Genomic DNA, 144179 nt, shown 5'->3' with positions numbered 1-144179 from the left:
GAGAACAACCAAAGCTTTAGTTTGTGGGCTATAATTCAGGAAACCCTTCAAATTTCTACTCACAGGAAGCACTTTGCACTTGGTCACAGTCATAACAGACTAACGTCCTTCTTTCATACTGATAAAATTGAGTGAAGAACAACAAACACAATCATTTTCCTTTTTTTAAAGCCTGCAAGAGACAAAAAAAAAAAACATTATTTTGAATCTTCTTTTTTATTTGCTTTTTGTTTTCCAGGATGAATTAAATAATTGGACAGATTCTGCATGAACCAACATCACAAGTATGGTAGAAAATTCTGAGATCACTCATCCTGCTCACCTTGAGTTACAATATTTTTTTGGAAAAGGAAAATGCCAGCATGAGTTCACATTGATTTATTGCAAAAACAAAGGTTCACTACGAGTGTGCTGCAATCCTTTCTATAATTTGCATCCACGTTATGCCATGGTAATACTGGAAAACGGACTGCTCCAGGGGGACCCAATCCCCATGCTGTTAAAATAGAGGTTGATCCAACTGGATGTTTCATTATTTTGCTCGAAAGAATACAGAGAAAAAGAAAGGAGTAAAGCTCAGATGCATATTTACAGCTTATTAGCCAGATACATGGGGACATTACTTAGCTCCATGCTGCGTGTCCTGCCATCTTGACTGCATCCAGGGACCTCACAGTGGAAACCTGTCATCGGCAGCACATTGTATGTCTTTGCACTTTTCTTCCAGGCAATGTGGCAAACTCTTTACTGGCTCTCCAGAGATGGAGAATGACCAACTTTAACTAAATGTCCTGTTCAGTGGTCCAAAGAAGCCATTTAAGAATGCAGTGAAATGTTCCCTCTGGCACACGCTGCCTCGCCAATTAGAGGTCAGAATGGAGGTACTTGTGCAGCACACCGCTGTAGATAGATGATGTCATTGTTTGGGGAAGAACACAAAGCAAAATAAAGAGGCATAGCTCAGTAGAAGTGCAAGGTAAAGGCAAAGGAAGCAGCTAAATTGCACATCAAGAGTCGTGATGTTAGGCAGGTAAAGAAAAAAATAAGCAAACATCAAAGGTATTATATTTTAAATTTAATTTTTTTTTACAACCTTAAGAACCATACAAAGATACTTTTTGTTTTTGTTTTAAACAAAACCCATCTCTATATAGCTGAAGTCTCTTCTTTTAAGCTTCTCTCTGGAAATCTACCAAGAACAGGCTGTTTTGTGTCTGTCTCTTTAAGGCACACTGATATCAATAACCCTGTCTTCGGATTGGCTGACTCTTTTCGCCGCTCCGGCACTATCACAAGTTTTCTTCGGGCTTGTATAGCTTGTTAGCTGTGTGGCACAATAACCAGTCATTGTTTTCTTCCAGATAACAGGTTGGACAGTGACTTGTGCTGAGGGCAGACCTATGACATAAGCGTGAGTTTGTGACATCACAAACTTGCACTAGCTTAAGGTGGATTGAGCCTTTTACTGTTTTCACAGCCTTCATACAGTACTGAGACCTGCTTTAAAAACAAAAGAGAAACAAAAATCAAAACTTACACGATAAGGGACCTTTAAATATGTGGCTTTAAACCAAGCAGACAGCTGCTGTGTGGTTTCCTTGTATGCGAAAACAAATCTGTTGTGGGGTGGACAGTAGCAATTTGTTTACTTTGCCCGAGGACACTGGCTATTTTTTGCCTGGGGGCCACATAGTTGCCATGACAGGTTGAAATAAGGACATCAAAACCACCCTAGGCGAGACTGTACATTTTACTTTGGGTCAACTTTGTCTAACAATAAGCTCACATGCTCTAATGTGCTGCAATACAGATAAAAAGAGAAGGTTTAGCCAATATTTTATTCAGCTTAGTGAGACCAGTACACTCCAATTAGGAGGCTGTATTATAACTTTGTGTTTTTGTGTTCATTTTCGATCATTACTCTACAAAAATACGGTCCAGGTGATTGACTAATATTTTAAAACACCATAGGTCTGAATAGGACACCATAGGATTGTACTAGTATTTCTACTACGATTTTACACACTTTTTTGTCATGTCAGTGCACTGTAGCCATCCTAAAATAATGTTTAATCCACAGATAATGAGGCTTTTATTATGTTTGGGCTGTGTCTGTCATGATTGGCAGTTCCTGTAGCTTATCAAGCCCTGCTATTTCAGTGGCCTCTTGCCCCTGTTGTTAACCTGATGCCACAATTTAGATTTTCTGGCTCCACATAATCAAACTACCATCTGAAGAGAAACATGATGACTGATTTCACAGATGTAACTTTTCAGTTCAAGGTGACAACTCACTTCAAACTTCATAAACACATCAAGAAAATAAATATTTACACACTGACTGATGCTGCACACCGAACCGAAGTTGATCACTGCACTCTTTACGGCACAGTACAGCAACGTTGGACCAAATACTTCCAAACACTTTGTGCTGAATCTGAAATGCAAATGAAAAATGAGATCAGTAATGCAGGATTAAGAAATTTGTTCCAGGTTATTTTTGGCTTGTGGACAGTGGCTTTCACTTTATATCAGGAAGGTTAGAGAACAGGATGTTTAAATTAACACGTGTTCAGTGCTGTACTGATTTGATTATGCTGACTTTTAGTCAGAGGGCATATTCCTGTTCTTAGACCTGAATTATTCATGTGGAATTTAAATATTAATTTAAGAATTAAAATGGCACTTACTGATAGCATTTTGTAGTTTGGCTTTTTTGAAGAAATTGTATTTTATTGATTCCTGTTGTTCTGGGTTGTGTACCCTCATGGTTGAAATGCACTTATTGTAAGTCGCTTTGGATAAAAGCGTCAGCTAAATGAAATGTAATGTAATGTAAAAATATCATGTGTCACTCTAAACTAAAAAAGCTTAATGCTGTAGCTGATCAAATCCACCACTGGCCTGTACATTGAGGCTCTATAGAGAACACTTTTTTTCATCATATCTCACTCATGTGGCCGAATGTGGCACAAAATCCTTTATCTGTCCACTTAAGGTCTTTAATTTCACAATTCCATTTCAACTGGAGGAGGTTGTGGATAAATCAATGTGTGCAATTAGACACACAGAGCCTTGCAATTAGCAGTAGTGCTAATGTGCTGGAATGGATTTTCTGATTTGGTTGGAGGAAAGCTATACTATACAGCTAAATCTCCCAGTATCTGTCTTCAGTCAGCGTCTCTCTGGCAGTTCAGTCGGAGAAGAGTGGAGTACTTCTGCCTCACCAACACTACAGTAGCACATCTCCATCCAAAAAAATATTATTTCTGCAAAAGCAGAGCTCGATTTTACATTTAAACTGTCAGGCGTCGCATTTTGCAGTGCTTCACTGCTTTTTAATGGAGAAACCATTTTCGCAATGAGGGTTTAAAAAAAATGTTGAAATCTTCAAAAAGTATCAGCTTCAGATTCAGGTTTAATAAAGTGCATATAACATTCTTGCCTCTATTAACCCTGCTAGTCTTTCATTTCCGCACAATAGAAAAGGTACAATACTAAACAAATACACTGCCAGGTTAGAAATATTGTTTAACCCGAATTAAATGAGATGTGGCGACACTAGTCACTAGAATTTCATTAGAGGCAACAATCAGGGGGATCTCGCAGGTTTGTTTTAGCAGGTTAAGTGATTTTTTTTTTCTTTTCTCAGAACACCACAGATGTTGAGAGTCGACTGCTAAAATAATTGCAGCATTCATTAATCAGAGTGGGGTGTCCACATTTTTATAGTACTTCACTAATTACATCTTTTTATGTATTATCCTTACATGGCTTTTTCAGGCTCATATATATATATATATATATATATATATTTTGAGCATTATGGGATTCCAATATGCAGTAACTGAATTTCTTTGGCTGCTTCGGGGCAACAGACATAAGCTGTAAACATAACACATTTTACTGTCTTCAAAGTCTACATTTTTAGCAACAGTGGTTTATTTATACATCTAGTAAATCCACTAGAAGATTACAATTTGTTGAAATTTTTGATCCAAAATAAAAACATTTTTTTTAGAATTATCCACCTCTTTATCTAATAAATGCTCAACTGTGTTCATTAGTGAGTTGCTAACTTTGTCTGTCTGCTGTTTGGTGCTGGGTAGGTAGCATGGGTAGCAATGGGTTTGATAGAGCTTCCTCCCTAAAAATGTAAATGATGTGAACCAAAATAGTAACAATGGTGAATGTGAAACAAAAACAATCAACGCTAAAAGAGGCTCTCCAACTTGGGGAAACTTAAAAATTGAGTTAAAATTTTTGAAGAAAACAGTAATTTGATCCACTGCTGTTATATAGATATTAATTATAGCAGCTTTAAAGAAGTGCTATGAATGGATTTTCATATGTGCTATTATCTTCTAGAGGCAGGTTTGATTCGAGATAAATGAAGCCTAATTTGCCACTAATGGTAACCTGTAGTCTACACCTCTCTTAATATCTACAGTATTCCAGTGTCTCTCTCTGTGTACAGTATATGTCTGCCTCTATTTGTTCAGATAAACCCTCCACTGTCATGCACTGAGTAACAGGGCTTCTCTTTCGCTGTCTTGCCTCGTGTGGAAGATGCACAGTACCTTTACAGAAAGTGAATACAGCCTCCTGTCCTTCTGAAAAAGCATTGATTTTTACTTTGCAGCACCCAAGGTCAGTGCGGAGAACAAGCCGGGAGGATCTTATCACCATAGAAGTATAGGCCTTTCTCTGTTTATCGAAGGGAAAATAAACACAAATGAAGTTGAGAACGCAGCTGTCTGACTTAGCACGACCTTGCATATGGCAGAGCAACAAATAACTAAATGCTTAAACTGTGAGGTGTTTTAAATCAAAGAATGAAGTGTCATGATGTTACATATCTTTTGATGTTATGGTTTCTGCTGTAAGCAATGTGTGTTTTCAAATTGTTTGTTTATTGTCTCTTTCTCAAACCAAATTTACCCCATAACCCTAGATGTATCACTTCCTGGGCTATTTGTGATATCATACTTAGGCTAGAAAAAGACAACACACACACACACGCAGTCTCGGAGGCACAAAAACAAGTAATGGGCCTAATCATGGCAGGTGACAGCGATTCCAAATTAATTATTTCCCGGTGAATGACTTTAACTTGGCCTAAAGTACATGAGCAGAATTACAAGTGACAGCAGAACAAAGGAGGTACAGGGTTGCATCAAAAGAGAAATGAAGATGTACATTTTCTGAGCACAAATATTACTCATTATAGGGTTGTTGTTATGGAAATTCCCTGGGCACATGAATCACATTTTGAAAAAAACCCTATTGTTTTACTTTGGTAAGAAAAATTAACATTGTGTTAACAATTCATGTTAAATGAATAAATAATATATACAAATAAAAAATGGATATAGAATAATAATAGAATAATAATAATAATAAATATTATATCTTTATATATAATATAATAATAAAAATAATTAATGAAAGAAGATCCCTAAATGTTGAACTATTCTTTTGCGACAGAATGTGAAATAGCCACGCTTTGCGCTGACTAGGTGTGTAAGTTACACATTTTCCCTTTAGTGGACAAAAATAAAACCAACTGCATGCGTAGATGCATGTGATTTAAAGAAACATGAAATTCATATCTAAAACACGTCGGTCGGGTTACTAAGTAAGCACATGGTTGGAGTAAGGAAGAAGAACACGGTTGGGGTTAAGGAAAAATAAAAACAGGTTTGGAGTTGGGAAACAAAAAAGAAGTCAACAAAAACGGTGTCACCTCCTGGATTGCTGGTAAATATCTCTTAATAGCCCGTGTTAATTCATCCGCAATTTGACCCTATTTGACGTCTTCCTTTGCTGTCCCCACAGCTACAGAGAAAGGACTCTTACATCTCTGTCTTCAAACATCATGAGTAATCATGTGAAAGCAGCTAGAAGCGTAACACAAAATATCATCCTCTTTGGCCAAGTGGAATGATCCTGTCATGGAAAACACAGCATGCATTTGCATGTAGTTAACAACACCTCCAACTCTTCCTCTGCCTCGTGTTGCGCGCTCGCTCCAAGTGAATTAGTTGTTTCTGATAGAAAAAGAATGGAGGCGGAATTGATTTCTCAGTGGTTTGTGTGGTGTGCGGTCGGTGGTGATCCACAGTCCTTGTCCTGATGTTACTGTGGAAGAAGCAGAGGAGTCGAAGTGTCACGTACAAGGCAGGGTTACCTTATAACCCTGCCGTGTACAGAAAACAGCTGGTTGCTGTGCAGTAACGCCAAACTACAAACCTGTGTTCAACCAGTCCAACTTCATTATTAGGAATTTACAGTAGGAGACTGGCTCTTCAGTGACATCATGAGTTATCTGAATTAAACAAGTCCAAAATACAAACAGAATCTTCTCAGCTAAAATTATTTGACATAAATTGACCTCGTTAAATCGACGGGATTTTAATGTAGCAGGTCTGTACAGAGTTGCAACAGTCATATCAGTGGAGCTGTTCTTGGGACATATCAGCCAACTTATACTATATTATAACTTGGCTGTGGTTTGTCTTGAGAACATTTTACTCCGTTTTTAGTGGTCAGTGGATTATTATCTGTAGATGTGGAGGTTAGGACAGGCCAAAACATGACACTGACACGGTATCCTGCCGTGAACTGATTGGTGTATTGCTGTCGGATGGCCAGACTGTCAACTACTTTGGTCAAAATTTAAATATATCAACGACTATTCGATGGATTGGCATGAAATTCCATACAGACATTTGTGGTGCCTAGAATTTTAACCACATTGATTTTGTGAGACCCTCTGACTTTCCATACAGTGTTACCATTAGACTTCACTTTGTATTATTTAGTTTACTGGATCAGTTTGGTTTTCTTAACAAACAGCCTCAGAGTCCCTCTATCTTTGCTGTAGACAGCTTAAAAACATACAAGCAAATATACATCAAGAAGACATTCCCTAATAGAACCTTCTTTTACTAAGCCGTTGCTTTTGAAGAAATACTTTGACAGGTCCTGAAATACACTTATTGCCTTTACTGCCGAGAGTTAGAAGAGAAGATTGATAGCTAAATAAAATGCTAGAAGATAAGCTAAGTATAAAAACTGGTTTCAGGGAGAAATGGCTCCCTGGTATATAATTCTACTGAGGCATCTTTACAATATCAATCTTCTCATCTAATTCTTGGCAAGAAAGCAAGACAGAATAATGGATCCATAAATGTTTTCAGCCGGTCAGAAGTTCATTTTCTATTTGTACAACATTGCAAAATCTTCTTCTCAAGTAGCCCTGACTCTGTGAAACTCTGGGATTTGTATTTGCAGAGTCCTAATGGGGCTGATACAGTACCTCCTCATTTACCTGTCAAATAACCTCCATTAACAAACAGACAATATTTCCATTTTGCAAATTGCGCAGTGGGTTTGTCACAGTCAGCATATTACCCCCTCGATGCTGCCATAACGGCTGTCATGCGCAAGTTGTACTTAGTAATTTAATCTAATTGCAGTGTAATGTAACTCATACCGGGGTGGCAATAAGGGAGGTGAGTCTACAGGGAAAGGGGCGTAATTAATGACTCGATTACCGGTGCTCTGGATTGACAGGCAAAGATCCTGGGATGTGATTGGCTGGAGCAGTTGAATGGGGTGTATAGGTTTGGGAGCGGTGTGTGTGTGTGTGTGTGTGTGTGTGTGTGTGTGTGTGTGTGTGTGTGTGTGTGTGTGTGTGTGTGTGTGTGTGTGTGTGTGTGTGTGTGTGTGTGTGTGTGTGTGTGATGATGATGATTTGTGCACTGTACAAACAAGGTGGAATGAAAACGCCTGGGGCTGAAAATTTAGCTCCAGCCATTGTTGTAAGTTTTCCGCTGATAAGTACCGGCACACACACTGTGTCCATATAGGGAGATGTCAAAGCATGAAAGCAGATAACACGCACTCGGAAAAGGCATTCAGATGGATCCATGCGTGAAACAGTCTTTTGGGTGAAATGAATTATGTTTGCTGGAAGAAACGGGCGAATGAGGAGTTGAGTAGGAGATGGAAAGTGTGTTATGACACACCGGCATTTACACATGCGGGCTCTTTCTCTCGCAGTGAGATATCAAAGTAGCCTGGTATTGATCCCTGGGAGCGATCAATATGAAGCCATTGCACCTTAGTATTTGTTGCTCAGCAGTCTGCCTTCCTCTGAAATGGGTGATCATGACACCAAAACTGATGGCTCTGTGTGGATGTGCATCTGCACAGATATATTCTGCACAGTATGTCGCATGTGTGCAGGTTGAAGAGGCTTCTTCGTGCTGTTTGTGCAAGTTTTTATCCATGCGTGTATACATATCTGAGCATGTGAGGGTCTGTCATTGTGTGTATGTGTTTTTTTGCAGTAGCTGACAAGTCCTGTAATAGTGACAGGATGCAGGCAGCTCCCATGAGGCCGTGCATGCTGGCAGCAGCTGGCCAAGAAAAAGAACAGCTGCTGATGGGCTCTCAGCACAAAGAATCCACACAGCGCTTCGCCTTTATCTCTTCATCCCTCTTTAGATATATGTTCACTTTATCCACCATTTTCTCACTAATTGTTCATTTCCGCTTTATTTAGAAGTAATACGGCCTTCTGCTTTGTCTCTCTCAATATAAAATCATTCCTGAATATACACACAGGCAATAAACTCTGATTTTTGTAGTCTGGTGGGGGAAAAAAAGAGAACTTGTTATACATTTTTTCCACGGCACCCCTCCCTGTCCGAAAGCCACTGGCCCTACTGTGCTTCATCATCTTTCCCTCATCTTTGGATTTACTCCACATTTTTCCCGGCATAAAGAGGGCCACTGGCACACCTAGAGCACTGAGAAACTGCTCTGCCCTTCCTTACACCTGATCCCCACAGGCTCAGTTGTATGTGAGACTATGATTTAGATGTGCAAACAGGAATTGCCCAAGTTTAATTAAAGAGGATAAGATGTGCATCTCTGTGCAAATATGTGGCTTTTTTTCTTTTTTTTTAAGATCCTGCACTCACTTGAGAGCGGCGAGGCATGCTAAAAGGAATGATCTTGTAGGTAAGTGTTCAGAACTGGATGGTAGTATAAGGTAAGAAGGTAAGTGTACATGTGTGCACAACAACAGTGCACAACGGGGCCTAAACCGAGCCCAGTATAATAGTAAAATTGTCAGTGAAGCATAATTCCACATGATTTAGTCGGAGCCACCGCAGGAAGTTAGTTCCCCAGAGGCAAAAGTAAAAGTGTGGCGGTCTCGGTTGTGTATATAGCAGGTTTGACTTTCAGGAAGGAAACACGACTTCTTGTCCAATCACAGACCTGCAATTAACTTTTGCCTCTCTATTAGCTGTAACAACAAGGTTTTTACGAACCTTTGTGTTTATGTTGTCTACCCTGAACAACACCTTTGCCTTTGTTTATGCCCTATAAAAGGGGTCTCCGACCTTTTTCCTCCGAGAGCTACTTTGACAAACCGAAAATGTCCGAGACCTACTCATGTTGAGTAACATTTATTCACATCCCTGAGCTCCACCCAAACCAAATGAACAAGCTTCTTTTATGTGAGCAATAACAAATTGATACTCAACACACACAACAGCTTAAATTCAACAGCATGCGCATCGATTTTTCTGTATGCTTTTAATTTGATGAGTCACCACATTCAGCCGAACTGCGGTGTTACTTTGAACTCTCACTCACTCAGTGACAGACGTTACCTTTACAGCTCTGGCCCCGCTGTTGCGGTCCAGCCAAAAATATTGTATTTAAGTCATTTTAACGAATTTATGAGCACCCAACTCTATTCAGCTCAGTTTGTGCTGCGGTTTGCAAGCACGTTGCAGGTCGCAGTTTCTGTCCTCTGATATCTGTGTTTCACAAAAGGCAGACCTGAACCCTGCCTGTGCTTCCTCCGTTATGCTGACGTGGTGTGGAGCAGACACAGGTGGAGGGATTGTCCACTCGTCAATCGATCGCGTTGATAGCGTTGTTCTCTCAAACAGATACAAAAAATAAATAAAGAGTGTTGACCCCGTGACCCTGTTCGAGATGAAGCAGGTATAGACGATGGATGGATGGATGGATGGATGGATGGATGGATGGATGGATGGATGGATGGATGGATAACCATGATCTTTCCCTAACCTTTAACACAGCATGTGCAGATTTTGTAGAAAGCCGTATGTTGTCACCCAAACCTGCGTCACTTAGGAGAGCAACAGATTTCTCTGAGCGTGAACACGAGCACATATTCATGAAGTTACTTTAAACGTACCGTGTGGAGGTTCAGACTACTTGTAGTAACATGGGACATTGTTATATGAGCAGGTCCGCATTTACGACATGATATCCAGCCAATGGTTGTGCACTGCTCAACAGCTGCAGTGGTAATGCACCAAGAAATTGTAACACTGAAGCAACACAGACTGAACGAAGAAGACTGCAAGCTATTTCAATTAAATATAAACAATGTAAGATTTTAAATATTTTAAAACTTGGCTTTGCAAATTTTATAAGAAGAACTAAACACATTCAGCTTGTTTGTTATACATCAAGTTTAGACACATTGGATTTTAGTGAGAAACACTGAATGTAAATGAACTTTTGCACACAAAAAAACCCTCCGGTGGGTACCTTTGAGGATGAAGGTAAACATGGCAGCCATCTTGTTACGAGTTGGGTGTTGGCTGTGTCTGAACCTGGCAGCTCTTTTACCTGGAGCTTGAGAGGAGGAGGAGGCGGAGGAGGAGGAAGAGGAGGAAGAGGAGGAAAATGTGGCCAAAACAGATGCTTGTCTGTCTGTTTCTGTCTACCAGCTACAACGTTTGCACAGAATGACAAACGCAGAGAATCACCATTTGAATTCCACAGTGTGCATTTCACAGTCCAGTAATCTATCCTATTGTATATCTCCATTCCTCCTTTGCCGTTTGTTCAAGTTTGAATTTGACCAGTTGGATGTGGGAGGCCAGCTTTGAGTTTGTGGCTCACTTAAGGATTACGCTGCATCTTTAGATAATGTTTGGCGTTTTTGATTTAACATAATAATAAAAATACATCCAGAAGGGAAAACCAGAGCTCTGAATATAAAGTCGCTGTTTACTACAAAGGTATGGCTCATTTTCCCTTGATGGTTGCGGTTTCCATTACTCAGGCTTTCAGTTCATGTATTTCTTTGCTTTAGTCTCCATATACTTTTGAAAAGGCTGAATAATTGCACACATTCTCCCACGAGCGTCAGTGCTTTAGAGGCAGCACTGGATATAAATTTAGAAGAAGCATTAAAGTGTGCATGCACGCACAAACACCCACATTTCCACCCACACACAAACACACAAATTCCCATGTAATATATTTTTTTCTTATGTTGCAATGCTATTATTTCGCTTTCCCGCATTACACCGTGCTGTCTTGAGAACAACAAACTACCCGGCATCTTGCTGTACTTCTCTCAAAACCGCCGCTTCCTTCTCTCGCTTTTCATCTTCGTGAAATGGGATACAGCTCCTGCTCATTTGTCCAGCATCTTTTGCCAAAGATCTCAGAAACAGAGTGGAGACGGGTCCCTGAGGACTAGAAGCTAGAGGAGAGAGGAGCTGAGGCACACTCAGCTGTGCTCTGCTTGCCATAACTTTGGGGGAAGCTCAGAACTGGTAATGGCCTCGCTGTGTTGCGCAAACATGGACACTGTGGAAGTGCTGGAACTGTTTGGGCTCTGTGTTAATTAGAGAGAGTGAAAACGCTACAGGTCATTTGTTGCTGTGGTTGGTTTTTCATAGATGTATTCTGAACTGTGAAACCCTGCAGAGGCAATAAAAGAACAAGGTGTGATATCAGGAATCTGATCCTGCTTCTTTAACATCACATAGTGCAACGTGGTCTCTGATGATGATGATGCTATAAATGTAAGTGTAAAGTGTTTTGTGTATTGGTAAGTGCAACTGGTATGAACAAGTTACTATGATTGATTTTGATGCGTGATGTGATGAAGTTATTAGAAGCAACATATGATGGTGAAAGGTTGTTTTTGTACATTTACGGATCATCTTTATGATTCCAAAGCTAACTCTTTTAATAGTGGGCTATTCACGTTTAAGTAACCGTATCTCCCGAAGCACTCAGACCCTATCCAAAAAAAATAACTTTCTCAGTTTCTGAGGAAACACTTCAGTGTTTCTGAACAAACCAGTGAGGATTTGGGGTAAATTTAAACTTACTGTCTGAATTATTTCATTTCCTTCAGACCGAGTTAATGATACCAAAAGATGGTTGCCCTAAATTTGACAAACTATTGAACAGAATATGAGAATTGTACACTGCTTTCAAGGAGGCAGACCTCCACGGAAAGGAGCCCAAACCGATTCTGCACAACCAAATATTCACTTATCAAGAATATTCAAACTTATTCGAAGTCCGCTTTATCACTCTGGGATATGGCATCAACGTCACCCTAAACACTAAAACATGAACAGCTTTTGTGCACTTCTCAGTGTGTTTTTGGTCTGTATGAGCTACTTATCCATTGTCAGTGTATCACCTGCAGTAGATGGGGTCAGCACATCCCCATTTTGGAGGCAGGCGGCTTTACCAGCTGGGAGGCTGAGCAATACTGCTGTGGACGGGTCAGCAACAAAAAGTATTTTAGCCACCAAAAAAAAAAAAAAAAAAAAGACCCCCCCCCCAAAAAAAAAAAAATCAATGTCAGATTAAGTGTATGCTGTATTTAGAGAATTTTCACCATTTAACCTCTCCATCATACAGCCCTCTCCAGCAGGGAAGTGCACTTTTAAATCCATCTAGGCTCTCTTCAAAGCCGGCAGCCTCCTTTGAGAAAAACTGTTAATTTTATCTTGCAGAACACAGGAGCTCCAGATCTACCACTGCCTCCATCAGTTAGTTTGTTTGTGTTATTGTGGGACTTTGGTGTTAGTTAATTACCGTTTTGTTTTTTGTTTTTTGTCAAGGGACTCTGGTGGCTATGAAAGGAGCAAAATAAAGGCTTCTGTTCTGTGTTCGAAACAAATATCTGTCGGGAAGATGAAATGGTGAAAACACATTTATACACATAAACTGATACGTTTTTGGATTGTCCACCATATAGTGGACTATGCAGCGGACAAAATCTATTTGGATTGTCCACTTGCAGTCCACTATATAGTAGACAAGTACAATTAAGCATTTTTGTTAAAAAATGTTAGGTGGCTAAAAAAAAACCATTTGCTGCCGACTACGTCCACAGCAGTTACCTACTAACCCCTTGCTTCACTTCTGTGCCAGTACAGTAGTAAAATACCTCACACAATCTCAGGTAAAAAAAACAACAACAACAACAACAATACAAACTATCCCTGTAAAACATTGAGAAGGGCCGTTTCTCCTCATTACCATTGACTGCATGTTTAACCCAGTAGAACTCATCTGTACCACCATCCGTCTGACAGTGAATGCAGCAACCCGACCACCGCGTGGCTGACGTTTGTTGTGGGAATTGTAGTTTTATTTACCTTCATTTGTATTCATTTTTATATCATGAAAAACTACAAGTACCAGATTTCCAAACGCGGAAGTAGCTGCACAAGCCACTATTAGCTGCAAAGCACACCGGAGCAGAGATGTCTCATGTGGTAAAAAAGAGAAAATTGGACAAAACCCGTCAGGACAGACTTTATTTTGACAGCTACTCCGATGTCACCATCCACGAGGAAATGATAGCAGACCACGTGCGAACCAACACGTACCGCAACGCGATACTGAGGAACGGCGAGTCGATCCGGGGGAAAGTTGTGCTGGACGTCGGGGCAGGAACCGGCGTTTTGAGCATCTTCTGCGCTCAGGCGGGCGCGAAGAAAGTGTACGCCGTCGAGGCGTGTTCAATAGCCGAGCAGGCGGCGGAAATAGTCCGACACAACAACATGGAGGACAGAGTCGAGGTCATACGGGGCACGGTGGAGACGGTGGACCTGCCGGAGATGGTGGAGGTGATCGTGAGCGAGTGGATGGGCTACGCTCTCCTGCACGAGTCCATGCTCAACTCGGTCCTGTACGCGCGCGACAAGTGGCTGAAGCCCGGCGGCCTCATCCTGCCGAGCAAAGCCGAACTCTACATCACACCCATCAGCGACCCGGTGGTGGAGGACCGCCTGCACTTCTGGTACACCGTCAAGGACCAGTACGGCGTCGACATGTCCTCCATGCGCGACTTCGCCCGGCGATGCGTCATGAACTCGGACATCACCGTGAACTCGGTGACCGTGGAGGACGTGCTCTCCCACCCGGCCCGCTTCGCCGAGCTCGACCTGTACTCGGTCACCGTGGAGGAGCTGCGCTCGGTGAAGGGCCACTTCAAGTGCGAGTCGTTCGGCTCGGCGGCGGTGAACGCGCTCTGCGTGTACTTCACGGTCACCTTCCCCTGCCCGGAGAAACCGCAGGCGCTCGTTCTCTCCACGTCCCCGTTCAAACCGGAGACGCACTGGAAGCAGGCGGTGCTGTACCTCGACGCTCCGGTGGAGGTTGTACAGGACACGCCGGTTACCGGAGAGGTCAGCATGTATCCCTCGGAGGACAGCGCGAGACATATATGTATCCACGTGGACTACTCTATAGGAGAGCAGAAAAGACAGTCCAAGACGTTTTCCATCCCTGACTGGAGCTCCGAGGCTCAGTCATAGTCGTGCGATCAAGTCGCCAGACATCAAAAGCCCTTGTAATATTTAAACGTCATTGGGATTCACAAATCTGCTCACCGGGGGGGGGGCAGCAAACGGAGCAATGGTGGCACGTTTGACCTGCGGGTTCAGATAGTTTTTACCATTAAAGTACGAGATCACGTTTGGCTTCAAATGCATGGAGGAGCTGCAGCTGATCTATACACCCACACACAGATTCAAGAGCTTTTGACACATCTCTCCAGGCTTAAAATAGGATGTGCCATTTTTTTTATTTATTTTTTTTAGACAAACACACAGCCAGTATGTGTTCACTCTATTGTGAGCTACATGTTCTTCATTTAGCGTTTGTTTTGTTTATGCCTGTTTTACCATCTGATACCCGAACAAAAGCCAAAATCGGAGAAGGAAAAAAAAAAACAAATGCAAAGCCTTACCACCTTTTTCGTGCATTTTTATTAGCCCCACTTAACCGAACCCACGTGTGTTTCAGGGCTATTACTAACGTTGGTTTTTTTTTTTGTACTGCTGATTATCTGTGGCATTTACAGCATTTAGGATGTATTTTATGACAAAATGTTACTGTAGTATTGAGAAGGGCGACAACTAACGGTTCATTTCCTAATTAATTAGCCAACAATTTTCTCAACAAGTTAATGGCTGTAGAAAATGATAGAAAACTGGTAAAAAAAAAAATCCCCAAACCATCAAACCATTTCGTTATCAAACAGACAATGAAAAATGTATTAAAGTTTGACAATTTACATATTTATCAGTGTCGAGATGGTTTTTGAACGGCATCCAACCGTCTAAAGACAGTAAAATTCTCCTGAAGGTTGGAATCGGGGAGTCGTGTTTTTTTGGTGCGTTTGTAGCTCCTCCCAGCAGGCAGGTTCACAAAATGTTGTCAACATTTGACACCGTGCTGCAGACGTCTGATATTCTGATCAATTCAACCATGACTATTGCGTGGAATCAAATCAAAAATGCTGCATCGAAATGAGCACGAGACCAGTATATTGACTTGGACTAGCTGCAGTCAGGCAGGAGGCTGCATCCATCCCACAGGAGGTGTTTGACTTTGGCTGCCTTAGTTAGTGGTTTTTAATAAAGTATCACATTGGCTCATTACTTTGGTTTCAAACTTGGATAAACTGTCGTGTCTGAACTGAAAACACTGACTCGGTGAAAAGTTCTGATTCTACTTAAGCATTCTGCAATATAGCATAGGCAATCATGTGTGTTCAATGAAAGCTTTCCTTTCTTGCTATACAAGTTTAAAAGTGACTTCATAGTTGTTTTGGTTTTTTTTTCCACTAACAGGCAGGAACTGATTTCATAGTTTGAAGTTTGAGTTGTGTCTCAGTCACTGTCCAGTCCGTGAGCCCGGAGGGCTCGTCGACAGGTTTATTACAGGGTCTTTGATTAAAGGTTTTTATTTCTGACTCCTCAGCGGGTCAAAAATAAACTGTATCACCTGTGATCTTTACTGAACAAATGTGAATTAGACTCTAATAAATTCTTTGACTGTTTCATGTGTCTCAAGTCTCAAGTGGCTCAAATTGAACAGGTTTTTCTTTAAAGGTGCGATTTGTAAGTTTTAAGGCCCGTCTTGTGATACCGCTGATACCATCTCAAAGATCGGTATCGGGGCTGATCAAGGCTTCTTTTATTTTTTAACTGATCAGTATCGGCTATATTTGGCCAAGATTCTTTGCTGCATGACAGCACATTTTGTGGAATAATCGAGCGTCACCCGTTGGTTTGTGAACTGACGTTCTGAAGCCTCGAGTTCAGATTTTGGCCGTCGCCGTCTTGCTGTTTTGGAGCCAGAGTTGACCATATTTGGGTGGATCGGACTCCCATCTCTGAGGAAACTATGCCCCAACTACCGGTAGCAGAAACCTGACCGCACCACAGACCTATCAATCAAACAGACATACCGCTTTTTGAGGCCTAATATCGAATTAATGATGGGATGATCTTCAGATGGACCACGAGAAAACTATTAAGAAGTGACTTTAGCGAACGACACCATCGTGTGGGAAAATAATTATTGACTTTGTATTTCATAAGAAAGTTGAAAGGGAGTCTATGGAGCCCCAGAGCCTTTTTTTTTTTTTCCATCCAACCCCCACTGGCCCTAGTTGGAATTGCAGACTAAGGCATTTCTGCATTGGCCTCATTTTTCAGACCTGGAAGCTACTTCCATTTTTATAGACATGAACTCTGGCATGTAACATACGTGCGGCTAAAACGTGTGCCGTGTGGAAACATTTCAAAATTGAAAACAAAAGCAGCACCACAGCCACTTATGTCTGCAATGCATAATTTAACAGATCTATGTTCAGTGTTATTCATTTCATGCAGCACCTCAAAAACATGAACTCAACAAAATACAGTGAGTTCAGGTAACAGTGACAAAGTGTACGAAGTAGTTGTGTAGTTGTTGAATTTAAGGGAAACTAGTTCATGTTTTTTTTTTTGCTCAGTTGACTCCTAAACGATGTAGCTGCTCTCGAAAAAGACAGGACGAACTGACAGAACAGGTGAGATCTTCTTTTTCAAGTTCACCGCATAAACATGGGTGGCTCTAAATTCTCCACCTCATTATCACTATCCTCATCCATGTTTTAAGATGCTACAATTCATACCCAGCTCCAAAAACCCCTGAAAAGCTCAGAGGTTAAAACAGAAGTACAGGATGAGAAGAGAGGAAATACTTATTTTGAGAATGTTATTTACTGTTATTTAAAGATCTACTTTAACAGCTTTAATCCATTATGAAATATAAACCAAATTTCGAGCAAAAAAAAAAAAAAAAAAATCGACTCATTTAAACAAAACATTTAAACTAAATATAATAATGTGTGATGGTTAAAAGTAACTCTGACTTTCAATTTAAAAAAGACTAATATTGTCTCGTGTTATTGATCTTCTGTAACGATCCTGCTTCTGCCTGTTTGTAACACAATTTAATACCAATTATTTGTTTCTCTTAAATTCAAATTTTGTAGAAATACAACCTTTTCCAAAAAAAAAAACATTTCCATAAGTACATTATTATTATTATTTTTTTTTTTATCATTATGCCATTATATTATTCCCAGGTCAAATTAAGGACAAAGTGTTGATTAAACTATTTAAATCATATAACTTGTGGTTTTGGTTTAGATTTGTGGATTTGTTTTTCTTGCTGTGTTAGTTTTGTCATTTAAAGAGGCTGAATTTAAACTGTAATAAAAAAATTTTTAAGTAAACTGTTACATCATGACTGCTAAAATACCATCATACAGGCATGGAACCAACCCCTTATTGACCATTTATACCAAACTATCAGTTATCTACTGTGTTGGCACCTGGGTCTGCAAATGTTGTTTCATGTATTTTGTTGCAAAGTACGATGGCTTTCAGTGTTATTGCTTTGGAAGAGATCATAGCAGCGTTGTTTGATGCCAGTGATTCAGCGTGGCGGACGGTGGGGACAACATGGGGAATCCTTCACTTTTAAAATTAAAATTAAAATCTTGTCTAAGCCTGTTTGAAGTCAGGAACGTCACAGTCTGATTGACAGATATCAGCGGCAGTGTCCTACGTTATATCCAGGTGTCCACCACGTACTCTTGTTTCTCTTAAAAGTCAGGCTGTTATTTCCATCTTAAGTCCGTGAGCTGAGATCATCTTGGCCTTAAGATACGTTTTGGAAACGAGGCCCTTGTTGCGGCCATATCTGACCACGGTCAAGTCACCGTGGTCATGCATCAAACCGGTTTAATACCGGGTCTTGGTATGGTATGACACCACTAGATGAGATTTTTCAGTGTTATTTTGTTGTGCAGAGGGGCTTTTGTATCAAAGAAAAACCGTAACAGATCCCGAAGACTTTCCACTCAAATTCAATTCAGCACTTGCAGCTATAGCTTAATGTGCACCCACAGTGACTCGATCTCTTCCCAGTTTCCACAGGTGCCTGAAAAAAAGCCCGCAGGCAGAACACAGGAAGGAATCCAGGGAATGGAAATGTCAAATTCAGCACAGACGGCCCCTGTTGAGCCCAAAATCACACTCATGCATGCACGGCCACTCTCGGCTGTTAAATGCTAAACTAATTGTGATCCATTCCTGCCTGAAATGATTTGGAAACCATTAGAAACAAGTGTTGAAACTCGAAATGGGATTATTTGTGTTGTATCGCGCAGCAATTTAGGAGCCAATCAATAGACAATGTGCTTAATCTAACCAATTTCAAGACTCATCGTTCACTGGAGGACTGGTGAATGAGACCGTCCAGAACTGGAGTGGGAACATGCATCTGTTTTTAGAATTTATGTTATGGAATTATGTGATTATATATAATATATCATTTTATTCCAATATGAAATTGTTTCCAATTTACCACCTTCAAATACTCTCCAGTCTGTATTGGACAGTAGGATTGACAGGCCGAACAGTTGGACAACATCATTTATAGATATTGTCCAAAAGATTGTGCGTGCATGCATATATTTATTCATTGGTCTTACTTTAAAATAAAAAAAAAACATTTTTGTATCTACCTTATTTTTATTGGATATACGTATTTGTAATTTTTTCTGATTGTGTGCACCTTTTTTCCTAACTGTTTCTTTGCTGCTGTGATGACTAAATTTCCCCAATGTGGGATTAAATAAAGTCTTGTCTTAGTCTTATCATAGCCCATAGGTTTAAAAATGCTCTTCCCAGTAGTAATTCAGTCTGTGCTAAAAGTATAAAAGTTCGGTAACCAGCACTATTCTACTACTCTTATTATCTAAAGCAGGGGTCTTCAACGTTTTTCAGGGCAAAGACCCCCAAACTGATAGCGAGATGGAGCAGGAACCCCTTACTATATATATATATATTGTATAAAATTGTGTTTTATATTAAACTGGAGGAGTGCAGGAGGCTTGGATGGACAGGTCCAGGCTAGTCTCGCGCTGTGAGTGAACCGGTGTCCAGCTTGAGAAAGCTCCTGTGTGTCGCCGAATGTGCATTTCTGACTGAAAGATGACATCTTCTGCCTCCATTTATCCATTTGCTACAATATGTCGGATTCATGTTAATGTGTATTTAAAGACATTTAAATTTGGGGGGGAAAAAATAAATAAAAAAATTGTCTAATCAACCAAAAATTTCACAGACCCCCTGCAGTACCTCTGCGGACCACCTAGGGGTCGCGGACCCCCTGTTGAAGACCTCTGATCTAAAGAACGGTTGAATCTGTGTCCAGAATACAGTTTTAACGTTGAATTTCTATTGTGTCACAGCCTTAAATCAAAATTGATTCAAATTAGATTTGCTGCTTTTACATGTAAACAAAATATCCAATTAGAAAAAGTTGACATTCCACATGAGGTGTTACAGGTGAATATAAAAAAGAGATACAAAAATATGATTTAATCACCCAGCTGACAATATTAGCTCTTATAATTAACATACCTACCACCTAAATTAATGTTTGGACTTTCTCCAGTCCTTCTTTTTAGATGCCAAGATCTACTGCAAATTATCACCATTAATGTTCCTGTGAGATTCAAACAAGACTTCTGCCTTCTTGTTTTGTATCTTTTCCAATCCTGAGTTGGCCAGCCTTGATGCCTGAGGTTGTGTTCCAACACAGTCTGAGGTTTTTTTGGAATGCTGCAGCAGGTTCGCTTCACTCTTTTCTCAGTTGCCAAAACTCCCAGTTCATGCCAGAGAAGCTGTCCTATGTCATGGTATGATACCACCAACGTTGCAAGTCTAATTTTGGGTTAATCTATCCATTAAATTGGACGACTGGCGTTATGTTTTCCTTGATGGGCCTTTGAACAAACTCTTGACTGTTATGTCTCAGTCAAAATGTCTTGATTTCCAGGAACCGTAGAGTTTTGAATAAGTCGTCCACAGTTGTAACCTTTTGTATCTCTTCTTTGACCAAAGTCCTTCTTGCCCTTGTCCTCAGTGCAGAGACGCCCCCAATAGATTTATTATGAAGCCAATTGTAATTCCTCTTCAGACTCCCAGCATCCGTCCCCAGATCTTTGCCTCTTTATGGTTAACCCTTTTTTGGACAGTTCTTTGGACTTCAACTGTTACTCTTCCCACATTTGTACTGTGTCTGTTCATTTGTGGAGTATATTTTTGAAATTAGGTCAATATGTATATCTCACATCAGAAAAAGGACGTTTTGACAGAAATTGCGTTGATTTTAACTGGTAGTGAAGTTTTAATCCAATTGCAACCGATTGTGATGCCAACCATTGGTTTGTGAACTGACATTTTGAAGCCTTTGGCCTGGCATTTTGGCTGTCTTCATCTTAGTTTTTTGAAACCAAAGGACCTTTTTTGGGCAAGCTGGGAAAGAGAAGGGGATCTCGGTCAGAATTGGACGACCTTGAGAATTCAAGGACATTATTGCCCCCCCCCCACACACACACACACACCTTTAGCAGAAACATGAACATTCCTCAAACATAATGTCAGAACCCTCCCCCCCAAAAAACAACAAAAACCCAATAACTAACAAACAAACAAACAAAAACAACAAACAAACAACATTACGCTCTTTAAGGCCAAATATCAAATTAATTAAAGACTTATTTCCCGATAGACCACCAGAACACTGATCAGAATGAGTGGATTTAATGAATGACACCATATTGACTTGTGGAAATAATTTGTTGACTTGTATTTCATGAGCGACCATGAATTAGAGTCTATGGGGGCAGATGATTTTTGGAGCCAACCCCAGGGGTGAGAGTGGTATTGCACTTCCACCAGTCACTTCCGCACTTTTTTTAGACCTGGAAGCTGCGTTCACTTTAATATACAGACTATGCTAGTGACACAATAATGACTTGTGGAATAAAAATATTGTCTCCAGAAGTTCATAAGAGAATTTTATACTGCTTGAAAGGTAGTCTATGGGGCCAGATGCTTTTTGGAGGCAGCCCCTAGTGGCTGTCAGTGGTATTGCACACTTCTGCACAGGCTTCACTTTTCAGATCTTTAAAATGCATCCCTTTTTATGAACAATCTATAGTTTAATAGACTTAAGTGATCACAGGAATTGCTTTAAGCAGGGTTGCAGCTACCATTAAGGACACTGAAAGAGAAAGAGAGTCAAGTCTTGATTTATGCCTTGCATGTAAAATTCAATTATGTTGGGTTTTTTTTAAATTGTTTTTGTTGTTGTTGTTTTAACAAATTAATCATTAACAATGTAAAATAATACAATTTTCCATACACTGTTTATAAAGTTTTTGTTGTAGCAAATTCAAAAAATAATATTTATACTCACATTTTAATGTCTGTAAATATGTTATAGCAATATATAGCAACCAAAAAACAAACGTAATATATTTGGAAAAAAACATGCAAACTAATGACCTCAGTATGTCTAAAATGATGGCCGCAGCTCTGGTTTGTACACTGTGTAGAAATTATTGACAAAGTCAAAGAAAGGCACACGTTGCAGTTATGTGGTTTTCATATGTTGTGGTGATATGAGTTTGTCCTTGAGTTGCCAGCCTCAAGACAGATGGGAAGTCAGCGTAGGGCTCCTCACATCTGTGTTGACCACAATCTGAGCCATTCAGCTCCTTTCACGAGGCCCTTACTGCTCTGAAAATTAGGATATTGTGTTGTTTGACGTCCGTCTCAACAGCACTCCATTTCAAAATAACAGTACTAACAAAATGCCAGCGTGACTTCAGAAAATAATGAGGTTTTTTTTACCATATCACCAAAAAAAAAAAATTGAAATATGTAAACCAGTTCACACTTTGAAGCATAATGGATCTCAGGGTATTTCACCTCCACTTCCAACTCCTCACTGTACTGAAATAAAATAGCATCCTCTGCAACAAAATTTCAATAGAAAATTGTAAATCATAAAGTTTCAAACCCCAAATCCTAAAACTTCAGCTATGATAACAAAATGTAAAATACCTGAATGTGTTTGGTCACAGCTTGTGTTTCATTGCTTCTGAAACCTGACTGGACTCTGGTAGCACTCAGCATCTAATCGTAGCCGCTCATTCATCCTCATATGCTAATGACACCATGAACAAGCCAATAGGATTCAATTCCCACAGTCGGTTACTGTATCCAATATTCCTGTCAGCATATCCTGCGAGGACAAATTGGGAACATGATATTGACAAAAGCTAATTTGGTGGACCGCCCCCCAGAGTGGTGGACTTCATTTCTCTGGGGCCCAGCAGGCCAGACCATTTGTCATCATTATCATTAGCAACAGGAACTGACCCATGTGCCTACTGCTAAACCCCAGAATAACTCCGTCCCTCTGTATGTCGTTATATGCCTGTTTCCTCAACAGTAATAAAACCGTACACTTATTTAAATGAGAAATAGTATTTATTCTACCCTTGAGCTGCAAAATCTCAGCCTAGAAAGCCACTGCCTATCAGGAATGCATCCAGCAGAGAGAACCGAGGCATGACTTCATGGACGGGCACACACCGTACAACAAGGAGAGAGCTGGATAGCGCCTGTTAAGAAAGTAAATCCCAAATCACTCGCAGGGGCACGTAAATCTGAACGGGATGGCCCCGATTCACAATCAGCCCGAGGCAGATGGCTTTCAGCCTGTGAGCAAAGTACAAATCCAGCAAACTGTGTGGCCACCTCCTCTTCCCTCTCCTCCTCCTCCACTAATCCATTTTCAATCATGCACTTTTTGGATTATGCCTCTATGTAATTCTTCTCAGGTATTGTTTTATAACTTAATATGATATTTCAATTTGGGCGAGTTGGGTTATGGGTTTAGGACACTGTGCAGGGTTGGATAAGCAGCGGAGGTCTGCAGGCAGCAGATTGGAGCAGAGGGTTAGTGCCGGGCTGAAAGAAGCGTGATAAACCTTTGACACAAAGTCCGAACGGAGCAGGTGCATAAAGGTGGTGAGACTGACCTGATTCAGTCTTTCGAAAGGCATCCCGCATTGTGATGTCAACCCTGCATTTGTACCGACTCTCAAGTGTATCACCTCCCCAGAGAAGTTCGGAAGCATCGGATAGTCAGACACTTTATATAAGAGAGAAATAAGTGAAGAGAGCAACTCTGACGCCACCACCTTGATTCACCTTGCCAATATCATTATCAATCAAAAGCTTCCAGAGTCAGAGTTTTATAAAAGTGAAGAAAATACTTCCCCTTTCATTTCCCTCCCTAGTTCGTTGAAGGATTCTTAGGACTCACTAAATCTATATCTGTATAACTGTAGGTCCAGATATTTAAGTTGCCTATATCTGTGGGGACTTGATATAATAACCAGAAACAAATGCGAGTTTCACTGACTATCAAGTGAAATACATAAATAAGAAGTACTTCTTCCATTCGTTACAAAAAACAAAACAAAGCAAAATGACAAAAAACCTGTAAATATATTTTTCCCATGATGTTGTCCTCCTGGATTATTTGCATTAATTGCTTGCAGTGATCTAATACAACTAGAAATATTAATTTGCAGTGTAAACATTATAGCAAAAATCTCTGAATCTTCTCACAGTTCTGTGCCAACGTTTTAAAGATCCACTCCAGAAATGTTTTCAAGATATATATAAAATGCTTTGGTTTGAGAAATAATTTGAGTCTCATATTTTTTCCACAACAAATACATAAAAAGATGAGAATTATCTCGTACATCTATTCCGTCTCCCTCATTAAAAATCCAGAATCTACAAATATGCACAAAAAAAAGTCATTTCTAAAGTTGACTTATTGGACACAAGATGCCTCTTACTTCACTTTAGTCTATTCTCAGTGTATGTGCACTGCAGCCATCCAGTTTCGACATGATACTTGTGTAAGTTAATTTGGCCAATGATTGACTTCCAAACTATTTGTGATGTCACAAATCCTGATCGTGAGCCCACCCCTTAAAATTTGATTTTCAAAGAGCAAAGACAAACCCTCCCCCCCTTCAGTAGATGGTTATGAAATCAGCCTTCAAACTCTCCACATCCTTCATTGTGCACAGTGAAGCTCAAACAGCTGTAGGAAGCATAAGAAAAGCATACTGTATTTTCTAGTGGAGGGGGACTTTAAAATATTTAGGTTTTTATTCATCACAGAGGAGGGAGGCATCTAATTGGTCCCAAATTCATTCTGCTGCATAACAACGACCCAAAACACACAGAAAGAGATATAAAGAACTATATTTAGTCTGAAACACATGTGGCCCCTACAGAGCCCTGATCTCAACATCACGGCGTCAGAGTGGGTTTATATGAAGAGACGGGAGACACTGAGACCAAATCCAGAGAGCAACTGTGGCAAGTTCTCCACGATGCTTGGAACAACCTGCCAAGTATCCCGAGCACACCAAATATTGATTTGATTCAGGGTTTTCTCTTTACAGCATTTTGTATGAAGGCACTGTAAATAATAAGCATTATCTTAGTATTATCTTTCAAAACATCCTCGCTTTAATTAGTTACTACCTAAAACTTTAGTACAGTACATCGTGCCGTTGTATCACCCAACCATATGCATCAGTAATAATGCGTTATAATACTTAAACCTTAATTTCCTGTTAATACTTTTGGACTTTTACTTCAGTAAAATAATAACTGCAGGAATTTTTATTTACTACTGGAAGTCACCACTACCCGGTCTGCAGATTTGCCTGAGTCTTTTGGCCCCTGCAGCATTTACTCCTGATGACACAGCCGCATTATACCCCATAAAAGTCTATCAAGCACAAGCTTAAATGCAATATTTTGTTTATGAGGAAGCTGTCTGTCCACCTCCTCCCTCCACCTCCTTGACTAACAAACACACTCCTCCGGATAAAGGCAACATTACCCGCCACTGAACTGGCGCACAAATTCAATACCTCTGCACCTGGCGTCCGCCAGACAGCGATGTGCAAAAACAGCTTTGCCCATCAATTTTCTAACAACCATAGAGAGTTATGACAAGAATCAGGAAAAAAAAACAAAAGAAATTTCATAGCACACAAGAGTGGCGGTGAGATACTGGAAGACAGCGCCACGTGATTGTGGGTCCCTCAAGTAAAGAGGACTCTATTGAACCCGTTGATGGATTAAAAGGGACATGGCCGTTCTGTCTTTATGTGTCTGTGAATAATAATACTCCACATCCTCCTCTCATTCTGTTTGCTGACCTCTGGCACCTCTCTTTTCATGCCCTAATGTGTTAATATACGTGGGTTATCTATTGGTGTACAAGTTCTTTAGCCTTGTATTGGTGCCTGGCTTCATTTACAAAATCTCTGTGCTAACCCTGGTCTGCACGAGCTTAGTGTTTTTAGGCCTTGAAGAAAAGACAGAAAAGAGCTTAACTGTCTGCAGATGAGCCTCAGAAATGTATTGTGAGTGAACATTGTATACGGTGTCTTTGTATTGAGTCAATAAGTGGGAATTGAATGTGCTCTTTGGTAGCTTTCCACTGTGCTCTCCTCTTTCTTGTCGCTGAGTGAATTAGAAAAAAAGAAAAGAAAAAAAGAGGTTCATGTCAGGCAAGTTGCCCTTGGGCTCAGAGAGGAGAGGGAAAAAGAGAGAGGCAGCTGCGTGAGGAACTGTCTCCACAGCAGAGATCGTCGGATCCTTAACCTTTTCCACTGTGACGCAAATTAAGTTTTGATCATGTTCGGGTACTTTGGGCGTGCTGGGCTTGATAGGGTTTTACAATTTAAAACCAATAACTCAACTTGGCTTTATGTTGAGATTTCAAGCCTTGAAAAGTTACTTTCTGGCTCACATGGTGCTTTGGAGTCCCACCCTCTCAGCTCTAACTGCTAAATGAAGGAGAAAGAGAGCGACTGACATGACAGGTTTTTCTATTAAAAAAAACAACAAAAAAAGCTTGTGTCTGTTGAATTTGTCCTCTGATTTGTTTGCTTAAACCCTCTGGTTTGTCAATGATGTCTACTCCAGGCTTCCCTTTGTTGCAGATAGAAGTCATTCAAAGTCATAAAAAAAATGTATGTAACTTTAAAAGTAATACATGTTGTCATAATTTTAAAGGTCAGTAGGTCAAATATATTTTTTTATATATTTTTTTTTATCTTAGACTAATGAGTGTTAACATCAAGATGATCAAGTTCAGTGGCTACATCTGGCTCAGCATTTATCATAGCCCCCACAGATCTCAGTGGTTTTACATTATTTAGAGTCATTTTACTCTGTGCTTTCTGCAAGCTTTATCTTTCTTCCTGTTTTGTGCCATAACATAATCTGCCAGAAAGCAGTGCTATTGGTTTCCCACTCGCAATTTAATGTGATCACATGTTTAGACAATAAAAACATCTCTGTGGTCAATTTGCGGCTTGAAAAAAACAGACAAACTCCCAAACCCAAAGGATTCATGAAATAATTAAAGCATGTTTCTGGTCATGGTGGCTCTCAGCTGCTGCTCGCTGGCTCCAGCAAAGAATTAAACTTCAGGTGAAAGTCAGTTGTCAAAGCCTCAGCGCCTCATTGTGTCTGAGAGCAGTGAGTCTGGTTACTCTCTGCTGTCTCGCAGGCTCTTTTTAAGGAGACACTCGGAATCCGTTTTTTTTTTTTTCTGGCTCCTTCATTCTGTGAAACTTTCAAGAAAAACGTTACGTTTGGCTGTGGAGGATTTTCTCTTGTAAAGTCTCCACCTGTGCGTCCGGCTCTAGGTGACGTTGCGCTGGTACCCGGAGCTCTCCTCCATTCCCCGGGAGCGGCGGAGACAAGCGGGTCGCTCCTACACGCCGAGTCTCCCGTTCCTGCGCCGCGCTAAGATGTCCCGTTTTAAAGCGGATTTATTTGGCTGCAACAGGCTACATGACTGCCTCTTCTCGACGGCATGAACCACTGAAAACCCAGGTGAGAGGCTCAGGCAGCCGATTTCTTTTGATTTCATTAATCTCCAAGTGCATGGCGGGGCGCGTAAACTTTTGAAGCTCCGCCACGACGCGCGCCGAGTGGGTGGCCAAAAATGTGCGTCGTGATTCGAGAAAGTAAGCGGACTATTTTAAGAACAGATGCTATTTTGCCAGGTCATCTCTGTCTACTTTGAGTCCTGCGCCATACAAATACCTTTCCCGTGCATGGTGATGTGGGCTACTAATCAACACAGGCGACACCTTTGGGGCGATGACCAAAAATAAATCAGGTGTAGCCTTAATGCTGTTGTCTCTACAATGGAGAGAAAAGAGCTGTTTCACACTTTCTAACAGCAAACTGCTTTTAAAAATAAATGTGTGTGTTGTTCGCCTGTATTCGATGTTTAAAGGACACATGGACGCGCTTTGGGCGCACAGAACTAAGGCGTAAAGGCTTCTGAATCTCCACATGTAGGTCGAAGTGAATCAGTCATGCTGTGTGCCGATAATAACACACATGATTCCATTTGTATGAGACAGCGCTCCTGTCATCAATTTGAAATTTCCTCTCACGCTGGATAACCACCTCTTTTCTTTATGGTTAAAAAAAATACGACTTTGACGCGCGTTTATTTTTTTAATTTTTTTTTTTGTGAGGTCTGTGTGTCTGTCTTTCCTTTTAACAATATACTTGAATATTACAACCACTAACAGAGGTCAGTGATGTGCGAGAGGATGATTAGGGGCCTCTCTTGGCCTGTATGGAGGCTGGATATAGACTTCGACACATTCAGCTGTGGAGAGGGTTGTCAGGCTGCTGCGTGGTTAACCTGTGCACCAAGTGTCATGACCCGACTTCTTCTAACACCCTCCTCTCCCCACTCCTCTCACTCTTTGTGATATTCAATTAAGGTGTGAGAATACTGTGCACTTTAAAAGCATTAAAAACATTTTTTTTTTTTTTTTTGGTGACTGTAGCCTTCAGCTGAAACCAAAATTATCTTAAAACATGTCACCTCATAATCAGTCATTTACTCCTGACAGCAGATCTGAGAGTTCTGCTATTATATTAAGATAAATTCATGACGTCTTTCTTGCATTTATTCATGTCCCAATTATTACGATCAATTGAACTTTTAAGTCTTAGAAATACACCTTCACTAACACCCTCAGCCTTTTTACTTATTATTCCCTGGGATTACACCATGCACATCTTCCCTCCATTCATTTGGAATATAAATAACTATTTTAAAGAGGCAATATAAACTCAGGGTACCCCCATTTTTATCTACACAATAGGGATTTTGTTACAACAAATTAAAACGTGTTTTCTTTCATTATGCAAATAGTATGATTGCTAATGAATTGAATTATGCACTAATATATGGCATTTCAGCACGTCCACAACGGGTTGGATATGTGAGAACCAGAAACACAAATATATTAACACTTTTCCTCACATATGTTTTGATTTTTGTTCACGTTGTTAGTCGGTTTTCCAGTAATAATCACCCAGAGTCCGAATTTTTTTGCTCCCTCTATTTGGCCCGGATGCTCTAATTCCTCGGAGACTCTATTAACGTCCGCGTTGTTGGATAATTCTGCGCTGCGAGGCGACTCGGGTGAACTCCACCAAAAGAGGTTCAACTACAGGCGATCCTCCTCCCTCCTGAGTTCCTAACGCGTCCCGAAAGAGGATGGCGCGTGTTGATGTCTGCGAGGGGGGTGGGGGGGGGCTGAAGGCGAGGTGGAGAAGGGCTGGAGGGGTGGGGAGAGAAACCATAGGTGTGCGTGGGGGGGAAACAAGCTGAGTGTGCGTCTCATCTAATAGAGCCTCGCAGCGCGTTATCTTCTCCGTCATCTCCGTCTGGGCGGTTGGTGCTGCGCCGTACCGGGGAGACGGCCAGGAGAAGATGCGTTGACGCGAACGGATATTCTCAGCAGCCGAGACTAATTGGTGTGATTCATGTCCCTGTTGAGTGGCTGAAACCGGAGGGAGCGAAAAGAGGAGAAGTGGGGACGAGGTTCGCGCAGAGATCCGCACGCAGGTGTCTTTGGAAAATGAGGGAATTATAAAAAAAACAGCTCGTAAAAGAGGAGGAACGGTACGCCAGCAGGTCAAAGTTTCTTTTGCAGTAGTGGGGTTTTTCTTTTCTGCGGACATCACTATTGAGGCACTCAGATTGACTTCGTGATGGAATGACACTTTGGAGAGAGGATGATGGACACTTTGGCAGCGGAGCTCGTGCTCAAAAATCCTCCCGTTTCCACCAGGCGCGGTGCTGACCGAGCCCCCCGGACGGCGATCAGTCATTTGTTTTGAAGTGGCAAGAAAATCCTCCTCTTGATTGGAACAAGAGTGAGACATGGTGCGCGCAGCGATTCCTCTGAGACTGACGTGCGTACTCATCACATTGCCGTTAAGGAGCGCATCTTAAAGAGCTTCATTCTTCATTCATGTTCATTCCGCTGCTCTGAACTTGTTGAGCGGCGTTAAAGAGCAGGGGCACAGGGAGTACCCGGTCCAAGAGGGGCATTCAAGAAATGTAAGTTTTCCCTTTGATTGTAAAATTCACTTTTTCTGTGTTGAATCGTATAAATCTACACTTGAAGTAGCTCGTTGTTAGAAGTAACTTGGCTCTGACTTATCTGCATTCATCTTCAACAATGAACAGATAAGGAGGAAAAAGACCGTTTTTTTTTTTTAAATTTCTGAACAGCATAAACATCTTTAAAGACGTCCCGAATCACATAAAAAGACTTAATAATGGAAATGAGGACGCATCCAAAACTTGACACCATTTCCTCGGGTCATTTCCAGAGGCGCCCCCTTGTGGAACTCATCCCCGAACCGTTGCCTATCTATCATCCATAATTACATTTGTGTCATGCTACACAGCCTGTTGGCCTACGTTTAATACGTCATTATATCAGCAGCCTGTTACAGATAGATTCGTTTTGGTTTGTGGTTTCAGTATCGTCCACTTTTAATTTTTACACATAATTTAATTCCAACATGCTGGGTTTCATTGCTGCTTTGAGCTTTAAAGGTCTGAGTTTGACTTCAGGCATATATTTAACACAGCAGTCTGTGACTGTGCATGCTCTTCACTTAGGATATCATTAATAATAGCTACGACCTCAGGACCCACATGATTATACCGTGGCCTTGACGTAGATAATACCCTACAATGATTCTTTTTAAGGGCGTACTTATCATCATTATCATAAGACTTGATTGCTTCTGGGTTCAGGGTGAAGCCAAACACCGACAGCAGGAACACACTTTGCGTTGGAAGTTTAGCATTTTGGAAACCAGATTAAAGCTGAAATGGATCATATTAGATGTCAATGTGCAGCTCACAGTCCGAGTGATTTTATTGTCACTGCGGTATTCCTTGACTCTTTTTCTCCTTCTATGAAATAATGAAAGGTAGTAATGAGTCATCCTGAGCGGTTAAAGCAGCTGTCGCTTTAAAGGGTGCCTTTTCACAATGCTGTCAGCTCGAGAGGGAGCTACCTGGGCGAGCACATTCTTTTCCAGCTAAAGTGGACATTTTGAGTATCCAGACATGTCACTGTGGTTGCAGAATAATGTGCTAGCAGCCTCTTAGGAAAAGTGTCTTTAATAATGCAGAAGGTGTTCCCGTGTCGCAAACAGAGGCACGCTTGGTGGCGAGGAAGAAGCAGAGAAGGAGGAAGGGAGGGAGAGAGGGACGGCGAGATGGAGGGAGGTTGGCCGAGTCGTGATCTTGTCTCATTGGGTGCCCCGTGCACCGCTGTGTATGTGGCGCTGGAGTAACTGACGCCCGAGGGTGTTCAGCTTGACTCGGGGCAGCGTCGCCACAGTCACCCTGTCAAAAGTGCTGCTCTCTCTCGCACACGCAGAGCGCATGAGGCAGCTTCAGCAGCTCGGGAGAGGGTGGGGGGTGGAGCCGGATAGAAGGGGTGATAGAAGATTGTGGCAGATGCAGCTGGTGGAGGAAGGAGAAGAAGCAGCAGTCAGGGACTTGCATGCCTTCAGAGGCCTGACCTGTCGGGGCTCCAGTGGAAGCTGGATTTAAAGGAGAGGCTGCAGCGGCGTCCTGTTAAAGGAACCATTACATCAGGGTTCAGGCAGCACTGACTTTTTTCTTTTTTTTTTCCTGTTTCTGTTTATTCATGAGGTTGGAAAAAACTCTCAAACATAAACACCTAATGATATTCAGGGTGAGAAGGGCTCAGATTTGGTTGGACATGTCAGTGGTGGAAAACAAGCCCCAGTCCGAGCCTGTTTTGTTTTTTGCTTCCTGAAACAGCTGAACGGTTTGTGTAACCCTTTGAGCACAACTTCAACTCTCAGCTCCTGTGAATCAGCCAACCCATCCCCGACACACCAGTCACTTAAACAGCTGTCAGCATTCCCCCCGGTTTTGCTACCTGTCGTCATTATTAAAAGATCATAAGCCAGCCGATTTAAGGCGGCGTCATTTTAAGAAGTGGGAAAGAGCTCTAAGTGATGGACTGACTTGGAGGGAAGCCCCAGGGATGCATTATAGGCGTGCTCGCTGTTCCACGGGAACGCTGCCGCTGTCAGGTTTGCAGGGCCACGCTCTCCTCTCCGTATGTTTATTCATGAGGACAGCGGCCCTATTGGCAGGTTGTTAACAGGAGAGATTAGGGATTCTGGAAAGGCATGCAGGCAGAGAAATCTGGTGAGTAGAGCATCGAGAGCAGGCAGGAGACTTCCTCTTCTTTTTTTTCTTTTTTATCTGAAGCCAGGCCAGTTTCTATCTTTACCTCTCTTTCATCTGTTTTTGACTGTCCGTCTTCCTGTCCTTCTCTCGTTCTCTCTCCCGTGCTCTTGTTTCTCTTTTAGCGAGGCGCTGGTGGGGAATATGAAACAGGTGGAGAACGAGAAGATGAAAGTGGGCAGAGACAGGACAGAAGCAGGGTCAGAAATTGCCCTTGGAAGTGCACAGGATGCGTGAAATTAAAAATGAAAGGTGGGAAAATAGCCCAGATATCAGCGGTAGCTTTATAATTATTCCACTTTACTCTGGTCTGAGCCCACCTTGTAATGATAAAGTGGACTTTTTTTTTCTTTTTTTTTTACATTTTGAGATATTGCCACTCGTCAAATGTTTTAATAATGTGGCAGGTGTATGAGTACCGCCCCTGGTGGACCACCATGGATGATTTTAGAGAGATTATGACCCAGCAGTTCCTTCTAGTTTGTCCTGGGTGAGAAAATATGGGACTTCATAGAAGAGCCAAAAATGCAGGCTGAGAATGTTTGCACTACACAGACGGCAACAAGAAAAAAAATACTGAACCCACACAAAATACTGGTCAAAAATTCAAATCGTACTAATAATACGAGCAATACGGGCAAAACTGGAGAGTGGAAAGTGGAAAGATGTGAAATGAAGTGTTGAGGTGTAGAGGAGAGGAAAAAAAACACAGAGTGTGTATTTTGATGTAAAGTTTGATACAACTGTCATTAAAACACCTAAAAGCCTCAAAATGTCAAAACCTGGATGTCACACACCTAAAAAGCTGGAAATCGAGGACGAGCGTGACAGGAGATGAAGGACGTGCTCCTTCATTCGTTCATTTGATGAAATGCATGATTTCCGAGTGATTCCAAGCAGTAGTAGAGAGCAGCTCTGGGGACATGCGTGAAACGTTTCCCTCGTGATTCGGAGAAACACTCAGTCATGCTCGAGTGGCCTCGGGGATGAAATGGAAGCGGACACCAGGGACTTGTTTCTCAGCCCCAGAGACGGACGAGTGCTCGGGCGGCTGTTTGGGTGGGTGGTGACCGCAGCCAACCAAACACCCCCCGTCCCCCCTCCACCCCTTCCCCACCCCGCCGGTTGGACCGGGACTTGTGAAAGATTCATGTGATTAAATATAAGAGCTCGCAGGCTGCAGCACCGGCAGGTTGATACCTACGGTCCCCTGTTGTTTCAGGCAGGCTGCGAGTGCACGCTTCATGAACCGTATGTAGTACAGCATTGTCTAATGTGTTGATTTATTTAACCTGACGCTGCCAATAGTTTTTATTGCTGTTTTGTTGCTATTTATGGGGCCGTTTTCATGCAGACAAACATGCAGATATTCAGTGTTTCCACCATGAAAGCATTCATTTGAAGGTGGGAAATCTAAAACACAATTTAGACCAACGTGAGACATCTAAACTCGCCACTGGAATTTTGCATTATTTATTGAAAGGATTTAAATTTCACCCTCGTAGTTTTGTAAATATCCTCAAAAGAAGTTGAAGCCACTTTTATTTCACTCGTTGCTACACTTTAAAATTGCTGCTTTAAATTTTTAAAACAAAAAAAGCTTTACAATTCAGACTGGAAGTGTTTGGAAAGTTACATTCTTGTCTTTCTGCTCTTCAGGCCCTCTGCATCAGCTCATTCAATTCAAAATACAATAATGGATTATGCCAAGTCTCTGAGTCGGTTTACATCAGGTCAGAAAGCACTGTGTGTGAGGTATAATCCTTCATGTGCATCACTTCAATTACTTTTGAACTGAGGCACATGAAGTAAAAAAAAAAAAAAAAAAAAAAAAATCATATTTAATATTTTTGAGAAAATCTTGGATGCTGTCGGTGGCTGCCTGAAGTCTTTAATCCCAACTTGGTATCACAGCAAAGTTTCTAAAACACCTGTCAGTTAACTCGAGGATACCGTGTCAGTGTCACGTTTTGCATCACCTAGGTGTGGATACCTGTGTAGGCACCAAAATCTTCGTGGTTAGGTTTAGATAAATGTTATGGTTTGTTTTAAATGTGACACGGTCGCAATTTGGTCGTGCTTTGGCAACAGAACTACTCGGCTAGTGTCAGGAAAAGATCATGGTTTGGGTTGAAATAACACAAGTAACGTTAAATATGTCACTTAAGTTACTTAAGCTACTTTATGTAAGTTAAATACGTCATGTTATATAAGTAACTTATTTTTGTTATTTAACAGAAAATCTCAGAATACCGGTTGTCCGGGTGAAAGTCCGGGTTTGATGCCAATGGCTTTGACAAAACTGCAATATTTAAGGCCCTGGGTACGAGAGTGGGCTGGTCATAGATGCGTGTACTTTTCACGCTAAGGCGAGGCATAATGTGACACTGACACGGTATCGTCTATTGGACTGATAGTTGTATTACATGATTTGGCCTCCCCCATCTCTTGCACGGTTTTTGGTCTCTCTGGCTTCAGTCTCAGCTGACTGACTCGGCCAGTGAAAGATGTTCCATCTCTTCGTGCTGTGGAAGCTTTTTGGATGGTTTGGTCGAATGTTTAGCAACATTGCCTTTCTACATGCAGCCATGCAGTACATGCCCAAGCCATGACCAGAGCACCACCACGTTTTGACCGATGAGATGGTGTTTGGTTTATGAACTGTTCCCCTTTTTTTTTTCCCACTCCATTATTTAACAGTTAATTTTGTTTAACCATTTTTGTCGAGCTTTGTTCCAAACTAGTTTCTCTCTGAGATGCTAATGTGAGCTGCAGGTGGCCTTTTTGCTTTTGAGGCTTTGCATGTTGTGGTGAATCCTCTGAGGTTCAGCTCATGAAGCCGTCTCATGATTGTTGACAGGGCAACATGTGCGTTTACATCCTGCAGAACATCCTTCCCTCGCTGTGCAGTTAGAAAGAGGGTTTTCTTCATAATGACTTTTTTTTCTCATCCACAAAATGTATCCTCCTCAGTCTACCAGCTTGTTTTACTTTGTCATCTTGCTGTGCTCACCTGCTTTGCTTTAATGCACCCGACTGTTGATTTTAACAAACCAATTGATAGCTTTGATCTGATATAAATCTGATCAAACCTGATGGATGTTTGAGGCTCATTATTATCTTGCACGGTCAGTTACTCCTCATACTGACCAACATCTCCACCTCAAGTTTAAATAGAAACTCAACAAAATCAACTCTGAGCAATGTGTCAGCTCTATGAGCTAATAGTGAAACAACACACAGCTGCCCGAGAAACATTTAGAAGCTAAGTGTACACTCACTTTTAAAACCATAAACTTTGAACTGTGTTAAAAGGATTAAATTCGCTCACACTGTTCTTTTTTTTTTTTTTATAGTGATGTAAAGCTATTTAAATGAAACCCAAGACCTGGGACTTTAATGTAGTGTCAAATATTTGATTTCAAATGGGAAAAACAGAGCAGTGATTATTGATTTTGTTTTCCTTTTCACACTTTTTCATGTTTTTAAAGCCCTCCGCCATTCAGAAATATTTTTGTTACTTCACGTTGATGTTTGACTTTCATTGTGTTGAATAGTGACTGTGCAGCTTGATGACTGTTTTCGCTTTCATCTGTGTCTCTCTACGCTCATCTTAACCCTCAGTTTACAACGTATATGTAAAGCTGTGATTTTGTGACATCACAGCTTGGTTCGATGCAGTCGGAATCAACTTCCCCAGTGAGACGTCTTGTGTCAAACATTAACATTTTTAAAATGAAAAGTTATTGCAGTCAGAGATTCTGGATTTTTCAATGATTTCCCTTTTTGCTTTTATTTATTCAAAATTTCAAACTTTTTATTTCATCATGCTTTGTACTTTTTAAGATGTAGTCTTATATTCATATATTTTAAGATGTTTCTCTTTTAAAACAGATAAATATGTCTGTATGTGCGTTGATGTGCCTCATAAACATTTCTATCGACAGTAATTTAGAGGAAAAAGGCGTTTTGAACTGTACATTTCACCCTCCCTCACACCCGGCGACCTCCCACTGTTACTGAAAGTGTTTATTGCTCTGTGCCTACGATGCAATATATATTCCTGTACATGGAAGACTTTCAGACTTCCTGCAAGCGCGCCTCCTCTGATGTCCTCAGACCTTGATCGATGGTTGAAGGAAGCTGCCTGCCCTAAAATAAACCTTTTTTCTCACTTAAAATGCACGTCCACACTTCTTCCATCTGCTCTCCTTTTTCTCGCCCTCACCACGTCTCCTCGGGGCGACGGAGGGTTATAAGCGGGGAGTAATGAGAGGAAGGGGCTGCTGCGTCCAGGACGGTGGAGTAATAATGACCCGGCTTTTGTGATCTCTAATGCTTGTTATCCAAGCCCTCGCCAGTGCTTGTTGTCTCATTACCAGTGACTCAAACCGCTTTTTATCCAGAAGTTGCACGTGAAACACGCGCGCGCACACACACACACACACACAGAGAGACAGACAGACAGCCTTACACACACGGAGACACTTTCTGACTATCTCTTCAGTCTCCTTCTTAACACGGTAATATTATGTCTCTTAATGGGAACAGGGATCTCTGTGCCAAGAGTTCCTCTGGATAATTGGCTGCTTTCTCACCTGCTGACATCTCCCCCATTGACATTCTTACATTTTACATTTAAAGGTGCTTCATTTCTTCCCCCCACCTTAACCTGTTCCTGCTTCCTCCATCCTCTGGCTTACAGTAGTTCTTGTATTTTTTTTTTTTTTTGTACTGATTTTACATTGGTCTTTCTCACATCTGCGAAATTATATTCCGGTTTCCAGTGAAAGCAGTCGATAATATTGGTTCTGATTCATGGATTTCTCTTTTGTGCATTAATTCTATGAAATTATTCTGTTTTATTTGAACAGGACATCTGCCACAAGAGGCAATTTGCAAGATGTTTTTTTCCTGTTTGCAACAATTTTAGAGAATATTTTATACCTTGTCACGCCGTATTTTGGATTACCTCACCTGTCCCAAGTTTTTCTGCCTATATCGTTCGTGTTTTCCAGTCGCATCATTGGACGTTTTCTCACCGCATGCCTCAATACACAGTGTATTTGTATTCTGCTGAGGCTTTGCCTCTGACCTTGGCTGCTCCTTAAAATTATGATTTACATTCAATCAGATTGAAATAGCCCTGAATGGCACAGTGTGAAACACAGAAACACCTCATATCTACCATACTTTGTTATAAATTTACATTATGAGAGGCAAAAAGAAAAATCACTGCCACTTTCCAGCAGGAAATTAAAGCTGCTGCCTAGTTGTGTTTAAGGCATCTCAAAACAAAAACTTTAGACAAAAGGAAAAGCGAGGCTATGGCCCACAATGCTTGGCAGTTATAAATGGTTGCTATGGACTCTATGAAGTAAATCACTATGTGATGTAGTGCTGGGTCTTTTTCAATGGGCAGATCCATCACTTAAGAGACTGCTTTAAAACTTAAAAGCAGTCACAAAGTGTTAATAAAAGACTGTTTTATGGTGATTTACTTTTTGGGACAATATCAAGCTTGAATGGCCACTTCATTTTGTTTAAAGGAGACCTACTGTGCTCATTTCCTGTCTTTTATTTTTATTCAGGGTCTCCACTGGAGTAGTTTTAAATTATTCACAGCTCAAAAACATCCTTATTTATCTGATACTGGCGGGGGTCTGTTTGATTGACAGGCCTTGGGAGCAGTGAGGTTTCCACTATTGGTGGGCGGGACGTACTATCGCTGAGTTTCCAATCAGATCGATCCCCCGCTCACTCCCCCCCAGCTTCTCCAAATATGTTCACTTCTGGATCCAAACCTCTCCAAACTCAAGATGGCAGTGGCCAATATCCGAACTTGAGGCTTCATAATGGACGTTCAATAACCAAATTATGACATCACTGTTCGTTGCCGCTTGAGACAGGCCGAGCGCGAATGGATGGGCATATCCCTGCGTGGCGAGTTGACATCAGCTCGGAGCAAACTAAGTGTTCAGAACAGTCTGCTGAGCCATTTCCTCAAACGAATTACTTTCAGCTCATTAATTAATACTTTGGCCACATTTAATCTGAACATTCGACATTGTAACATTATTTATGACTGAAAATACAGAAATGTGCAACAGGTGCTCTTTTAGTGAAACTCCTGTGTTGAAATTGTTCACTCTATCAAAAGTCAAATTAAAGCTGATATAAGCAATTTCTTTATATTAATTATAGATCAAATGACTGTCTAATGTGAAATATACTGGTCCTATTCAGAAGCCCATGAAGAATTACTATCACCAAACTCTTCAGATTTACTGTTTTGGTTCAGTGTCATTGGTCACATCAGCAAACAGCCTTTTTAAATGACCAACTGTACTTCACCTTCCCAGAATCGAATAGCTTAGCGGCCCACAGGTGAACATATCAGCTGCTGAAGGGCTTTTTGGATGCTCTCTATTGGATTTGCATTGATCAGGTAGACAGAAAATGGGTGATAACGGTAACCCATGTCTGTGGGACGTGTAAATAAGCAGCTACGGGCCACATCAGCTGTATGAAGGAAGGAATATTAGTTTGGTGTTTTACAGTAAGTTGATTCCAACTCGCTGAAAAATCAATTAATTCAGGTTTAAGTGCATTTAATTCATTTCTAATTCAGACACAAGCTTAACTTCTACATAACTCTATTGTTTGTTTCTTTCACGACATTTCAATTGAAAACACCAACTACTCCACTGTAACAAAGTTTTTTTTTGAACTGGAAAAAAAAAAATATTATTAATGACAACACACACACAAAAGCCTCCCATGAGTCTCTGGTGGATCGCTGACTCCATCGCTCAATGATAGCCATTTAAGTATTATAATACACCCGATGCAGCCAACTTTTATTTCTTAAGCTCCTTCAGGCACAACTATGTGTCTCCCTTTTCCATCTCTTTGTTTGTTGTGGATACACTAAAATAAATCTTTACTACCGCAGATAAAAGTATTTAATTGTAAGATAGTATTCAGCATCCAAGCACCAAAAATACAGAAACCTTTTTGTACACTCACTCTTATTTTAATAGCTAACATTTTATATAGTCAGACATCCTCTTTATCAAATATTTTTGGGCTTTTGTATTGATGTTTTTACATGTATGTATTTAAACATCTAAATACGCTCACAATGCATATGTGTTATAAGTATGAGTGTATATGTTATATTGATGTGTGTATGTGCACATTTGACCTTGTTCATCTTCATTTCATTGCTATATTATGCTGTAAAGCACCTTGGACTGCTTCTATATTTAGCTGCTATACAAACATATTTCATTTATTAACTATGCAAGTAGCAGTTTCATGTTTTCCATATTGTAGCTGGTAAATTAAAATGCGTTTACAACATGAAGTCTTCTGCAGTAGTGTTCAGTGTTTATGATTTAGAGAGCACTAACTGTATAAAACACGGCATCTCTTTGTCATTCCAGCCCACCCGGTTTGAGTTGTGTGAGGAGGGTATCAGGTTTGGGGCGGGAGTGGGAGTGGTGTGTGTGTGTGTGTGTGGGGGGGGGAGAGCAGTTTGGTGTGAACGCAGAAGGATCCAGTTCACCCTGATGGAGAACAAACACCGCCATGACACTCCTCTCTCTCACCCATCGAACTTTGTGTTCACACACATTGCACACCTTTTACCCATGCTGTGGCCCCAGCTAATGTTCTCTCACTGTCAGAGTCTATTCCCCTAAGTGAGGCGTATTCACCCGCCCCCCCGCCCCTCCCTTCTTCTGTTTCTCTGCAGTGCCAGATCGTCACGCAGGACGTGGACCATGATTGACAGCTGGGCGAGCTGAGGAGACCCGTCACTCATCTTCCTATCAGCGTGTCAGAGGGCTATCTCCTTCTCGCCTTCCCCTTCCCCCCTCCCCCCTCCTCCTCCTCCTCCTCCGCCGTCCTCCTCCCTCCCTCGGCCCTCTCCTCTTATCTTCTCGATGGGCCGGTAACCTCAGCGTCCCTCCACGGCGTCGCCCACAACTCCACAAACCTGAAGGAGACAGAAAAATCGTGAAAGGACGAAAAAAAAAAAAAAAAAAACAGCTCAACACTTCTAAAGCAACCTCTGCTCCACCTGAAGGGAGCCTGGTATGCCTCCTCACTCCAGCTGAGTGAGTTGTAGTAAGTGGAAGAAGAGCGCTCCCCTGTTCGTTTACACCCTCAGAAGGAGATCCGGCTCCTCGAGAAGGAGCTGAGAGAGGAAACCAGTCATGCGTTTCCACTTGGCGTTGACGCTGCAGGCACTGTGGACTGGTGTTTGCCAGGCGGCCATGCAGCACTACCCCGCAGCGTGGGGCCATTACGACGTTTGCAAGTCCCAGATTTACTCTGACGAAGGCTTGACCTGGGACTACATGGCCTGCCAGCCGGAGGCGGCAGACATGACCCAGTACCTGAAGGTGACTCTGGATCCCCCCAACATCACCTGTGGAGACCCTCCAGAGACGTACTGCGCCCTGGTGAGTAGAAAGCGAATTGTACACCACGTAAACCAAACTGAGGCAGCGTTTTCTCATCCGCTCGTGTGTGTCGAGTATTCACTCGGCTTGTTCTGACCCGACAAACCGTGACAGACACGTTTAAAATCGCCGTGGCTAAAGAACATCAAGGTTTGTGCCCACTGACGTCACGTCCTGCTGTTTCGAGAGCTGCGTCTCAGGGTGCACCGCAAATAGTGTCTGATGTGCTGCAGAAAACACTGACTTACCTGTGAAAACACACACCTCACCCCCTCCACCCGTTCCCACCAGAGTCACATAAAAATATAGTTCCCTCAGTTGTTTTGATTTCAAAGTTTAAAAAAAAGCGCAGCTTTTCTGTTGCGCCGGGGTTTTTGTGTTTCAGCAGCGCTGGATGAGCGAGTGGCCTAAAAATTCTAACAATCTCGGGGTGATATAATGCACAGGCGGACTAAAAATACAACAGCGTGTGTGACAACGTAAGTGGAGCATTATTCTAAGTGGAAATGCAAAAGTTGTATTTTTTTTCTTGCACAGCACCTTCATGCAGTGAAGTTGTTTTTTATGCAAACACAGTGATCCAACAATATAATCAGTATCAGCATTCATCAATGATCAGCGTGGTTGTTTTGATGATTTGACCTTTTTTTTGGTTGCCTTCCTCTGAGAAATGAATCTGTTTTAGTTTCCTGATGTTGCATGATGATCAGTTTTGAGATTCAGAACGTCGTGTGTCTTCAGGTTCTTTATGCTCATGGTAACACTCCTACTTTTCAAGCTACGGTAGCCGTGTGGTTATATATCTTTACTCAGTCGGTTGGACAGTCAGACTGTAAAATCTCTTTTTACATTTATTGATGGTCCGTACCCTCAGAATGAACTTGATTAACTTAACGGGGCCATTATGAAGTCAAAGTTTTTATATGTTCACGACCAAATGCATGTAAAACATTCCCATCCCTCAGTCATTAGTAAATTCTCAAATGTTAACAAGCTCAACCTGCTAAGGATGAACGTGGTGAACCTTATAAGTGCTACACATTTACACTGCCACTGTGAACAGGTTGAAATTAGCATATTTAGCTCACGTTGTTTACGTCGGCTTCAGCCTCGTCGTTACAGCAGTAATACTTCAAATGCAAATTGAACATTTGCTCCCAAAACCAGATTTAATGAAATAGCAGTTGGTTAAATCATTACTACACACTTTTAATGAGATAAATTAAATCTTTTTATCCTTTTTTTGTCCCAAAATTGCACCAATTTATTTTTGTATTTTTTTTTTTTTTTAGCTTAAAGTTGTTTTATGACTTGAAGAAGGAATTTTCTCATAATGAAGAATGTTTTCAGTTTCATTTGAGAAAAATAAATTTGGGAAAAATAAAATGAAAGGGCTGTTAAATCACAAAACAAATTGGACACAAAATATTGCTTCACAGTAATAAATTATGATGATTTGAAAGTGATGTTTTGTAGAATTAGAAACAGCACAAAAGGAAACCGTGATTGGCTGATTGGGTTTACCCTTTAAAGTTTCTGTGATGCTGTTGATTCTGCAAATTATATTGCAATCATGTAAATCACAAATTCCTCACAGGGCTGAAAAATAAAATGAGCAAAAAGATGCATATCAGGTCAAGTATTTAATTAGCAAACCGCCCTCCTCCTTATTTCGGGACCCTTTCTGCCTTTGAAAGTCACAGCTGGTCGCCTCAGATTAACTCTAAATGATGAATCCATTTTGGGCCTCAGTGTGTTACCAGTCATCAAAGATTCTCTCAGAAAGAATGCACTCCTCGCCAGCCTCAAGAGCTCTTTAGATAAATAGTGAGATGTTCCAGGAAAAGTAGTAACTTGAGAAGTATAAATAGACAGTCGTCATCAGCGGAAAGTCAGCTGAGAGGAGCGACTGAGGAACAGAGGGAGATTAACAAAACACAGATGACAAAGACAGTGAGAGAATGATCAAGAGGGAAGCGTGAAGGAGAGAACATGAGGGAGACAGCGACTCAGCGGACTATGTGCAAAGCATATGATGACAGAAGAACTAATATCTCCGGCGCGGGGAGGGATGGAGGCTCTGAAATGTGAATAATTCAACATGTTTTGTAGCTAATGTGTTTTATTCATAGGACACATTATTCAGCCCGACATCTCTCAGGCACTTTTGAAAAATGCTGACTCCAAGGTTGGTTGAAGGCAAAGTGAGTTAAAGGGTGTGAGACGCCACGTCTGGGAGGTCAACGCTGAAGCGCAGGCACTTCACGTGACCTCCGTGACCTCCGATTGATCCACATTTGAACCCGGAGCTGTGTTGTGGATAAACCGTCTGAATCCTGGCTGAGCAGCGGTCATCCGTGTCTGGTGTTTCGGTGAAGCTGCTTCTATTTCTGGACGTCGGGTTGAAACTGAGTTTATAATTATTAGTGCCAGCCTTTTAACAGTCTGATGATCGCTTATTGAATTAGGAGGAGAGCTTTCGCTGCGCTGTCATCATGTCTCCGGCAGTCAGCGTGATCGGAGCGCTTCAATTAAACAGGCAGCGGTTTAGCTGCCGCGTAACAGCTTCCTCTCTCCGCTGAAAGTCCCAAGTCACACAAACATCAGAGGAAACGTGACCCCTGCCGTTTACCATAGAGTCCAATTCTCTGCAATCGGTTTATGTTTACCCCGGGCAGTGTCGTGGCTCCGAATCAACATCAGAACAATTACCATTGATATTTCAGCTACTCCAGCTGACAATACGCTGCTGCAACGCCAATAGTGGTTTGTATCATAAGTCAGATCACTGTAGATTCGGGGCAATTATCATTAGCCCGCATTATCGGAGAATTTCATCTCTCTGGTAATTGATTTTGCGTTCGTCGAGGCGGGTGTATTTTAAAGCCGTGTGTCTGCTTCCTGTAGTGCTGAAGGTAACGGACACCAAAGCCTGACGAGAGAGAGAGAGAGAGAGAGAGAGAGAGAGAGAGAGAGAGAGAGAGAGAGAGAGAGAGAGAGAGAGAGAGACAGAGAGAGAGAGAGAGAGTCGCAGCCGCTCGAGGGCGTGGTGCTTATATGAGCCTGGTTATCTCAGGTTGCGGCCTTCATCCCAGGGTCACAGATACAGGAAGACAGCATCACACACGGTACACTCATACACATCCACCACTCTCCCAGTAAAGACTTTTTTTTTATTCTCCTCCTAGCCCGGTCACCTTTTCGATAGCAATAAGCCGGCATTCACTGAACTCTGGCACATGAATCTGCCATCAAATGAGATTTCACTGTCCCCTCCAGTTAGACTCAGACTGGCCTTTAAAAGCCTGGGCAGCTCTCGCAGCCACTACCAGATGATGTTTGTGCAGGATTCAGAAGGGCAGCTTTGAGTACATACAAAATTCATGTATTATTGCCAAAGAAGCTAATTGTTGTTAACCGACTTGTCTGAAATGATTAACTTGTAGCTCTAATTATTGTGTGTTCTGAAAACCCTGAGATTGTACTGAGCGACTCTCAGGGGAATAATCAGAATTTAAATTGATTTCACTGCATGGATTGTGAGTTTTGAAATGCCCGTTCAAACATGATCTCGCATGCGCTGCATTTTCTTTGATGCATATTGCATTATACATAAAACCTTTTTTAGGTGAAGCTCCATAATTTAAACTACATTTGAAAAAAAAACCTGCTCCTGCGTGCGTAGATGTCCTCATGCATTCCCGTGTCGGTACTGTATGTCTCTATCTGTGCCATCAATTTACAAGCAGGAAGTGCTGATGAATGCCGAAACCTGAGTCCCAGCAGGCCGGGGCATTTCATAGCCAATCAAGTCTAAATGAGGAAATGAAAGGGGGATGTTAAGAGGTGGTGCAGCGTGTGCTTTTTTTTCCTCCCATTTTAGCCTCAATCATGTTAATGCTTTGCCATAATAAGAGAAAGTGGATCACAAATAGTTTCTTAATTAATGTGTTTAGCTAACGAGAGAACAGATTTATGCTTAAAAACAAAGGCTTCAGTAAACAGCTGCTAGATGAACCGGTAAAGGTTACCATATTGAAGCATGTGGAATTTTTTTTTTTTTCCCGTTTAAGTTGAAATATGAAGCATTTTTCAGTTTTTCAGTTACATAAAGTTACATTGAGACTCTTTGTATGTTTAAAACCCTGTGTTTGACTTAAATATAATGATTAGATTGAAGGTTTGGGTCATATTGCATACAACAGTAGGCCTACTTGCTATATGCTGTTCCTAATGCATGAAGGCTACCCAGTATACCAGATATATGATTTATAAATGGTTCAACCAAGCAGTACAAACTGAGCAAAATATAATTAATTGACAGGGTTGAGCAGAACTGTGAATTGGCTATTTTCATCAGATTTTGGGCCAACATTATCACCTTTTCTATAGTGTTACATGATTAATTTACACCATATGTTTTGCCCGTCAGCATTAACAAACATTATGCAAGCTTATGCATTTTTATTTTAGCCCCATGGCACACTTTGGAACTCGTGAGCTCCTGGTTGCGACATGGGACGGCGTGTGGTTGGCTTTCAGGTGGCTAAGTTGTGAGAAGTCAACACGGACGTGTCGGAACAATTTAGCTACCTGTAGGAATATTAAATGTATATTACAGGATATACATACATATTAATTGAGGAAAAAAAACAACTCTAAATGACGAGAAACTGTCAGCAAACACGTCACAACTTGCGAATTCAGAGGTCCGACGTTGCAAGTACCACAGGATGGGGCATTGATATGGACTCTTCGTGAACACGGTGAACATGACCCTGTCTGAACGCAGCACCAACGTGCTCACCAGCTCGGTAAGCGACAGTAAAAACTGGTGTCGTTACCCTTCCCACAGCAGTGACGGGATTTTGTTAAGTGAAAGAGGACTAAATCGGTTTTACTGTGATAGTGACACTGATTGTGGATCGTTTTGATTAAAAAACATATTTTACTATTTATTTTTATTTTTATTTGTTACTAACGGATTTTGATAATTGTACAACTTGACTCACCCCTGTGCTCCTCAGAGCAGATGGTGCATTCCAGTTTAAACCTGGTTGAGATGAAGAGTGCTTCTCACTCCTCTCTGAATTGTAAGAAAAGGTTGTAGGTTATAGTGCAACTGCACGTTTTGTTTGGTGGTTTAGCTTCATTTTAAAGGTGTTTTTTTTCTAACTTTGTCAGGGTTTAGTTCTTTTATAAGTTTTGTTCTTGTGACTAAAACCGCCCTTTTTTCGCATGAACTTCGGTAATTAGGTGATGCGTGTTCTTCAACCCTTCAAAAGATTCCCGAAGCCGAACCCAAAAGTTCTACATAGTGTGTTTTGTGTAACTGAACTGAATAAAAAAAAAAAAATTATAGGATTATTTCTTTGCCGTCTTCATGAGCAGCCGAATATCCAAGATCCCACTGAACCACCATTCAGGAGCTTTTCCAGGTGTGTCAGCCAATAAATGCAGCTCAGGAGTGCTGTGGGATCCCATGGATTTACATTGTGGTATACAAATCTGACCTTTCCCTAAGCTGATCCTGATTAGAGGTTTCAGACAGACAAAGCGCCTCAACTCCGCCATACCTCAGCCGTCCCACTCTTCCTCACTGTGCCGCCTCTCAACAGGCTCCACGCTGACATTTCCTTGAGAAATGAATGCGCTGTCAGCAGCAATATGTCCCGTTTCATACCGCAACACTCAGTCAATGCAAGGGTTAGAGGAGGATGAGATCGAGAGAAAAGAGACGGCGGGTTTCTTTCGCTAGGCTACACTGTTTGTCTGTGACTTTCTGTCTCATAAACTTGTTTATATTGGCGTTTTGTTTTTGTTTTGTGAGGGGGCGAGATTACAAAAACAAGCACAAAGGTGTTTTTTTCAAATCTGCTGATTGTTCCAAAAAAAAAGGTCAGATTCCAGAAACAGTGGCAACGAAAGAGCATTGAAAATTGAATCACTCATTCAGTAGAAGTGTTTAACGTCAGAGGATTAAGCCAACGTGATCCATTTTGTGTCTTCTTTCATCTTTGCCAGACAAACAAAATTAAAGGTGTATTGAAATTTGTGACAGAGGCAGAGGGCATGGACCAAAACAAGCTGAAAGGAAACAATATGGGTAATTCACCGATTCAAGCAACACAAGTCATTGTGTCTTTGTTTGATAAGTGATCGAAATCTGGCGTGCCAAACAAAGCTTAACTTATTTCCGCATAATTCACCGACAGGCAGCTTTTAATTTTTCACACATGATTTTAATCTGTGCTCAGGGGAATTCCATCTCTTTTATGAGGTTTAATTAGCTTAATCAACCCTTGACAAACAATTTCAAGTTAAGGTAGCACACGCTTTGCATTCCTGATTGTACTTGACTTGATGGATAACACCCTCCGTTATGGTTAGAGCTGCTTTCATCATCTAAGAGCCATAAAATACACTGTAGTATTTCAACAGGCTTAAAGCAGCAGTCGTATTACCGCTGACAGAACCACTAAACACTGTGTAGTACACTGTATGCTGCTGTGATCAGTCAAGAGGCAGGATGGCAACTATTGTTGTAACTGAGTAATCACTTGTCATTTTTAATGAGATGGGATGAGTTGAGTTGATGCATCATCATCCATGAGAGCAAATTATGTTTGAGTTCAGGACTAAACAAGACATTTACATCTTGGGTCAAGGCAAATAATAATGAGTATTATTCGCAGGTTTCGGACATTTGCTTTACAAATAGATTAACAGGTGAATCAATATTGATAATCAACAGAATAATCAATTATTTTAATTGCTTGTTGGAGGGCTACGTTAGCTGCTATAGGAACTGGAGCTTTATGATTACACTAAAAATGCAAGGTGCTGATGATATTGGGTCATACTTCAGTAGTAAAAATTAATCAGACAATAAAAATTAAACAGGTTTTACTATCATCGACATGATGTTAAGTACACTGATTTATAATAGTAGTGAAGGGCGTGCGATTTCAGTGCCTGACTTGCTGTATAACACTGAACTATTCCAGTAACAGTCTGGATATCCTGTTTGCTCCCTTACAGGAAAAACACATGAATTTCACATGTGCAAAAACCCCTATTTTGATGGGAAACATGGTTTTGGAACATTTTCATGGTGAGGTGTGAAGCCCATGTGGATTCTTATGTGAAAACCTTTCCACATATATGTTACATGTGGTAAACATGGGCAACTCTTGTGCTTTTTCTGTCAGGGGCTTGCTTGTTTTTCACTATTACAACCTATGGTAGATGGATTGTACAAGAAAGGAAACTAGATTCAGCCATTTTATAGTTTATATGGAATTTGATCAAATATAAGGATGTACGATATTGGATTTTTTGCAGATATCCTGATATTTTCCAACCTTAAGCTGACTGAAAATGCCGATATTTACACATATTTTTCCACCTAATTGCACAGAACATCAAGTCTCTCCCGTAGTGGAATTAACACGTTTTATGCCTACTCTTATAATATGTTTTTACTTCATTGCGCCATATGACTGACAGTCACCACAATTCAAAACCACTGCAAAAGAATATGCAACAGAGACAGATGCATATATCCCTAATCTAAACCCAACAGCATTACAAGCTCTCATTTTGTAGCTCGATACGTTCACCTGAAACTCGAGCTGTGCAGCGAGAACGGGCCGAATATTGTCTAACACAGCAGAGCAACTGTCAGATAGTCACGACTGTATCTTTCTGACCAAAGTGAAGGTTACAGACACGGCGGTCACGCGAGGATCTCATCACATTCTGTCCGACCCATGCTGTGCCATAAACTTTGCATGAGCGTCGGGCACCGTCTGAATTTTAATCGTTTTTCTTATTTCCTTCAAACACTCGTTCTTCCAGGCCTCCGAGCGCCAATACAAACACGGACTTGTCAGCCCGTCTGCAGCCGGGCTCGAGAGAAGTCCATTAAACAGGTGTTGGCAGAAAATCCCACATTTCCTTTTATGGGCATGTTGTGGCTCAGCCTTGCATAGACCACCGTCTGAGTAAGACTGGTTAAAGAAACATCCAGCTGTACGTAGGCTTCTATCCAATTTCAGCTCATGTTGTGAATTCCTTCAAGTTTTTCCGTGCGTGTGTGTGTGTGTGTGTGTGTGTGTGTGTGTGTGTGTGTGTGTGTGTGTGTGTGTGTGTGTGTGTGTGTGTGTGTGTGTGTGTGTGTGTGTGTGTGTGGTTGTCTGTGTATGTGCCACATCTGCTTTGTTATTATAAAGGGGGTAGTAGGTAATGTGGATCGTGTTTTCCTTTGTCAATTTTGTCTTTCATAAAGCTGTTTTTCATATTTTTTACCTTCTCCAAAACCAAAACCGCCACAGAAAAAGTGTGTCTGCTCACTTAACGATACCACAGATACAATAAAAACTCCATCTTGGGAGTCTTGATGGATCACTCAGGTTAACCACAGTGCTAACCTCGTAGTCACATCTAATAAATTAGCGGCTTTTGTTGTGTTACGCGTTTTATTTGCAGCAGTTTGTTGACAAGTGAAACCACGCATACAATATAAACAACAGCTCCTACAAATCTCCCCCATCGATTGTATTTAGTGTTAATATTGGATTTTATTTTGCTGTAGCTGCCAGCAGTGGTGCATTTGCAGCCATTCTGCCGACAGTATGTTGACACGTCTGTGGTACTTTTCTCCAAATGGGAGATATCATTGTTGGAAATTCACTATCTCTGCGACTGAGTTACAAAGCGGAGGCTGACGGGCTGATGCGAAAGCTTCCTCCCACTCAGTTGTTTGTAATTATGGTTTAAATGATATGAAGTGGAAGCAGCGTATACTAGGACTGACTGGTTTTACACTTCTTTACTCCCATGGCTGTATCTCAGACCACTCCTCTGTTCACGCTATCACTCCTCCCTTAATGATACACAGATATACATTTTACTCTTGTCAATTGAGACTTTATGAGCTTAGTAATCATCATTTTGCGTCATCATTGACAGGCGTTGACTCTTGAAATTGTCATTTTCTTTCGTACAAACCGAATAACATTGAATGATAAGGTTTTGGCTGAAATCGTTCATACCACGAATGCTACTTTTAAATTTTGAGAGGATTATATAGTGGACTCTGAAATAAAATGACACACGATACATACAGCATGGTGCACTATATACTAAAATGATCATCTTGGACACCAGCCACGTTTCCTGCATGAATGGTCAGCTGCTGAGAATGCTAATTTTCATGACCGACATGCACTTGTGACCTCATTCTTTTAGCACAATAGCATATTGAGCCATCAAGGACATATTTAAGACAGCTTGCACAAAGTTATTGTTTCACACCCAGTCATCTGGAAATATTAAAAAAGTCCATTGAAGACTGAGTTGTCAACCAACTCATGGAACCATGTTAGCTTAATTTGGGTGCTTTTCACCCTGTTTGGACCAGAACTTCTGACTTTTCACTTTGGTCTGAACCAAAACAGCAGGTGTGAAAGATGCTGAAGACAACCGTCCAAATCAAAGGACCGAAAGTTGATCCAACCAAAGAATCTGTTAATACATTTTTCTCTATTCAAACTGAAACTGGCTTCTGGCTGAATTGACAACATGCTGACATTAGACGCACTAATCAATATAAAGTACTGGGATGTGGATATGTTATGCGTTGTCAAGTAAATTGCAATGTGAGACCAAAACGAACTGGATCTTATTACGTAATGTAATAAAAACATGAACCTTGGTTCGGAAATTGGTCTGGACTCTCGTGATGAAGTATTTTCAACAGGAAAAATCCAGTCATCTGCTAGAAATGATAATTCATTTTTTGTTAACCTCTGTCTGAAAACATCTTGTTTCAACAATTACCAAGACTTTTATGTGGTAAATCTGCCAGTTTTATCAATGCAAAAGGTTTATACCCTAAAGGGGAATAGCAAGATTGACAGACGTAGCAACAGTAACCAAAAGGGGTGTGGCTTAGCCAATAATCACATTTGTACAGTTGTTGTTGCTGCTTCTTTCCTGCCTTGTTTTCACTATCATCACTCCACCACTAATATCAGCTGCACAATCATCAACACATCATTATTATGTGATTGTTTTTGGTTGAATGGAAATGAGAGTTTTTCAAAAGTGCAAACAGGAGGAAATATTTACTCCCAGAGAGGAAAAAAGTTAGTAAAAGGGAAGTTGTTGAAAAGTTGGTGTGCAGACAACATCAGGTGTTGCTCTGTGATGTTGTGCTGTGTGAGCGTGTGACTCGTCTATCTGGGCTCCATCAAGGCGTTCAGTGTTGCCTCGCCGTTTACACCGCCATAACAAGATAACAGGGGGCCCCCCTTGACTCCAGCCTCCCACAGGGTTTTCTGTTGACTTTTTTTTTTTTTTGTCAAAGTTTGGAGCAAAACACTTTCTCCTTCTTTGCCATAAACTATGGAGAGGAAACATTGGAGAAGAAAAATGCAAAATATCTTTATATATCTTGTTTAGATGTGAAACCACATGTTAGACTGTGGAAGTGCAACTTGGATAATATATTCTCTTGTATGAAAGTGAAGTCAGTGCAGAAGGACTAATGTTTCATCTTTGGAAGCGAAAACATTTCACACTCAGCTTTGGTTTCCAGACACCGAAATGATGAATTCTCATAAAATTAGTATTGAATATAAGTCAAGGAGGGAATGATCTTTCATAGCTCAGATTTAGTCTCTGAATATCTTTAAAGGCTCTTTGCTATTGACTCCAATTCACCCAGAAATATCACATTGTCTCACTGTTAAATTTTCACTGCAAACACCCATAATACGAAGCAGCCGTACGGGCCTTCACAGTCTGATTTCTGAGACACTGGGAATTTTCTGTCTTTCTCGCATGCATTTTATTTGACGAAGTCTTTTTCTTTTCTTTTTTTTTTTTTTACCCCCTTTTTCTCTTCTATTGCTCTGTGGGCTCTAAATCCCTCTTGCGGTAATGGGGGCTTTTGTTGCATTTCACAGTTCATCACTCATGGAAAATTATGGTCTGAGACCCCCCCCCCCCCTCACCCCTCCTCCTCACCGCTTCACCCCCTGTCCTTCCTCCACCTCTGAGCATGAGGCCGGCAGAATAGATGGAGATATTTAGGCTGCCGGAGAGATCCTCTGACTTTTAATTTTCGCGTTGAACCTCTGCGGTGGATTTCCCCTCAGAGCTCACTCGTGATTTTTTTTCACAATCGCCTCGTTCCCTCTTCAGGAACACGGAATAAGAAACGGCACACACGGGCCGATACGAACATGGCAACAACACGCCTGAGCTGATTTACTTTAACCTACTTTGTTCTCTTAAAACGACTGAGTCCGTCAGCCAAACTGAGATACTACAATTACACCAGTGTTATGATAGTTGTCTCAGATGAGCATCATTTACTTCACTGTCACAGCATAGAAGTGCATCCTCCTGTGTTTAAATACACAACCCTGTCTCCTAGACAAATGTTTGTACAAAACAATTCTGTTTCGGTAATATCTAATTCAGTGTTCAGAGGTTGCACTTTTTTTTAATTAATTAAATGCTACGTTTGTGAAAAGCCTGAGAGTCAGTGGGAGGTGGTCGGGGTGGATGGAGGGTGTGGAAACTGCCTGGCTCTCATTTACCAGGGTTCACATTCAGATTCCTGACCTGCTTAGGGTTATGAAAAGATTTGGGATTTTGTTGGATATAAAAAAAAGATGTTTTCTCTGAAGTCATTGTGGACTTTATAGCTGGCTTTTCCCTAACCAAGTGCTGTAAATGCCTAAACATAAGTGAAATAGACCTTGTTGTATTGATGGGAAACAGCATAATCTGCTGTATTTGCTTTATTGGTATATTTGAATAGAAATGTAATTTAAAAGAGACACAAAAAAAAAAATTGTACGATGCATCCATGTCATTCTTGTTATAAAATACAAAATACAAAATGCAATCGCATTGTTCTGTCAATTCTAAAAAAAAAATAATCTGGTGTGTTAAATGGAAACAATAAGAAGTGTTGCACCTTCAGTTGGAGAAATTATAAATACATTATCAGATCAAATCTGTGATTTCTTGAAGTCAAAATAAGTCATCTGCAGACACAAGAGGCTTATCAACAGTTTGATAGTCATAATGGGGTGTGACATGACGGTGAGCTCTAATTGCTGTTGTCGGCTCAAAGCTTTAGTGAGAGTTTTGCAGAGAAAAAGAAGTTTCATGTTTTTCTGGCCTGTTTGGTCTCACCGGCGTTCTCTCTGTGGAACATTTTCCTCCTCTCAGACAGCTTTTAGTCCTGTTCTGTCATCCTCCTTGTTTGAGGGGAAATGCGAGTCTGTACATTTCACCCTGACAGGCTTTGAAAAAGACTCCTGGATTACCCTGACTGACAGCTCCCAAACCATGAGATCTGTTATGTCTGGCCTGCGCTGAGCATAGGGCAAACTCTGAATCAATAGCAGCGCTATCAGTGATGGAAATTGAACGCGGACTCCGAACGATGAATACCCCCTCATGAACTGCATAAGAGCATTTTTCTGCTGCTCGTCTCAGGTATTTTTCTCCCCGGCAGATACGAGTAGAGCCACGGCTAAGAGAAAGTGGTAAGTTTGTTGGGACGTGCGTAAAAAAATATAACTCAGAGAGATGAGAGGCCACAGATGGAATTGTCTTCAAAGTACAGAGTCGGCAGTCCTTTAAAGTGATACCTCGCTCGTAAGGTTTTGTATTTCCTGTGCGCTCAGCTTGATCTGACTCTGAGAAGTAATTTGACATTGGCTGCCACGTATCATTTGGGATGACTACTCATTGATAGCTGCAAACAGGCTGGATTACTAGTTCAAAAAGACACGACGACAACAAAACAAGTAAAAATCAAGTGACATCAAACCCATATCGGGATATACATTCTAGCAGTTGGGATTTTTGGAAGCACATTAAGATGGCTCTGTCCCGCACATGGCTGAGTTGCCTGGTAAGCTAGCTTTTGTCCCCGCAGAGGGAACTGGAGTGGTCAGCGCACAAGACAAAGACCTGGAAAATGTGCTTGCTTAATTAAAGAAGGGGAATAACCAGTGGAGCTATTTACACCTAATTCTGACATAAATCTGCAGTTATCGTGCCAGCGAGGCTGTCCTCTCCCCAATTTAGGAAGTACCCGAGAGCTTTTCCTTAATAAGCGGTCCTCCTGATTAAGCTGAGGCAGGAGTTACAGTCTTGTTCTGTGGGAGAGAAAAGGACAAGAAGAGCTGAATTTAACTAGAGGGGAGGTAGTTAGCAGAATGCCGTCATGGATATTGAGATGGTTAGCATTTTATTAACCCGAGTCAGGACAGAGAGAGCAATTGGTAGATTGGACGTAGACTTGCAGTGTCTGTAAGACTTTGGCCTCAGGGTGCTGGAATATAGACACTTGGCATTTCAACCTATCCATCTCCCGAACCATCCACTCAGGCAATACTGTCTGCTTCAGTCCATTGCTCCTCTAATTAGCAAGTTGTTTTATTTCCTGTGGCTCCTGAACTAGTTTTCAGTCTGTCCTTCTTCAGGCCTCCACTGTCTGCAGCATGAGGACACAAGTTGAAAACATCTCCCATAAGGTGGCGGGCACTTGTCAGAGAAGCATGCTGTGACAAGGGTGCAAACGGTAATCTGTTCATTATGTTTGCAAGGACAGCGAAGCGATTGAGAGGCTTGGCATGGAAATGCATTTTTACATCCCCCTCTGTCTGCACATCAGAGGCTCTCAATGAAATGACTTGGTTCGAGGTGCCAGGCATTAGCTGTTACTCTGGGACGCACATTGTTGTCACGTCGAAGGCTCTCTTTCAACGGCAGTCGGCGCGGCTTCAGACTATCCCCCCACCGTAAACACGAGGGCGATGCGCCAAGCTGCGAACGCTGTGGCAGGGAGCGTTGGCGTTTGATATGAATCTGGTACCCCCTCCTCGCCTGAATTCCCTTGGATCTCATCAAGGGCTTTTTTTCCCTCCCTGTATTATTAGCTGGCGTGCTGTCTTGCCATCACCCTTGCTGCTTTAGAGAATATGAGAAAAAAACACTGAGAAGCAGACAATTACAGATCATTTGTCAATTACATGAATATCACATTTTTAAATTGCTGATGCATTCCCCTCCGGCTTCCCTCGTGCAGTGACGTGTTTTTGTATATCCTGCCCATCAGCAACATGTTGAGTTTGGTACCAAAATGATGTGTTTTTGACTGCACGTCAATTCTACTTTCATAGCGCTTATAGTGAAGTCTTCCCTGTTGTTATAGACCATTATAATTGTTAACTTGGTTTATACCGGTGTTCACAGAATTGCTGGTGCTGCACTCTGATGCTGAAGGACATACAGACATCCAAAACTAAAGTCGTCACACCAGCAGTTAGCTCTTATTTTAACATTTGTAAATATATTCAGGATGAGATAAATCTGCGTTTTATTTAATACAGTTAAATTTAGACTCTTGAACTTGAGCAACACCAGTTGTAACGTCTTGTCATGTTTTTAACAGTGCATAAGTGGCTTAAAAATGTCAAAAACATTTGTCGTGACTTACAGAAAAAAAAAAGAAAAAAAAATGTGGGTCTTGAGGTTGGACCGGTTGAGAATCACAGGTTTAGAATGTCTGACAGTCTTCATCAAACATCTTTGCTAAAGGAGAGGAGCATGCAACTTTGATGAATGCATTACAAAGAGTAATATATGATAGATACCACCTTATAGCGTGTGTGCTTCATCTAAAACTACAACCATCTGCTGGTTAGCTTAGCTTGACATGAAGACTGGAAAGAGCTGTGGTTTTTATGCTAAGCTAAGCGAGGTTCATATTTAGCAGATAGGATAGTATTCATATTCTAATCTGTCTCTCGACAAGAAAGCAAATAACTGCATCTCCTAAAAATGTCAAACTATTCCGTTAAAGAATATCAACATATGAGAATCAAGAATAAAATAAGAATTTTTGTCAGACATGTTAAAGTTAAAAACTTGATTTTCTTTATGCCATCAAATTGCCGGTCCCATCATGTAAAACTACAATACAGGGTTACACTTATGTGGCTGTGTTAATGATGGCAAATCATTGTATGTCATGTTTGAGTTTATGAGACTTCTGAATCACTGAATCACTGAATCCCACCATGTCAGGCGTGTAGGTACACGGCTTCCTGCAACACACAGTGCGAGCGCGCTTCGGCTGTCAGTAATTCGGTACTCATTTTCAATTTTGCTCTGCAACGACTGAGCAATTTGTTTTAGTCCCAGCTGAATAAAATACGTCCTGCTAATAATCCTAATTAGCTCCCCTAATGTACTCCCCCCTCCTCTAAATACTCCCTCTGGTGTGCAATTGAGGTTGAAACCCATTCAGCCCTGCCGCTACCTCTCAGCTGCCTGTCTGACTGATGAAGACTTTTAACCAGTAAAGAGGTGAGATTGGTGGTGTTGCTGTTGGAAGATGTAGTTAACACAATATCAACAAGGTGAACAGAAGATCCCGAAACCACCGTGTCGGTCTCTCTGCCAGGGATTGTTTTAAACTACTGGTATTGCCAAATTTAGGATGAACAGTTATTATTGCAGTTTTTAAAAATGCATAAAAAGCTGTAAATATTCTAGTGACGCTGAACGGTTCACTTTAAATCAGTTTGCTGATTTATATATCTGTAGTTATCTGTCTGGTTCTTTGTCCATCTGCTTGGATCAAGCGGCTACTCATTGTGACGTCAGCCATTCGTTTTTGAATTGGCGCTTGGAAGCCTCCAGTCTGTCATTTTGGCCGTCACAGTCTTGCTTTTTTGGGATTCAGAAGTGACCATATTACGTGTCGATCTGAATGAGAACCTGGGGAAAACTACACCTGCCACTGATACCAGCAACCTGACTGCACTTCAGGCCTGTCAATCAAACCAGACACACCGGTAAACATACCTCTGTTTGAGGTCTAATATCTAATTAATGATGGAATCAGCAGGACCACAAAAAGACTGCTCAAAGGAGGGAATTTAGCGAATGACACCCTAACGACTTGTGGAAAAATGTATTGACAATGTATTTCATTAGAGAAGTTGACGCTTTTTAAATGGGAGTCTATTGGAGACATGTTTTTCATAGCCAGCCCCTTGTGGCCCTCAGTGGTATCGCACTTTAGAGCACTTCAGTATTGGCTTCACCTTTTACATAAATCAATTTTTCTCTACAATATTTGGTCTAGATGTATTGCCAACAAAGTTTTGAACAGACATTCATGGTCGTTGTCACAGGATAAAGACACTGGTGATCCAATGACTTCTTTCTCTGGTGCCAGCAGGTCTTGAGTGAATTGTGTTAATAACTATTGGATGGATTACCTTGAAGTTTGGTAAAGACATTTGTGCCACACTTGTATTAAATTGTGATGACTGTATTGATCCTTATAACTTTTCATCTACAACCATCATCAGGTTAATATACCATTTTTCCCCCAGTACTTTGTTTTTTGACCAGATACTTGCAAAATAAACGAAATACCCATCAGATCCTTCTTTACTCCGTGTAGTGATAGCTTTCAAATTTTAGCATGAAGACATTCTCAACCTAGATGCTGAAAATGATGAACATACAGTATTTGCATGTTAACATACTGATGTTAGCATTTGGCTGAGAGGATTGCTCTCTCTGTATAGCCCCACAGATTTGCTAGCATGACTAAGCTTTGTCAAGTGCTCCAACCCAGTTTAAAAACAAGCAGTTTTTGTTCTTTAAATAGATGATAAGATATTAACAGCTGTTAATATTGAGGCGCATACTGTTTTAGTTTCAAACCATGTGCACCACACGTCTGTCAACTTGCTGAATTATATAAAAACTTATTTAAACGTATTTTCCTAGTTTAATTGTGATGATCACAGAGGGTCTGTAAATCATATCTTCTGTCTGTCACTGAGTTCATTGTTTTAAAATGCCCTGTTCAATGCACAGCCTCATTGTAGGTGTAGTTGCTCAACTAAATCAACCTTTATTTCAGCAGATGTCCTAAAAGTCAAATCCCTCTTTGTCTTTAGTCTGAGCTGCCACCAACACTAGAAATTTTAATAGATTTAAGAAAATACCTTTGTTCACCAAAATTACCTTTATGAAGAGGAAACACAACTGAACTTAGATCAGATAACAACAACAAAGAAAACCATCCACATTTCCAGCTTTTATCCTCATATAAGTGAGCAGAACCTGGCTCAGGCCCCTGATTCATTGCTCCTGACTCTTTTGAACCTGCGGAAGTGCTTTGGGTGGGGAGTAGATCATATAAGCCAACGTGTCTACGTGTGTGTGTGTGTGTGTGTGTGTGTGTGTGTGTGTGTGTGTGTGTGTGTGTGTGTGTGTGTGTGTGTGTGTGTGTGTGTGTGTGTGTGTGTGTGTGTGTGTGTGTGTGTGTGTGTGTGTGTGTGACTGTGTCTCGCTGTGTTTCCGGGTGCCATGTGGCACCAAGCGACTCGGCTTTGCTCTGCCAAGAGATAAGAACACAGGGTAAGCCGCTCGCTGTGCCAGCCTACTGGATTTCACCTCTGAATCTTCTTTGTTGGAAGTTGTAGGCCTGTTCTATTTCTAATGTGACGATTCTTACGGAGTGCCATATTGACTTTATATGCAGCACATACTCTCTGTGAGAACCCATTTGAAATAGATTATCAATGACAAAGCACCCGAGAGAGAGGAAAACAACAGTTAAATCCTGCAGGGGCAGAAAATTGTAGGCTTGTTAAAGCGCTGTTCGTGGAGGACAGTGTCACGTGGTGATTAGGAATATTAGCATGCAATAGGTTGGCCTAATTGTTTAGATTATGAAAGTACTTTCATCTTAAACATTTCATATCATTGCAGCATGATGATGTGAGAGATGCTGTTTAATCGATTGTTATTTCAGATGAGTGTACGGTGAAAGAAAGGCAGACTGGCTCCTGAAGTAAGAGGTGTTAGACTGTTGTGCTGACTGGATGCTTGCCTTACAGAAGACTTCTGCCAGTGAAATGTTGGCAGAAGTCAGTGAACAGGTCTGCAATGAGAGGGCAGTGCCTGCTGGGAAGTGTAGGTGGAGGCTGGCATATGGCTGACGGTGCTCACAGGCTATACTCACCGGTCCTTACCCTTGTTAGGCTGTTTCAGCTTGTTTCAAGTGGGCCAAACTGACATAATTCAATCCCATAGTGGTAATTTGGATACTTATATTGTTGGGGGGATGGGGTCAGTGAACACACTGTGTCATGCCTGTTATTCAGCAGATTTTTCAGATATATTTAAACTGTTTTTTTATTTAAAAAGTGGCTGTGGTTGTTAAAAAAAAAAGCATAATTTTTTTTTGGTACATATTAAAGGTCAGCAGACATGAATATATGTATTTGGTAACTATCTGAAGAAAAGGAGCAGCCTAATTGAAGAGAGAGGGATGTTAGCTTCCAAGAAATGTGGCATTTATCTGATTTCTTACAATCTTGTCTGGTTTTTGGATTATTAACGGATCCTACTGTTGTTTCTTTTTATGAACCGCATGTAATTTTTTGTGTTTAAGAGTTTCATTTCCACTGCAGTTGGAGTAAAAGGACATACCACCCCACCCCCACCCTACCCTCATCCTTCAAAAGCCGAATTTTATCCCCCTCACTTTTAATGTTTCTGGTTGGTAAGAGTTGCATAAAGCCTGAAGGGAATACCTGCAGACAATACTCGGGGCTGAGAAAAAAGCACTGCCAACGTTAATATGACAATAAGACAAGACAGTAAAGCACAAAACTCTTTCAACGCACTTACAAGTGAGATTAATATATGTTTCATTGCATACCAACTACGTTGTCTCATGCATACTGCATTATGGGTAAAATAACTAATAGAATTACTCATTTGGTAGTGCTTGTTTCTCTGAGAAATGACTGCTGTCTGACGTGTGGAGCAATGTTTGTGGTTGTAGGAGTATTTTATGAGACCACTGACAAGCAGGGTGCTCACAGTTTGGTGCAGCTCAGCTTGAACTCCCTCGACGGATTTGAAAAGTGTTCTGCTGTGGTGCTCATTTAGGTTTTTAGTAAAGCTCAGGCATAGATGAGAGTGGGCTGTGATTCTGCGTCATCATGCTGGAAGCATGAAGGCTTTTCAGGACAAGTTTCACATCATTTCTTCTGTCAGATATCATTGTTAGTTCATGTTATGTTTGTTTTTTTCTGACAGCGTGGCACCTGACTGTTAATTAGCTGACCTAGATGATGGAATCATTTGTTTTTTCATGTTGTTTTGTTTTTCCCACCTGCTACAATACCTTCATGCCGCTGTGGCTCACCTTGCTACCTGCTGGTTACACTTAAAAACAAATCTTTGTTAATTGGGTGCCAGGCAGGTACCTACTAAACTAGCAAAAAAAACGATATTGTTTCAGGTGCAGGATCCCCCATTGTTACACTTATGCTTTAATGTGTCAAACTTAAAGCATTTCTTTAATCATTGTTCCTCTCCAACTCACCACGGCTGCCCCCTGAAGCTATTAGAGTACATGTGAAAACTCCACTCGCTCTGGTTTCGGCTACGGTGCACCAATCTAGTGTTTACCTTTGTTATGTAATTGCTTGTGGCATAATTCTTGTTTTATTTTCCTTTTTTGAAGGATGTTACATGTGTAACATTATGAATATTCAGCACGGAAACTTTTACATAAAGGCTTTGGTAGAAGTACGATATATGTTTGAGTGACAGCCACTAAACATCCTCCCTCCCCTTTCAAATCCCTTCTGGACACCGCCTGGCTGCCTCCAGCATAACAATTTAAATCCCACCTGATAATAGCTCTTGTCACAGTGACAGCTGTCATCAAGTCAGCCGTGTTTACTGTTTAGTTTGCTTTTCAAATTAGCAAGTGGATATTCTCACAATGGTCCTTGTTTTTCCTTCTCTGCAAAAGGAAAAATGCACCCTGAGGGAATGCAGCCAGGCATACAGCGAGTTGTGTTCTTGTTGCTGAGAATTGACAGGCAGTTTGATTTGACATATGCTGCAGATTACTGCCACAATTATTGAAGTTGTGAGGATTTCAGTTTGGGTTTTTCTGTAAGACACTGACGGTACTTAATCTTGTTTGTTGTGTCGTTTACATGCTACAAACGGCCTGCTGCCTTATTTATATTAATACACTTCTTTATAGAAACGATAACGCTTACGATCTCATTTGGAAAATATCCAGTTAGTCGTTGACAAGTTTTATTTCTGAATTGCTGTGAATTTAATCAAATGACCTGCTGATTTGTCGCCCTGCTTAGATTTATTCCAATAAGACACGTGTAGCAAAAAAAACTGAAAAGAGTAATTTGAAGATGAGCTGTAATTTTTGCAGTTCGGTGTGATTTTAATGGCTGTTCAGCAGTAAACTCATCATAAACATTAATAAGGACCAGTATTACAGGAATAATTAACGTTCATTGATGGTGATAAAACACAGTTTAAGTGGAGCCTGTGTAATAATCAGCTAATGTTCCATAACCAACAAACAATATTTAATGGGCTCATGGAACTGGAGGGCTGAGACCTGTGATATTGATGTGTGCAGATGTGCTAGTGAAGGCTAGATACATGTGGAGTATGTCACTGTGGCTCTTTATGGTACAGTACGTGAGCCAAAGCTAAGATTTGGAAGTGAGCTGGTTTGTGTGAAGCAGGTTGAGCCGAGGAGCAGACCAGCCTGAATTATTGAAACCCAGCCTGGCTGCTGATCACACCCTTCCTCCTCCCCTGGTGGAGAGATCCTGCTGTTAGGGAGTTTCAGGTTTAGGTAAAAACACTAGGCTTTCTCGGTAGCACTTCCTCTGCATCATTTTTGTTCACTGTTGTTTTTCCATAAAAAGCTAATAAACTCCTTTGATTTTTACACAAGTTTTATTGTTAAAACACTTGCTTTACACAAGGAGGGTAACTTTTATTTTAGCTTATTTCACAGTGAAGTGCTCTACTGCATTTATAGGCAGCTTCATACATGAGTAGACATCATGCACAAATGCACACCTACAGTAACAGTAAGCACAAATTCACACACCACCATGGTTTCCTCCTTTCTCTTTCCAGTCTTTTTTTTTCTTTTACTTCACTTCTGAATTCCTCCTGTGCACAAGCACACACACATTTGTTACATAGCCGAAAAAACACATCATCCCTGGCTGGAGAGCTCAGGCTTCGCAATCCAATCAGGTCATCTTCCCAACCTCTTCCAACAGCACGATCCAAACAGAGAGAAAAGGAAGAAAGGAAGAAATCCTTTACAATGTAAAATTATTTTTGGAGGAATTTGGACATTATATAGTATCGGTTGTTTGTGGTTGTACATTAAACAACCGTAGAAATCTAAGCCATACATTTAGGCTTAATTAGGCTGCATATATTTTGGCAGATATAATTGACAACAAAGGATAATGAATGTAGAGGTGGGATTTGATTTGCTGGTTCATCTGACAGGATCAGGTTCAAAATGTGATTGGAGGCAGATGACTAACACTTTCCCGCTTAAAACTTACAACTGTGATTGTTAGGGTAGGAAGAGCATTTGTTTCAGTGCAGCTACAATGGTAGATTGTTGATTATTGAGCTTGAGCTGACTATCTTTTTTGTTTGTGGATGTCTGTCTCACACAGTAAAGAATGTAGCTTTATTTATTAAATTTCAGGGCTTTGACATGACATTGAATATTGACAATACATGACTTGTACACAGCAACTTTCATTCTTTCACCTTGTTATATGACGTGTTCTTCTACAGAGCTCACACCACAATAATCCCATCTTCTAATCAGGAAAGCTTCAGAAGACACTTAAATAGGATCTCTAACAATAAAACCTTCACCAAGTCTTGCTTGCAACTACAGAATGCAAAAATAAAGCTTTGCAAAGCTTCAGCTTCCATGATTGTTTGTTTGTTTACTGTTTATTCATTCTGCCTTAAGGCTCTCATTGTTGGAGAAAACAGTGGATACGTGGAGTGCTGTTTTGCCAGATTGGAAATCTTAGCTGTTTGACTGTCCTGCTAGCACTTGAACGCAGCATCATAATTTTACATTGGAAAACAACTTGTCAGACTGAGCATCATATATTACACAGTTAGTTTATCAAAAGATAGTATTGGAACTTCTCTAACATCCTCCCCTGTCTCCAACTTTAATTTGCGTTTACAATTTCCTTTCATGTTAAATTTCCAAACAGCCCCACAGCTTGTTTTCAAGGGTTTCTTGATATTCAGGGGGGTTATTAATTCAGGTAGATTAACTGCCACTTTCCCATTAAGAAGTTAAAACTGGGAGGAGGTTTGGCAAGGCCGTTTTGTCGAGCTGCCAACAGGCTCTCTCCAAGGGCTTCAGTCTGGAACTGCAGGCTGCAGAGCCATTGAAACAAGACAGCTTTCACTTTGTGTGTGTGTGTGTGTGTGTGTGTGTGTGTGTGTGTGTGTGTGTGTGTGTGTGTGTGTGTGTGTGTGTGTGTGTGTGTGTGTGTGTGTGTGTGTGTGTGTGTGTGTGTGTGTGTGTGTGTGTGTGTGTGTGTGTGTGTGTGTGCGTGCAAATACCCTAATGTGCTGAGGCATAATTTGGTGGATTAGAGAAATATTACAGCCCAACAATTTTAGTGAATTGTCAATGATTGTCCATTTAGCCATTTTGCATCACTTACTGCCAAAAGACAAAAAATGATTGTGTATCCCACACTCACTGATTTCAACCCCTGGGAACCTGGAGACATTTGTCAACACACACAAATAGAGAAACAAAATAGTTGCTGGTTCAGATATTAACATTCCTAAAAGTCATAAATATTTGAGTGTTTACACTGTGTAAAGCTGTAAACTGGCTGTAAATCTACACTAAATGGCCAAATGTATGTGAACATGTGAACATTACAGCCATATTTTATTGTTGAATATGTCATTCTGAAACCATGGACATTAATAAGAGGCTTTGTTGGGAAGGCATTTTACAATATTTTGGAAAAACCTGGATGCAGGGATTTTCTCAATAATAGTATATTTCCATTCAATCCCTCACAGACAAATTCAAGCGTACCTTTTCTATTTTAGTTTGATCTTCAGCTGAGCCTCACATATTTGTAGGCCACAGTTCCCTTTTGTACAACGTTGACTAAGCGGTTGTGCTCAGTCTGCCTCTAGAAACACAAACATACTGTTTCAGAATGGAAAAATTAATTTTCTCGTGTTTTTTATCCCCACGTGTAGCACTTTGCCACATTGCAATTCCTCACTCTGTTGCTCACGTGCTGTTTACTGTTTGTGATTCTGCAGATCAGTTTTCATTTACCATCGTATCAGAGCTGAGCATCATGTCTGTAATGTGAACCTTCAAACTATATCATTGAAGAAATATTCAAATAATGTATGTATGACAAATATAACACTCGAAATTGTGATATTTTACACAATCAATATATTTACTTTTGATACTTTAAGTGCACTGTGACAGTACTTTCAAATGCTGGACTCATATTTCGTCACAATGTCGGCAGAATCTTGTAAGTGATGCGTTGCATAAAGGTTTAAAGTTCTGCAATCGTATCCTAATTTTCAGCGACATTTGCATTGTAAATTCTCTCCAAATGGTCTTTCACATAATTATGTATAAAGAACCATATGGAGATTAACTCAAATAAAAACATAATTTCAACCTCACTCACTCACACACATCAAAGTTTGAATTAAGCATTATACCGACTTTACGGCAGTGCATTTTGTATGAGTGGAGCTAAAACATCATCGCCACCAGAATTCAAGACATAGTTGAAGTGAAAACACAGACCAGACACACACACACACACACACACACACACACACACACACACACACACACACACACACACACACACACACACACACACACACAAACATTGCACACACACATTTTTCCAAATAGCCATAGGCTAATGATGCCACGGAGATTAAATCTATAAGGAAGGCTGAATTACAGCCAGCCTTCATTCCTGCCAATACTGTTGAGTCAGAGAGGAGCTGGAACTCCGATACTCCACACTGATATGCATGAACTTTTTTTTTTTTCAACTCCGCTCCAATGACATCTTATTTACATTGCAATTAAATCCCAGTTTGAGTCGTATTGACATTGTCAATACTTGTTGCGTCAAAAAAAAAGCTGCTGATAGCTTTGCACTGCACAGTGATTCAGATCATATCTGTAGTTTATAGATGGCGTTTTATTTCAATCATACAAATGCTCTATTCAGCTTATAAGTGAAATATGTTTATTTTTTGCATGCATCACTTGAAACCAGGAAGTTTTCTCAACATCCCTCGCTTCCCTTTCCTCGCCTTTTTCCTTGCCACCTCTTCCCCGCCAGCACATTCTCCCTCGCCAGTATCAAAACTAGGCCAGCTGAACAGAGTAGGCACAGAGCAGTTTGCCGGTGTAGTTGAAATGAGAGATAAAGGCTGAAGTCAAACAGGCGGTGCACGGCAGAGCACCGTCGCCTCTTTCCCCAAGTTGCATCCGAGAGCTGTCGAGGCGTTCGCTTCCTGCCATGTTTAGCGTTGTGACAGAGCATCTGTAACACCTCCGCCCATGGCTTCCACAACTCTGTCACGTCAGATGAAATCAACTTTCAGAGAGGAGAAGTAAAAGGAGAGGTGGTAGAGGGGAGACGGGGGAAAGGCACGTACAGGAGATATATATATTTTTTTTCTGCTTAGTGAGGAAGGTTTTTGAGATGTTGCTTTGGCTGGAAACACAAGCACTGCCTGCACCCTAGTTTCACCGTATATTGTTATTGTTGTCAGTCACAGGCAAAAACGTCTAGCCTCAGCTCCAGGTATGTGGACACGGAGGTGGTAGAGAATACCTGAACAGGAAGCCATGGGTAAGAATAAACAGAAAAAAGAACCGTGAGTGGTGAAAAAGTGACCCGGGATCGAGTGCCTGGGAATTAAGCAACAATGGTGTTTCTAGATGTTGTCCTGAATGAAAGTGAGTTATGTCATAAAAGTAGGCTGTACATGTACTGGAAAGGTGCAGATATTTTTTTTAAATTTGAGACCACAGAAAACAGAAAAACAGGGCTGTGTATCGCTCAGAAGGGAAAAATCTTACCGCAACCAGAAGGCTTTGCAGTCTGTTTCTTCCTAGGCTGCTCCCCAGGTCACAGGTATTAGATGGGTTTATTTCAGGCTTCCGTTGAAGCCGGCCTAAGAAAACAAGGAAGTAAAGTCTGCACTTCAAATTAGAAGCCGTCAGGCTAATTAAAATGGACATCTCAATACAGACACAGAGTATTATAGTTAGAGTTAGTTTTAATTCATATTTATCAGTTGTTATTTATGTCACTCAATCGTTTGTGAACTGCTGTTTTTAGGCCTTCAGTTTGGGATTTTGGCTGCCGCCATCTTGTTTTTTTGGAACTAGACATGACCATATATGGACGAGCTGGAGGGGAATGAGGTGTGGATCTGACAGAGAACTCAAGGACACTAGGCCCCGCCCACCCGTACCGGCAACCTGACTGCCCCCTAGACATGTCAATCAAACCAGGCACGTCCCCAAACATGCCTGTCTTTGAGACCTAATATCTAATTAATTATGGAATCCATTTCAGATTGACAACCTGAAAACTAGTCAGAAGGAGTGAAAATAACTATTGATGCCATAATTACTTGTGGAAGACTAAATTGTCTTTGCATTTCATGAGAAAAGTTTAAGCTTTTTTAGAATGGGAGTTTACTGGATTTTTTTGGAGCCAGCTCCTAGTGGCCTTTAGTGGTAATGCACTTTTAGGCACTTCAAAGTTGTATATATTATCCATGGTTCTACAACCATCTGATTATGTATAGACAGGCTCATTTATATATAAAAAAACGACCCCAGAACACCGTAGACAATATACCATCAATGGCTGAGAACCGTAGCTCACCACAGCTCGAAATTAAATTTTAGCAAACTACACCTTTTTTTCCCTGACATTTTCCAAAATACATATAGGTACTATATTGGGATCTGTAAGCAATGCTTTTACATTGTAGGGCAATCAAATGAAGAATCACATAACACAAAATAGACCCTGTTACAGTACCCACAATTGTAATTCATTATTCACAAACTGGCTTTTTCACTGCTGTAATTTCTAGCATAGCAAAATATGCATGTCTAAATGAGTAGAAAAATAAAAGCACCAATACACAATAGTTCTTTATTCCAGTTAAATGTCATTAGCAGATGCTCTGGATCTCTTATATTGAGACGCAGGTGTTCTGTGATGCATAACCAGAAAAACAACAGACGACATTAGATGGAGGCATTAATAGTGTGAATTCATTCTTGGAGAAATGATTTCCTTGTTGTACATGGTTTCACTGTTGCACTGGGGATTGTCAGTAATTTATGAACTGGTTCACTTGTAATTACACCTGTGTACCACCAGGGCTTCATTGACGCATTCAGATGTGATAGGAAAGATTTATACATCCGTCTGTAATTTGAAGTAATTGCACCCATGATTTATATATGAGGTCCCTGGCTTTCATTTAACTGAAGTTTGATTATATTAATTAATGACTCCCTATTTGGTTGTACCCACTAACTTAAGGCTCAATTACAAATATATACATGGATTCACTATTGTAGATGCAGCAATCTTACTTCTAAACACCAACAAATGTGTGTACCTCCTAGAAAATGCCCCTGTGGCCCAAAGATTTCCCGGCATCTTCCATAATGAGGCACATCTTCCTTAGAATTCAAAATGTGAGATGAAATCTCTACTGTTGCACAAAATGCAGTTTCGATTACTTATCGTATCTCTGTAGAAGTTCATAAATAGTCAAGCACCAAAATAGGACATGGGAACCTGCAGTCATCACTGTTCTTTCATGTTAAAAACCCAGTGTACAAAAACCTGCTACTAACACCTCTACAAACAAAGAAAGGTAGATCCAAGGGATTTTACTCTATTCTGTGTCCCAGATCACATTGTACACTGTAAAGAAGACAATTTAGTGTGTGCATATTAGGAGCTAAGGAGGGGGCCTAAGGTGATATATTCCCAGGACAGCTGTCTTTAAAAGGAAAATGTCCTTAAATGTGCTAATTCTTAATGTTTTACATTACTTTGAGTACTTTGAGCTCTGAAATAGTGAAAAGCTCAATGGCATTTGTCATACTGTTTCCCCAGAGTCCCTGACTATAAAAAAAACCCCACTTGAATAAGCCATTTTGTTTTTGTTCTAGTGTTGTCAAGGCTTATCTGAAGTCTACCAATCGGCTCTAACTTAGAGTGACTCTACCCCTGTAGAGCTGCCAATCAGAGAAGCAGCTCATTAGCAGAGAAGCTGTTTCTACTTTACCCGTACTGTAGGTGACAATAAGCACTCTAGTAGAAGCTCCATTAATGTAGTTTCTATAAAAAAAAAAAAAAACATATCAACTTTCAGTCAAACATTTTTGACGAAATGAGTATGAATATATTATTTGGATATAAACAGATACAAACACAAGTCAATTTTTTTCAGTATTCTTGTTGAACAATTAAGTTGGATATAGATGACAGAGTTATTAATAGCTTTACGTTCAATATTCAGGCAGTGAGGCTCATCGTTGATCCAACCCAATATCACACCTAAGTGTATAAAACACCTGTCAGTCTACCAGATGATATTGTCTCAGTGTCACATTTTGCCCTGCCTATACATGAAAAGTAAGGAGCCTTATGATTAGGCACCAAAAACTAGTTGTTAGGAGTAAACCCATGGTTTGGGTTAAAATAAATAATTTTACATGAGCAACGTTCATCACATAGGTGATGTACCTTACGTAAATTAAATACATTACATTATTTACATTATTTATTTACATTACGTCAAAGAATCCATGTTGACTATTTCTCATAAGCTTGAACTCTGTTTATGCAGGTGAAAGTCCTGTCAAGTCATAATGGGGTCATTTACTAAATTGACACCTTCTAATCAGTGTTCTGGTGGTCCATCTGAAAATAGTCCGATAATTGATTAGATATAAGGCCTCCAAGAGTGGCATATTTGGGGCGTGTCCGTTTGGATGACAGGCCTAGGGTGCAGGAAACTTTGGGTTCCTAGCCAGATTGGGTCACATCTGCTGCACACTGCTGGTCAGCTCGTCTAAATATGGTCTCTTCTGGCTCCAAAAAAAAAAACAAGATGATGACAGCCGAAGTGCCAAACTTAAGGCTTCAAAACGGCAATTCACAAACCAGTCGATGATGTTACGTCTGGTTGCTGCTTGGCCTGCATGAGGCAAAACGTGACACGGTATCCTCTTGTAGACCGATGGGTGTATTTCATGCTCTGCCATGATACCAGGCAAGTCGATCACTTTTGTCACCTTATTTGTTGGGCAGTGCAGGTTTAAGCTTGATCTGTGTTTTTTTTTTTTAACCTCGGTCTCCAACTTGACATTGAAAAAGGTAGGTAGGTAGGTAGGTATATACTTTATTAATCCCCGAGGGGAAATTAAAAAAAAAAAAAAAAAAAAAGACACAATCTTGTGGACATCCTCTTATTTCTTGCAACCTTCTTTTTTTTTTCAAACATTACAGTCGCCTATGACCAAATCTAAATAGACATATTAGAATTACATAACACCACGTGTGTATGCAGATTTAAAATAGGGAATACATCAAATAAAATAAACATAAAAGCTTCCACATTAAAGTACATAACAATATTTCCCTTTTTTTGTTCTCCAGCCACCATGTAGCACACAGCAAGACCACCAAACTCCTTTCATCACAACAAGACATGAACACCTGCTGCTAACTTCATGAGTGACTTCCTAAGGGAATCCATTGCTATAAAATATGAACCTTAATATTTACATTTGTGTGCAATCTTATGTTCAAATACAGTGTTTCTACATTCTGATGTCCTCTGAGGGTTACCAAATAGTTCCTCCTCCCTTATATAGGCCTATTCTTTCAGCTATTTTAAGCCTATTTGTTGGCTACTTAATGAGCACAGCCTGTGTGCAGCGATCACAAGCTCAACCACTGCATCTAATCCCTCTTTTTTAAAGTGGGTTGCAGCCTGAAACCGGTGTGCTTCTGCAGAGTCTGGTGCCAGAAATGTACACAAATTTTACAGGTCACGCCGCCGCAGCACATGCACACAAACACACACGCGTTGCTCTGTGTGGTCTCCTTAGTTTGGATCTCTTGGTTTAATTAATCACTGGTAGAGAGCTTAATTCATCTATAATTTCAGCAGAGTGGAGTTGATTAGTGTAGTATTTCCCTCTGGCCCTGTGAAAGTTTTTGATTTCCCTTTCTGTATCTTTTTTTGTACCCCTCCACCCACCATAGCTTCTCTCTCATCTTTTATAATGGCGGCTCATCAGGAACTCAGAGACAATCAGCTGGCAGAGCACCCTTGACTCAGTTTCTGAGGGCTGAGATTAGAATGCCGGCGGATACTTGAAGTTAATGTTGTGAAATCAAGTGGATCCACTTGTGTTTCATTGTTTCTGGCTGCGTGCTATTCGACTCTTCCTCTAGTTTTTATTTTATGAACTGCTGTCTTTTCTGGGCATGACAAGTGATGAAGGCGAAGAGCGCGACGGGTTTTCAGAGAATTGATGTGTCAAGTGTATCCTCTTGCATCGCTGCATTGTTGCTAGTCGTACTGAAGGGTTCTTTTGATATTTTCAGTGACGTGTGATGATGGAGAATTACACATTTCACTTTTTGATTTGTTATTTATGGGATTTTTGATGGCTGCTTTTTCATTGGTGACAGTCCACAAATGTTTTCTATTTGTCATGTTATCTCACGTTTACAAAGAAAATCCCGTGGCAAAAGTTGAAAGTGATGATTAAATAGGGGCATCGTCATTTTCCATAGTTACAACTGCTCTTGCATTAAGATTTTTGAATGTTAAATCTGAGAATAAGATGTCCAAGAAGTCCATTCTTGGCCAAGTTTGAGACATTTCTTTCAATTTTGTAAATATACAAAGCTGTCAAAGATTATAGGAATAGTGCCAAGTCAAGTCCTCTGTGTTTGTGTGTGTCCTTATTTTTTCCTTCAGTGTTTTGTGTGACTTTACTTTAAAAAGAATGTGTGTGTGTGTGTGTGTGTGTGTGTGTGTGTGTGTGTGTGTGTGTGTGTGTGTGTGTGTGTGTGTGTGTGTGTGTGTGTGTGTGTGGGCGCGCACCCATTTTGTCTGTCAGTGTGTTTGAGTGTCGTGATCCTGTGTGCTGTGAGAGAGGAAAAGGCCCAAGCTCTTTTTCCCAGGAGTCATCTGCCAATCATTTTCTCAGATTCAGTGGTAAGAAGAAAAAAAAAATGGCGGGGAGGGAAGGAGACAGAGGATGAAGAAGAATAAAGGAGGAAAAAGGAAAAAGAAGAAAGTGTCCCTGTAGAATGACTAAATAGACCTTCAGTGATCTGACAGAGAAGCCTGGAGCTGCATCCCAACTACATTCTGCACAGTTAAATATCCACTCTGGGAAAACTGAGTTTTACCACACTATTGATTTTAATCATGCTTTTAAAAGCTCTGACTTTTAAGAAATTAATAAAATAGCAGACCCTGAAGACATGGGGATAGAAAATAGAAATCTTGTGAATCCGAAAGATGACGACTGATTGACATTTTTTTGACGTCACGAACGTCCTCGGACACATTATAAGGTTCTTAATTTACCCCTTGCTCCGGCCGCAGCCGACCGCTCATTTGCGAGAATAGATTCTTGACGTTCTCATGACGGTCTGTGGAGCTGCTAATGAGGGGTGAAGCTTGATGACACGAGCTTGATTGAAAAGGCTCAACCAGGAGGGAATGTGATCATGTAAGAGTATTCAGAGCAAAAAAAAACAAAAAAATATGTTGACGGACACTACGCTGCTCTGCTTATTCTTCAATGTCAGCAGAGCAGATGCAAAGCTATTTCTACTAATAGCATTTATTTTCATCACCTACTCATTCTTAAATGGTTTATACTGTAAGTAAAATAAAATGTAAAAAAAAGTCTCCACACCTTTTAAAATCAGAGCTGAAAAATTGTTGCAACTGTCCAAAAAAACCAATATTGACCTGAAAGTCAGAGCGGCCGTTTGCAGAAGAATCAAATATCAGTTCAGGTAAAACATCCCAAAGAATATTTGTATCTCATTTACCAAGCCCACCCGTAGAAACATGGTCTTTACATTTATGTTTCCTCATCAGGCATCTCAGCACAAAACCTCTGTAGGTAACCTAAAGCTCCAACATGCTGTAAAACACGTGTGTAAATGTGTAAACAAGACTCAAGCAGCTAACGTGTTAACAAATTAGCATGAAGCACATTAATCAATAACGCCGAAGTCATCATTCTGTTTCTATATTTAAGGGGGTACATCTTGTCGGGACCACGGACGTCCGTACAAAATGTTGTTATTTAATTCAGTAGTTTTGGAAAATAAAGGATAAAAGGATAAAAAGGACAATGACTGTTGGCATGACAAAAAGGCCAACAGTCATTCGTCCCCTTTACTTATACCCAAAGTCATAAAACATGTAAAGGTGTAAATCTTCTATTTTAGTGCTCTTTTCATTTCCTTTCTACTGCATCTTATTGCGAATGGTTGTGTGACCAAGCAGGGAAGGGGGCTCGTTGAGCTTGTGTTGCAGGTCAAATTTGTCAACAATGACACGTTCAGAAAACCACCCATAGCATACACTCATTAAATGCACTTAATTTGTCAGCCTCCAGACAAGAGGGCTCACACCAGCAATTAGAGGTAGGGAAGAGTTATGAGCTGTTTCAGATATTTGGAGTCAGAAAGCGTTTAAAATGACAGGTCCCTAAAACAAAAGTTATGAAAATACCTAATGTCTCAAATTCAAACGCATTTAAGTTCAATCCTAAAAACAAAAAAAATATCTTCAATAAAATATAAATAATAACATCGAAGAGGAATAACTACTGTTAAACTGCAGCTGATTGCAAAAAGTAGAGTCGTTAGGCAAATGTCCTGATTCCAATGGAAAAGCATTAAGCACTGCAGTAAATAGCACGATGGGATGTACGGACAGACTGAAGGTGAATGCATGCAAATGAGACAAAGGTCACAACAAGTGTAAAGTGGTTTTGTGCTAACGACACCAGTTAAGTTGGTATTTGTTATAAAATGATATGAATAAATAAATGAATAGAAACATACTGAATACTGCCCTGTAATAACATGCAAATAAAGATAAAAGTCAAACAGAATTAAAATACTAACCAATCCAACGATTAAAAGCACAAATAACTAAAAGCAGTAGAGAAAAAAAGAGTATGCAGGTAAACAAAGCAGAATAAAGATGAGAGCAGAGCAGTCATAGAGTGAACAAGCAATTGTGGGCAACACAAAGCAGCAGAGGCAAACTCTTCCCTCAAAGGAAAACAAGAACTTGTCATGCTTCCCTCAAGTTTTCTGAAAGCGTGAAGTCAACCAATAACTTAAAGGGGGTACCTCCCACAGTCTGTGGTTTGGCGGAGAATATAACACAGTTACACAGTGATTAAATATACCAGGAAACACTGATGTCCCCCCCCACCAGCTTCTCTACCTTCAAGTCCTCTCTGAGGGCATATTTAACACCACAGCAGGGGAGCACTGGTCTGAGAAGTGTTTAAAATTTAGCAACCAGAAAAAGCAAACAAAGCAGGCGCGTTAAATGCTGCAGCCCACGCAACACACCTCAACCAGGGAGTGAGCAGCAACGCCGCAGCAGCAGCAGCAGCAGTGTAGGAAGATCAGAGCTTCAATGAAGGTTGTATTTCCTGTCTCAGCAAGCTAGTTAATTGAATTGGCTGCTTTGCTTACAAGAGGCAACTGAGGTCGGTGTGTATATTTAACCTGCTGGTTTCAAGTGTGTTTAACCAAAATATATTCAGTTTCTTTCTTGAATCCTGAATACATTCCACGTTTAGGATGAAAGGATTGTTTCATCTTACTATATGTAGAGTGACTCACAACGATCTTGGCATATCCTATGATTCTAACATTTTTCACATTTGCCTTTATGAATCATGTGCTGCACAGTTATTTACCATGGCGTCAGATCAGTGTCATAATTCATAAATGTGTTTCAGATGAACACACAAATATGTCTTGTTTCAAATATACGTAACTGAAATCCACAAATACATGTATTTAAAAGTATTTGCAATTTGCATAAAATAATTTTTCCATGTTTTTACATTTATATACAAACAGTTGAACTTGCATTTACGAAGCACTTTTGGTAAAAGCAAGTTTCTTTTTAGTTTCTAAATAAATGTAGCAACATCCAAAAATGTTTTATGAAACTTACAAATACTTTAAAATACACGTATTTGTAGATTTCAGTTATGTATATTTGAAACAGAAAATATGTGTTGCATCAGAAACACATTGGTGAATCTTTCTCTGTGCATTTATGAATTATGAGACAAATCTAATCCCATAATTTACTGCAGCACACGATTTTGTTGCAACATTTGACATTTACAGTACGCTGAATCAAAAATGCAGGTCTCCTGCCTTGCTTTGCTGATAATTGATGTCCATACCTTTTGTTATAGCTCAACTATTCCTCTGTGTTTTCCACTTTTTTCCCCCTCTGGCATCAAATGACAGCAAATGATCTTGCACTAATTTGTAGGGTAGGCTTATTGTTGCAGGCAGGTTGGGGTTTGTATCCATGGGGAAGCAGCCAGGGCGGCTTCCTGCAGTGGGGTTAGGCTCTTAGCTTGGTCAAGGTGACAGTGATCCATGTCTCTCCGGAGAGCTTCTATGTAGGATATGTAGCGCTATTATACCATTAAAAAATAGCAGCGGATTGAGAGATGGTGGGAGAGAAAGGAATGGCGGTGGGGGGGAGCGTTTGATGTAGCCCTCACCTTCATAATGTCAACCCCTGAGGGATCTCTGCTAAAAGATAAGGGGTGAGCATGTCTATGGGAAAGTCCTGTACTCAGGTTTTAACGTACAGTGAGAAATTCCAAAGTCTTCGTTTTATCTGGCAGGACAGTTTGATTGAGAGATGTTGCACTGCAGAAGCCAGCAGATCGATCATTCCCTGGTGTATTCGCTCACCGTAGAAATGTCATCTTAATGAAAGATGAATGACACTTGTCTTGGAAACGGCGGAAAATAACAGTGATCCATTCCTGATTCGGTGCAGGCAGCGAGGCGGTCGACTAAAATCTATTTTGTGTTTCAAACTTCAAAGCAAACCTACTGTATACATGGAGCAGTTCAACTCTTTACTGTGTGAGTCACAGTTTTATGTAACAAGCATAATGCATAATCCATTACATCTTTGACCACTTCCACTCAGCACTCAAACAGAAAAGTTAAAAAGTAATACTTAATAATGCTCCATTTGTCTTTTGGAGATTTTTAAAAAAGCGATTAGGCTTTGATTTGAATTGCTGCATACTTTTTTTTTTCTTTTGGCAGTTTAGCACACAGCTGGGTCCTCTTTAGATATTCCTCACATGTATTTCATTACTGTCAGCTACATTAAGACACTACTGTCTAAATTAGTGACTCCCAAGTAGAAGCACTTAGCAGGCTACCCTTGCGGGGGTTACCCTTGCAATTACCAGAGGGTGGAAATATCAGATGTTTTACTACATATTTTAATAAATTGAAATTATGTTTACGTAAAGACAAATCCACATATTGAGTCAGCTGTAACAACTGCACGAAATTTCGGTAGTACGTGAGCTGATATATTTTTTTTTTCTTCAAACTTGGCAAAAAAACATTCAGTTGATACCGAGGATGAACTGAGTTGATTTTGGTGGTCAAAGGTCAAAGTCCCTATGACTTCACATCCATTTCCCACTATGATTGTGATATATCAGGAATGCCTTGAGGTAAATTCTATAAATGTGGGACAAACATGCCCGTACATGAACTACATGTACACTACAACTTGAGTGGTTAGCGGAGGCGTACAACCGCCGGGCAGTAATTTTAGTTGAAAATAATTATTGATGTCAAATGACACACAGTGTAACTCATTTAGCAACTCATTATCACAGCAAAGCGTGAAATAGACATGCCCTACCACGACAGCAAAATGTGAGATAGCCACGCTGAGGGCTGTCTCGGTGTGAAGGTCACACCTTTTGTGAGCGTGAAACTTGCGCACGTAAATGTCACGTGACGAGGGATCATGTTTCCGCAGTATTTGGAGATAGGATGGCTGACGTGGTGGCATTAATGCCAGACTTCCACGCAGGACGAGGAGGTTTGAATCCATGAGGTCACAACGTTGTTCTTGAGTTGTGTTTTGTTCCCAAACCTCAGCCATATTCTTTTTCCCGAACTCAAACCGAGTTTTGGCTAATAGTTTAGTTTTCCTGTAAATCACATGGCATTCAGTAGGTTTCATTTTTGTCCAGGAAAATGTTTAACTGTCACGACTAGATGTTTCCAAGCATCACTATTTCACGTTTTGCTTTAGGGGATGGGCGTGTCGAATTCACGCTTTGCCATAATACAGGGTTGCATTTAGAACAAGAAAGGGGCATCAGTTCATCTGACGACTGTATTTGGTTGATTGATTTATTTTTATTCTTCTAGACATCATTCACCTTTTCATTCGGTTTGCATTTAGATAGTAAATTCAAATTTTCCTCAAATGAAAAACATATACCTACAAAGTAGGAATTCAATGAACTGTACACTGCGTATTGCATGAATAAGTTCCCCTAACGTCAAGTTAAATGGGTGAAAATACTGTAACCATTAACCTGTCAAGTTAACCATCGGTGTTAAAAAACTGTTAGCTGTTGCTCTTGATGAGTGTACTTACCTCGCTCTCACAGATACACCATCTCTTAAGCAGGGGGATATCGTCCTGTCCTCCGAACCATATCGTAGTGGCACCCAGTGGGCCCTGCATTGCTGTATAAAAGATAATGGAATATAAAATTGTTTTTATATCCTCTGAACGTGCAGAGGCTGCGTGCTGAAGGCCTATTGTTTTTAGGGTCGTGAATCTTCTAAATCGCTGCCAGCGATGGCGGCTAACGCAACACAAGGACATTCACACGTCGTCTCAGCTCATAACCTCCCAGCAGTTGACTGGACAGCCCACACTGTGGTGCTTAAGGCGGGTGAATGGTGCGGCTCACTGCCTTAGCTCACTATTGGATTTCCCCCAATGGTGCAACAATAAAAGCATATTTCATCTGCCGGACCCTTTGAACTGTTGGTTTCCAGCACACTTCAGGATGCTGATTTTTGGTGGAGCAACAGGACTCTTTTTCCAAGTGTGGTGCAACAAATGTCATGCTGAGACTAACTTTGTGGGTTAAAGTCTTACTTCCAACATAATTAACGTTGTATACTGCATACCTGCACAGTATTTACTCACATGCATTTAGATTTTGACAGTTTGGCAGAGTCCCTGTTTTCAGTCTTTATGCTAAGCTAAGATAACGACTGCTGGCTCCAGCTGCCTATTCAGCATACAGACATAAAAGTGCTAGTGATCTGCTTATAGAAGTCTCAGCAAGACAACAAATAAGCATGTTGCCCAAACAGTTTTTTTTTTTTTTTTTTTTTTTAACAATCTGAGGATCATGTGTCATTCAACCACTACTAAGGATGAACATTTTAGATATATTTATTATTCTTCAGCCCATTTATGATCAAATTTGTTTGAAGCAAATCAAAATTCCACATTAAACAAGAGACCCTGGTGTGTGAGTGTGTGGTATCAGCCCCGTTCCCCTTTTGCCTTGTTGACCACGGTCCAGGCTGGACGACCTCCGGCCGACCCTGAGCCATTTGAAAATATGATTGTAATCCTTGTGAGGATTTGGCTAGGGTGTCTATTACCGCTGTAATCTGTCACCCTGGCATCCAATATTCATTTCACGTCCAGGTTAAGCTCCTCTTTCTGTCTGCACCACCCATCACCATGGGAGAAAGGAACGGGGGCGGGAGGGGGTGGGGGTGGGGGTGGGGGGGTCCAGTAAAGGTGTTGGCTGGGGAGAGACAGAGACAGAGAGAGAGAGAGAGAGAGATAGGTTTTGAAATTGAGAGAGCACTGCTTCAATCAAGCCCCTGGGTCGGGGTGAAGAAATCTATTGTGGAACACAAGGTCTCATTAATGCAGCAAGGATAGCTTTAACCCCCCCCCCCCTCTCCCTCCCTCCTACCCCTACCACACCCCCGACTTACACACATATACACTCACCTATACACACACACACACCCCTTGCAGAGTAAAGAGAGGTCGAGATGTGGGAAAGGAAGGGATAGATGTGTGAAAAGAGATTTCTGGGGAGAAGGTGAGGTAAATTCTGCAGCGTTGAGGCAAAGAAATGTTCACAGACATGGTGCAGAGCTGTGATAGGAGTTCAACATAGAACTTCATGTAAAACATTTGAATGTTTGAATATGCTGCATGTGGTGGTTTACTCTTCAGGTTTATCGTTAGAGCAGTGCTGAAATGATGGTATGTTATTGTTAACCCTGTAAAGACAGCTGATGAATGCTGCACCTTGTCTAGTGATGGTCACCATTTCCACGCGACCTTGGACAGGATGTACAGAAGAAGAATGAACGGATGGATTGAAAAATGGTAGCCTTATTAGCCAACAAGATCATAGTGTCATGAGATATTTGAGTACATTATCTCATGACAATGTTGTTTTTGATTGCCCCACTGTTATGATAATGCACAGACATAGACTGTAAATGCAGCATGTTTGTTACAACAATACTGTCAATCGGATCTTCACAGACAACAAAGGAGGAAGGTGGAATTATTTTCAAATAGTATCTCTCAAACTGTCTAATTATTTTTACTAAATCTGTGGAGGCTGGAGTGTGTGGCGAGGAAGCAAGCAGGAGTTCCTGAGTGTTTTAGTGATAAACTCCTCCATCTGTCTTTTTTTTTTTTTTTTTTTTACTTTTCACTAACCAGTAGCCAACGCTTGAAGCTAAAATGATTGACACCCACCGCAGGGTCAATAGTGCACATATTGTGTCTAATATGGTATTGGGGTCGCACCTAATGGCAAGTCTTATTTTATATATAAGCAAATATCTACAACAGTTTTATTATTTAGTCCATCATTTTTACACCCGAAGTGTCATTTATCATTTAACATGTTGGTGCTGACATGACTGTTTGGAAAATTCTTCTTCTTTAAGTCTGAGATGGATACAGACATTTTTTAATTTTTTTAATTTTTGTGCAAATGAAAACTGTATTTGATGCACCATATACACAGTAGTCTGTTGTACCGTTAGTAGTAGAGTATATTTATAGCTATAAAGCTGTAATCTTCATGAATAAGTATTTCATGTTACGTGACATTAACAGCACCTGATTTACACCCGTTTTTGTGAGCAGTGGCACGATTTGAAAATGGACCTGGAACAGCGGTTTTCAAGTCAAAAACAACGTCAAATCACATTTTAAAATGAATTGCTTTCTTTCATGTTTGCACACTTTTGAAGGGGAACGTGTTGGAACAAGAAACAAAGAGCAGGGAGCAAAACAAAAATTGTAAGGTAGAAATAGGAAACGACAGAGTGTGGATTCAATTTGCTCTCTGGTTTTCAAGTCCAAGACATCTGTCACACAAGCGAATCGGTTTGATTGGTGTGAGCCCATCTATCTAGATGGCTTGTCTGCAGTTAGTAAATTTATATTCCCGCAAGTCCCATCTTCCATTAGAGCTTACTGCGTGGCCGGGCCAAGGCTGTCAGCCGCCATGGTCATATCTTATTTTAAAATGAGACACGGTCAAAACCTCAGTAACTTATCTGCTCCTCTCTTCTTTTGTATATGAACACTACTCACCATCCCTGGTGCAGCCTCTCTATCTGACTGTTGGTGCAGGTACAATAACCAATGAGAAAAATTCCTACTTCTCAGAGAATCTTTTCAAATCATTTTTTTAAACGTAAGATGAAACACCTCTTTTCTTGACAACTTGTACGTAGGGCCACAATCAGAAAATGCACATGAATAGGTGATGATGCAGCTTGGTATGTTTTCCACAAAATGTACAGTATTTATTCACATATTCAAGTCAAGCAATAAATCATAGAAATTAGGAATTTGCATAAAAAGGAAGAATAATTTCTTAGAGGACAAAAGTTTAAGCGCCTTTTCTTTCTTGATTTCAAGAGATTTTTTTGTTTTTGTTTAAATACCTGAACATGACTCAAAATGTTTGCAGGTACGGAAGCACAATAAAAGTTGTAATATCTGAAATACGTGGCCATAATAGTGCCTTTTTTTAAAAGTTGAATTACTTCAGATCAGTCATATAAAGTGTTACCTCTCTGAGAGCATCAGACAAATTGTTCTAACAAGTCTCAAAGAGAAAACAGTTCCTCATGGATAGATCGTTACTTTATTAATCCCGCAAGGGGACATTTCTTTGCTACAGCAGCATTTATAGATCCAGGTAAGGCACTAAAAATAACAGAGTAAAAATGCACAGTATATACGATGAAATAGAATAATATTAAATTAAACTAACTAAACAATAGTGCAAAGATTAAAACAAACAAGCAACAGTGTTATAGTTGTGAGATTGATTTGGCCAAAGGTGAGTTATTGTACAGTCTTATTGCGGTGGGCAGGAATGATCTCCTGTATCTGTCCTTGTGACAGCGGAGCTGGAGGAGTCTTTTGGAGAAAGTGCTCCGCTGTCCCTGCAGCAGGTGGTGGAGAGGGTGGACAGGATTATCCAATATGGATAATAGTTTGTTCATGACCTGAACACTACAAATAGCGCTGGTCTGTGGAGTGCAGCTCAGTGAATTTAGTCTAATTCATTATCCACTAGTTTGCAGTGCTGCTGATTTCTATTTGAGTCGATCCGTTGGATTAGCCTAAACTGTTTCACAATAATGGGGACGACGCCAAAAGAATTTAGAGCTGATGATTTGTGAAATCCACCCACAACAACATACTTGTTGGTGTATGAGCACACACACACACACACACACACACACACACACACACACACACACACACACACACACACACACACACACACACACACACACACACACACACACACACACACACACACACACACACACACACACACACACACACACACACACACATACACACACACAGTTCTATCTCACTGCATCACAATGCTAATAATCGGATTAAGCCGGTGTGTTTTGGGGCGGATCGACGGCATCTCTATTAGCACCAATTTGGCATGACCTGTCCGCTCCAGCAACCTGAGCGCTGGTTTGGTAATCTGCGATGGCTGCCCCCCCATCCTGGCTGTTTATCGTCACACTGAGATTAATAGAAACATCTTTTGTAATTGCACAAATGTCACTGTTGTCATGTCGGGCGCTGTCAATTGTTTTTAATGTGCGCTAAAACATTAATTTGCTGGCGGGGTCCTGAGCGCTGCCCGACAGTAAAATACAGAATTCTGCTATTGATTTTTTATGAGGCCGTACACTCAGCGTTTTATCGCCCCGCTCTTCTCCGGCAGACCGGTGAGGTTATTGATCTTCATAAAGGCAGTATTTTGTCGCTAAGCGAGATGCGGGGAGAGACAGTAATGAAAGGTTTTTAACCTGTGTGTTCGGGGGGGTCGCTGGACCACTGGACAGCGCTGTGCTACATGCAGCAGGTTTTCAGCTGGCTGGCCACACGGATCGATAGGGATACGTCTTTGTCTGATTACAGAGATGTGCTGGTGAGGACGACAGTTTCTGTGTGTGTGTGTGTGTGTGTGTGTCTGTCTGTCTGTGGGTGTTGTAGAAGTAGCTGACACTGATTCTGCCTTATTTAAACACAGGTGAACAAAGCGTTTACCTTTAGAGATCATACAATTGCTCTCATAAAGACACTTTAAGAACTGTTTAGGCCTGGGTGATATGAACAAAAATCAATATTATAATTTATTTATTTTTACCAAATACCTCGATATCGATATTGCAACAATATTGAAAGGAAGACTTTTGATTCTCTCACACATTATTTCCACGAGTAGATGTTGTATATAATCCTCAGTAAATTGGATGTAATGACTGGAACAGTCTGGTGAGTTCAGAAAAATGACATCATTTTACCGTGATGCTGCCTTTAAAAATCTGGAAAAGACTCCAGTTACGACATACCATAATATTATGATATCAAAACTCTTAAGACAATATCTCGTCTCATATCACCATATCAATGTTATATTGATATATTGCCCAGTCCTACTTCAGGCTAAACAGTATGTATCAAACTCACACTGGTGTAGTATAGGCTGATGGCAGCATGAAGGCATTTCCTGTGTATAAGCTCTGGTAGAATGTAACCAGGTGCTTTACAGCTACTGTACATCGTACTGTACATTACATTTATCTTACACATATAATTACTTGCTACTTTGAAGAGCAGGAGCCAATGAGTATATTATAAAATTGTATAAATTGTTTAACCTCCTCGACACTCAGTACAGTTGCTGGAATCAACTCCAGCTTGACATGCTGCAGCATTTTATATTGGTTCCCACATATTCACAGATCTCTAGTAATGATCCCATAATGACTTTTGCATTATTATAACACATTTTAAGTTCAAAAGAAAAGTCTGCATATATATGGTGGGAGATCATTGCTCAGTGTAAGAATACAGTACAATACTGCATAATTCTAAACCTAATTTCACAGCAATGAGTGAATCAAAATATACTGTAATTTAAACGGGTTAGGAACTTTAGAGAGGAAGTACTTACAAAATACAAAACGCACTTAACTAAAAATAGTTCAGTCACCGTGGTCTCGTATGAATGCAGTATAATTTACTGTGTAATAAATAGTCTGTTTTTCTCTCTCCTCCTGTATTTGTACATTTGTTCCAAGCAGAACCCTCCACTATTACTCAATAACAGCTTTAGGTCTCCCTCGATGAATGCACCTTCCCAACAAGTCACATAGACACAGTCAACCATTCCTGCATGCCAAGTGTGTCTTTTAGAGACTGCTCACACCTCCTAAGCACGTATAACTGTCGCCTATAAATTATTGCACATCTGTCTGTGGATACCCGGCGCACCAGATGCTGCAGTTAATGGCACACCTAACCTCCCACCATGAGATGGTACACTAAAGCCGAGTGGAATTTTCCACTGCCAGCCCGCCTTCATCCTCCTCCGTTTCCTCCCAGCAGCCTCTGTCCGTTGCTGGGGGGAGGCCTGCAGGGGATGGTCCAGACAGGATATTAATGGGGCCCTCCAACAGTCAGAAGGCCTGACAGAACCCTGCTTCATTGTCACCTTGCCTTGGAGGACGAGGGAAAAACTTGCAAAGCTTATTAGCCGAATGGAGCAGTTTCTCCCTCTAACTTCCTCGAGCTATGCCTCACCGCTTCATTAGACCGTCTTACATCAGAGGCCTGCTCCTCTCCCTATTTCCTCACTACATCGCCACACTCACTTCCACACATACACACAGGGTGACATCTCCCACCTAATCAAGTAGTGGATTATCTTGTCCTGATAAATTGGAGCTTGTAGCACTTGAAAGGTCCTGGTGGAGGAGTGCCTCCTCCCCCTGACAGCTAGATCGAGCCCCCAGGGAACAAGGAGAGAGAACATTGCCTGGCAATGATTTGTGGTAAATCGGACAAATGCTTTTGGAAAGACCTCTTTCAAGTTTGGGCCTTGATGAATTTAAACCTTGTGAATAAACTCTGAAAACAGAGAGTGAAAGTCAGTCATTACATCTATTTCTCTGAATGAAGTTGATAAAAATGATCAAATCCTACAAAACATTTAAGTGCATGCTATAAAGAGTGAATATACTGCTAATGAAACAAGTTGGAAAGCATCACGAGGTATTTGCACATATTTGAAGACCAAAAGAGACTGAAAAGAGACTTGCTGCTCTTTTCTATTGACTGATTTTACAAATTAATTTGCGTTCAACGAATGCAAACTCTTCTTGTAATTCCAACAAGAATGAGCAGGAGAAGTTAGACATCTTAATTTCAGGACTGTGAATGACTCTTCATGATATTTGTAGTTCCACGGTGTGACAATGCAATAGAGAGAGGGGAAGGAGCTGTAATGTCAAGCCTTAACAGAGGTGTTGACAGACTCTTAAAAAATAAATGTGCAACATAAAGCCTACATGTCTTCAAATATTAATTTATAAATGCACTCTACAAAGCTTGTATAAGCACGTGACAGCATCACTGAGATTCAGCTTTCGAGTAATGCCAAGCTCGAGGAATCAGAAATCAAATATCTCCGAATGGCAAATAAGACACTGTATGAATGCATGCTTACATGGTTCTCTTAAGATGAAGGCACGTTTTTTTTTTTTTTTTTTAAATTTGCAGCTGAACAAATATCCCCAAATTCAGTCAGTAACAGCTCCACAATTGTAAGGCCAAAATGAAAAGCCTTGGGCTCCACAAATAAGAAGCACTTGTAAGAACTTTTAAATTCAATAAGTCTATGTGTCCCATTACATGGCCAACGTGAGACTGAAAACCTTAAAATTCCCAAATTCAATTCTATCAAATTTGATGCAACAGAAATGAAACACAAAATGCTACATCCGTTTTAGCCATAACAATGGCATAACAAATGGCTTGCATTTTACTACCAGACAAAGTCCCGGACCTCCTGAATAGAAACGGTTAATAACCAACTCTGAACATGACCTGATTTGTTTAATTTATTTCTTGCTACCACTAACACATTTCTATTGCGTTCTCTTTTTCTGTTCTCTGTTTCCTCTACTCTGTGCAGGAGAACCCTTACATGTGTAATAATGAATGTGACGCCAGCACTGAGGAGCTCGCCCACCCTCCAGAGCTCATGTTTGACATCGAGGGCCGTAACCCCACAACCTTCTGGCAGTCCACGTCCTGGAAGAAGTACCCAAAGGCCCTCTTGGTCAACATCACGCTTTCTTGGAACAAGACCATTGAGCTGACTGACGACATCGTCCTCACCTTCGAGTCTGGCCGGCCCGAACAAATGGTGCTCGAAAAGTCGCTAGATTACGGGCGAACCTGGCAGCCCTACCAGTTCTACGCCACGGACTGCCTGGACGCCTTCACCATGGAGCCCAAGACGGTGCAGGACCTGACTCAGCACACCCTGCTGGACATCATCTGCACTGAGGACTACTCACGAGGCTATGTGTGGAAGTATGACAAAACTGTGCGCTTTGAGATCAAGGACCGGTTTGCGCTGTTTGCCGGGCCCCGGCTCCACAACATGGCGTCACTCTACGGACAACTGGACACAACCAAGAACCTGAGGGACTTCTTTACCATCACCGATCTGAGAGTCCGCCTGCTCCGGCCTGCTACAGGAGCTACGATGGTGGACGAGAACAACCTATCCAGATACTTCTATGCCATTTCTGACATCAAAGTTCAGGGCAGGTAAGACAAACCCATCTCCACACATGCTGTTTGATATATTCATGGCTGGATTACCAACTAGGAAAAGTGGGCAAATACCAAAGGACTCCAGACTGGTAGGAACTTAAAAAGTCCAGCTCAAGTGATTGTCATGACTTCAATGATTTAGTTGGTTCGATTTCACATGTAAATTTGCAATTAGTCAACTAAAGTGGGGTTAATAGGGGCCCAACAAAAACCTTTAGCCAAGGGTGTACTGACAGGTTCGTCCAACCATGCATGGACAAATTCTCTGAAGGGATGCTGTTACGATTGATAATGTAAAGACACCTCAGTGGATTTTCTATGGTTTTATTGCAACTCCAGTACAGCTACCCGGCAGCGAGGGAAAAAAAAGTGTTTACCGTTAACTATTCTTTTCAATTAGGCAGTAGATCCATAACGAAGTGCAGAGTTCACCAGTTGTCAGCACGTCTTAATTAACCGAGCAGCTTACGGTTTGCTGAAGCACTTTATTTTGGACGCCAGATTCATGCAGCCATCTATTAGCCTGCGGAAAACATTCGATGTAGCATTTGAGCCGTCAGGTCGCCGCATGTTGCAATTAGTGTTTGATTCACAGGATCCACAGAGGGTCATATAACATGCAAACAAGACGCCATTATACTGTTAGCAGAAAGACCGACAAAAGCTTCCCCGGCTTCTCGACGCTACTACTACAAGAGTCACTGGGGCATAGACTTAAGTAGATCTGTTTTACACTGTGTGGTTTTTCAATTTAACAGATGTGAATGTGGTTGTGGGGGTGAAGGAATGAAGATTTAATTACTCTTGTTTTGCTCTTCACACATGAGAGGCTCGTTGCGCAGAAACGCAGAGTAGCGGAACGTCACAACAATTCGAGGGGAACGGTTAGAAGTGTTGAAGTGTTGAAGTCAGGCTGCCAGACTGCGGCTCGCAACAGCGGCTGTGTCACTGTGCCTCAGCCTGAAGATAGACTCAGGAAGATGACTACAAATAGAAACATCAGTAGTGTCCTGTTCAGCCGCAGCAAACACCACTTGCTGTAGTTGGGTGGAAAACTCAATCAAAGTTTACAGTGTGAGGGTTAACATGAGGTAAATAATGTGCTGCCCTGACATTATTTACATTCTTGTCAACTGCCTTCAAGCAATTTAATGACTTTCTAATTTGTTGATTTTCTTAATATGCCATTAAAAGAGAGTACAACCATACTACACATCGCTCCAGTGCACAGTAAATGGGCAGGTACCCTTGAGCACAAGGGGCTATGATAATAAATGCCACGCTACGAAATATAATTTTTTGACTTTTCTTGTGATTGAGAAGGTCATTCAGCAAAAATAACTGGAGGGAATTTACTAACACAAAAGAGTTGGACGGGGCATCCATTCAACACACGCTGAAATGAAGAGGGCTGTCGTAAGCGCAGACTATTTATTCTATTTGACTAATCATGACCGAACTCATACATCCCTTTGGGGCGGCAGACTTGAGCAATGGCTCTGCGGCACCATCGGGCCGCCGTCGTTTACCAGCCTGCTGCTTTTAGAGTGACGCTCGCCTGAGAAATGTTCCCCACTGTTTACCAAAGGTAACACACAGTTCAGCAAATAATGAGATACACTCTACACAGAGAGGCTTCACGCCCCCCACCCCCCTCCCTCCCATAGAGAATCACTGCTTAGCCCCTTTCTCCATGCGTCGTATACGAGACATAAGCTCCTTAACCCCAAGAATACAGTTCTGTGAGACTCGCCGGGAGAGATTTTGCAGGGGCAGTGAGGTTGAATCTGGCATATTTCACTGTGCTGGACTCAGCCACCATCCTCATGGATCTGGAGTGAGGGCGGGCGTGGAGGGAAATACAGTAGGAGAGCTTGCAGATTTTCTGCCCTTGCCACAACAGTGCGAGAAACAAAGAAAAGGAACCTAAGCTCTTTGCCAAAGTAGGTCAACCTAGAAAAGAGAGGAGAAGCACAGTTTTGCAGAAGTCGTCCTCTTTGCATCTGTAACATGTGGCTAAAGTTGTTAAAGGGAAGCCAGAAGTGTCATGCATGACCATTCTATTATGGTTGATTACAAGGGAGGACCGAAGCAAAGGCACGAGGGAAAAAAAAAAGAAAAAAAAATCGATGATGAAAATTTCAAATCAAACCAGGCATGGAGCTGTGAGATGGATGTGAACAATGCACACTGACTGGTGACTTAAATGAATTTGACACCCTCACTGTTTCATTGTATCAGCAATGCTTAATGGGTGTGTGGAGAGAGGGAGTTTAGAGAGTTGGGAGGATTTTCTAATTATCTACCATATGACTTTGGAATAATTGCTCTGACTTTTTTTTTTTTTTTTTTTTTTTTTGCTTTACAGTAACTGCAGCCTGCAATTTTGCAACTGTCTCTCCCTCTTCACTCAATCTCCCCCTCCTTTTCCTCCCTCCTGCCTGTGATCAATACAGTGTAATTAAAGCAGGAGAAAATTCAGGCTACTAAAGGATCTCTCTGACTCTTGGTTTCTCTTATTTGAGCGTCTGTCCCTGCTGTACTGTCGCGCTCTATTTCCCCTTTTCTCTGAAGGGGCTCGGGATCTCTGCCTTCCTATACCGTAAATACAAAACACCCTGCCCCATCCGATTCCTCTACTGCTACTGGAGGGATAAACACCAACCACACATGCAAAAAACCACTACCCACCATCAAACCAAAAATTACTGCTAATAGCAGGAACTGTAGGTGGGATTTTTGGCACTTCTTTTTATAAACACCGTCATGCTTTTTAATTGCCAAAATCTACCAGGACAATCCTTTTAGGCCAGAGATTTAAATAACCTCTCAATCTGGCAACAGATTTTATTTACTTGTGCTCGTAGTTGCAAAATTGTTTCCCACTGTCAGTGCATGAATTATAATGTAAACCGCATATTGTGAGAAACAATTGCAGCTCGATTCTGCCATATTTGTGTGAAGCTAAACAGCTGATAGGGAAAGGAAAGTTTGTTTTACCAATTTACCTTTGCGCCTCTGGGAGGTTGTGATTAAATTTTCCAAAGTATATATGTGCTGAGGGGCATTATCAGGGACGGTCAGAAACAACCTCAGAGTTCACAGTCTTGTCGACTGCAGGGTATAAAGGCAATTCATTTGAAGGGGTGATTTGGGTATTAGATGCACAAAGTCTTTTTTCGTGATATGGATTCCCCTCATGGGGAAAAAAAAAAAAAGGACAGTGAATTCCAACGCCGATGACGAGCCAACTTCTCAGGATATTTCTGTGATGACTTGCAGACCGGTTTTAACTCTCCCAGAGTCTACAATGCTTGAAATCACAGAATATGTCACCAGTTCAACACTCTTGAGTATTTGGATGTCAAACATAAAGAGGACCCGGCTCCCCTTGTTAGCTTTTATATTTAGCCCCTTGAAATCCTTTAGGGTGCTACCAGCCAGGGATAAAAGTCAATTGAATTTACACACTGGACGAACACTCAGAAACTCGTCTTTTATGTTTAGTTTTTGATCAAATCCCTGATAATAGCCCATCAAAGACACAGGACTCCCAACATCAGATCACTTAAAGTTGCATGCAAATGGTGGAAAATAGCTGATTTGCACTCAGCTGTTGTTGAATATGTAGGAAAGGTTCACAGTTGTGGGTTCAGGCTTTCTTTTAGAGAGTTCTCTGTATATTACAAAGGCATTTCAGTTAATACCTGCTAGTATGGAAGACAGATTTAATGAGTTCTTAATAGATTCCTTCTGTCGGTGGGTTTATGGTCAACTTTTGTTTGTAATGTTTTTCCAGAAAACAATCTTAAGGTTGAGGATAAGTTTTATTTGCAGTCACAATCAACAGCTTTGGAATTTAGCCAATTTGGATTCGGCTTGAGATTAATGACTTCAGGGTACATTAACTCTTCTGGATCTGTTCTCAAACTGCCGGTGGTCAAGTTGCATTGTGGGTAATGTGTTGGAGATGCCAGATTTTGGCAAGGATGAGAAATAAATTGGAAAAAAAAAAAAGCTGCTGCATTAGTATGGTACTTTTTTTTTTTTTTAGTTTAAACTGGCCATCGAATGTCTAAAAATCAGGAAGTGGAATAATCTTAAATTTACATTATACTATTTGTGAGTGCATGACACTCTGTTTAGATGTAAGGAAAATGTTTGCATTTTTTAAAAGGCTATTGGAGTGAGATACATTTAGATAGTGTATTGAACTATATCTAAAAATTCATTACTTTTTCTTTTTCTTCCTGAAATTGATGTGAAACTCATCCTTGGCAATATTGCGATGCCCAGTGCCCACAGAATGTTAACACGGCATCCCACCTTTACAATTCAGTCCTTCCCTCCCACTTAAGGGAATATTTATGGAACATTATAAGTTTGATTAATTGCATGTTGTGCAATAAAACACTGCCAGTCTGCACTGGTGTGTGTATTGCACCGTTGTGCATTATTGAGGATGAATTGTCATTATTATTGCAATGTCACCACATTATTAGAAATCACTGGATCAAATCCACAGCACTGCAAGGTGTTAATATCCAAAAGTGCAATAAAGGGAAGCTTTTCATCTGAGGTATGCAAAAATGTACCATCTGTAAGAGATTAGGCACTTCATCTCTCCCACAGTGCACGGGTCACACTGTTGGTGCATTCGAATTGCCGTGTAGTTCAGTGCACGTGTGCTTTGTATACAGCTGTTCCAACTACAGATCAGCAATTTGGTGAGTGATGGCTCCATCGGATCTCCCCGAAGGGAGGAACAAACAAGAAGTCGATCTGCTTTTTTTCTTCCCTCTCTGTCTCCCTCCACAGTGCTTGGCTTGCTCTTAGCCCTGCCCGTAGTCGACAGATAATCTATTTGTGCTAATTTCATGTTTCTTGCTGCCCACTTCCCCCTTGAATAAGTCATTCCACTTGTCTACCCTCCTTAGTCTCTCTGTTTCCTTGCTCGCTCGCTCTCTCTGTGCCACCATAAGCATCTATTTACCTTGCGCTGTGCTCTGCATTTCAGCCTTATTTTTCGAATCAGCAGTCGACATTAGTCATTGTGTGGCGGAAGGCCATGTTTTGTGGGACAGGCCAAGCGACTGGTCCAGATAAATCAGACCATCTGTTAACATCCACGCCACATGTTAGCTTAATGGCTGTAATCAAGTGACCAAAGAGCCTTTTGTTAGTCTGGCAAAAAATGAGCTAAGTGAGGTACTTCAAGAGTCAATGAGGCTGTAAGTCAAAATGTCTGATTTATTTCTCTGTCGATAGCGGCGGAGGGTCAAGGGGCGACTCATCAAAGTGGAGACACAGGACATAGGGATGCCACTCAAAAGTGCAAAGTGGTCATAATCATAGACCCAGTTCGTTCACATTTATCAATCTGTCACTTTGCTGTTCCAATATTTCCGTATACTGGCCTGGCTCCTGCAAAGATGAGGCTCAAAACTAATGATTATCTTCATTATCGATCCATATGTTGCTCCTATTATTGCACAATAAAGTGCCACAGATCAACCAAGCTGTTAGAAATCATAGAATAAGGACTCACATTCTATTCTCAAGAAAATATAGCAATACGATAATGCAATGTAAAGGTCCTATGTTTAAAATCATACTTTAATTGGAAGTACAGATATACTTATATTACATGGTTATCATTACAAATACAGCTTTTGATTGTTGTAGTATTTTGCGACGGACCTAGTTTTCATTATTTTATATACGGTGTGTTAGTTTCATCCAGCGGTTACTAACTTGTTAGTTGAGCTCTTTTCAAAAGGTCACAAGATAAATTTCAAGAATTGGGATTTGATTTAGTAAGTAATTTTCTTTTCACTTTTTTTTGGAAGTATCAGATAATTTACCTTCCTTGGGCTACTTAATATAAAACCATGCGAAAACGTACTTACAGAAAAAACACATAAACATTGCCCATGGGAAAAATGTTGTTTTAAAACCTTCTCATGGTGTAATGTGTGAAGCCGGTGTAGATTCCGATGTTAAAACCTTTCCACATATTTTCCCCACGTTATCATATGTTGCAGCATGTGATGAACATGTGTCATACATATCCCATGGGGAACTCGTAGTTCTTTTTTTTTTTTTTCTATAAAGGTCTACATATAAATACCAATGTGGGTGGTGTAGTATATGATATTACTTGTCATTACAAATATTGCTGTAGTGGGCTGTGATGGAGCTAGTTTTGATTATTTTAAATACAGTGTAGTAGTTTCAGCCAAAAACCAGATTTTTTTTTTTTTTTACCTTATCAGATAATTTTATTTGATTGAGCTTTTTAATAATAATAAAAAAAAACATCAGAAAACGTGTGTATGGTATGCACAACTTGGTGGAAAGAGTCATATTGTGCCATGACTGGAATCAGTTTTTTGTAAGTCAAAAAGTTTGGCAAACCCTGCTTTAATCTTTTAACGGTCCATGTTATTTGATATACTTAAAAAAAATATATATATATATATATATATTAATTTTAATTTTTTGGGGGTCAGAAATGTAGTGTAGTAGAAGTATAAAATAAGTTTAATTGAAAATACTGTAGTGCCTAAAATCTGTATACTTAATTATAGTACTTAAACACGTCTACTGTTATATTTTATGTTTAGTCATCTTTATTTTGACAGTTGTTTTATACTGTATGTACAGCAGTGATACTCGTACTCTGTATGGTGGCTTTATGTGAATGGCAATTAGATTGATAACTGTCAATTGCTGTACGGCGTGAGTCCGTCCTTTGATCTGCACTTGCCTTCTCCCTGCTCTTGTTTATATTCCCTCTACCTTCAGAGCGTGCAGGATTTTTTTCTTTTTTTTCTTTTACTGATTTCTTTTACTCTGTTTGCATTCAGTTCAGTTTGAAGCTGCCTTTCTACACTTGTGTGTCCACATAGTGAAGAAGTGGTTTATTAACTGGTGACCCCAAGTTTTTAGCTGAAATCAAATCTTCTTTTTGAAGGTTCATGGTTACCTCTGAAGATTTTGTATCTTTGTTTCAAGATTTTATCCAGCTTCGATCGGCTTTAAATGAGTCTACAGTGGAAGGAGTTTACTTCTGATATGAGGACTGGGATGCGCAGGGCAGCTAAAGGGAGAGTTACTTTAGTCCTGAGTTCATTTGAAACCCTGGTTGACATCATTGAAGGAGTGCTCGTGCTTTCGACCCGTTATTGACCCTCATTCAACTCAAAACGTATCGGTACCTCACTTTATCTCCTTGCATCTGTTTCTTGTTCCTGCCACAACTCAACCAGCTACCAAACAGAGATGCGGCTGCTTCTCCATTCCCATTGTCTTTTACCTCTTCCTTCCATCAACGCCTACATCACCTGTCGCTCCTGACTTCTATCCAGGCCATTTCTCCACCTCCCTGCCTTTGATCCTCCCACCTCGGTTCTTCTATCTGACGCCCTCCCGGCTCGAGTCTGCCAGTTTGAGGAGCTCAAAAGAAATTTCTGTCTGTCGGAGCAGAAACTTTTTGCTGGCCCTGTTCCTATGCGCTGCTTCATTGGGCTATCAGATATTTGAGATGTGTGCATGGCTGTTTGGACAACAGAGCATCCAGAAGTTTCTGGAACCAACCTCCAGCTGCTGAGAAGCCGGGACAAGCTGGCAAACAGAGGCATGAAATACATCTTTGTTTGACTTATTAGCTTTTGTCCTCGTGTAGTTCTTAACAAATCTCAATGCAAACTCACCTGCAGTGCCCTCCTTGTCCTCTTGCAGCTTCTGCTTTGACTTCCCTCTTTTTAAAACATTTCTAAATGTTGATAATGAGAACAAAAATGTTAAAAAAAAAAAATTCCAGTGGTTCACCTGCGATGAGTAAATACCATTCACAGTCATTTACATCTAGAGCCAGCTGCCGTGGGTGTGTTCCCATGTGAGCAGTATTAATATAGAAGCTGGCCCCCCTTTCCAATTAATTGGATGTTCCCAGCTGCAAAAACCTTCCCCGAGCAATTCACACATGAACCGTGAAGGTAAAAAGAAAAAAAAACATACATTTGGTGAGGGCGGATTTCAGAAATGCAACAGTGCAGAAGGTGAAAAGGTGCAGGGAGAATATGAGGTGCATCGCCATGGCAGCAGTAGAGCGTTGTGCTACTAACCATATTTAGAGGCCACAGCTGCCTGTGCAGAGACATCCGCATACAGCTGCTGGCAATGTCCGACCATCGGCGCCACGTCTGCGTCCTCTGTGGCCACGGACAAAAATGGGGTATATTCCTGGAAAGCAGGACAGAAATATATCAGTGTTGTGATGTTTCTTCTGTCAATCACGCCTTGGTTCAGATGCTTAATTAGCTCTGGTTATACAGAGAGGACACGTATTTAGCAATGCTAGTGGCATGGATCTGTCCATGGCAATTTCAGTCTCACGGCTGGTCGGTTCAGACTGAAATATCTCAAGAACTATTTGATGGATTGCTGTGAAATTTGTTCCAGATACCATGTTTCGCACAGGACGAATTTTTAACTTTTAATCATCGTTTATAATTTTTTTTTATTTGACTGCTACTTAAGTCTCAATTATACTTTGTGTTTCGTTCTAATTATTAATGTTAGCATGTTAACATGCTAATCTAAGGTACTGCTAACATCTTGGTTGTTTTTTTTCCAAACCTTGGTAATATAGCAGTGACTGATTGTTACCAATTAGCTCGACCCTCTTATAAAAAAATTGAACATTAGAACTTGATGATGACATTGGTGATACTCACCTCATTAACAGAGTTTCTATGTGATGTCCGAGAAATGAGAAATTCAGAAGCTAAGGGTACGTACATGCCGGCAAACGGCTTGGCTGAGCGGTCTTTCTCCGCTTCTCCATCTTCGCTGGTTAAAAGCTGGACATGTCTTTCAGGTCTTGCATGGATTTTTGCAAAGTAATGGGGTTACCAAACCAGATTCCTACATGCCGCCGAGGATGGACGACTGTGGCGGTCAAGTTGGGGCATCAAAGTATGCAAGAATGCTTAACCTTCTGAAAGGTTACGAGCGAGTTCCATTTTCTAAACGTTCACAAGAGATTTGCTCATCTGGCCTTTACGTTTGTACCGTTATGCTTTACGGGTTTTGTAACGCAGTTTGTTTTCGTCACCTGTGTTTGGTTTCATGGCTTCTGGTTTTATTCAGGGTCCCTCTGAAACATTGTTGGAACAGTGTACTAAAGAACAATTATTAAAGATTGCTGACCACTTTAATATTGAAATTTGGGCACATTGTCTGAAGGAAACAGCAAAGACCGTTCTGAAAGCTAATTTGATGATAGAGGGGTTTTTGGTCAGTCAGAAAGTTTCTAATGTCTCTATGGCTTCAATGACAAATCTAACATGTGACCAGCAAAAATAGCTATTTATGATGCAGATGCAGCATGAATAATGTGTACGACAGAGAATTAGAAGTTGAAATAATGAAATACAAAATGTAACAAGAAAAATTAAAGTCAGAGCAATGTAAACTTGACTTGTTAAAGGAAGGTGAAATGTCAGTTAGTGAGTTGGTTGACCAGGACATGTCACAGTCATCGCACAGACCTCTTTTGCCAAAATGTCCATTTAAATACAGAAACAAAGTGAAGCAATTCGACATTGCACAGTATGTAAAATATTGTATGTGGTAAGGTTGACAGTAACTTGTATTAGCTCTTGGCCACAGTTAGAAACACTTAAGGCTACATGAAGTGTATTATTTATTCCAATGTTTTAATCAGGCACTTGTAACTTTGCTTTATAGCCAACCTTTTGAATTACTGTGATTTAATATCCTCCTAATAGTTGTGTAGGATTTCATGAAACATGTTTGACGTGCACCAAAGTAGACATATTTTTTTATTGAATGCAACACAATACATAGCATTTTCAACCCATGCATGCGCATACCTGTTTAAGATGTAATATTTAAATTGGTGCACAATAAAAATAGAGCTTAAGAGGGACATTTTTCATTACGCATAAAAGCACAAACAACTTACATGATGAGGTTAATTTTAAGGCAAAAAAAAAAGCATTGCATATTCTTCACTAAGACAGCAAATGATAATTGTTTTGAAATATTTTTTTTATGAAATATGATAAAAAAAAAAATCTGATTGTGTGGCTCCTCTACGTCCTATCGATCCATTCATGTCGAGAATTTAGTCAGTGACAAGTGTAGATGGGTTTCCAACTCATTAAAAGACACCAAGCATCGACTCACTCACACACCGGATGCCATATTTGAAGGGTTTTGCATTTTGCAACCTCCAGGTATTCAGAAGCGGTGATATATTTATAGCAATAACATACAGACCTAGAAAACTGTGGATAGAAAAATGTATCCAAGGCCCCTGTTGAGAAAATAAAAACTTTTTTTATGAAGCAAAACAAGTTGTGCAGTGTGGTGTTGCTGCAGTTATGGGGAAAAGTATCACTTGTTTGAATTTTGAATGTGTTTTGTCTCAAAAACAACAACAACAGCAAAACTTTATTGTCAGTGTTCAAGGGCATCTGAGTTAGCAGCACATTTTATCCAACTTGTTTGTCTTCAGAAGGTGAATGAGTTTGAGTGCCAAGTTTCCATGTATAAACTACCTGTTTCCAAGTACAGATTCTTTTCACTGCCTTTTAAAACCTCCTCTCTTTCCCCACGCTGCCGACCGCTCTCACATACAAATGACTGGATGAAAGAGGGATGGATTTTCACTGCTTAGTCTCTGTTTGCTGAATTGCCCCTTTCCAAAGACAATCCAGCTTAAAGCTATTGTACTGTACTTTCCTAAGGCCCCTGCTATTTCATTTTCGTATTAATATTCATAACACAAACAACATTGTTTTCTTTCTGTTGCTCCCTTTCTGAATGAAGTTGTTGGAGCTGAAGCATTGTTTATCAAGAAGGCTGCATATAGAAATCTCTGTGGGCGTAGTTTGTGTGAGGAAAGACAGTCAGGTGAAAGTGGCAATCTCTGCTTTAGACGGAGATAGTGCTTTAAAGATCATTGCAGATCTTTGAAGCCGATTGCTGGTCTTTGGCAATATTTCCCAGGGCAGCAGAGGTTTGAGATACACTTTGCTTCCTACAACAGTTTATAACATAATGGCTATTTGTTTTTGATAATACCATTAGTGAGTACTTTGCAAACCACAAAATGAACAGCTCTTTAAATAATTTTTTTTTTTTTTTTTACAAATAACAGAAGTAATATTTGAGAAATTGCCTTTTTCTTTTGTTTTGAAGGAAAACCATGAAAAATAAATCTATTATTATCTGTTAGTAATAAAAAGAGCTTATTTGTGTCACTGTCCTGTGACATTATCTGCCATTATGTGACCTATAAAGCTAAACAAACATTATGTTTACATACATGTACCTACATATCCTTGAGGTCTAACAAACATACTTTTCCATATAACTTTTACAAAACAGATTTTTTTTTTAATACACAAACTTGTGCAATGTGTTTATATATATGCTTTTGTATCGCTACTTTTTACCATATGAAACTGAATTAAAGTGATACTGTATATAAAAATGGATGTATTCTACAGGCATTGAAAGTGAAGCCAATTTGGAAGTGCCTTAAAGTGCAGTACCAATTAGGACCACAAGGGGCTGACTACAAAAAACCTTTAGCACAAATAGAATCCCATCCAAGAATTTATTTCACCAACCATCGCAATGATGCGCATTTGATACTAGGTCTGAAAGACGTTGTTTGGGGGTGTGCCAGGTTTGATTGACAGGCCTGGGGTGCAATCATATTTCTAACGTAGATGGGCGGAGAATCTCAGTCAGATCCATCCCTCACTTCTTCCCAAATCGTCCAAATATGGTCATTTCTGGCTCCTAAATTCCAGACTCAAGACTTCAAAACAGCAGTTCACAAACCATTGTGTGACATCATGCTGGGTTGCCAATTAAAAACATGGCTCCATAGTACTGCTAGTGGTCAGAAACACCACAGGGTACCTTTAATTGTGGTTATAACTAAAATTGGTGTATTAAAGTAACTCAGTCATATAGCCAAATTCAAAAATAGAAATTCTTACATTCTTACTTGTTGTTCCAGTGATGACAAACATAACATACAAATCCTGAGAGTTTTGTGCAAACAGTACAGCACAGTTCAGTCCCAAGATAAAATGAAGTGCACTGAAAGCTTTATGTACAAATAAAATCAAGTGATAAGCCACCATGTCACTGACATTGAACCCACAGAAGGTGTACAAGCCAATCCCTTTCTTTTTATCACAGGCCGGAGGAATCAACCGAGTCCAGAGATATGAGGAGTAAAGCGACAAGTAACATGAAAGATTTTATCAGCAGAGCGGAGGACAGGAGGCGCCTCGCCTCAACAAATCCTTTTCTCGTTCCCAGGAATGCAGCAGCATTCATTTTTCACTCGGGAAGATGAAGTTTACACTTTAACTTGACACAATATCGCTTGTTTTCTTGAGTGCTGCGTTGCTGATAATGCTGATTTTGGATTTTGTGCACTGAATTCTCTCTCGATGGGTTCACCATTATTAGTAGCCGGTAGAAACAACAAATTGAATTTATGTTGTGGACTGGAAGACTGCCCTTCTGATGTGGCCCACATGACGAGACTGTTCATGCTTCACTGCTGTACTGAACAGTATCAGGGATGTGGCGGACCAACATACGGTATTCCCATGAATAAGACTGGCTGTGTGTGTGTGTGTGTGTGTGTGTGTGTGTGTGTGTGTGTGTGTGTGTGTGTGTGTGTGTGTGTGTGTGTGTGTGTGTGTGTGTGTGTGTGTGCGCGCATTTAGGAAAGCATATCCTCCAGGCAATATATATCCCATATTGTCTTCCATAAATCTAAATCAATTTCAACAGGAATTTAATTTAAAATATCCCACATACACACACACACACATGTACAGATAATGCAGGCAGCATCTTCGATTCCCGTCATGATAAATATATTAATACCACCACACAAACCAAATGATGAACTTCTAAGTGTTTACTGGTCTTACATTAAAATCCCGACACTCTCAATGGGTGCAATGAGCCATTTTCCGATCTGATTTCTCATAAAGCTTCTTTATCTTCGAGCCAGGGTGGGCAATTTTCCCCATTGTGCTCGAAAAAAGGGGTCTCGGCCGCAGAAACCAGGCCTATCGGAGGCATTTTTCTCTTCCTCACCGTCGACAGAGCACATTCAACATTCATGTGGTGACCCATTTCATTAATGGAGAGCCCTTTTTCGACGCGTCTTCTCCCCGTCTTCGTCGGCTGCAGCCGCCCTCATAATGGACCCTCCTGTCAGGGTTTCATGACTAATCCCCTCATTGACCTCTCCTTCACTTGCAGCCCCCACCAACACTCTGATGATTCAGGCACTGGTTTGGAGGTGGGGGGAGATGTTGGCAACACATGCATGGTGAATGGCATCTGGAAAAACACAAGGCACTCCTCTCAGAGAAAGTTTAAACACAGTTCTAAGTCTTACCGTAGATTATTATGTGCTGTAAGCATACAAGTATGGTTTCACCAGGGGATTTAAAAATGTAATTCCGATTTAATGGCAATATGATTTAATGTGTGATGAATTTAGAGGTGATTTTGAGGATTGTTTCTAAAACTTGAAACCACATCCTTGGCCACTTTTTGCTTCATGATGGATGAAACTCATTCTGTTGCTTTAACATGAATGTCCACTGACCCTCCTCCCATCTGCCAGCAACTCTGCAAAAATTAAGTTTAATTTGCACTTGATTAAATTCAACCTCCTCCCATTTCAGCCCTGTATCTCTCTCCCTGTATGACTCTGACCATTACCTGATGACTATACAATGTTCAGCGCTAGATTGGCCACTGAAGTAGCTGGAAGATTCAGTTTCCCACTGAGATCATAGTGACTAAAGTCTGGATACGTTGTTCGCATTTGCGTTCGCTCAGCCGCTCTGAATGGCAGACCAATCAGCATCCAAGGTCAGTGGTGAAGTGTTTTTCCCGCCCTTCCTTCACTGTGATTGGACAGCTGGGTAAAACTGACAGCTCATACTGAGCTGAAATGAAACGGGTGCACAGGAAGTAAGTCAAGAATTTGTAGTTATTGGACGTAACTGCAGTTCTATGGCTACTTGAGTATTTTGTTCCTTTCTTTTCTCCCAAGATGATAACAGGGGGACACTGATATCTCAGTATTGTTTTCACTGCTTGTTTCTGCTGCCACAGAATGCCCAAAAATAAAGAGGTGCTGCAAGTTTAGTGCATTTGAATGGCTCACTGTATATACTGCTATCTTTGCCTCATCCTAACCATACAATTTATATTATACATCCAAGTTAGCTATTGTACAATATGAGAATTTTAATGTTTTGGCAGTGGATGTTAAAAAACAGCAACAAACTGGACAAAAATAATTTTCAAGGTTTTTGCCGAATTGACGTTCTTGTCTGGCTGTAGGTTTGTCTCTTTTGTTCCATAAAGAAACACAGTTGGTTAAAAACAGTGAGTGAGAAGCCAACAAAAGGTGACAGACTTAGCTCTGATCTCCTAACAATACTTTTGTCTTAGTGTGATGATGACTTATTGATGTGAGAATGAACCATGTGAGAGCCGACGACACAGAACTCAGAACCTGAAGGCTGGCTGTAGCGCTCACTCTGACCCAAGTGAAAGAACGCTCTAAAGTGGTACATAATCCGAAATACCAAGAAGAGTTGGCCATGGTCTCATCAGTCAGACCTCCCGCTGAGCGAGCCATATCGGCACGGGCGACATGAGAAGAGAGCCGCGTCTGTGAAGAAAACACCATATGGCAGTATTTCCCCCGCGCGAGCTGAAGCACATACAGCATTCTTAACAGAAGGAGAATTGTTGACAGCGTCATCGCACTGCTTCTGTTTGTCTAATTCACACACACAGTGACAGCGCTGATGTGGGAAGATCCTCAACCTCCCCAAGCGAGATATTTGATTCCGATCTGAAGACGACAGGGAGTGATGAATAAAAACGGCCTGATAATGGGATCATTGAGTCATGAAAAGCAAGTCTGAACGTGTTATCTTTTTTGTTTTTTTGGAGGCCCGTGAATGCAGGCGCTCATTATGTATGGCCATCCGATGGTGCTTTAGCCTTCAAGCAGAACAGGATCGCACAATAGAGCTGCAACTGACAAAAGAGGAGAAGAATACAATCGAACAAAGAAAAAGTGCTGTATCGAATTTTCCAGACCTTTGCTCCTTTAGCAAGGTAATGTAATTTACTGGAGCACGATGACTCAGTGAGGACGTCGGCTGATGGCAGACAATAATGGGGAATATGACGTTGGGTGATCATGATTAGAGGGCAAAGCTCAATAGTTCTGATTTATGAAGCTGACCACAATTTACCGCTATTTTGAATATTTACAGAGAACACTATAGACCATTAGAAAATAATGACAATAATTTAGTAGTTTAAAGCTATAATCATTAAGATTTCCCCTGATTGGTCAACTGACACCAATGTATGTGCTAAGATTGTCTTAATAATGGGAGTTCAAGTGTCAAAATGACACATTTATCAATTAGTTTCCTCTTAAAAATATCCAGGACAGGAATTCTAGGAAGTCTTGTTGCTGATAGTTGACTGCAATATTTAAATTAATGTGGATTACATTTGTGTTTTTTAAAACACAGTCCTGATTTCACAGGATTCCCGCTGTAAAAAGACAGATCCCACATCTGTTAAGGCTTTGCAGGGCTTTCAGCTTGTGTTGTGCCTCTGTGGTGCTGTACCGACAGCTCCCATGAAGTGCACTTTACACATCTCATGCTTTCCTGCAGTGTTCGTAGTTTCTCTTTCACTCAACTGTTTTCATTGCACTATAGCTGGCACTGAAATGTTGACGGGGGAGAAGTCTCATGGTCTCTCTGTTTCTGCCCAGTAAAACTAAACACAGAAAATATGACTCCTGCTTTTCCCAAATGTTGTATCAAAAAAGTATTTCCCCTGCTGCCATGGTCAACCTGCGATGATACATTTTTACTGACTATTTGTATTCATTTTTTTTTTAGTCCTCGCAGTCCTACACAGAAAATACCTTTAATATATATAACTACACAGAAACTACCTTCAATATATATAACATTAGCCAAAATGAATCAATTTTTTAGTGATACAGCTATTATGTCATGTTGGCTACTCAAAGTTGTGGCGTTGGCTCCATGTTGAGTACGGACAAATATTGTCTGACTCATTAGAGCCCGAAAAAACTGCTGCATTGTTTTAGCATTTTTTTTTTTTAATTTTACAATTTACTATTTTATAGATCATTATGTATTATATCACACAAATTTATCAGGAAATGTTAATTGCTGTCCTACAATACAATGAGCAGGATATATGATAGAAGGAAACAGTTATTTCTGTTACTTAAGTAGTATTCATGGAAATATAGCGTGTATTACAATTTGGATATAGGAACATTTAATGACTCATCTCTTTGTCGTCCTCTCTGTCCCTCTCTAGGTTTCCTTACTATCTACATCTACGGTTCTCTTTCTTTTTCTCTCTCCTTTCCCCAACAAAAATAAATATATCTTAAGTTTTGCTTCTGCTTTTCCCAGATGTTAAATCACAAATATACCACCAACCCCTGCTGCAGCAGCCAATCTGCAGTGGTAGATCCATCTCAATAACAACTGGTAAAAAGGGTTTTTCTAACACATCTTGCAGTTTTACATAGCAATGCCTTCTAATATGTCACCCACAAAACCTGCAAGCTTTTGTGTCGTTTTGCGAGCACAAAATTTAGATCATGGGTCAGTCAAATATTGACATAACTTATGGCTTGCATGTGGACACACAAACCCAGCTCTTCCCTCTAGAGCCTGATCCCTCGCACACACGCGTGCTTCTTCAAGACATTCTTTACATCTCATTCTGTCCATCAATCACCACAAGGCCACAGAGTCTCTCATTGTATTTAGTGGAAACTTGATTTGAACACAATAGTCACTGTCTGAACTACCGGTGACCCTTACGCAGTGTAAAATAGATGCAAAGACCGCTAAGAGTTTAACCCCTCTGCTCGCTGGGAAACTGCCAACATTTCCTGTAATTACACCTGCTCTTTGCGTCCTTCCCTAGTTTCAGATTGTGGCCCCCGGTGGACGCAGCTTTGGGAAACGTCTGCTCCAGACTCTGGGATTAGGTAACAAAGAGGAGGGGTGCCAAAGTTTAATGGCTAGTGGGAAGTGACAAGATAACAGAAGACAATTTAAAAACTAGCTTTTATTGTTCTCTTTTCTTCCTGTGTATCAATTATATTATCATCCTGGAGATTTCCTGCAAATGAAATAGTTACAGCAGAACTAAATCTGCTTTTTTAATGATTCAATTCAAAATACTGGGCAGAAAAATGAACACTTCTTTGTCAAAAAAATGCCAGATTAATTGAGAAAATGTGTGACTGGATGAGGCAGATGTTTGATGCTCTTCCTCACTCTCTCTTTGCACACACACACACACACACACACACACACACACACACACACACACACACACACACACACACACACACACACACACACTGATCAATGTTTTTGCATCTTCGGGGAGTTCCCGCCGTTAAGTGCTCCGAGCAGCGATGTCGCTTATGAAATGACCAGATCAGTTCATGTATCTTCTTCACCGGGCCTCGCCTTCGAGTTGCCTCCGTCCTTTCAGCGACGGGGGCTTTCTCACGCCTCTGTCGCCGGGTCCGCAGCCAGCAGTCTTTAGCTGAGAGCAGTATCAGTGAGGCCCGGCAGGTCGATTCTATCGAACTGGCTTGGCATGTCAGAGGCGGTAAAGACCTCTTGATTGACTCCTGCTTGGATAGCATGTCCAACTGCATACATTAGTAATGCTGAGGATTCGATAGATGGATGGCTCGGACCGATTGATGCAGGCGGGGCGGCACATTTTACCTCCATGCGAGGAAGCGGAGAAGAACGGAACTCGCAGAACGATGACAAGGAGCAAGATCTAGTTAGTTTTCAGATTTATAATGAATTATTTTGAGAGTTTCACACAACGGAAAGCAAGAACAACTCACCCACTAGCCAGAGCAATCGTTAAAATAAATAAAAGTCCTGCGATTTTTTTAAAGTTAGCTGCCATAGTTCAGCAGCTGGGTCCCTATCGTGTGTGCCAGAGCAAAGCTTAATTGGATACTTAAGCATATTACTTCTCCAATATTTACTGTTGTAAACAGGAGCCCAGCCAGGCAGTGCAACTAAGCAGTTATGTCTTTAGCCTCTGTAGAGAATTAGCTCCCCTGCATGATGTAATGTTTTTTTCTTCACTTATGCTGCATCTTCACAAACAGTAATGAAAGCTGCTGTTTGCCAGCGCTGCCCTTTCTGGCCTCAAATAATTTCCTGCAACATCTTTTGTCTCCCGCATGTCTCTCTTTCCGGCTGTCAACTGTACATATAAATAAAACTGCAGCTGGAAGTGATATAGTTTGAGTGTGCACCTGTTTAGAAATATCAATAAACAGAAAGGCATATACTACATCCGACCAGACCAAAAAGGTGGAAGTCGCACATTCATGGCAATTCTGCTGTATCAGCCTCTGTTAATGTTCCTGAGCTTTTTCAATTGAACTTTTAATGTAGGAGATATTTCATGTTTACAAGCTCTGCACGAGCATTGCTCTTCATAAATAGGCTAAACTATTTACTGAACGGGTCTCTAATGTCTTTTCATTCATTGGCTCTGTAAATGTAATTTCTCATGCCAAACAAATTGAACCCAACATTGATGTTTAAGAGGAAAGTCTGCTTTGATTTTTCTCACAGCCCCCACTTATTTCTCTGACTGCCTACTTTCTAGTGGCAGGAGAAGAAGGGACAGCGGGGAAGGAGGATATAATTAGGGGGAGGTTGGGGGCCGAGGTTCATCCCAGGAGAGGCTGATGCTGAGATCTCACTCCTTACACTTCCCACAATGCTCTGCAGGCCGTGTGTGTGTGTGTGTGTGGGGAAGGGGGGGGGGTAGAGGACGCAATCAGCAGGTAACATGTTATCAGGCAGATCGAACTGTTTGGAGCCAATACAGATATCAGCTGCAAGCAACATGTCAGTGGGGAAGAACCCATGTAGTGGATATTACTATAGAGGGGTGTGTGTGTGTGTGTGTGTGTGTGTGTGTGTGTGTGTGTGTGTGTGTGTGTGTGTGTGTGTGTGTGTGTGTGTGTGTGTGCGTGTGCGTGTGTGTGCGCGCGTTACACCGGCACCAAATCACTTATGCACACACCTCCAGACCTCTCTCCGAGCCACTCCTGTGTTTCCGTTTCATTTTCATCACCCATAATTAAGCTGTGGCACTTTTTGGACCAGCCGCTGCCTTGCCACCACCCCCCGCCCTGTCCCGCCCCACCCCACCCCACCCCACCACAAACACAAACACATACACACACACACACACCCATCGCCTGCCCCTTTCTCCACCCCCTCCAGCATGTTGTCGCTCATTTACCATCGACATCTGAATGCAGACTTGCGCAAAAAATAAAAAAAGAAACAGCGTTTATGAACCGAGCGTTTGACCCGATTGGCTTGCGTATGAAAACACCTGGGCGTTAGATTGAAATTTAATTGCTTCACTTAGTTAACCCACTTATGGACCATGTTGAGTTTAGTCTGCTCAATTTGTCGGGATCAGCAGCTCGGTGCATTGGGGATGTTGTAGGCTTGGTTTGTGGATAATTACTATTAATTAGTGGATACTTTTGGCTTTGAAGGGGTGATGAGCAAAACGGAGAGATGGGAATGAACTCAGGATTGTGTAGATAGTGGCTCAAGAGGCAGAGAGGAAACAGCTATTTTGGAGGAAACCACACCTTTACGTTGCCTGTTTGTTTTGTTTGTTTGTTTGTTGTCGCCGGCATCATCATAGGCACAATATGTCGTCGGCACCCACGGTGTCAATCAGAATCCCATTACTGCAGAGGTCACAGACAAACCGCTCCAGGTAAGCTGAGTCTCAACGGGCTGCCAGAATAAAGAAAAATAATAAATTTGTGCCCAACAATATCTTCAGTCTCCCACATTTCAAAGAGAACTTTAAACCCTTGTCGGATATAAGAATATGTTTGCTGCTTTCTCGCAGACAAAATGGAATCAAAACTTCAGTCAAGGTTGTTGTTTTTTTTTCTTTCTCTTTCTCTTTGTCTCTGTATTTTTTATTTTTTTTTTTTTTTTATTTTTTTGCCAGTTTAGCAATTTGAGCTCACAGCCTCATGGGTAATTTTATGAATACATATCAGGACCTTTAGCTCACAGGCGGTGGCTGGCACACTCAATAATGCCTTGAGCAATATCACTTTGAGAGCACCACACAAAAACAAAGACGCCCGAGACCATGAATATTTATTAATGGGAGATACTGGAGGCGGTTTAAAAAAAATTACAGACTAATAGGTGGATGGAGAGGAGAGATGTGAGGAGAATGATACAAAGATGGATAGAAAAGTCAGGAGAAGACGATCCCTGGAGGAAATCTGCTATTAAAATGCTGTTAAACACTAGTTTACTCGGCTCTTTCTCTGAAGATGCTGGTGCTGGTGCAGCGGTGAGGGAGCCTCCCTTGGTATCCACGTTCAGTGGCCGACGCTGAGTTGAAGCACAACAGCGCTGTTGGGCATGAGACCCTGCGGGCCTCGCCTGGCGGCCTCCATCATTATGCCGAAGGCGCTATCATTTCTGGACGCTGATTAAAATATTGCCGATGCTGAATTAGGCTGAAGGTTAAACCACAAAGGGCTCCATGTGAAGTCGTTTCACACCAACATCACTTCCCACTTGACACTGCAGCAATAAAGTAATTGTGATAGGTATATATACCACCTTCCCACCTTGTCCACTTATGGTTGGAGTCATGGCCTATTTTAAGTAGGCTGTCTTTATTTGCTTTTATTAAAATGTTCCAAAACTGCATGTTTTTACTAAAATAAGCAGGCTATTATTCCTACCCATCAAATACAACGATTAAATTTGGTTGCTTTATTTTCTGAAGTTACAAAGGAGAAAAGCATGCTGGCAAATTATACTTTGTTTGTCCAATGAGATTCTTCCGTGTCTTATGTCTTTTGTGGTCATGTCTGTGGGGCGTTTGGGGTGGAGGGAGGAGCCCAAGACAAATATACACACCGGGGCCAATTACAATTACGTTATACTGCAGCACATAGAGAGATTGATTCATGTTTTTTTTCCAGAAAAGTTAAGATTCAACACCATCACCTCTGATTAGCCTATTTGCATCATAACATCAGTGAGCGAATGCAGCCAAAAACAATGAACACAGGATTGGCTTTTATCACAATTTCAATTTTCAAGAGTGAATGTTTAAAGAAAAAGCAAACCCTAAAAAAAATGTACACAGTGCAAACAGTATAAAGGCTGATATCGGTCAGCATTTGGTTGCAGTTCATCTAACTTGAATCCATTCAGCTCCATCATGAGTTTTTACATTTGTTACTTAAGTTGTACTTATACTGAGATCAGTTTTTATTTGCTTCTGTTGGCTTAGAAGGCAGAAACACTAAAGTTTTGGGTGTCACTACCCGTTGCCACATTAACCTGAAAACGAGACAGCATAACAACATAAGAAATTCAAATGCAGATTAAAAAAAATATATCTGACATGCTTAAATTAAAAAAGATGTTACGTACTTTTGCACACCTTATATTTTATGAGCTACTTACTCCAAACACTGGTTTTGCCAAATTCAGAAGTCTTACTGATATGACTGATGATTTAAAAGGAGATGATATGCATGGACTATTTAAAATGAATGTAGCTGTGTTGACGTTGTTACAATGAAAAAGCACAAACATGATGAGAGAATGATGTGAGAGAGTGGTGGTAAAATCCAAATAACAATCTCAGCTTATTGTTCACAGAATTCATGTTAATTAGCTACAATTGAAATAATTTGCTGCTGGTGACATTTACAACTGAAATACAAGGTTCCTCAGTTCTCGTGTTACTTACCCCTCTTCAGCACAGCTCTTAAGTTTGAGGCAAACAGCAGATTGGTTTAGTAGCGGGGTCAAGGACCGGTGAGTGATTTAAGACTGTGCCCCTCCTCCGAATCATTATATTTATTCAAGGATCAAGCTATTGTGAAGCTGAGTGGATGGAGTGAAAGAGGCCAGCTGTTGCTGGAGTTTCTCACTAATCACTTAAAAACAGATAACTACTTCATCTGTTTCTATCTGTGTCATCTCCCTCCTCCACACGGTTCCTTCCATCTCCCTCTCTCTGCCTTGAATTTATAAATGCCTTTCTCCTGCTTGTATGAAAACAAATAGTTAAATAAAAACTCCACTTTGAAGGATTGAGACAGGCTCAAGTGCCATTTCACCTGACTCCCAGAATCTCCCCCCTGAAATAAACAAACAGCGCCATTAATCTACGATGACTCATGTTTGTATGAAGTCAGATTTGAACTTGAAGCCAGTGCAGACATTAGTGCAGGGTCCAGACTTCGGAAGCAACAAGTTAATCTTTGACAGTACAACATACCCGGGTTGATTTTGAGAGTGTGTCGTGTCACTTTTCAGCATTAGATGTCAACCTTAGTAATTCCAGACATCCAAGGCACAAAATAATAAAAACACTGGGTAACACTTGAGTTGAAGGGTTGAAGACTGACAGCTGTCATAAGAAGGACTCTTTATGAATGTTTGTGACTGTTGTCATCAAGTGTCACTCGGTGTCATTCGGTCAATTATGTTATTGTTTGACATGTTTTTGTTATGGCAACTTAAGTAGAGTACCCCTAACTCTAACCTGTCCCACTGTTGTAAATGTTAAGGAGATTATTCTTGAGACTGTTAGAAATAGTTTGGGTTTGGGGTTTGTGGTTAGTTAGCAGTCAATTCTATGGCTTTGAAATTCTGATTTGGGACTACAGTGTACTTGCCTGGCTCCTTCAGACTGTTGCTCTCAGCTTCACTTTTCTTCGCTGTCATTTGTAGTTGAGAAACCCTGGTCACAGTACCATGTGCTGTGCTACTCTGAAGGGTGGAACAATCCAGCGTCAGTGGTTGAGTGCTATGATGTTGAAGCCATGCATTTTTTTTTTTTTTTTTTTCTAAATGTAGTTAGGTGGGGTTTTGGGCGATTTAAGCTCATACCGATTGGTTAAAGGCTGCTCCAATAGTTTCAACATTTTCCAAAGGTCTTTCCCCAATAGGATGCCACGACTGGAGACCGGCTCTAGCTGCAGGCAGCAGCAGAGGGTGATGTGGAGACTATTTGCATATTCAGAGATCCGCATGCACTGAATGAAGACAATGGTGTGGTGACTCACATCTAAACCACTTAAAGGCATCAAGGATTTTTTTTTTCTTTGAAAAAAAATTCAAAGTCTGTAGTTTTAATGAACAGAGCTGCATTTTTGGTTGTTTAATCAATGCTAAGAGGGACTTTAGGTAGGTAGGTAGTTACTTTATTAATCCCCAAGGGGACATTTTTTTCACTACAGCAGCATTTATAGATTCAGGAAAGCAGTAAAATCACAGTAAAAAATATGAAATATATAATATAAAATACTTTAGGTTGTCATAGCAACAAAATTGACAGATTATGTTGTCTTGTTTTGTGTCAACTTGTCATAAAACATCCTAAACAGTGTGAACTTTCCATTAAAGGTGGCATAATTGACTTAATGACTTATAATAACAGCAGTTATAAACATTGATAAAAACGACCTCATGTTCATGACTGTTGTGAGCTCATAGTTATGATGGTGTGTTACTGCATGAAGAGGAACATAACCTTGATGTTACTCAATCACAACTACAAAGATAGAAAGTTACTGAATATGAAAGATTTAGAAATTTAATCCATCTGTTTATGGGCCGAGAATATTCTCCTACTTTGAATGTTAAATAAACCATTAAAAACCCACGGCGCTATCTTAAAATGCAGTCTTTAAGTATTCACAACTTTTAGGTGGAACATTTTACAAAACTCTGTCACGTTGTTGTCTATTGCGAGGGTCTAGAAATTCAAAGATCTCCATATTTTTCAGAGTGCTTCATGCTGCATGAGGCTCATAAATTAATTTAACAGACAGATATCCCCTCAATACTTATCTAGCCACAGCAGAAAATTAATTTATTGTTAAATGGAGGTTCTGGTGTGCAGGATGTGAGGAAGGATTTAATGCACCTTAAGGGAGTCCCTCTTTCCAACCTGAAAATATGCTGCTGAGATCTCATCTCATATTAATTTGTCACAGTGAAGGTAGTCGTGCTGTTGCTGCACGCCGCCCTCTGGCTAACTTTGAGCTATTCATCGTATTGCAGAGCTACAAGCCTTTGCGATGCCTTCTTTCTCCGAGTGCTTGTTCCACAATTTAACTTGGCTTGTTTTCCTCCCCCTCGCAGCTCTTTGTGCCGCTCTCCCTCCCGATCTTACCTCGCCCGTCGACTGTTACCTTACTACAATTAGGCATCCTCCTGTGGGACAATTAAAACTGAGCTACCTTCCAGAGCGGAGAGGGGTGAGACAAAAAAGGGAGGAAATAATGACGCTAGATTTGTTCCCGCCGTCGCCTGCCTCCTTTGAACTCGCGCCTGTTGAAGTTAATGCAGCAACTGTTTCAGCTGTTATGACGGCGTTCCAATGACACCGCCCGTCAAGGGCACTCTGCCCCTCAGCCGCTTCGTCCGACAAAATAAATGCTGTCTGTTTTTTTCATTCAGCGCTGGAAGAATTCACTCACGTTGACGCAGTTGTTCTCTTTTCAACCCCACCCTTCCTCTGCCCTGAACACCCCTCTCCCTCCTTGACAGGTGCAAGTGCAATCTTCACGCCAACAGCTGCGTATATGACAAAGAGAAGTTGAGCTGTGAGTGTGAACACAACACCACTGGGCCCGACTGTGGCCGCTGCAAGAGGAACTACCAGGGCCGAGCGTGGAGTGCCGGCTCCTACCTGCCCATCCCAAAGGGCACAGCTAATATCTGTGAGTACACACACACACACACACACACACACACACACACACACACACACACACACACACACACACACACACACACACACACACACACACACACACACACACACACACACCTCTGACATGTTGACTAATTAAAAAGATGGGTGACATTAAAGTGAAGCAATTTCTATAGAAATAATAAAGCTGGACAAAATAATGGTGAATTTGCTGAATTAATTAAATCTAAATTTAGAAAAAAAAAAAAGGAGCCAACCGAGACCACTCATAAAAGTCAGATCCACATTAGGAGTAGCTTGTCTGTCATCTTGGAAACTTCTGACAATCTCCACATTAACAGTGAGATATTGAGCTGTTACGTTTCAAAGTAAAGCGAACAACCATTGACTGTATATAAAAGTGGACGCAGCTTCTGGGTCTGAAAAATGAGGCTGATGCGGAAGTGCCTTAAACTGCAATACTACTGAGTGCCACTAGAGGTAGGCTACCAAACCTATTCACAAACCGCTGGTTGCCGCTTGGGAACAACTGACAGTTTCAAAGTGACAAAGGGGTGAAACGGAGAGACATTGGTGAGACAAATTTATATGATTTTTGATGTGAAGTGGAAACAAATGTGTTCAAAATCCAAACCACAGTTTAGTTTAACTAAAAATGAGTAGTGTGAACATGATTTTATTCTCTGTTCTGTAGCACCTTCGTTGCGATATAATGAAACAGGGATTTTGAGTGGCTAAAATTGGACTAATTATTTGCAAAATCGTGACAAATTGGGAAAAATATAGACAAAATTGCATTTGCAAAGAGAACAGTCATCGATAGTGAAAGCACAAACACAACAGCAGTTGCTTAATATAAACCAAACCATACACAGAATTACAAAATGGCAAAGCATATTTAGGACCTGTACCTCAGTATTAAAAGAGGAAGTGTGCTTACAAGAGATACCCTTTCCTCTGTATGAGCAACTTGATATGTAGAAATTCTAATGTTGGACTTTTTGCAAGGCACAGTAGGTGCAGTAGGATTATCTGAGTCCTTCTTCCTGACCCCATGTTAACACCAGTGTAAAAAAAATGTGGCCAAAAGCAGCAGCAGCAGCAGCAGCAGATGCCCTGTGTCTGACTTCTCTCCTCGTTACCGTCTTCTTCCCTTTACAAAACACCCACAACATCAAGTCAGGGCTTTGATTGAAAAGACCACGCACCTCAGTATCTGAAGGAACTGAGTGTGCAGGATCAGAGTTTTAGTTCTCTCTACCTTTACGTTTTCAGTTATTTCTCTGAGCTGTATTCAACAGGGGAAGTGTATGATAACGTACTGGGGCCATCGTGGGTATTTATTATCTTCTGAGACTTAGAATTCCAGAGATTAAAGTCGTCAATGTTTTTGAGAAAAAAAAAATCAAAGATTTATGAGAATATAGTGAATATGGCCTAGCATCACGAGTATTTCCTGACTGCTAATTCTGATTGCAAAGTATATTTTGACGATGATCCCCTGTAGGTATAATACAGGGTAAGTGGGTGTGGTAGATATACTCGGACCAGCCAAATACTCAGTTTTGACCTTGTTGTTAGCATCCGCTCTTGATCTTTTCTGGAAAGAAAAACATGTACAAAACAGATGTTATAAATTAAACCACAGCAGATTAAAAATTATTAACATATTTATACAAAATTTGCTCAACTCGTGCTGGAGCTGAAGTAAGTGGGCTAACCTCTAATGTGTTGTGGTGATGTCACATTTCTGCATAGGAGAATTATTTACATTTTCCTCATCCAGAAAAGAACAAGAACAATTCATTAAAACAGATTTGTTTTCTTAGGTTTTCTTAATATTTTCTGCGGTTCTTTTTTGAACTCTTGAAACACAGCTTTGGTAATGAAACATGCAGAGTTGTTTTATATGTTAATGTGAGACCATTGTTTATGCTAATAATCAAATCTCAGTAGCCGGTAGAAACCACAATGGAGATTAAAAGCAAAGCTACAGAGTAAACACGGGACTTTTGTTTACCAGGTGTTCAGAATCACGACTCCAGATTAAGGATAATGTTGCATCGTAACTGCTGGATGATCTTAAAAGGTGATGATATGTGAAGACTGTGTGCACAGCATGTTTCCACTGCCCTCAAGCAGCCAACAAAAATAAAATAAATGATTGCAGGTTTGAGAGAGTTTACTAAATCCTACTTGTAGCACATTTATGATCAAATGGCATGGAAAGAGAGATTTAGTTTTAGGGCCCTCTGATTGTGATATTGGGCTGAACAGTAAAACCTGCCATGACTAAAAGGAGGAATGCAAAGCTTTTTACAAGCATTCCAAAATTGTAACGTATTATCATCTCCTTTTCCACTTTTATTTTTTACTTATTTTGTTCCCCAACAGAAAAGCAACATCTGCTCTTCCTGGGGTGCAAACAAATCAAGGACATGGCAGACAGAGCTCCCTACATGCAGGAGTTTAGTGTCACTGAAGCGAGGAGCGTTATGATCCAGGTGCAGCGCCCGCTATCGATATCGTGTCATACACCCGTCCGCCCAACAGAACATACCGTGTCAGTGTCACGTTTCGCCTCACATAAGGTGTGAAAAGTACACGCCTGTATGACCAGAGATACTCTTTGTTGTCTGTGCTGCGATGACCCGAGTCAAAGAAGGAAGTCATACGATAGGTGTTACGTCCACAAAGAGTGATAAAGTCTGCGTTACAAACACAACCTTTTAACATTACCTATTTAACGTCCATATCGTATATTAGGTAACTTACATGAGATTCATCTTTTTCTAAACGTGGCCACATGGATTTTGGTGCCTAAAAAAAACAAACTTATTTTTCACACCTTACCACAGTAAACTCAGAACCTTACAAAAATAATACAAGGAAACCAACAAGTTTCAACTTTAGTGAATGAAAAAACAAATGGATGATGGACTTGTAAGTGTCATCCCATTCTTGTTACTCTCTTACAAAATCACGTGAGCACCCAGTGTTCCTCCCTTGCATTAGCGAAAACAAAGTGATGAGCAGCAGGGCTATACGTTTAAGTTTGCAGGCATTAATTTGAAAGCCCAACTTTTATCCCGTCTTGTCTCTTTTATTGCACCCACTCTGATTTCTGCCTTTTCTTGGCGGTGCTCGAGGACTCTCGGCCGCCCGCCGGCCTCTGATGACTTATTCTCATTCCCAGAGGATCCGCGTTATGAGACTTGGGTTAGTGAAATGGCCGTTCCCAGAGCCCAGATTGACAGCACATTATTAAAAAAGGTGACACACACAGGTGTTCTTCCAGACCTGCGTGCACCTTAAAGCTTTCACACGCACACGTTCATAACTACACAAGGACACACACACACACACACACACACACACACACACACACACACACACACACACACACACACACACACACACACACACACACACACACACACACACACACACTCTCCCTTTGCCCTGCAAGTGATGAAAAACAGTCCGAGTATGAAGTGCATTATTATACTTTGTGTTGGAGGGGGGAAAATCCATAATGTAATAACGCTGTGAAAAATCTATAGGAATGCAAGGTTATCCCTCCTGAATAGAAAAAGAAAATGCACAAAGCTGACAGAAAAATGCACCTTGTGCTGTTTTGTAATTTCCGAGCCCATTCAACACCAATTCCTTAAGTCCTCTTCCCTCCCGATGCCCAGCTCCCCCCCATACCCTCCTCCCCCCCGCCACCTAAACCCAGCGAGCATATGGCAGCTCTGCAGAGACAAATTTGTCAAAGATGAAAATTTAATTAAGATTTAATTTCTTTTTACTATGCCTATCAAGTCGTCTGAAGCGATAAGGACGTCGATGAATCATCATCCGGAGGGGGTGTGGAGTCGGGGGATGTGGTGATATGTCGTCTTACAATGGCACTGTGTTGGGAGCGCACAAGAAGAAGAACAGGATTTAAAAAGTGATGAAGAAAGAAAAGGATGGCGGAGATGGAAGGAGGGGAAGTGGGCATCGCTCTCTGTCACAGCTAACTCAGCCTTCTGGGGTGGCTCTGTCTCTCTCACTTTCCTTTGCTCCATCTATATCTCTCGCCCTCTACACCCTCCTCTCATCCTCACTCATTCTCGCTTCCTTCCTCTGTGGAGACAGAAGGAGAGGGATCAGTTTGAGAATTAACCATGGCAGTTCATTTCACTGTAGGGCTGAGGACACTGAGGGAAATAGAAGCCGGCGGTAGAGAGGGGTAGTAACTGCTGGCCTCTGAAAAGTTGATTTCAAATAGTAAAAATGTATCCTGAATGTTATATTACAGCCTAAAGTCCTGATATGCACTTTAAATGAAACACCTGAAATGCAGACTTTTTTCATTTATATGAAAAAGTCCTGTACTGTGTGTGTCAGCATGCAGCGTGAAGGTACGCTGAACAAAGAGATTAGCCTCGGTAGCACCAGTGCTGCATGTGTGTGACATCAGTACGAACTCACAGGTCCAGGAAACTTACTTCACATTCAAATTTAGCTTTACAGCACCCGTTCTGGCAAACAGTGACACTCATTTTTCATTTAAAGTTATGACAAGTTCAGCACAAAACTAAACAAAGGTTATTAGTAATAGCTTAGAAAAACTGGCCTAAATGACAAGTTAATTGTTCGAACAAACTCTGAACTTTTTTCTGGATGAAAATATGTATTCCAATTTTTAAATATGTAGCTCGATCCACTAAATTTGATATTTCAACGATAGGAACTGTTTAAGAATATAAATTCTTTTGGATCTACATTACTTTAAGAATGGGCATGTGTTGGTGTCATCTGCACCAAAACCTGATTCATTTTCAAATCTATTCTATTTTATTCATAGTACCAAATCACAACATAAGACACCTCAAGGCACTTAACATAGCAAGATACTAACAAAAGAATCATCGCAATATTATACAGAGGAACCCAACAATTCAACAATTCCCACGAGCAAGAAAAATTTCCATTTAACAGGAAGAAACCTTCTTCTTCAGTTATGACCTCATGACATTTTCTAAAAAGTCTATCGTTAAATAATCTGGTAAAACAACACCTTTCGTCTTTCAAAGCATAAGTCTGGTGATGTTCTATATTTTTCTTCTCAATAAATGCTAATGATCATGTTGAAATGATCCCATTGGAAATTTGTAATGACTTATTTCTGTGTACCATTGTTGTCCAAAAACCATTAAAAACACATCAGTGAGCTACACTGTTGTACTGGCAGACCTGTCCCATGATTACTGACGACTACGGGCATGGTAGCTTATTTAAAGTGTGATTTTGTGCATCGTTCTGCAACCACGTAAACTCGTGAAATGTGACATTTAGTAATGTTTGACTAATGTTTGCTAAAACTACAGTGACCACCTGTTTTAGGAAATTATTAAGCCATGTTTCATGATCAGTTTTTAAAGATATAAGCCACAAACAGCAAAAATAATTCAATTTAAAAAAAAAAAAAAATACATTTATATACACGAGTATATATGTAATACCAGCTTTATACTTTCATTGATGGAAGTGGATCGGAAAAGTAAAAAAACAAATTGTAAACACTCTTATAACGGCTTGAATTTGCACCATACACAGAAACTAATTTTATATCAATCTCCAGATTCCTCTCAGATAATTTTACATGTATTCATCCATCTAAAGCCGTATGCAGTCTTCATCCAGTGCAAATGAAAAACATGAAAATATCACCAGTGAAAGACAAGGTTGTGAGAAGGGAGAGAGAGAAGTTGTTGAAGGTTGTGACCTGTCTCTACGTGGTGACATAAGCAGTGAAGTTATATAAAGGGAGAGCGGCCTTGTTGCGCGCTGACAGCCTTGTAAATGTTCAGACGTCGAGCTGGATGATAGCTGTTATAACAGCCATAATAAGAAATATGACCTATTACCTGCAGCCATTACTGCTTCATGATGATCACACAGTTGTTCAGGATGTATCATTTAGTTCTTTGAGGGGCCAGCAGAAGCGTCTTTGTGTTTTTGTGGTAAGATATTTTGGCTGGCATTACTAATTGAAAGTCTTTGGTGCCATGTGTCTAGACTCTTTATTAAATGGGCCCGATAAGGAAGAAGTTAAACACTGTCCTTATTTTTTTTTTAATTTTTGTTTTAATGTTTGCCAATAATTCTGCACGGGAAATTGTATTTTGTCCCAATGATGCATAGCATTTTCAGAAAATTAAGCCCTCATTTGTTCCGTCTCTATCTCGATAAAATGAGTAGATTACCTTGTCAGCGCGGGATTAAGAGACACTTGTTCAGTCTTAGCTAAAGCTAGCTGCGGAGTCGATGGATCTCCTTTGATCAAAGCAGTAAGAAGGCGTGGACATGCAGTAGATTTCTCTGGGATGATTCATCCCCCTGCCTGGAAAGAAGATCTATATCACACACACACACACACACACACACACACACACACACACACACACACACACACACACACACACACACACACACACACACACACACACACACACACACACACACACACACACACAAACACAAACCTCCTCCCCCTCATCATCCCACTGAACACCCTGTTTCTCCTGCATCCCAGATTAGCATGATTGGAAGCACACGTCATATCTGGAGGTGACAGTCACAATAACAACAGTTAGTTATAAGTTTCATATAACTTATAATTGCTTCTTCTTTTTTTTGCCCTGCTACTATTCTCTAATGAGTGCACATTAATTGCAGAGCTACAAGATACTACAGTTGTCCTCTCGTTCCTCTTGTCCATCTGGGAGGTGCTCATCGTGGGAATGTAACCAAACACACACATTTGAATTATCTGATTGATGCTCTCTCTCTCTCTCTCTTGTGCAGAGGAACTATATAGATTTCAATAGCTCGACCAAATCCCACAGGAACTGTTAATGCTACTGTAGAATAAATCTCATTCTTTCATGCGTAACCACAATTACTGTATATGGGTCACCGTGATATGTTGTTCACACACAGATTTGACTTTATAGTTTGCAGAAACGCAACAAACTACCTTCTAAAATGTGTTTTTTCTTATCTATCAGAGGCATTAAAAGTACCAACTAATGCATTATTCTAATTACTGCACCAATGAGGCACTAATACATTTAATAGCTGTACACATATGCCAATGAGTGTTCAATTTACAATATCAAGAAACCTCACATTGATTCATAAAAAATGAGGATATTTAATTTGAGTGTCAGCCTTGCTGCTCTGCAAAGTCTGATTTTTTTTCATGAGGCTCACTTTGCTCTTCTGTGTATTTAATTAGTGCCATATGTTTATACATCTACACACTCCCTCTTCTCTCTGTCTTTCTCTCACTCATAAAACACACTCATTTGTGCTTTTACTCCTTTGTACACATTTATTTGAATTTTCATTTTACCCCCATTGTCTTCCTTTCATGTTTAAAACTCTTTGACTCATTGTTTTGCATCCTCTCATTCTCCTTCTTGCCCTTCTTCCCCCCCACTACCTTTTCCTCTTCCTCTTCTTCCTCCTCTACCTCGACCTGTTCTTGCTCCATCTCTCGGTTTTGTTTTATGCTCACATTCTCTCTCTCTCTCTCTCTCTCTCTCTCTCTCTCTCTCTCTCCTCCACAACACCCCCCCCCTCCCCACCCCAGAGACCAAGCTTGTTTACTTGTCTTTTCCACATCTTGGCTCTGTGCAGCTGTGACGGTAATCTTTCTTTCAAATATTTGTTTCCTCCATCTCCACATCCACCCACCCACCCACCCACCCCCATTGCTGCCACCACCATCGAATACCTCATTCCAGCCCTGAAATCTTAAACTGTGCTTCTTCCAACTTGGCTCCTGGGCACTTTAAGACTTGCCACCTTCAATTTAGATCTACACATTTGAGACAGAGCGAGCGTGCCGGGCACTGCGGCGAGGCAAGCCATAATTTTGCTCCTGAGGAATTCAATCAACTTGCATGCCGTGTGCTTGTGTTTTGGCAGCCTTTCCGCAGCTAACCAGTTAGCAATGCCTGTCACCATCACTGCGCTCTATATGGCCAAAGAGCTACAGATGATGATGGATTGCTATAAAATGATGGCAGCCAGGGAAAGTAATTACCAACTTTGCCTGCGGTGGAAATTCAGCAGATAAGCTCCTTTCCAGAGAAGTCCAGGTAGCGCCAAAGCAAACAGGTGAGACACATTGAAGGTCAGAGCAGAATGGATACCGACAGAAACAATGTAATGACACGCGTGGTCACACACACACACACACACACACACACACACACACACACACACACACACACACACACACACACACACACACACACACACACACACACACACACACACACACACAAACAAGCACACACAATCTGGCTTCCGCGGCAACAACCGAATGCTTTTGACAGTTGAATCTCGGAAACATATGGAACATTTTAGCAAGACGTCCGTTCATTCTGCACATGTGCACACCCTGAGTGTGAATATATGTCAGATGAGCTTGTTTACTGAGGAAAAAGGATGTATGCCCAAGATTTAAAGCCTGAATATCCACAGGAGAACATTTCATAATGGATTTCTGATAATCCATTAGGGAGGTTTTGGATGGGGCATAACTGGAACCAATCCGGTAAAGAATAAACATCAAGCACTTCTGAGGACACTAGTATGTGAAGTGAGATTTATTGAAAATCAGTTGATGCGCCGCACAATTCAGGCTGTACTGTATTTTAATGCCCCTATTTATGTGTGTGTGTGTGTGTGTCACATGTGCTGAGCCCACATGTGCCCAGATCGTATTCAGTGAATCGCACAGCCCTTAAAAGATCATGTTCACCACCCAGCAGCTCGCGACCGTGATCACTGCAACAACACATCAAAAATCAATGGAGCACACCGTCAACATAAGCAGCCTCATAATGCTCTTCCTGTGCGATAGGATGAAATTAGATTGCAGCCGTGCCCCTTTGCGGCGTGGCCAGTCAGGTGAAGGGTATCGAAAATGACGCTGATTGAAAATTAATCAAATGACCCGACATGGGATCCCTGGATCTGCAAGGGACCCCACAGCTTGTTCATAAAGCAGGGAGTAATTGCTCTGACAGGCTGCTGTAGTTTGAGATCATGACCTGGAGGAAAAGGTTATTTAACCCTGAACTAGTAGCAACGTGTTATTTGTCAAATGTGTCGTCATTTTGATTCACAGTTGTTTGTATAAACAGGATTTATATTGTAAGTACATAATATTTAAATGAGTCAGGGTGGGAAAGTGTCACAACATATACTGCAGTGCATAATGAATAGAAGTAGATTAACACTTTAGATGCATTACTGTGTAATGGCTTTAATACTTGTCATTTTTAAGTGCACAGCCTTCCAGTACATCACTTGCCGATTGCTGTTGTATCTTTGAAATTTAGCTGAAGGCAAACAGACCAATATACAGCTGGTACGGTGCAGCACATTGTGAATATTGTCTCTGCATAAACATTGTTATGAAGAATATCTCTGCTCAAACTATGAACTTACAGTTTTGTGATGCAGACTAATGGAAGTCTGCGCCATAATAACAAGAGCAAGTCACCTCTCCCTCTCTTTCTGGTTTTATATTTATATCCCTCTGCATTTAATGATGAGGGTCCCCTGCTAATCTTCCAGACTCGATGTAGATAGCGCTGTGTTATTGCTCTGTCATCTACTTAACCAGGCCCCTTTTTAGCACTGCATTACTTTTTTCTTTTTTACAGTTAAACGTTAAAACATTTTTCAATTCAGTGGATATGTTTGGTTACAGCAGGTATGTATAAATTGAGCTTGATACATGCACTTAATCTTTGATATAATAATCCACAATTAATTACATAAATACAGCTTCATAATTCACAATTAATAAACTCTTCTCCTTAATTACACCTCACTGCATTGTCAAAATGTCTGTCCACACACAGCACCTCTGTAATTTACAGTAATAATAAGGCCAGGTTCGTCACTTATATTCTTAGTAATCTTTAAAACAGTTAGTTTTGAGTTGGTTTTCAAACAAAAGCTCTAATTTTGCATCTCATTTCTAGCTAGCAGCTGTAAAAAAAATCATACAAATCATAACTGTTACTGCCAACGGTAAAAATGTTGTCTTGTTATTACCCCTTTAAAATGAAAACCCTGTCAAAGAGTCGTAAACATGCACTCGATCTATGTACATGTTATCATGCTAAAATACTGGGACTAAAAGTGAACCATAAGGCTGTTATTTCATTACCTCTGCCATGGAGGTTATGTTGTCGGTGTAGTTTGTATAGGCCGTCTACCATCCAAATCTGTTTATAGGGCCCTGAGATCTTTACTTAATTTAATTGTGTTCGGCTCACCAATTATCTCGGTATTATTAGTCTTGGATCAATAAAGAAACCTGGTATCTCACAGATATAACTTAACAGACTGATATCACAATGTAGCTACTAAATGCGTGTAATAACCTTTAAAAATAATGAACACACCCAGAAACCGTTTTAAAATTAAATACGATATTTTCTCACTGTAATTTAAGGCAAAATGAATCAAATATGAGAAAAGGACATTAGTGTGTTCTTCACTTTTTGTTACACTACTTTAAATCAAATTGATTGCTTTCCTCACACTCTTCACTATGACCGTGATACACAAATACAAATGCACACGCCAGTAATAATACCTAACTACGCCGCAAATTAATTAGTAAAACTAAAAAAACGTTGCAGGCCTGCTTTGATGCTCGGGCTCGTGGAGACCAAAACCTTCACGGTCGCTTCACTCAACCGAGTCAAAACAAATGAGACGGGGCGGTACCTTTTCCTGAAGTTACGCAGTCCAGCAGAGAGGTTTACCGGTCCACGGGCCTGAGTCCAGGAGGAGGATGATGCAGGGGAGTATATTCACGGAGTGGGTTGGTTATCCAGTGTTGCCAGAGGAACTCTGAGCATTCCCGGGCAGCTCGGAGCGCCACCTGGTGGTCCTCTCTCGTTTCCACGTCACAAGCAGTCCAGACGAAGCCAGTGTTAAATATGTAGTTTAACCTTTTTTAACAAACTGTCTTTATTTATTTATTAAATCAAAGTATTTATTAATCCCTCATTTATGCATGTTCTTACCTGGGCTACGTTTGTTTATTCGTCTATTTGTCAGCAGGGTTAGAGAAAAACTACCCACTCGATTGGTGTAAGGATATTCTATAGCACGGGCCAAGGAATAACGCTTTCGACTTTGTAGGGGACGTGCAGCATGGGGTGGATCCAGAAATTATATTTCACTTTCATTAACGTGAAGATATCGTGAGATAGGGTACTTGGCCTACTAAATGACATACATATTAAAACCCAGTAGATGGTGGAAATGTTCAGCAGTGATAAAACATAGGTCATTTGAAAAAGCTGTTGGATCCATGTCTGTGACTATTCCAAGTTAGGTCACTTGGTCCACATCAGCACATGAATTACATGTGGTGTGAGTGCATTTGCAATTTCACTGTGGACAAGAATGAAGTTGCAGGGAACAAAACCCAGCAAGTGAGGGTGGTGGTGAGCTATGATTGTGTTGATGCGGGTATGAAACCTCCGCTTTGAACGTGCTGTAAGCGGCCATGTTGTCATGTTGGAGAACCCAGGTACCATCGCACCACAGTTCTGGTCATTTGCACGGATTCTTTCTCCTTCACACACATCAAAACCTCAAAGTAAAACCCGGTTTGACAATCTGACCCTGGGGGATAAATTCATGGTTCATAACCCCGTGAATGTCAAAAACAATGCCACCTGGTTGAGGTCTTGACGTGACTTGTCTTCTTTGGTCTTGGACCCCGCTTGAAATCCGAATGCCACTCATATTATAAAAGAGTGGACTCTTGGCCTTGGTAAGGGTTTGTTCCCTTCGAGTACACTAGTTTTAATACACTAAAACCCTGTTTTATTCTTTAATAGCAGGACATGATAATGTAACTTTAAACTCTGATAGCAACCAGAATTAATAGCAAGGAAAGGCTATACTGTAGATGTGCTATCCATGAATAGGGCTTAACTTAGTGTAACTTGTAGCTTAACCCCACAAACAAAAGTAGCAAGTTCATGTGTTCCTTGACCTCTGAAGAAACACTCAATTTTAACTCTAGGTAGTCCGCTAGCTGGACATGCTAACAATTGCAGCTTAAATTGGAGCAGATAAATCAACAGTTTATTCCGTTCATCACACTTTTGTACTTTTGGTATGCCATGTACATTGAGTAGGATGACATTAGTTTGCATTATGCTTTTCACAGTCCTGTTGTATCAGGGTGTAATGTGACACTGTGAACTGGTGCTGCTTCCTCAAACTGCACTTGGATATTAAGATGATTGTGATTGTGATTGTCCTTGTTTTGTCCTTCCTGTCCCCTGGTTAGCATCTGTCCACCCCCTTGAGGTTTGACATCCATTACACTAGCTGTCTCCATATGTCAGCATAGCCTCCTGCACTTCACAGCTCTCCGACAGGTCACAGATTTGGCTCCTAAATACAACCGGCAGGCAGAGATCAGAGGAAGAGTGATTGAATGGCAGCAGTTTGATCAAAGTCCATGTACACAAACACATGCGCGCACTCAGGAAATCCTCATGTTTCCCCTGAGTACTTGGAGATATTTCGTGACGGCTCCATTAGATGAAAGTCCCCACCAAAAACTCTGCACATATGCCTCCTCAGTTTCCTCGGCAGTAGGTGTGATACTGAGCAGATGACGGAAGAGATGTGCGCTAGAGAGGAAGAGGGAGAGCACTTTTTATTTAATTTCTTCTCCAGTTTAGAAGAGAACGTGGGCGCATGTTTCCTATTGCCCGGCAGCCTTCCCTTCCCATGGTGAGGGAGTTGTTGTTGGGTTTTTTTGTGGGCAGATTGCCTTATTGAGGGCAGGGGGTAGAGCAAATGGGAGGGAGGGTCTCCGTTCAAAGGGATGATTTGAAAAAGTGGAGTTGGCGTCCATGTCCTAAAAGAAAACTCCTCTGAAGACGAACACTGACCAAAAATACACAGACAGTGTGCTCAGGCGCCTTTGAGGAATACCAATTCAAACAGAGAAAAATGACAAAGTGCTTTCAAACATCATCTGCGCTTCATGTTGTCTGATGCTGCCTCAAACATGAACTTGTGCGCCACTCACATTTACGGTCCTAATTAGTACCCAAAACCAAGATGTCGGTGGTGGTTTCAGATGGCGAAACGATCAGCCCAAGAAGCCTGTGAACGTCTCAGTCTCCTCAGATCCACAGCCAGTCAACGTCCTAGTGTGGGAGAGATCTGGTCACCATGGGGATGAGACAGACTATATTATCGGCTCAGTTGCTGCCTGGCTCAAGAGTTTGCTTGATGGAGGGATGGGCAGGCAGCAAAATAAGACAGGTCCTCCTTTGAGGTCAGAGGCAGAGTTGGCATTGTATGATGCCATTTGATGTGCGTGTGGGAGATTGTGTTTATGGTCATGGGAATTCTGTCTTATACGTCTTTGACAGCACGTATTCGAAAAACTGATATAAGCACTAATTATTCAAATATTACAGTCGGACTGTCATGAGGCTGCCGTGGTCACTGAAATAGGTTTTGAGTAAAGTTAGGGCATTTTGGGGTGTGTACCTTTTGCTGTGGGGGAGGGTGGGAATTATCGTTTTAGACATCGACAACAGCAGAAACATTAAGGAGAAATAACGAAGGACACCAGAAGAAACTTTTGTCAAATTAACAGTCTCTAAAAAGCGAAACCAGTAGGGAAGGGCCTTAAAATACAATACCACTGGGGGCCACTAGAGGCTGGCTCCAAAAATTGCATGTATCGGTGGGTGGGTAGTGTCCTCAGTCAGATCCAAACCTCACTCCTTTCCAGCTCGTCCAAATAGGGTCAATTCTGGCTCTAAAAGAACAAGATGGTGAAGGCCAGAATGCCAGACTTAAGGCTTAAAAACAGCATTTCACAGACTAGTGGGTAGCGTTGTGGTGCGTTGCCACTTGGAAGAAAACAAAAAGAGCCAAATAGCCTTTTAAATCATGGGAAACACTACTATAATTTATTTAGGTGGCAAACTCTCATACTTTAAAGTCCATACCCTCTCAAGATTAATCATAAGTGTTAATGTGGGAACTTAGTTTTCCTGTTAGGGAGAGTTGTAGGACTTACAATATACATCTAGACCAAGAAGGAAATGTTTCAGTTATTGCCTTAAAGTCATTATTATGCCTTAATTTAAGTTGTGTCTTCTTCTTTGTCTTCCTCTCTTGCAGGTATTCCTAATAACATTGGTCCAGTTAGTAAGTAAACAGTTACAAAGGAACTATATGAATGCTTGCTGCTTTGCTTTGCCTATTGTTCCACCTATCACCGTACATCCCTGAACTTGTGCCAAGTGTTCATTTCTGATCCCAATCTTCCAACAGAGAATCACTCGACAATTGTTGATTTGTTTTTGTTTTTGGAGGGGAGGAGGGGTGGGGGATGGGTAAACAATAGCTGGAGGCTATATTGTAATGATGTGGACATATTAATTTAGTTTTTTCAGACTCAACTCAACCAGATAACACTTGCCTGCCTCTGCATGCCAAATGTCATGTTGGGTTTTTTTTTGTCCCTTCCTCTCTCCCATGCATTATACATAAATGGCATCTAGACTTTATTAAAGTGCCAAGACCTCTCTGGCAGTGTAATGTCACAGGAGGTCATTTTAATATAAGCCGCAAGCGCCTCGGCTGGTATTATCTTCGTCAACCAGTAGCCCCTCAGGAGGAGGAGGAAGAAAAGAGGTGCCATGTCTCATGTTACCGCTGCCTGGAAGGCTGTGTGATGCAGGAACCATAGGACTGTATTGAACAAGTCAAAGTGCATTCACAGCCTGGCTCAATTCTCCTTAATCGTTTTTTTTCATTGCCTTGTTCTTAGTGAGTATCGTCTTTTCCGGGGGCAGCAGATTGATTACTAAATTGCCCCAGATCTGCCTGATCCCGGGCCTACAAAGACTGTCTACGTTGGCCCATAGAGGCATGAAAGGTTTTGATGCACTGGCCCAACTGAACAAGCAGCAGACACCACAGCCTTTAAGACATGGAGTCCCATGCATACACTGGAATGTTTAATGACTTTAAACTGACCTTTGGTGGGAAGTTGTTCGGTGTGCCCTCTTGAAACTGTCTCTGGATTTAGATGTATTTTTTGGGGGATAAATTGTCAAATCTAAGATCTTTTTCGAAAAAAAAAAAATGTGTTTACATTTTTTACCATGAGAAGATTGATACCACTCAATCGTTCACTCGTTTAACATACTGCTAGCTAAATTTAGCAATAAGCCTTGGAACTGGAGGATGTAACAATCGGAAAAAGCACATTTTCCAACATATCAAACTATTTCTGAAGCTCTGTCATACGCCCTGCTTTTCAAAATAATACGAGTGGCTTATTTTTTTTTATACGTGATCTAATTTATGCTGAAGTGTTATGGAGCCGAGTTTCCCAAAGGACTCATGCGTGTCACGTGCAGACTTTTGTTTTCACCATTTCAGGGCTAAGATGACCGCTGGGCAAGTTTCCCAAAAACGTGCTGCGAGCGACATAGGGTGGTAACAGACTGTTCCCAGGTGGTTTTTAATCAGGCTTTAGTGTGGTAGCTTACACAGGAAGTGATCGCTGTTTGTAAAGTCTGATGCTATGTCATGAGTCAGAAATGGACACGTGGCCAAGAAGACCAAACCCCCCCCTTTCCCCCCACTTCCTCCCCCCTCCGCACCCTTCTCCTTAAAAAAAAAAACCTTCCACTGCTCGCTCCCGTCACCTCTGCCTCAGAAATGTATACTCCCTCTCCATACACAGCACGACTGCAGCTCAGTGTGTGTGTGTGTGTGTGTGTGTGCGTGCATGCTCTTCATACCTACTGTATATGCATACATATACACATTCACAGCTGCACATCAGTCCTCTCCGTCCCATCCAAAATGCCAGGCCAGACCATGTCCAACGGCTGTCCTCAAATCCTTTACAGGGCGAGTGTGCATGCAGATAAGTGTGTGGATGCGTGCGTGTCCGCGTGAGTGTGTTTTTGGACGGGTCGGTGGGGGGGAGGGACGGGGGGGGGGGGGTGATGTAGAAAGGACACTCTGACAAACCAAAGTCTTCACTTCTCATCCAGATTGGCCCACGGGGATTTCGATTTCTCGTGAGTGGCTGTCTTGTCGCAGCAGCCTCCCACAGAAGCAACACAACACTAAAAACTAAACATGCGGACTGTTTTTTTTTGGTTTGTTTTTTCAAAGCACACTGAAGAGGATGAGGCTGTTTTCAGTGCAAATCAAGTTTTATGCTGGTGTTATTAATAAAGTAAGAATACAGTGGGGGGGTGGGGGTATGATGTCCTTGAGGTTGTTAAAAGAACTGGAAGAAAACTATTGTGGGGTGGGTGGTGGGGGGGGGAGCCCTGCACTTTTCATGTTGTTGTTTGAAGGTAATTGAATTCCTTATTGACTTTTCTCAATTCTATTTCAAGTTTATTAAGCCGGGCAGAATTGCCTAATGTGGACCATTAAAGTGAAATTAATATTTTTTAAAACCAATTCTGCCCCTGCAAGATTGCATTTCATTACAAGTATGGCATCGATTAAAATCCGTCACCACTCATTTGGCTCGCCTTACCTGAATATTTTCCATACCAAAATAATGAATGGAATCCAGATGTGTATTACATCCAATCAATGGCCAGCACAGAATAGTTAACAATTAACTTACTTGACCAATTAGACCTTTTAGACAGGACAGTGCCGGTCTCTCGTGTGTGTGCTTTTATATTCTCCGAATAATGCTGTGTCGTCGTCAGAGATTAATTGTTCACGTCCCTGCAAGTCAGTTTTGTTTTCGAGCAAACTGCTTCACTGCTAAATGCTTAATCAGAGGATAGAAAGGCAGGTAAAAAAAAAAAAAAAACAAGGCACTTCACAATTTTTTACGATATAAAACTTGGACTTGAGTGGTGATGTGATGTGCCCCCACTTTGTTTTCTCCTTAAGCTCTTTATTTGTTAAATCGCTTATTTTCAAAGAGCTTTTCATTCAATGACTCGTGACTTTAACCCACTGGAGATGTCGCAGTCATCACCGACGCCAGAATCCCCACGCAGGATCAGCTTTTAAAAACAGAAAAAAACAGAAAGGATGAGACAGGAGATGCACGATAGCCTTTTATTCGAGCAGTTTGGAAATCAATGACTGGTAATGCTGAGGTTGTTTTTTTTTTTTTAAAGTGATTGTCACAGTGTGTAGACATGCCAAGCTCAAAGCTAATGTATTATTTAATTCCCGTACAGTTAGAAAAAGAAAAAAAAAAAAAAAAAGGGTTGAAACAATTATTGGATGTTGAAAAGTCATTCCCCAAAAGATTCCACCTTATGAGCAGCAGACATTTTCTATTCACACTTAGTTCTTCGTAATAGGCTTTTTGCCAAGACACCACTGGATGTTAATTGCCCGAGATTGCATGATTCATGGAGTCAATAGCGAAAGGACAGAAAGATCAAGTGAAGAGATGAAGGGGCACAATGAGGAAACGTATCCGTATTCCTCCCTTTGCTCGAGTCCTCTCCATTTTCAACCGCAAAGTATTTCCCTGACACGGAAATACTGACTTGTATGTAATTATGAGGTTATGCTACCCGCAGCAGTCCGTCATTCCAAGTCCCAACACCTGCCATTATTTATTCATTGTTATTCCTCCACCAGAAATATACTGTAATTAGATATTGATTCCATAGTCGATGTGATTAATTAAACAAAATGCCCCCCAACGTCTTCATTTGCGAAACATAGTTTAGGCTCCCTTGCTTGAAATCGTGACTTAAATATTAAGTTTAACAGGGTTTTGTGTTTTTTCTTCCGTTTGTTCACTCATCATTGCCATCGCCATGAACACACACACACACACACACACACACACGCACACACACACACACACAGCAAGTCCATGGACGTCACACGAATTACATACAACGTCTCTCCAATGTCCCGTTACCGGGTCTTTTGGATGCATCCTCTCTGCTCGTCCATGTCAGCCCTGCCCCATTGTATTTGCTGTCTCCTGATTTACTGATTTGAGTCATGCTGGACATGTTCGTGTCACCGGTTGTGTGTGTCAACTACCACGTAGTACCTCCCCCCCCCCCACCCACCCTCTCTTTAGACGATCTGTAAAGTGCATCACACGAGGACACATGAATAACCCCTGGTTTCTCTCAATTGCACGCAGTTCGGCCGAATGTGTCATCCCTAGGTGTCGCTAACCGAAAAGAAGGTAGGCATTTAAGATTACGCAACAATTGTGTTTTTTCACAGATTTATTTACCCCGGGTGTTTGTATAGTAATTAAAAATGGACTCTTTGGTAGCTGGGAGTATTTTTTTTTTTGGAGGGGGGGGGGGTAGTACCTTCGCCTTTCCCAGGGTTCCTGACGAACCAAAAGAAAAAGAAACCCCATTCTCAGTTTGCTCTTGCTCATGACGGAGGCTCCAGAGGAGGCTTGGTGTGTTCACGGGACACTCGTGTTGCAACGCGTTGCGGTGCCGCGCTTCATCCTCTCGAACAAGTCAATGTGCGCACTGCACACTTACACACAGCCGTTCAGTTTTAATGAGGTGTGGAGCTGTCGGGGACACTCAGTTCCATATCATCGGGAAGAGAAGCCGGAGAGGTTTGACGGTGGTTTTAGGCAGACGTTGGGCTCATCTCACTTTAATCCATCGTGCAGATGTGATGCGCAGCCGCCTCGCAAAAACACAGCCGCTCAGCTCCATGTTTCCACGACTGCAGCCGAGCGCACAGAGAGTGTGTCATTGGCTTATGTCACCCTGCACAATGGCAGAGACCGGGGCCTGTTATTTATTTCCCCCACTGTTTGTTTCCTGACCGGAAAAGAATCGAGGGATTGATGTGTTCACTGCGAGCAAGTTTCCTCCCCCACGCTGCTGTGCACAAATTTATAGGGTGAAAACTATCGGCTGGCCTCCGCCAAGGTGGCGAGTAGTTTGTCAGTGGATAGTTTCTGTCGGGAGAAAAAGACACAGACGCTTTTGAATTATACAAAGCACTTGTTAATGAAATGAAGCGTAAAAGAGAGGACCATAATATTTGAATTGTTCGGCATCTAAGGCATTTGTCACAGATGCTGCTACACGCAGCCAGCTTCACTTGGCAATGTCACTCCTTATTTCCCAATGCCATCATTCATCATTATTGCGTATGTTTCTTTTTTCTTTTTTTTTTTACTGTTATATTTTTATTAGGCATGATGCTCGGTATTCTTAATTCTCTGACATTACATGTGTTATGTTTAATTGCAATATCATTTTTTTTTGTTTGTTTGTTTCTTCTTTTAATTTGTCTAGTAGCTCCTCAAGTTGCATTGTCCACTGCCCCTTCTGTCCACGTTGCAAACAGCAAGCGAGGTAGGAGCTCTGGTATTCACACATTGCCCCCCAGATGACACCTCAGACTTCTCACTGTATGAACTGATGTTGTTTTGCTTACCTGTAAGCCCCCCCCCCCCCCCAACCCTTGCAGCACTAACCTAGTGCTCAAGCACTCTATATATCTCCCCCTACCTGGACTGATGGCCTTCACCGCACGGGGCTCATTGAGGACTCATTTGTATATGGAATCGTTTCTAAACACTCTAAAAGTCCCACGGAAGCGTTTCTTTTTCAGTGCAAATAAAGTGGGGAGTTTGAGACTACGACTAATTTTTATTTTTTTTTTTTTTTTGGGGGGGGGGGACGTGTTTCCGAGACTTTTTATTCCCAATGCGTGCATGATTTATGACCTTAGCCTATTTCTAGAAAGGAGAGATGATTTGTCTTCTGAGAGTGTGTCTGTGAGAGTGAAGCATCTAATGTAGTTTACACTCAGATGAGACTTGCTGATTTAGGTGAAAGGTAGGTCGGACCTGCTGCTCCTTCGTTGCCGGGTTGTTAGCGGCCGGACAGAGGGAAGTGACCTCAATACAGATTCTTAATAAACACAATCCCTTGGACAAAAGCCCCGTCCGCTAACCCCTCCTATTCTGGGGCCTTGAGTGGGCTTTTCTGTCCGAGCAGCTGCCAGCGGGGCTTAAGGGTCACATCTGTCTGCGCTGTGACACACGGTGTCAGTGGTCACTCAGCGTGGCAGACTGATCCTCACTCGGACAGAGCTGAGCCGGGGCCGCGCCCCTCCCATCCCGCACCCCTCCCATCCCCCACGCCTCCGGGCAGAGATGCCAGTGAGTATCACAGACTGTAGCAGGTTTTGCGGTCCGGCTTCAACTCTGTATATCTAATTAAGCATGACATAATAGTGGCAGTGACACAGTCTCTTTTAGCTGCAACTCAACATGCACTCACTAATTGCTTTTTGTAGACTTCTCTAAGCTGGGCCGTAAGAAGTCTTTAGAAACAACTATTCAGAAATATGAGAAATATTTGTTGGGTGAGTTGAGGGTTTCTTGGGATAAAAAAAAAAATACATCATTACATTTTCGAGGGTTCTGATATGAAGAGCCATTAAAAAATTCATCTCATCCTCTCTCTTGTTACTTCAAACAAGATAAACCACAACATTTAGCGTTCAATTACAAGACAAACTTCTGACTCCCCCCCCCCCCCGTCCCCCGTCCCCCACCCCCCAACACCATTCCCAGCGACAGATCCATCTCATTCATGGTTTGACCTGCCTTACGCTGTGTGGTGTCCGCGATGTGATCGTGTCTCTGTGCCATCATTTCGGAGCCTTCCTTCGCCTCGTGTTGTGGTGTGCTTGAAGTGATGTGACCTCTCTTGAGACCTACTAACGCCGTGCTTGATGTCTTTTTTCTAACTCTGGCTGTGGCCACGCCAGAAAATTCATGAATTGCCCTTCCCTACTCATCGTCTCCCCCCCCACCCCCCCCACGTTTCCTCTCCCGCTCCTCTTCGTCCTCCTCCTCCTCCTCCTCCTCCTCCACCACCACACGGTATCTCCATACTTAACCTCGCATGCCGTGGCGCCTCGCTCAAACTTTTGCTGACCGCACCGCCGCAGCGCTCGCAGCAACAATTCCAACCCTCCCCACCGCGTCTCTCTGCCTCCCCTCTCCTTCTCCCCCTCTTTTCCCTTCACACTTCCTCTCTCTTTGCAAGACTGCGAATGCTCCGGCCACTCCAACCGATGCAGCTACATCGAGCTGCTAAACACCGTCATTTGCGTGAGCTGTAAGCACAACACTAGGGGCCAGCACTGCCAGCTGTGCAAGCTGGGCTACTACCGCAATGCCTCAGCAGAACTGGACGATGAGTGCATAGGTTAGTCCCCCATCCGGCCCCCTTCACTGCCACCATGCTTTCACAAACACTTTCTCCCCCTCTCCTCCTGTCTTTGACTCCTGTGTGTCACCTTTCATCCCCATCGCCACCGCCATCGTCCGCACACGCTCCAGTCTGTTTTGTTCTTCCGTGGTCTTTCCGCTTTCGCGCAATGGCGTCGCTCGTTATCCTTTTCGGGCTGATGGCTGGGTTGGACTGGGTTTTTTTTTGAAGTCGCACTCGACATAAAGTGAGCTAGAACTGTCAAGTTTTCACGCAGGAAAATATAGCATGTGCACAATATGATGGAAACACCTCAAATTTGAAAAGGAAATAGCCCTGTGCCAACTAGAAATGGGCTCGTGCTTTATGGTCAGGACAGCTAATCATCTGACTTTTGGTAAACCGTTCTCTTTGCCAGTGATTTTCTATTTTCTATCGTGATACTATACCCAGATTGCCTTCCACAATAAAAAAAAATATTGCACATGAGGCTATAGCGAGCAGCTGATAAGCTTAGCTTAGCTTAGCACAGACATAAAAATGAGGAAAACAGCGAGCCTTGATTTGTCCAAAGGCAACAAAAAATTTTGCCCAAAAACTGCATCAAAGATCTCAATAACAAAGGGAATTTTCATACCTGAAAGTCGGGACCAGTTTGTTGTGGTTTCATACTGTTGTTTTTTCCAAGAGCACTAAAGAATTTAGCATGAAATATCAAGTCCCTATACTTGATATTGACTAAAAAGACAGTGTGTCTGATGTCAGCGTGTTGTCGCTTCAGCCCGTACCTTTTTCAGTTTGAATTGAGAAAAATGAATGAATAGATTCATCTAATTATCACTATATTATTATTAAGGCAATATGACCAATACTTTTTTTTCCTCTTAAAAAATATGTTATAAGTTCTGGCCTTTTTATGCATTTCTATTTCCTGTGATTGGTCAGAACCATCCACAAATGTTTTCACACTGCAACCGAATCGAACAATGGTTAATTTTTTTCTCTGGACCACGACCACATGCTTTGGCCAAACCAAATTGTGTCCCTTGGTCCGGATCGTGGTCCGTGGCACCTTTCGCACCTACCATTTTGGTTCGGACCGAACTGTGAGTATGAAGGTCCAGACCAAACAAGCCTCCAAAACCAACCTGTGAAAATGTCATGGACAAAGTTTGGCCAGCTCCTCTCATTTTTAATGTAATAATTCACAAAATGTCAGTATCTTAATCTTTTTTACTCCCTAGCTTGGAGCCCTCACTTCTTTGAAAATCTGAAATTAAATTTGCCATGAAAGTAATCGGTATTCAATGTACTGTAGTTGAATATGACTTGCTTGTAAAGTCAGTGCCACTTTTGAACTTATGATGTCTGAGTTAAAAGGCCATATTCACCTGGTGTTTCTGTTATTTTGTTCACGACTTTTATGCAGGCATTCTTAAACTGCATCATCTATTTTTCTTATGTGTAAAAACTGTGTTTCACATAGTTCCTAGGGCAATAGCTTGGTTCCCTCTTGAATTCTTTAGCAAGCATGTGTCGTGTGAATTCACAGTGCCAGGTGCATTTGTGAGTCCTGAGGGGGGAGTCTGACAAGCAACAAGAGTTCTGAGAGAAATGTTGCAGAGAAGTCACACCACCAGTCAGAGGTGCCACGCAAGTGCATATGTCATATACATGAAATGGCCTCAGGAGTAGCAGCTGAAACCCGTCAAAAGGCATTAAGAGTCACCGAGGCGTTACTGCGTGCCAACCCCGACGTCGCCCTGCCTCCCCCTCACTGGCCCCTCAGTTTGTCACTTGCCGTCACCTCTCTCCTCTTGCCTGACCCCTGGATGTCACTCGGGTGCAACCACGTGCAGCCAGCACAGCCACAGAAGGTGCAATGTGATGGTCAGGGACTGTCAAAATAGGTGTCACTTTGACTGCGGAGTGCTCCAGTTGCTGTGGGAAGCTGGAAGGTCAGTTGAGTGTAGGACACTAGAGACTTGACAGGTTGTTTTTTATGGACTTTTTTTTTTGTTTTTTGTTTTTGTTTTGTTTTGTAATTGCATCTAAGAACTATCCCTTCTGTTAATAATAAAGTGGCATTTGGAGACTTTGCTGAATTCTTATTAAAGTAAAGCAGGGAGAATTTAAAGTCATGTGAAAATTAAAGAACATATTACTACAATGCCCATTTCAATGTACTATACTCTCATTCTTCTAAAACCTTATCATTCCCTCTTTATCTTTGTTCCATGCCATTATCCATCTGATACCTGCTCATCACATTTCCTGTCCTCTCTCACCATTTATTTCTCTCTTTCTGTGTGAATGACTGATTTTAGACGAGCATGTTCAGATTAGCTCTCTTTGTCCATCTGAAATCAAAGCTACTGATAATGCTTTGCATAATTGCTCATTGCACGCTGTGTACTTGTATAACAGCAAAATTAATTATACAATAATTACAAATATGTTGTAATGTCCATGCATCTAGAACCAACTTCATTTCTTTTCTCATTCTGTCTCCATTACAGTTGAAATGGTAGCATTTCTTTCTGTATGAGTCTTTAAATCTATTCACGTTATTTAGAGGTAAAATATTATTGTTGAGCTTATGACAGAGCTCAAGGACTGCGGTCCACGCTCTGAAAATCCTAGACGTGTGCCGGGAAGTCAAAGCCACCACCCTGTTCTCCAGCCTGTGTGTGTATGTGTGTCTTGTTTTTCCAGAGTGTAATTGTAATCCCTTTGGCTCAGTCAGTGATCGCTGTAATGGCACAGGATTTTGTATATGTAAGGAGGGCACTACAGGGCCTAAGTGTCAGGAGTGTCTACCCGGCTATTTGTGGGACGATGGCTGCAAATGTAAGTAGAACCGCAAAAACCCTCCCTGTGCAGCTCCCATCTCCTCTCCCCCCCCCCTCCGCTCTATCTCCCTCTGCTATCTCTCTGTGATGTCTGTGTGTGATTCATGAACTCTGGCTGGAAAAAAAGTGCTGCACATGCGCAGGGCAGACCTAACACACGCTGACCCAGGATACTAAACCATTTCTTGTATTACCTGAACCTGCATTTCACACTTGCTGTGGCTGCGTTCCCAATGTAACACCAGCAGGTGCCCTTTATGGCTCAAATAGAGAAAAAGCAATGGCATGGCAGGATGCATGCTGCTCAGTAACTCAGTTATCCAGGCATGTCGCACACCAGCAACACAGCAGCTGAGTCAATATTGACTGCTTGACAGGCTGCCTGTGATCTGTTTGAGTAGCCATCGCCCCCTTGCCAGTCCACAACAGGACAATGTCATCCAACACCAACATTTGCAGGTCACTTTGAGTTCCAGCCCATTTATTACTGTCTACCGTTTAGATTTCCCCCGGTCATTTTTGCAAAGCATGCCCTGTGTAGTCTTTTTTTTTTTTTCTTCTTTCAAATGTCACCAATTTTTCATTGTTTCCTTTAAGTCAAACTTCAGTGACAAACCTACAGGAGGTTGACAACATGAATACTTCAGGATGATGGATTTCAGCTCTTTGAAAAAGAGCTTTGAAGATGGAAAACATCATTGTAAACACTGGTTTTGTTGCAGGCACAAATTACGGAGCCTCTTCGGATCTACCTGACTCATCTACTGTTATAAAAGACTCACACAGGCTATTGTCACGCTATAGTTGCCGCTGATTGGCATTCACCCACCATGACTCATCTTTGTATCAAGTTACTTCAGCTTTATAGACCTTTTCCACAGGCCGCTGACATCTATTTGCCAACCTGCTGCAGCTCAACATTAATCTCTGTCCTGACCAACAAAACCGTCCTGAATAACGCACTTCAACAGTGTGAGGTGACATGATTTTGAGGTTAATTTCCAGTGAAGCCCATTATTTCTTCCAGTGAGTGTAAGGTGACCACTAGTACAAGCAGATTATATTATTATCATCAGTGATATCAGCAATTAGTGAGAAAACAATTTCCACATGGAAGATGTGTGATGACATAAATGACACGTTTACTGCATTTTGCAAAATATGATAACGGAAAAGATGTGGGAACGTTTTCACATAGGAATTCTACATTAGATTCACAAATAACACCATGAAAATGGTGCACATGTCATGGACAACATATATGTTTCTCATATGCACAATCACATGTGATCAGATGAGTTTTTGCACATGTGAAATTCCTGTTTTTTTCTGTAGGAGATAGATAGATTAATAATTTAAAAAATTGTATTTAACATCCATTTTAAACATAAAACAATATTTAGTATTCAGATAGTAATAATAATAATAATAATCGTGCACTTGTTCATTTGAAATTGTAACAGGCCGGTAACACAATGACAAGCTTTACTGTATAATGCTTATATTGCTGAACAACACAACAGCAACTGTGATCTAAATTGGTAAATGCCAGCGCACAAACTTGTTACAGGAACTTCTGTTTGGCACTGCTGTTCAGTAGGAAAGGAAAAAAATCCATTTTACTAAAGGCAAAAAGATCACATTCATCTCTTACATGATAGCAGACTCATTACACCACAATGCGATGCAGCCACACAACTTTCTCGGTTTTTTCCTGTGGATCTGTTGTGGAGGAGGCCAGTTCAAAGAACAGTGCTTCAACTAAACAGCAAATTTCAACACGTAATGATGAATTCTCTGGGATTCACTGAATGTCATGATTCGATCAAATCTTTAAATTCTGCTGCATTATGATCTCAATTCAGTGTAAAATGACTGGTTTATTTTAGTAGTTTCTGACATAAATAGATGTTCATTAAAATGCACTGATTGTACTCAAGATATTCTGTGTGTTTAGTGTAAATACACTCAGTCAACATGTGTGTTTACACAAAAGGTACGCGTGAAGACAAAGGTTGGTGGCTTACATGTCATCCTAGGATGAATGCATGTACAAATCCTGATGTATTACTAAGTGAAATATGGAAAACGTTAAGCTCTACAGTAGCAGTAATTAAATGTTTACAAGTAGCGAGGGAGATTTATTAATTTTTCGTATCCATTGCCAAGTTAGACAGATGGGAAGTCACAGAATGGATCACTGGTTTTAATTTGTCAGATTAGTCATAAAGCAGTGATCAGAAAATCAAACAAAAATAACTGTGTGAGGTGTTTGTATGTTCTCCAAACTTCTGCATCTGCAAACTTGTATTCTTCCTGCAGCAAGCTCTAAGAGTTTCAAGTAATACTCCAACACTTCAAAAGCTGCTGAAGGTAAAAAAAAAAAAACAACTCTGCTGCTTAAAGATATATAAAAATACTCAGCTTCCCATCGTCATCTCCGACTGATATGATTTCCCATAAAGAAGTTCAATTACCCAGCAAAAAAAGAAAACATCTACACCTCCCTCACTGAAAAATCCAGAATCTATAAATATGTAAATATTTTTTCATTTCAAAAGTTTAACTTCTGGGTACAAGATGTCTCCTACATCACTGACAGAAGTTTCTCGGTGGATGTACAAAGCTCAGAGAAACTTTCAGCGGATGAATTTTGAAAAACAGTCTTCCAGTGTCAAACAACTCGCAGACATCGTTCTGCACAGAGAAGGTCAAACATCCCGAATTAACGACGACCAAAACACATTTTTCAGCAGAGAGAAATTTAAATTCAGATTTATTTTGTACCTTTTACCTTCGTGAGTTACACAAGTTCCTTTGTGTGGTGGCTGTAAGTTACACTTTGTGCGCTGACTTCTCTCAATGTGCTTTTATCAAAGAAGTGTTATATTTAGTGCTGGCGAAGAGTGCAGCAGGTTTTACACTCTGCTGTACTGACAGTCTTCAAAGGTGAGAGCCCCGGCTGTATTACATTATGGCCCACTGAGGCTCTGGTAGAAAAAGGAGTATTCCTGCCTCCACTATGGATTTTTTCCTGTATTTTTGTTGATGTTTTAGTTGCTTTTTTAGTTGTTGTTCCAGTGCTCTGGCAGTAACTTAAAAAGACAGTTTTCCTCGGGAATTAGAAACCTCAACAACAAATGGACCACTTAGATGGAAGATACACTAAGCTGTGAGTTTGTCGTCACATCGGCTGCAGAGAAAGTTTCCCCAAAAAGAGTTGCAAATGGGAAACACCTGAAATGAACCTACTACCGCTGAGTGATTCCCCAACTGAAATAGTTTGAAAACTTTTTAGTCCATGACCTTCGTTTGCATCCGCACTGCTGCAGTATTTATGTGCATGGACAAAGGCTCAATCTGCATGCAGGCAGAAAAATGCAATTAAAACTTAAATCTCTCGTCAAACACATCACTTTCCCAGACAGGCACGCCTAGTTCCTTCGTCCCCTCTCTAAATATTATCACTCATATCAAAAGCAAACGCTGCAAATCTTGTCATATCCTGCCTGTGCGGGCTCTGTTTACATTCGAATGGTTAATGTGAGAAATTGAAAGCAGATAAAGGTGCAGTACTCTGAACAGAATTCCGACCTCAAATGGGTTTTCAGGCTCACCAAACAGACAGTACAAGGGTAACTGATGATGCCCTATGCGGCTGCTTTATCTGCTCTCAGGTCCCTTCAAAGTGCTACACTACCTTTAATCTTACTGACCCTACATCTTCAACACAACTTCTTATCGAAGCTTTTCTTTAATTAATCAATACCTCTGTTTCATTTTGGACTTTAGCTTCGCTTAATTGGCAGCCGATGAAGCACTGTGCCTACCTGAACTTTCCTTTGAAATCAAATGAACCTGCTATGCCATTTTTATAGCGTGATACTGAATTTGTTTTTAATGGGTTGATTCTTAAAGTGAAGATTCACACATATGTATAAACACCAGATGCACATCGAGCTACTGATAAAAGTCAGTATGACAAATGAAAAAAAGTTTGGTTACTAGATGCCCCATGTTTTTAACAATATATTCCTGTCTTTCCAGTTCTAAAAGAAAACAAACCATTTTGTCTAATTCACGTGTTATTTTTGGTTTGAGCCTACTTTCCGGAAGACCGAACAAGTTCTAAACCAAATCTGAAGAGAATTTTATGCAGCTCAAGATTGCTTTTACAATTCAGCAGTCTTGCAAACCTATTGCTAGTTAACATTTATTTATAAACCAACACAACTGAATTCATATTTACTCATATGAATCACAAGTTTTCCACTAACATGTATTATAGCAGCAGTCGAATTTAGCTGTTTGCAACTTTTAATGATTTAGTTTAGTAGTTTTCAGTAGTTCAGTAGTTTTTAGCCAAAACAACAGACTTTATATAAAAATGGATGTAGTCTGCATGTCTGAAAAGTGAAGCCAATGCGAAAGTGCCTTAAAGTGCAATACAATGAGCAGCCTCTAGGGGCGGTCTAAAAAAAAACCCAGCTGACTCCAATTGACTGCCATTCAAAAAGCGCCAACTTCTCCGCTGAAATGCAAATTCAATAAATATTTTCCACAAGTCATGATGGTATCATTTACTAAATTCACTCCTTTGGATCAAATTGCTTCTGGTTCTTCTGAAAATGATTTCATAATTAATTAGATATTAGGTCTTAAAGAGAGATATGCTTGGAGGTATCCCTGATTTGATTGACTTGCCAGGGGTGCAGTCGGGTTGCCAGTATAGGTGGGCGGGCACATTTTTCTCAGTCACTTCCACCCCATCCAAAAAAAACAAGATGGCGACGGCATAAATGCCACAGTCGAGTTCTCAAAATGGCAGTTTGCAAACCACTGGGGGACATCACGCTGGGTCGCCACTTGGCTAAAACTGACAAATTAACCAACTTCATTTGGAGATCACTGTAACATAATCCACACCCAATAACTGTTAGTGACCGGCAGCAACATGTACAACTAATACTGCTTGAATCATTTCTTTGAATTGTTGCAGCCCTAAAAAAAACAAGTCAAGGTTCTATTGTCTTTTAAGGAGGAATTCCCTTCGTGAAGATGGTGTAAATCAAATATACTTCAAGTCAAATTACATGCTGTTGTTATACAGCTTGTTTTACATTAAATCGCCTTTACTTTGAGCTGCTGCACACTGTAAAACTGCCATCAGTGTTATCATCTCTAATCAAACTGGCAGAGCTTGAGCATTGCTTCCTGGTCTGTCCGGCTGTAGCCTCTTGCATCTCGTTGACTTTTGGGCTGCTTTTACTTTGAAAAGACGGGCATGCACAATGGTGTCTTGCACCTCGTTTGAAGTGCTTTTAGAGATACATGTTAGCATTCTACCATAACAGCAAGGAGGAATAAGATGGACAAGATGAAAGGTCATTGTCTAATTAAAGGAGTCTCTTCTGTGTACTGATCATATCAAGGCCTCATGATTCTTTCATTAATGCACTTGATGGTTCGTCCCTTTCATCTTCCAGAAGACTTTTTAATTACCAAGTTCAGCTGTTGCCTTATCTCAATGAGGAAATCAAGTGAACAAAGACTTTTTTTCCAGAAGGATCCATATTGACTCAAGACTGGACTTTCTTCTGAGTGCTTGAATTGGTCATGAAATTCATATGTCAGTTAAAAAAAGACAAAGATAGTTCAGATGTCTTATTTGGATCAAGTTGTGAATGGTAATTGGTGAGCCGTGGCCTGAAGCAAAACTTACTGAGCCAAACAGCAGCCCTCTTTTCTCCAACAGAACAGGCATCGCACAAATAGGATTCGCACAGTCAATGTTTCTTAACAAGCCTCCCATCAAAGCCCTATTTGGCTATTCCTGGGAGACAGCATGCATCCAATCCTCAGTATTAGGAGAGAGGTCTTATATTTGTTATTGTGATATTTATGTCCCATAGAGTTCATAGATTGCTCACCACATTGTTTTCCACTCCCATAAAGGACTGAAATGGGCAGAAGTGGCCCCCGTGTTTATCACTGTTTATTTGTCTCTGTTGGTTTATTAGTTTGTGCCGCGCTGCTTTGTTTGCCTCCAGCTTGCTTGACAGCTTGCCTCCACTGGGAATAGACTGGCCTCGGTGTCCCAGCTCTAAATATACACCAATTTTCACCTGACGTTCAGTTTGTCTAAAGTCAGTGCTGTTTGGGGAAAGCCTTGCAGCCCCTGAGGAAAGTGTGGGTTTCTGTGCAGTAACGTAGCTGATGTGATCGGGGCTTTAATAAGGTTTGTTGTGAAACAAATGGATGAGTCTTTGTGTTCTAACTGCAAACTGTGTAAGTCTTCAAATATGCACGTTTGTCATGTTTAAATCTCAGATGCTATAATGTTCAACTGCATGTCATGTTGTTATGGGAAGATGTGAAAATTTTGCAGAGGTTGCATTTGAAAAAGATCAAATGTGAAAGGTGGTAATAAATTATTTATGGACTGTTTCAAATATAGAAGTTCAACACCTTAAATCAGAATAATAAATGTGATTAAAAACAGGAACCCTTAAAGCTGCTGTGTCAAATTTACATGTAATTCAGGAAAAAAAAAAAAATTTTCTACTGGGGGGGGCACCAAAGTTGGACTTTATCAAATTCTACACATGGTGCCTTTAACGTATTTTTTTTTTTTTTTTTTTTTTTTTAACTTACACTAAAATTACTAACTTGATTTAATTAATTTAATTTGTACTAATTTAACAGCTATAATTACGATGCATGCGCAGCTGAGTTTTAAAATATAATCAACATTTCATACATTTTACTTTAAAATATGTATCGCGTTTTTTGCTCTGTGAAATGTTGAAGCAGTCGTTCAACATTATGAGAAGTACGTTTGTTTGAATTCTTGTGAAGAGTTTGAGGAGAAGATTGACACAACTCAGTAAATATCCTGTAGGTGGAGTCAGTAGCATAAAGACAAAAACCAGGAAGCAGCTACTAGCCTGTTTTTTAGCACCACTAAAGTTCTTTAGATCCTGTTTGTTTGAAACAACACAAGGGGTTTGTGTGCCTTGTGTGTTTTTTGACCAAAAAAAACAACACATAAAAACAGTTTGTTTTTTGAATGGGATACACAAATCGTTACGTTTGGACAGAGATAGACAAGTTGTTTAACACTGTGTCCAGTTTTTATCATGAGCTAAACTCTCCATCTTTATATTTATTTCACAGGCACAAGTGTGGTACCATTCTTCTTATCCAACTATGCATGACGATAATTTGGGATATTTCCATTGATTTAAGAGGCCAGAAATATCAACTCTGGAGTAAAATGCAGTCACACTTTACTTGAAGAAAACCTATCGTGACTTTTTGATGTATTAGGAAAATTACAAAAGCCTTTCAAATTCTTTTTAAGAGTCCTCGTATATGTGTAAGGATTTTTGTTTTCTTTCTTTTGATAATAAGTACTGCAATATGATGCTTTCGATGCCCAACATACATTTCAAGTAAAGCGTCACCCACCACTGTTTTGTGTGTTCGATTCTCACTCCTCTCTCCTGTCTTTACATTGCTCCCACCGCAGCCCGGGTGTGTGACAACGAACTCCTGCGCTGCCAAAATGGCGGGGTGTGTGTCAACAACGTCCGCTGCACCTGTCCCTCCACCTACACGGGCCTGCTGTGCGAGAAGGCACGGTGCGAGTCAGAGCTGGGGGGCTGCGGGGGCCCAAATTCAGGCCAGGCCCCCCTGACGCCTCCGTCCACCTCCACGTTGCTGCTGCTGCTGCTGCTGCTGCTGGGCTCGGCACTGCTGAGACAGGCCTCCTGCCGGCCCGCCCCGCTCTGAAGAGACCCATTACCAGGTGGGAGGGACACACTCCCCACCGCCTCCACCTCAACCCTCCCATCTCTCCCCCTTTCAAATAATCAACAACCATAAAAAAAAATAAAAATAAAAAGAAGAACAACCATGAGCTTTCTGGACTGTAATGTACTGAGCTTCTCCGTCGCCAGACTCAACGGACACTCGCGCTGACGATAAAGGGAATGTGCCAGACAAATGAGTGCAAAAACTTTTCATTTAATTTCAAAGAATATATAGAAATGAAAAAAACGTATACTTCTAAAAAAAAATAAAAGAAATGCCAGATATTATTTAATGAATGAGTAACTGAGCGTTTGCCTAATAAGAGTAAAACGAGCAAAGAACGGTGAGCCTCCTCCTCCCCCTCTAAGCCATACCAGGTACATGAGCTCCTTCCAGTTTGAGAAGGGATAACTGAAGATGACAGACTTGTTCACTTCCACCCTTATTGCCACGGCAACAACAGCTGCAACCAATCAGCTCTCGCACGAGCCGACGGTGGCCGCCGAATCCCTCGGGATGCTTCTGCGAGTTAATGGTGGCTGGACTAATGCCGAAGAAGAAGAAAAAAAAAAAAAACAAAAAAAAAGAAACTGTCCCCGCTGAATGGCAAAGACTGGCCTCAGAAACAAAACCGTTACACTTCAATGCGACGACCAACAGAAGGAGGTGAAAATCCCCAGAAGCATTCTTTGCTGTCAGTGCTTTGTGGATAGAAGGAAATCTGTCCGGACTTCCACTTTGTGACACGAAACCTTGCCCACGTTGATCCCTCTCTATCTTTCTGTCTCTCCTTCGAGCTCTATCTCATCCTCCCTCCTGTTCATCCCACCTCCCGTCCCCTCCGAGTCCCTCGCCATGCTGCCACTGACCTGTGCTTTCGTGAACGTTACTCTGTAAACCCTTGTTGGTTGAAAGATTCTTTTGTCCGATGTTAGTGATGCACATGTGTAAGAAGCCCCTTCCCCTTCTTTCCTCCCTTTGAAAAAGATACTCCAGTAAAGCTGTCTGATACTTTTTCTATCTTAGAGCCACCACACTCCCTACGATCATGGTCAGAGGATAGTTTTCACCCAAGCAGACGAGAGGTGCATAGAAAACCATCAGTGTATTTGCAAGTTCTTTTCTTGACAGAGCAAACAAAAAAAGAGTCATGTAGTCCTTTTGTATCTTTGCCGAACTGTGATTGAAAAAAGGCAACCTTTAATGTATCTATCTAAGACATCCAAATGCAGGCGTAATTGTTTTTTTTCTTCTCTTTTTATTTGATTTTCTTTCATTCACTTATTTTATTCATTACTTTTAGTTGTGCAGTTGATTTTCCTTTGTATTGGCAACGTGCTGGCATCAAAGAATATCAGTTTACATATACAGTATTAATAAAGTGTAATAAAATCCCACCAAAGGACATTATAAATGTTTTGTTCTTGCTTTAACACTTGAGAATTTAAGTGAATAAAAGTTTAAAAATTAAACTGTGTTGATCATTTGTTGATCCTTAGAAAAACATAATTACTTTTTGGATTTTTTTTTTTATTATTATTTTTTTATTCTGTTGACGCAATAATACAAGTATCCACCACCCAAATCCAATATTACTGTTGATAATGTTTTGATTTAGGGGAAATTATTTCAATTGCACTTCTTCACTCTGTAACTTGGAACCAAATTATATTGAATTAGAGACCGTGTTTAGTTCTTACGTTTCATAGATTTATTTAAAGGAAGTGTTGAAATCCCCTGATGGGTGATTTAATAGATGCACAGCAGGTCAGCTGAAAAATTGCCACCATGCAATTTAACACGTATAAAGAAGAAAATATTCAGTCATGACTGAATTCATATTTACTTGGTAAAAATACTTATATTAAAATATATATAAAAGTTTTTTTTTTGTTGTTGTTGTTTTTTTTCAGTCAAAGTGAAGCACTGTGTGGAAATGACCTTCCACAACAAAAGTTGTGCATAACATTTTTTACTGATGTGAATCTACAAAACTGTTAGCATCAAAACATCTTCAAACTGCTAAAACTAAATTTCATTATCCCTGACCCATTTCAGGATAATGCGTATGATCTTAATTGAATGTAATTATTGATGTATTATTGTGTTCATCACTTTAATTTTGCAGCAGAAGGAGGGGGAGGCTG

The 144179-nt window shown here is 41.0% G+C and overlaps 2 protein-coding genes across 7 annotated transcripts; both read left to right on the top strand.

The window, feature by feature from the left end:
- The first annotated feature begins 13568 nt into the window (after positions 1-13568).
- prmt6 (protein arginine methyltransferase 6) lies at positions 13569-16171 on the top strand. The gene has a single exon (XM_069697965.1). The coding sequence runs from the start codon at positions 13587-13589 to the stop codon at positions 14640-14642; it is 1056 nt and encodes a 351-aa protein (XP_069554066.1). The 5' UTR covers positions 13569-13586; the 3' UTR covers positions 14643-16171.
- An 11046-nt stretch (positions 16172-27217) lies between these two features.
- Positions 27218-143504, top strand: ntng1a (netrin g1a). Of its 6 annotated transcripts, XM_069697964.1 has the most exons (9): positions 29316-30024; positions 39971-40682; positions 84412-85055; positions 109874-110046; positions 124305-124331; positions 128299-128343; positions 131201-131362; positions 134081-134215; positions 141749-143504. In XM_069697964.1, exons 2-9 carry the CDS (start codon positions 40434-40436, stop codon positions 142009-142011), a joined length of 1698 nt encoding a protein of 565 aa, XP_069554065.1. In that variant the 5' UTR covers positions 29316-30024; positions 39971-40433; the 3' UTR covers positions 142012-143504. The 6 variants fall into 6 exon arrangements, with proteins under 6 accessions (XP_069554060.1, XP_069554065.1, XP_069554059.1 ...); XM_069697959.1 differs by lacking the exons at positions 29316-30024; positions 128299-128343 and adding an exon at positions 27218-27479; XM_069697958.1 differs by lacking the exon at positions 128299-128343.
- The last annotated feature ends 675 nt before the right edge of the window (positions 143505-144179 follow it).

This window comes from Brachyistius frenatus, unplaced genomic scaffold (assembly GCF_029030835.1).
Source record: "Brachyistius frenatus isolate BFR_SWC_R1_liver_20210118 unplaced genomic scaffold, ASM2903083v1 Contig_25, whole genome shotgun sequence".
NCBI lineage: Eukaryota > Metazoa > Chordata > Actinopteri > Embiotocidae > Brachyistius > Brachyistius frenatus.
Note: the sequence above shows the minus strand (reverse complement) of the source record. Positions and strands in the feature narration are given on the sequence as shown.

Bases quoted from the DNA above. Each gene is read 5' to 3' on its own strand.
- prmt6 (XM_069697965.1), top strand. From the start codon at position 13,587: ATGTCTCATGTGGTAAAAAAGAGAAAATTGGACAAAACCCGTCAGGAC.
- ntng1a (XM_069697964.1), top strand. From the start codon at position 40,434: ATGCGTTTCCACTTGGCGTTGACGCTGCAGGCACTGTGGACTGGTGTT. The intron at 85,056-109,873 runs GTAAGACAAACC...CCTCCTTGACAG, and splicing joins GACATCAAAGTTCAGGGCAG to GTGCAAGTGCAATCTTCACG. The intron at 124,332-128,298 runs GTAAGTAAACAG...AATTGCACGCAG, and splicing joins TAATAACATTGGTCCAGTTA to TTCGGCCGAATGTGTCATCC.